This window comes from Archocentrus centrarchus, chromosome 12, assembly GCF_007364275.1.
Source record: "Archocentrus centrarchus isolate MPI-CPG fArcCen1 chromosome 12, fArcCen1, whole genome shotgun sequence".
In the NCBI taxonomy this organism is placed as follows: Eukaryota; Metazoa; Chordata; class Actinopteri; order Cichliformes; family Cichlidae; genus Archocentrus; species Archocentrus centrarchus.
The window spans coordinates 5,042,823-5,187,001 of NC_044357.1; the positions used below are offsets into that span (position 1 = coordinate 5,042,823).

The window sequence follows — 144,179 nt, forward strand, 5'->3', positions numbered from 1 at the left end:
GTTCCTGGAGGTTGCTGGCTGGGTGAAATCAGTTGCAAAGAAGGTATTGCACCAGAAACCCCCTAGTGATTGCTTTGATTGCTAACAGCTAGCAACCAAAGAAGGTTTTTGCCACCTGGGGATTTAGCAGTAATTTTCCCTGCGATTGCCATCAACCTCCAGCAACCACTTGCAACCAGTTGGGGAAAGCAAATTTTTCAGTGACGACCAGTGGTCGTCAAATGGTAGCAGACTGGTCTCTGGACCTGTATGACTGGGGTCTTATTCACTTGATCCTACATTGTCACATGTTCAAAATGGTGGACAAGTAAACATCGCATGGTTAGTGGTCAGCTGTCTGCAAAAAATCAATATAATCATAGATTATTTCAGCAAAAGGAAGTTAGAGCCCCCATATTTAATGCTGGCTAGCTAGCTTGGTTAGCAAGGTGCATCTATGATTAAAGAGGTATAAAAAAATAGGCTTAAAACAAAATGAGCATACCAGAGAACTGCTTACAGTATCAGTACAACCAAATGTTGTGCTTACAGTAATAAAAGTAAGAGAAGAACGAGTATTAGAAATAAGAGTGTTTTTGTTTTTGCTCAGGTTGATTTTATACTTGAATAAAGTTTAAGAACTTGAGTAGCAGAAAGGAGATGATGGTTTGCATGCTGACTATCTTGGATACATATCCCTCAGCCACCTCTGTCTGGTATATATTCAGGTGGCAGTCATTATCAATCAACAAATGTGTGGGGGGAACAAAATCCTGTAGGCAGCCAAAGTTTTATAAAATTACCCCTCTCTCCTGTTTCAGGCACTTTTGTTTTTCTTTTCCATGCTCACTCTCTCACTCTCTGCGGGACCTCTCTTCTCTGAGACATCTGACCCAATGTTTTGGGCCTTTCAAGGTGCACTTATGTCGAGCCTTTTCTTTGGGATTTGATTTCTTTTGAAAATAAACTCCAGTACAATATACCTATTCTTAAAGGGGAACTACCATTTTAGTTTTCTCATGGTCCTACAATCACAGCTCCCTTGTGTAACTTTGGTCAGCAGTTAGCTGCATTTCAGACAACTTGTATGTGTTATTACAGCAAATGATGCACTGTGTGTTTGACTGGGTTTATGTCTGAGTGTAGATTATAAAGACATAAATACAGGAGAGGATGTAGAAAGAAAAGGCATGCTAGCTTTCCTGACATAAAAGCCAAAGAAAGGAACTCAGCACTTTCTCATTACCTACGGATCACTCCTGCCATACAGTACTTTACTCACAGCTATCCCCATTTCACTTGACAAGTCAGACCCCTGACCCATCACCATCCAGGACCCCAGGCAAAAACAAATGAGCTCACCCTCTCTCCTCTTCCCCATTTATTTTGTCAGATTTAGGCCATATGTGTTTAAAGTACCTCAAATACCTGTCAAAAGATCTGAACTGCACTACACCTCAAATCTCTGACTCTTTGACCCATGAAGCATATAATTTCCACCCCTTTTGTACATTTATGCCCTGCAGCTCTTCTTTGGTTCCTCAAAGTCTTTCTTGTTCTTGATTGAAATGCGTGCAAGCTTTTGTTCTTCACATATCTGGGGATGATAAACTCTTCCAGGTTGATAGCAGTTCTTCAGATGTTGCATCATGACTTCACCATGTCGCCACATTGCCGATTTATGACCGCCCCTTCCAGTCTGAAACTTTATCTAAACCATTTCCTGAAAATATAAAATTGACCGCAGGACAAGAGGCTGTTCCACACACATTTTCACTGTATTAATGAACAGATTCATTCTGATTGGTTCTCCATGTTGGCTGTTGGATCACCTTTTATAAGGCGTTAGTCAGTGTCTGTGCCGGTCATTTCTGGGGAGTTAAAAACCACAATGAGGGAAATGTCTAAGTACACCATGACTCACTCCTGTAACACTTCACTTCAGTCATGCTGTATGGTATGTCTCCATTGGCTTTCTGTCTTGCGATGGCTGTGCAGCATTTCCAGCTGTGAGTGAACTGAAAGGAAAGTCTAAGAGATATCCTACTTGTAATAAAGTAAACAAACTGGCAGCACAGACTTTACAGATGTTGAAAGATGTCAAAAACACCCTCCAGATCTTTCCTTAACAGTCGTTCAGCTGTTGGAGGACTTGTGCGCTGAGTTGTGAGCATGTGTTCGTTCTTGTGCGTGTGTGTAAACGACAAAAAAGACATGTTGCAGAAAAGCCCGCAATTGTCGTAACCTAACGAGCTCTCATCTTGCTCTCCATCCTCAGTCTTTCCATGCTGACCACATCTATCTCTCCCACCCCCCTCCTGTGTCTTGTATTTTAGCTGCCAGACATAAATCAAGCGTCTGGAATGGAAACACTCACGTTACTGGTGTGCCACACGTGTTTATATTTAAAGCCTTTTCCTCTTTTTTTTTTTCAACTCTTTTGCAGAGACAGCACCTGAAAAACAGTAGAGAGGGAAACCGCTGGAAAGTGTGATTCAACTGACAAGGTCCCCCCCCCCGCAAATCCACTTCTGGAGCTCCCACTCCAGCAGTTTAACAGAGTCACATCAGTGCATTAACCAGAGGAAAGGAGGAGCGAGACAGAAAGAGGGAGCGAGAGAGAAAAAGAAGAGGAGGTATGGTTTTGCTTGACCCTTGAGGCCGACAGAGGTGGAAAGAATGTGCTGTCCAGCCGGTGAACACATTAACATAGAGGGGGGAAAAAAACTTCCTACAAGCAGCTTTCCCACCATCCCAACCCCCCCACCTCACCCAGAGTTTACATGGAGGCATAGAGGAAGGGAGAGAAAAGGAATAAAGTGGAATGGGAGGAAGGGAAAGGAAATGCAAATTGCAGACATGGAAAGGATACTCAGTGGCAATAGCTCCATAGTATATATAATAACAAAGAAAAAAATGTTGAAGATCCATTTTGTGCAGTTGAAGGTGTCTCTGCACACGTTCATGAGTCAGCTCTTTACGGAGCCAAACGTCTGCCTGTTGCAGTCTTCTTTTGGAGTGCAATCAATTCTGCTTCTGCTTGGCTGCTGGGGTCCCACAGCAGCAGTAACAGCAAATAATATAAAGTAAAATCCCACAAGTTGCAGTGCCTAGATTTGAAAACTCCTGAGAACCACTGGTTTATGAATTAATGCACCTTAAAAAAACTTTATACACTATCATATCTGCTTTAATTCATTATGTAGGCTACTGAGCTCATATATATCCTGCTTTAAGACTACTAAGACCTCAGTCACACAAGCCTAGTGACTTGTTGGTGACCCCCTGGCAACCTCTGGTTATTAGGGAAAAATGTGTATTGTCCAAACAGTTGGCGAGAGGTTGCTGTCTTTCACTGTGAAGTTGGTCGCAAAGATGGTACTGCATAAAAAAACTCTTGTAATTGTCTTGGTTGCTTCCAGATTGCCACCGTCACCCAGAGATTGCGTGGAAACACGGACTCGTAGCGAATCTTCAAAAAAGTGCTCTGCAAACCGGAAACAGAGAACGACTGCCTTCAAAGTAAAAGTTGTGCCTTCCCACTGTAACCAAAATTTGCAACTTTTACTTTGAAGGCAGATATTTCCAGTTTCCAGTTTGCATTTCACTAGTCACAGTTTCAATACTGTTTAGCAAGTAGCTGGAGAGTGTCTGCAGACAAGTCAGCATCTTCCATACAAACCAAATGTGATGGTAGCTAGTCACCAGAGCAATAGCAAGGAGGTTTCTGGTGCAGCACCTTACACTTTCTTGTGACCAGTTTCACCTAGCAATAGCCAGTAACCTCCCCTAACCACACGCCAACCAGTTAGGGAAGACACATTTTTCCTTAGCGACCATGGGGTCAGTGACCAGTCTCTAGGCCTGTGTGACTGGGGGTTTAGCAACTTATTTCACAGTGATGGCCAGTAATCTCCAGAAAAACAAATTTCTGTTTTTGAGTTATGTAAATTAATCTGGATCACTGTTAAAGAATCTTAAATAGCAATGCACTGCCCAGCTACTGTGTGCACCGAGTGCATGATGCCAACTTCCCACAGAGTCCCAAGAGATATGTACAGAGGGGGCTGAATTTGTAGTTTGCTCACTTAGAAAGAAATGAACGGTCTCTAGTTTTTATGGTAGTTTAATTTTAATGGAAAGATGCAGAATATCAACCAAAAATGCAGAAAAAACACATTACATAAAAATTATAAACTTATTTGCATGGCATTGAATGAAATAAATATTTGATCCCCAAGCAAAACATGACTTAGTACTTGGTGGAGAAACCCTTGATGGAAAGCACAGTGGTAAGAGATTTCTTGCAGTTGGTTACCAGGTTTGCACACATCTCAGGGGGATTTTGGCCCACTACTCTTTACAGAAACTCTCTGAGTCCTTTGGGTTTCTTGACTGCTGCATTGCAACTCAAAGCTTCAGCTCCCTCCACAGATTTTCTATAGGACAGAGGTCTAAACTGACTAGGCCACACCATGACCTTAATGTGCTTCCTCTTTAGCTGCTCCTGTTGCCTTGGGTCATTGTCATGCCGGAAGACCCATCTAGTGCCCATCTTGAGTGTTCTGGCTAAGGGACGAGGTTCTTGTCCAAGGTTATGTGGCACATGGTCCCGTCCATAGGCCCTTCAATGTGGTGATGTCATCATGTCGCCCTTAGCTAAAAAACAGCCCCAAAGCATAATATTTCCACCTCCGCGCTTGACTGTGGGGATTGTGCTCTTTGGGTCATACTCAGCATTTCTCTTCCTCCAAACATGGCAGGTCGAGTTGATACCAAAGAGCTTGATTTTGGTTTCATCTGACCACAGCACTTTCTCCCACGCTTTTTCCTGAATCATTTAGATGTTCATAAACTTAAGTACATGTAAATGGCCTTCTCTTCCACTTATCCAATTCACATAACGAGTTGAAATCAGGAGTATCTGTAATTGATTAATTGATTAACATCTGTCTGTCACATGGGCACACAGCCAATCTGTGGGAGCCAGAATTCTGGCTGACTTGTAGGGAATCAAATACTTATTTCACTTCCACTTATCCAATTCAGGATTGGAGGCCATCTCAGCCGTTACAGGGCAAGAGGCAGGGTAAACCCTAGACAAGGTCACCAATCTGTCACAGGGCTAACACAGAGAGATAGATAACCATTTACACCTATGCCCAATTTAAATTCACCAAACCCCATGCATGTCTTTGGGAGGAAGCTGGAATTCTGGAAGGAAGACACAAAGACCCAGGACCCTTACAATTACACCAATTATCTACGCAGTGCAATTAAGTAACATTTAGACATTTGAGCCCCTCCCCCCAGGGGAAAAATTACCGGACCAACTAGAAACTCCTTGATTTACAATACTGCCAAAGTAACAAACTCCAACACACTGGCTTTTTAAGAATTTATTCAAGAGTGAGTGATAGGCTGAGTTATTGCACATGGAACTGAAAAATGGATGAGAAAATCAAGGGGCCTCAAGGAGATTTAAAACTGTTTGCCTGCCAATACCTTACGTGACAAGAACGCTGTTTATGGAAAGACAAGTTTTTTTTTTCTTTTGCTGTTCTTAATGCTTTGTGCTGCACAAACTTTCAAAATTCTTTCAATCTCCATGGTATTTAGGTAAATCCAGAAAGCTTAGAGATGGGTATGTCAAAATACCAGAAGATCCAGTAAGCCTGACTGCTTTTCATAATTTGATTGAACACCTTTAAAAGTGAGGCTAATGCAAAAAGACCAGGCCGACAAGAAAGTACGTTCAACCAAAAAGCAAACAATCAGAATGCTGAGATGTTGACAGCTGTGATGTTTCCTGTCTCAGCAAATAGCAGGCCCACCCAGCCAGCATTACGTGTCTGTGTGACTTATGTGTCTTTGCCTGGAATTACACTCACGTGTGTAGGTGTCAGGTCTCCTCTGGGGGTCTCTGGCCCTGGTAAAGGGCAGTTTATGGGAAACAGACCCACACCTGTTTGCCTGTCTGCTGTGTCTAGAAGCAGCCAATGGTCAGCTTCCAACTCCCAGAGAAGAGACCCCATCAAGTTCCCTGTGGAGTCAGCTCTCTACTGGGGGGCCAGCTTCTTGTCATGACCTCCCAGGAGAAGTGGCAGCCAGTGTATCAGCTAAGAGTCCCTCTGGAGACATGGTATGAGTTGGAGGCAGCGAGGAGGATTCCAAAAGGACAACCAGGAGGGGTCAGAGGGGTGCAGTCTGCCCAGGATATGGCTCCCTAAGCTAGGGATGACTCAGCTGCAAAACATCTCCTTCCAAGCAAAACATCCACGTCAGCACTCTCCCACAAGCCCATTGAGTCTTTTACTTTCCATATTTGCAGGACTGCAGGACTCATTCTGAGCAATTTAGAGAAATTGTACATGTGTAACTTCAGGTGTTCATACATGTGAAACAGATACTTTTTCTGTTAACATTGCTTTTTCTTGCCTTTGAGTGTGCGTAAGTGCATTAATCTGAGTTGGCATGATTGAGAGTATGTGTAAAATTTCCTGGAAGTGTTGATAACTGAGGGGAGAGGGCTCTAATGCCTTAAGCAGACTTTGGCTTCTGTAAACAGGGCCTTTCAGCCCCCTGATCTACTCAGTCTTGCACCCCCACAAGCAGCTTCCTGTCCTCCTGCAGGACCTTCTATACCCCCCCAACCCTCTCTGTCTCTCTCTCTCTCTCTCTCTCTCTCTCTCTCTCTCTCTCTCTCTCTCTCTCACACACACACACACACACACACACACACACATACTTCTTAGTTTTGACCCCCATCGTCATTCCTTTCATACAAAGTCTGAACTTCAAATTATGAGAGCATGCTGTGGGGCTGCCAAAGGACTTCAATCTTTCCACCAAGCAATTTCACTGCTCTTTTTTTTAATCATCCACCAGACATGTGAAGAGGACATTTTTACAAACAATCTCAAGTGTGGAACCATTTATAGTGTAGCGTAATCGCTCACTCTCATCATTTCTTAATCGATCGATTGCGTTCGTGCTATGAAACTGCTAACGAATTAAAAATGTTGACAAATTACCTATTTTTTTGCCTGGCGGGCATGAAAATCAAACGCTTTCCCATCTTTAAAAAGAAGGTGGCGGCAGCTTTGGGGGATGTCGCTTTGGGTGCGGGTGAGATGTGAAATCCAACAAGTTGCCAAAGCTCCAGAAATATAACAAATAATGCAGACAAAGATTGCAAATTTTATTGCAAACTGAACATCTATGTTCATTTTGAGACAACTCTCAAAGAAGTATTGGCATTCAGATACACTATTTATGTTTCATGCATCTGAGTCCTTTTAAATGACTGAATTTAGCCCTACTGATATCACCAAAGCAGCTGTCATATTTTTTTCTATTTACAATTGTTTATTTTTCCAAACTAAAATAGGCAGAGGAAGAAAAACAATGCTTTTATTATTGTATATTATTTTATATAAATCTTGTTTGACAGGATCTCTCTAACTTATTATTGTGGACATGTAACATGCAAACTTCCTTTCTCCAGTTATATAATAAAGTGTTCCATGAGAAAGAACACTAATGATGTTATATTGTCTGGCTTTACAGCTAGCTGTAAAAAAAAAAAAAAAAAAAATACAGCTGAAGTTGAGGCTCATTAAGTGGTGCTAAATACCATGTCCTGGAGCTGGGGAGAACTTGGGAGAGTGAGAGCAAAACATGTCTCTAACAGCCCACATCACACAATACAACTATGTAACCACAAAATGCCTATCACTTTATGTCAGAGGTTGTAAGTGTGGTAAATTGGAAACAATGCTGCCGCACAGATTTTGCAAGTTTGAGACATTTTCAGGCAATTAAAAAAATATTTGTTTTTGGTCAACAAGTATATTTTTCAATTGGCTCAGTTATTTTATTAAAACATACATGGAACTACCACAGCTTGAATATATATATAAAAATCTGTGTATTTGCATGGCACCCTTAATTTTAATACAGCAAAGCTTTAAACACAAGTTTTAGTTCCTTGTATCCACACTGTAACATCATTTCTGTACCAAATGGAGACGGGCTGGTCCAGGGAGTGAAGGAATCTGGGGACAACAAGAAAAAAGCTAATATGAAAAGCTGACCCTTGTAGACAATTGCTGTGCTGTGCCCCAACTTGAGGCTTTACTGGGGCAGGATGAGCTGGATCAAGAACAGCCTCTGGAATCCAAACATCCGCCCCAGCTCAGACAAAAAAAGGAGTCAGCGATATCCATTCTCTCACGCCTTTTGCAGAGAAGAGAGAAGACATTTTCACATGATTTTCTAAGGTTGTGGTTTGTCCCACCTAAAAAAAGCTCTTCTTGGCAGCCCCGTGTTTCCATAAGTCAAATTTAATTTGATATCACCTGACACCTAAATTGAGTGTCACCTACCAAAGGCTGCGACGCAAATCAAAACAGGCAGCATCCTGGCCACATCCATCCACTGAGAACACAGCTTCAGAACAGTAATAGAGATCAGCATCCACAAGAGCATGATTTAGAGTCCCATTTCACTCCAGGAGCTAAAAGTAGTGGTAATGAAGCCTCAGCCTCACACAGTTGTGGTGTTTCCCTGTTATTTGCTAAATTCGAAAAGCACATAAAATACATGTTATTCTTCCAGATCTTTCCCACAGAAATTTGAATCAGAAATATTATGAAGTATTAAATATTTTAGGAATCAGAGCTGACTAATTTGCTTAAATGAGACTTAACTTCATCTAATTTGTCTGATGGTGTGTGCAATACAAGCAAACAACCCAGCCTGTTCTCATGCCCAGCTGTCATATACTGATGGTTGGTCAGGACCTCATGGTGTTTAAAATTTGTTGCACTTGTTCAACATGCAGGGTGGTCCATGCACACTGAACCATTTCAGTCGTACCAAAGGAATGAAAAAAAAAAAAAAAAAAAAAGGCTCTTGGAAGGTGAAAGGAGTTTGGTTAACAAATGAAAGTGGTGTTCTTAACCCATGCATAACCAGGTTTTGCTGGTTTGGAGCCTAAACCTAACTAAAAAGAAAGGGGAAAAAAAATGAAAAGTGAAATAAAGTGTAAAAATAACCATCTGGGATGGGATTCAACCTCCTACTGGTTCAAAGTCTGGAGTTATGTTATCACATAATCACAGGACTCTGTGCAGTCATGTGCAAAAAAAAAAAAAGTACATGCTGATTCAGTAACTTGTAGAAATACCTTTAGCAGCAATAACTAAGTAATTATTTTCTGTATGACTTTATCAGTCTCTCATTGTGAAGGAATTTTGGCCCACTCGTCGTTATAACATTGCCTCTGAGGTTTGTGGGCATTCACTTATGCACAGCTTTCTTGAGGTCCCACCACAGCATTTAGCACTTGGCCAAGCCAACGCCTTTTTCTGCTCTGTTTGGGATCATTGTCCCTTTGCATTTTGGCCAAGCTTCAATTGTCGGACATAAGGCCTCACATTTGACTCTAGAATACTTTGGTATACAAAAGAGTTAATGGTCAACTCAATAGCTGCAAGGTGCCCAGGTCCTGTGGCTGCAAAACTCAATCATCACCCCTCCACCTCCGTGCTTGACAGTTGAGCTGTTTGTCCTGATATGCTGTGTTTGGTTCTGGCCAAACGTGGTGGTTTACATTATGACCAAACATCTCTACTTTGTGTTCAGTCTTTTTCTACTACCGTCATGATCTTTAACATTTAACATGCTAACAGAGGCCCATAGAGTCTGAGATGTGGGTGGGGTCATTATAGCAAAGCAGCTCGAAAGTCCCGTGACAGTTCAGTCTTCATTTGTATGTGACGCAAACACAAGCGGTCACTCTGTCCAGCTCCCTCTCGATTCTGTTGTCAGCCACCAAGCACAGAAACGTCTGCCCTTCATCACTGGACCACGGTGTTGGTTAGTGTGTAGCCATTTCCCTCGTTACCAGGTTTCAAAAATGGCTGGTTTGATTCTTGTGGAGGTGTTGCTCTCATAGCTCATTTAGTGACATCACTCCCTGGCCAATCAGTGGCATGCATGTCACATTTTCGGCTGGACTCTGCTCGCTTGGAATCTCAGTTGAATAGGTACTAAAACAGTACCTGGTACCAGGTCCTACCACCTAATGAAAATCCCTAAGAAGTTGAGTTGAATCAATTTGAGTTGAGCCGGTTACAGTAAGTACTAGTGGAAAAGAGGCATTTGATTATCAGCAACTGGCTGCTTTTCACCTTCCTAAATCCTGTGGAAGCAGTGAGGGTGTACTTTGCTTCCCACAGTATTACATAGATTCTGTGTGTCCGTTATTGTTCTTTTTCCAGTTTATGGCAAAAATCTATTCAGGTATACACACATGAATGTTGGAAAATGATGCTAAACATGTGCCAGTTGCATTATATTTTGATGAGAAGCTAACTCTAATCACATTTTGGTTCTAAAGTTACTAAATTCTGATTGGTGCAACTGTATGGTCCAAGGAGGAGAAGAAACACATCCTCCCTAGGCATATAGCTAAATAGTTTATTTCCACTCGCTGCTTCTATAACAACCAGTGTGGAATGTTTACCCATCGTCTAAAACAAACTCTTCTCCTTTTTAAGGCTGCAATCCCTATAAGCTAACTTTCTCCTGAGGGGCTGCCGCACTCAAACAAAAGGTTTGAACGTCAGGTGGGTGGTGCAGAGCTGCGTGCCTGAGATGATCATATTAGGGATATCCCCTGTTTTTGACATCAAACAGAGCCAAGGGTAGAAGAAAACTGTCCTAAGCAAAGCATTTCCAGCAGTCTGAAGCCCGAGGTCTTGGTTCATAGGCATTATTTGTACATATGCAAGTTTTGGCCATGTTTAATATGAGCATTCACCTTTGTAAGAGAATAATACATGACAGAAAATGAGTGAAATTCACCTTTTCTGACCCTCATTCCCAGGTCATAAAAACCTCAGAACTTCCATCAACCAGGATATCATTGCAGCTACACTGTCATTCCTATCATTCATCTTTTATGCATTAGTGATGTGGGAATTTCTATTATTACCATTGCACTTAACTTCACTGAGTGGAAGTCTTGAGAAAATAACTACAAACTCTGGTAAAATGCTGCTGTTTACATTTTTCTCTTGAACGATTCAAGGGTATGTCTGTTTCTTATCCCAGAGACCGGAGTCATCCTCCCTTTTATAGTTAACACCCACCCAGTCAAAGTATACACTCATGAGATGAGCCTCTAAGAAAATGAGTCTCCATCAAGCTGTGTCAGACATACTTAACTCCGCTTGATGGAGACTCTCTTGGTCTGTCTGTCTGTAAGCATGTCTGTCTGTCTGTTCCCACTCTATTTTTCCATGGAGTCACAGTCACACCACGCTTCACTCTGATTGGACCGAATCATGCTGACAGAAGGATATCGGATCTTGGTCACAGTAAATGACAATTCTGTCGTCCAAGACAGAAATGGAAGCAAAACCAAACTTCAGGATGGGTTACACAGTGACAAGAAGGAAGGAAAATAGAGCAGAAACATTTCAAACGAGAGGTGAGAGAAGTGGGGAAGAGGGATCTAGAAGAGAGGGGTTGTAAAATAGGGGAAAGGAAAAAGAAATGAGCGAGGCAAGGAGGGAGGGACGATGCGGAGAAAAGGGGAAAAAGTGACGGAAAGTTAAAATGTGGGAGCTGTGAGAACGTGAAGCAGGCGGAGCAGTGAGTGATGCAAATGGGTGGGATGGAATTTGCTCAAAAGCAGGAGCCAAGGCAAATGTGCAGCTGTCAAGGACTTTTGTTCTCTTTAAAAACATCTTTTGCTCTTTGTGCAGCTTGTTTCAACACACAAAGGGTAAAAAAAAAAGCCAATGGTGAAAAAGTGTTAAAGAAAAAGGAAAAGGGAAAAAGGAAGTGGGGACAACAGAAACTGAGGAAGATTCCTTAACTCATTTTACCAAGTGAAGAACAAGCAAACAGAACAAGCCAGGCCAGGAAAAATGAGAAACAGAAAAGCAAAGTGGGGATCGATAAGTTTGGAAGAAACTGGAGTTGTGAAAGTTGGTAGAATTGTGCACAAAGTCAAAAGTGAAAAGATCAAAATAGCAGAGGGGAAACTAAAGGAAAACAGGAAGAAAAAAAAGGGAAGGAGGAGAAGAGTTAATAGCATTTTTTTCAGCGCACCATGTATCCCTCACCCTCCCTGTGGACCCAGGGCCTGCGCACATGTCAGCACAGCAGAGCGCATATGTTTCTACTATTACACGATAGGCTGTGGAGAAAATATAGAAAAACTGTATCTGTGTGTGCATTGGGAGGGGGCAGGAAAATAAAAGGGGTGGAGTAATATCGACAAAGCAGCCTTTCCAACAATGAGCTCCACCTTCACGTGCTTAAAGTTTTCCAGTCATGGCCCATTAGCCCCGCCCTGTCCCACCTCCTCTCTGCCTATTGCTTTTTCTCTTATTGAACAATGACAGTGTAACCTCAGAGTGAGCCAGACCGCCTTTTCTGTTGAAGATCATTGCAACTCACTTCTAGCTGTCTAAAAAAAAAAAAAAAAAAAGGTTAAAGGAACATTCCTCTGACAACATCTGTCCATCCATTCATCCATTTTCTTCCTCTTATCCAATTCAGGGTCATGCGGGGCTGGAGCCTATCCCAGCTGCCATAAGGTGAGAGGTGGGATACACCCTGGACAGGTCACCAGTCTGTGTCAAGGCTAACACAGAGCGACAGACACAACATGTAGCACTGAAGTGAAATTTTTAGTGGTAATGAAATTTTTCAGTTAGATGTCAAGTCACCATTCACAATTCATCTTCATCTTCAAAGTGATTTTGGTGATGGCGATAACTCTCTGGTGTGTTGTGGCTGCCTGCATGTTAGTGCCATGATGCTAATGTGGCTGCTAAGCCAGCAAGCATGTAATGATAATGGAAGGAAAAGATTTGAAGTAGGGCTTTTTGACCTATCATTTTCCTCACCTCTGCAAAGCACCGCACCTTCAAAAAAAAAGGAAGTTATCCAATGTTCTGGATTACTGCACAACACTTAGTAATGACAATTAGTCTATGGCAGAATTAGCCACTGAAAGCAATGGGGGCATACAGACAAGACTATTATACTCATGCTCGTGAACACCGGTGCACCCCGAAAGTGATGTCACCAAACCTTTTGTTTTGGCTGGTTGTGCACCTCCAATTTTGTGTCCACCAATTTTTTGTAATTTTTTGCTTCTGAAATGAATCGCCCCAGCATCCTAATACACACAAGTGCAGTATTCGCTTTCTTTTCAGCTCCTTTTTGGCCTCCACCAACTTACAGCTACTAACTGCTGAGAAGTTAGTACACATTGCTTTAAGCTTTTTGTCAAGCTTAAAAAAATACACTACAGAAGACTAAAACAGTAAGCTAATGAGTGCACAGATCCCTGGTAAGAAACTCTCTGGGGGACTGTGCTCACTGCATTCATATTATATAAAATATATTTAGAGCAACTAAAAGTGAAGTGAAGTGGCATTTTTATTTCATTATGTTGTCTTATCTTATAAAAATGTCTTACTTATATTGTTCATGTGTGTTAAATCATTAGCAGCAGCTGATCTTTAAACTGGGAAGGTACATATTTCAAACGCTTTGAATGTTTCAATACCCCAGAGGCACGGGAGAGGAAACACTTTGTTCCATCCACACATGGTTGATGAGCCTGTCAAACAAACTGTGTGTGGGACTGATTACATATAAAGACAGAATATGAGCCTGAACTCAGGAAAGAGTGATGAGTTTATTTTGTTGCACTGCAGGCATTTCTGTGTCTTTACTTTTGTGCTTTCAAAATTTGTACAAGCATAATGCGTGTGTGTTTATGTGTGAATATTTAAGAGGGGTAGAGTGACAGATTGACATTAGAGAAAGGAGAGAAGAGTTACATGTGCCCCATGTCAACAGCCTTTATATTTAGCTTTGTATATATATAGACAGAGCATCCTAAATAAATCTGAGACCCTTCCTTTTTGGTTCTCTTTCAGGGCTGGCCTGGTTGTGGGTGTTACTAGGCATATTTTGGCTGTAGGGTCCCTGCATGATGGATCTTCTATCTTTATCAGTTAAATATAGTCGTTGTTTAATTGTGTGCAGACCCACTATTAAATCACTAGGTTTGCAGCACTTTTTGCTTTGCTTGTGTATGGGTATATACCATTGTATAAAGCCAGATGGCATTTTAGGCTGTTACCATTTTCTTCAGGGTAGAGCAAAATCATAAGGTGCTTCAGGTATAAGAGGTGGCAGATAAGCATAATGTTTGCTTTGGGTGTCTGCTTTGCCAATAGTGAGATGGGTCTGTCATTCTCAACTTGTCTCATATGGACAAATGAAGATCTCATAGCACTGCATTTAAATGCACTGGATAAGAAACAGCACGGTAGCATGGTGGCACGGTGGTTAGCACTGCTGCCTCACAGTTAGAATACCATCTAGAAGGCATGGGTTTGATTCCACCTCACTGTGTGGAGTTTGCATGTTCTCCCCGTGTCTGCGTAGGTTTCCTCCGGGTACTCTGGTTTCCTCCTACAGTCCAAAGACATGCACTTATTGGGGTTAGGTTAATTGGCTTCTCTAAATTGCCCATAGGTGTGAGTGAGAGCATGAATGTGAGTGTGGATGGTTGTCTGTCTTTCTGTGTTGGCCCTCCAACAGGCAGGCGACCTGTACAGGGTGTACCCTGCCTCTTGCCCTATGTCAGCTGGGATAGGCTCCAGCCCGGCGCAACCCTGAGCAGGATAAGCGGAAGTGAATGGGTGGATGGATGGATAAGAAACAAAAGCAAAAAACATAAAAAAACACAATGCAAACCTGTCAATCCTCCAACTTCCTAATATAAACTTCAATGTTCTCTCAAAGAGAGAGCTGCTATCTCTCTGCATCTTATATTGCCTCAGCCAGTGCATCAAAGCACTGATGCCAAAAGGACACCTTGTGCATACCTCTGTGATGCCAACAATATCTGACCAAATAGCAATATTTGATGGTGTGGGATGAGAACGTGTTGTACAAAGAACAAAGTGTAAAACCAAAGCTCGCTTCACTGGCATCTTCCAGGTAGCTTCTTTTAAGTTTCTCTTAGTTATAAGATTCATCCTGCCCTCTGATTTTTCGTTGCAAAATCTGCAGTATTTCCAAGAATCTAATAGTATTTACACCAAAACTAAAAATTTTTTGTCTTTACTTGCCACTCAGGGCAATCGGTGACGTTCTGGAACATAAAGGTATCACTTTTCTTTTATGGTGAATTTTGCCGTTGACTTTTAATGAGCTTCATAAGGCAGATCATCACAAGCTGTTCCATTCTGACTTGGACTCCAATGCCACTCTTGAGGATTAAAAATGCAAACTATTTTCAAAGCCCTGGCCCTCTGGCTGCAGCAAAGCGCTAAGATTTTGATCCCAGAATGATATATTGAAACAAAAGTCAGATTTATGTTAAGAATCCCTTTAACTGAAAACGAGACAGACAAAAAGGGCTGAAAAGTGAGCAGCTAAGAGACTCTCATGCCAAACATATGGCTTTCTATATAAAAATGCTGGAGCAGAAGAAAGTGAATAAGCCAGTTGGCCATTACTTTGTAATTCCTTGCTGCTCTTAATGACACTCTGTTGATGCCTTTATTGATTTTCAGCTAGGCTCACTCTATCTCCTGCTGTTCCCATCTGCCTCAGCTCGAGATTTTGGCTTTGCAGCCCTATTGCTTTCGCAGATAGAAACACCACTGATTGCTATTACATAGTGTTTGTAAGTCTCTTCAAACCAACACTGTTGGAGTGGAAACTGACCCTGTAGTTTGTGTTCCCATGAAGGATATACAAAATGATGCCATATCCTGTGGAAGAATGGGTTATATTCTTTCACTAGGGTTCCAGATGGCTGCAAAAATCAATGCCAGTGTATGCTGCAGGTTTCTGGCAGTTACAGTAGCTCGCAGTCCTATTAGCACATATTTACTTTTGTGGTTCAGTGTCTTTTAATGGCTGTTTGCCCGTGTTTAGACAAAATGTTGTAAAAACCCAGAGTTTGATCTGAGTTCAGTCTAGCATCACCATTGTCCAGCTTTGCTCCACTGTAAGAAAAAGTCAACATTTCACTGTAATTTTGTTGTTTATTTGGGGCAAAGCTGACACAAAAAAAAATATTAATAAACCACATATGAATGTAGAGCCTTTTTAAATGGGGCAATCGTGACTCCTACATCCCACGCTTTGAGTGGCTCTAGTTCACTGCATGACAGGCTCCTTTATAAAGTCTTGCCTTTTTTCCAGCGGATGTGAAGAAATCAGGAAAAATGACGGAAACTTCCACAAATATGGGACAACTACTTATATCTGTGTCAAGTTAGTTCAGTGTGAGAAGTTTTTTTTTTCTGCCTCTCTTTGCTAGTTTTTTTTTTTTTTGCATGTAAGAAAATATGACATGAAGCTACACAATAGGTGTGACTCTCACAACTGACTCAAAATGATTGGAGTTGTCAGTTGTAGCTCAAAAAAAATGTGCCAGTCTATCGACGGCAACACTGATTTCATTCCCATACACTGAATGTTCCCATGAGCAAAACCAGGAGGAATTTTGTGAAGGAAATAAGGTAATCAATGAAAGCAGTTCTAGGTGGATCACCAAAATATGAGAGCATTATCCTCCTGGAAGCAGCCATCAGAAGACACTGTGATCATAAAGAGATGGACATGGTCAACATTGATACTCAGGTAGACTGGGATTTAAATGATGCTCAGTTGGTACTAAGGGGGAAAATGTCCCCCACACTGTTATACTACCACCAGCCTGAACTGTTGTTACAAGGAAAGATGGATCCAAGTGTTCATGTTGTTTTTCTCTCAATTCTGATGCTAACTTCTGAATTGAGAAAAAATTGAGACTCCTCAGAACAGGCCATGATTTTCAAGTCTTCTGCTGTCTAATTTTGGAGAGCCAGTGCAAATTATATCTTCTGTTTCCTGTTCTGAGCTGACAGGAGTGGTGTCTGGTGTGGTCTTCTGCTGCCTCAGCCCATCTGCTTCTTCTAGGTCAGATGTGTTATGTATTCAGAAATGCTCTTCTGCATACCTTGTTTGTAAGTGGTTATTTGTGTCACAGCTGCCTTTCTGGCCATTCTCCTCTGACCTGTGGCATCAAAAAGACATTTTCTGCCCGAGAACTGCTGCTCATATTTTCTCTTTTTGGACCATTCTCTGTAAACCCTAGATATGTTGTAGTACTGTATCACCCCAATAAAGCACTTCGCTCTCAGACTGCTGCCTTACTTGTGGTTCCTAGGATACTTAAAAGTTAAATGGGAGGCAGAGCCTTCAGCTTTCAGGTCCCTCTTCTGTGGAACTAGCACCCAGTTTGGATTCGGTAGACAGACACCCTCTCTATTTTTAAGATTAAGCTTAAAACTTTCCTTTTTGATAAAGCTTATAGTTAGGGCTGGATCAGGTGATCCTGAACCATCCCTTTGTTATGCTGCAATAGGCCTAGGCTTCTGGGGGGTTCCTATGATGCACTGAGTGTTTCTTTTCATTCAACTCCTTTTAGTCTGTTCATACCCCGCTCTGCATTTAATCACTAGTTATTATTAATCTCTGGCTCTCTTCCACAGCATGTCATTTGTCCTGGCTCTCTCCCCTCAGCCCCAACTGGTCACGGCAGATGACTGCCCCTCCCTGAGCCTGGATCTGCTGGAGGTTTCTTCCTGTTAAAAGGGAGTTTTTCCTTCCTGCTGTCTCCAAGTGCTTGCTCATAGGCAGTTGTTTTGACTGTTGGGTTTTCTCTGTAAATGCTGTAGGGTCTTTACCTTACAATATAAAACACCTTGAAGCGACTGTTTGTTGTGATTTGGTGCTATATAAATAAAATTGAATTGAATTGAGTTGAATATGATTGTATGGGAAAATCCCAGTAGATCAGCACTTTCTGAAATACTTAGAGCAGCCTGTCTGGCACCATCTACACAGGGATATTTGCTCTGTGTCCTGCCTTTTTGGCTAAAATGTTAGTACTCAAGGTGAAAGTTTGGTGGTACTTTCTAACACAGATGATTTAGACATGAAATAGCAGACCAGCTAACTTCCTCTTAACGATTCTTCAATATGTTCAGTGTACTGCAAAGCTAATTTTTCATGCTGCACTAATCTAGGCGTTTGACATGCTGATGAAAAGTTGGTGAGAAAAAATCCTTTTCTAGGTTTAACTTAGAACCGCTGGAGGTAATGGTAGGGAAAAGGATGTCAGCAAACTATGTGCCATATTAAACTCAGTGACCTCTCCCTTCATGCCATGCTGTCAGTGTAATGAAGCTCATTCGGTTACCAGATAATTCCACTAAGGTGTGCCAAGGAGTGCCTGAAGCATTGATTTGTGCCACAGAGGATGATTTGTCTGTCAGTCTCGCTGTCTTTTTGTCTAGCTATGTACATAACTGTCTGCAGTCCTGCTACATATTATTACTATTCCAGTGGAACTATTTTTGTTTGACTCTTACTCTTCTGAGGGCATGAAATACTGCTATTTTGTCAATGCTACTCATATCTCAAAAGTACTCATAGGGTCTACTTTGACACAGTTACTTGATATTGGGTGCAAAGTGTTAACTCTTCTTTTTAAAAGAGCAACAAGTCTGCATGAGGAGGCAGAAGTGGGACCACTTCTAGTCTCATTACTGTTGAAACGGTTGTTTTGAAGATGGGGACCAGATCTGCAACCACTCACAATCAGCTGCCATCTTCAAAGTGACTTTGGTGCATCAAGACAGCAATAAAATGGCAATAAAACTGAGCCAATCTGCTACTGTATGAGTTTGCAATCACGTGGCAATTACATACAATCTGTTTGTGATAACATCCCTATTAATGCTAATATTGCTAAATTGGCAGAAATTGGCACCTCTGTTGTCTATTGCCAGTCTGTTGCTGTCTCTTGCAAATCTGTTACTTAGACAGAAATTCATGTTAGACAGAAATTCACATTAATTACTTACATTCAGAGTCCAGCCAGAACCTCATAGATTTAAAACATAAAGTCTTCCATAAATAAAAAAAAAATAGTTTCTGCAGGATGGTGATTTAACTACAAAATGACACGGGCACTTAGCAATGACTATAACCAAGCAAGAATACCACCAGTTGGCAACCAGCTGAGTAGAGTCCACTACTGCAGGAGACATTGCAGACGAGTTGCACTCATTGGCAACTGAGAGTGTTTGCAGTCAGTCTGAGCTGGACCACAACTGTTTGGAGACAAGCTGCCTCTAGCCTGGTAACCTGTAAGGATACTGCCATCTTATTTGTACTATCAAGACTAAACTACTGGTTTGGGTTTTGAAGCTGCACATTTTAAATGGCACAACTCTGCAGGTTGCACTATTAGACAGCCAGTTAAAATATCATGTCTGACTAATTGTCTGAAGGTGAGGAGTTGGGAATGAGGCCTCCAGCTGTCTTTACAGATTTTATTTATCTGTTTGAGTCATCTGTGATAATTCTGCAGTCTGTATATTGTTTCCTGAGTTCTCCAGAACCCATCTCTTTATCGTGTTCTGACATCATCTCAAATCCCCCAGCCGTGAGGCAAACTAGCACAAAACTAACTGTAAAAAATGTTAAGTCATCTTGTTTAATTCACTCAGCTCATTATTTCACCCCCCCTTCTTTCTGAGCATATTAGAAACACACTTTGCCTGCCACAGTAGGCTTTTTTAACAACTTTCTCAGTGTACATTTTTAACTCAGTGGGCTGTATAGCTTAATAGTCTTTGAGAAGACAAAGTCCCCTCCTCTCCACTGGCCGCCCACCCTTCTTGTAATTTTCTGAAGATTCTGGAAAGTGCTACCTCATCCTTTCTATAAATCCCCCTAAAATAAACCCTGAGCAAAGCTTTATGTGCGACTTGCTGATGTGTTTCCACCTCTGCTGAAACTAGATTGTTAAAGACTCCTCTATGTTCATCTGCACACTGCAGTCCACTTTGAACACAAATTTTGAAAATTTCTTCTGTGCTTATAATAGAGTCATTACCACTGTCGCTTTATTTTTGGCCTTTTTCATGCCATTTCGAGCAGATATGCCTTTCTTGATTCTGCAGCTAAGGCCTCAAGAGTGATCAGACAGAAAATCAGCTACAGCATTCAAGTATGAAACCTGTCTTTACATCTGATAAAAAGTGCAATCTTTCTTTCTCACACACATACACATGTGCACGTGTGTACACATCTGCTTGGAATGTGGTGGGGGCCAGCACTGCAAAGAGGACAGAAAATGTCGTGAGGGCACACGGGAAGGAGAAGGGGGTGCATAAAAGGGAAAGAGATCAGTGGAAAAAACATGAATGGAAGGAGAAAAGTAGACAGCGAGCAGTATGATGGGCCCGGGGACTATAAACCCGGAGATGACAGTCTAAAATCAGAAGATCTGGAGTAAGCCTCATCAGAGCTCTGCACACATGCCCTAAGAGTTCAGCACGCATCACTAATGCACACTTCAAAGGGCAGAGCTCAGGCAGGCCAGGAACAGTCTAGACACGCTCTTCCCATCACACCATCCAGTACCCCTTCGTTCATTTTGGCCTCTTTCCACTTCAAGTTTTTTTGTTTTGTTTTTTTTTTCATCTAGGTGTCTCCCTTTGCATGTTGCTTTTTTGGCAACAGTGACTATTTTTCATTGTTTTTCATTTCAAATCGTGCATCAGATTTTAAGCAGGTACAGGTATAATGTGTTTTATGTTCGCTATGCATATGCAGAGCTGCTGCAGGAGGGGGAAGAATAGAAATGCAGATGTAGCAGAATGAGATTTTTTTTTTTTTTTTTTTCAGGCCAAGCAAGTGAGGGCAGACAGGACACAGGCACAAACACGGAAGCCAGAAACATTGTCTGGCTAATGTACTTGGTTCTTGTAATACATCATCTGGATACACAAACAAAAAAGAATCAAATCTCAGGACAATCTATAAAAATTTGTTGTCACATTTCACTGCCAGAAATCAAATGCTAAAGCCAACATTATTACTAGGAGGAGTCCTCCTCAAGGAGCAATGACAGTGTTTACTGTGAGTACTGTGTGAAGGACTCACTGACCACATAAACTCATGCAGGTGAAACAGTTTTAAGGGAGAACAAAATGTCAAAACCGTATAGATGGTCCTATAATGAGAATAGGACAAGCAAGGAATAGGGAGCAAAACCTAGAGAGAGTTAATGAGTAGCTCCCAGTGAGTAGTAGGAAAATCCCCTTCTTCCCCTCTGCCTTTCTCACCCGTGGTTCTAGTCTTTGTCTAATTGAGACTGAACTGGACTGAACCAAATTTAGACACTAAGCAGAATATTCCACTAATATCCACTGACATAATTCTGGATGATTTTGTCTCAAATGTTTCCATCAGTATTTCAGCATTTGCATTTTACGCCTTGTCTATGGAGTACATTACCTACGTCTCAGCCACTCTCTTGTAGTCTGGACTTATATGAGAGGAAAATCTTTTACAGACATTTTTTACTCATTCAGAGATTTGCGGTGTACTCATGTGAGTGCGTCACCAACCACATGAAGCACCCATCAGGCTACGATTTCTGACACGTTGCCCCCTGCTACCAGTCTTTCACAACCAGACTGTCATGTCCTGTGGCTGTCTACATATTTTGGGCATCACTTGTGCCCAAATGTCTTTAAACAAAGGCACAAAAACAGTTTTAAACCATATGGGTTTTCCCACTGAACATAGTCCATCTTCATCACGTGTATCCCCTTACAACCCCCCCACTCTCCACCTCCCATTCTGTCCTCTGTTCCCTCCCTCTTCTTTCCACTGAAAAAGACCATCCTCCCATTCTCTTTTTTCCCCCAACTGTGCTTTCACCAGAAGACATCTGGATTTCCAGTGCAGACTATTACATGGTAACAGCTCCAGCTTTTATGATCTTAGCAAGAGAAGTGGCAAGTAGCAGCCATAAAATGACAGACATCCAAGAAGTGGTATTACAGTATTTGGCATGTTATGAATGGGCAAATTGTGCCCTTATGTTCCTTTCATGTAAGCTTTGATAAAAAATTTTTAAAAAATGTTGATTTTTTAAAAATATACTCAAGCAGTAAATTCCCACCACTGTGCTGTGATCTCCTTTCCAGACATTGTGTTTATCAAGACCAATAACGCTTGGGCATGAGCTGAAAAGTTAAGGTTTTCCATAGGAGTGCTGCCAAACCTCAATGAAATGTTTGTGATGAATCATATGAGATGGAAAGTGTATCAAACAGGAGGAGCAGGAAGATTAGCAGGAAAAAGATGAGCAATGGAAAAGAGATGCACATGTATGGATTGTATATGTGTGTGCGCGCGCGCATGTTGATGTGTGTGCAACCTGCACGACTTGGGATGCTTGTACAAACGTGCCAGAAATTCATTACACTTTGTTTGTAAAGCCTTGAAGGATACCAAAGGGTGATTGGTGCTTTTAAATTAAGTCTGTGAGGTTCAGATCTTCCTCTTGCCTGCATGCAGTTCCACCTAGCTTTTAATGCTTCTCTTCATGCATAACATAAACATAGGATTTTCGTAAGCGGCATAAAGGACTGAGGTGAAAAGGATTCCTCCCTTAGGCATAAAACACCGCGGGGAAATAGTTTGAATATCTGAAACGGGTGCTCCTGGAATTCAGAAAGACCTATTTACTGCACCAGGACAAAACCGTATTACATTTGTGTGAGTGTGTGTGAGCACATCTGCTTGGCAGATATGGGATGGACGTGAGATGAAGAACAGTCTAGGGTCTATCAGGCAGTTATCAGCCCTTGCTTTTTGTAAACTTTATACATTATTGGATTAAAAAAAAAAGTTTAACATTATGGTAGTTGGAAAGTTTCCTCCATACTGGAGTCAGTCATATGGCTAAGAATTTCTCCACCAAGAAATATGAGAAAGACACAAAATGGCTCCAAGTGTCTTTTCTCTAAAAGGCTTATATGAGTTGAAATCCAAACCCTCAGACTGGACTTAGTCAGAGAAGCAACAGAGCCAATGGCATCATGACCAGTTAAGGGAAAAAAAAAAAATGACCACAGGCTGTTTGACTCAGCACATCTCACTGTTTCCAGCATTTCCTGAACATCTTGCAATGCTTCATACACAAAACGTCTTGTGAAGCTCAGTAAAACGATGAAACTTTAAGAAACATTTGAAACGACCAATAAGAACATTGTTAAGTCAAAAGGGAAATGTGGTAAAATATATGGGCATCAATCCAAAACTGTGGGATACATCCACTCATGGATGCCTGGTAATCTTTGAAAATGAGCTCTGAAAGACTACCGGGATGTTTTATGTATAAAGTCAAAAAACATCCACTTGCACTAGCCTAGATTAGTTAAGCTGTTTTCACATTTGGGAAATAGCCCTGAACTTACAAATATATATAATCAGTAAACAACCTTTTCTGTGCCTTCTTCCAAGTGCAAAGTCTTTAAAATCTGGCTAAACACACCTAACACTAGAGCAGGTAAATGTCCTGGAGAATTCTCAGCGAGCAAGTGGAAGACATGTGTCCCACCCAGTGACTAAACCAAACAGAGCACTAACAGAAGTAAAAATCTTTTGTAATGTACTCCAGTTATGTGCTGTAGTGACCGGATTCTTCTGAAAGCAGAGAAAAGATGTGTGAAAAGGTCTTTAGAATGAGGGCACTATGAAAACCAAAATGTATTTTTGGACACCAGGACAAGAAATGGTCTGTAGAAGAATGGCTAGTTAATATTTCAAATTGTAGCTTAAAATAGTAATGAGTTGCAGGCCACTTGGGCCTCAGTTTGCACTTTACATTATTTAAGTTCTATTTAGTATTCATAGACTTTTGGATGCTTTTATGTTTAGCTCCCTCTGTGTTTCCCTATTTCTCCCTTTGTCTCATCTTTCTGTGGTTGTGCCTTTGTCCTCCAGCTTTAATATGAGTCTTTTTGTCTCTGTTTAGTATTAGTCTTTTGGTTACTTCCTGATTTACTTTAATGATTAGTTATCAGTTGAATGCTGGGGTATTTTTACTTCTTTAATTGTTGTCACCTTTGTTCATTATGTTCAGCTGTGTCTTGGTCCCCACCTATTATGAGTTACCTATCAGCCCACAGTGCATAAATAGCCTGGTCCAAGTCTTTGTCTTTCTGTTGGAATACTATCCCTCCTGTGTTTTGCTCTGTGGGACCTCAACAATCTGCACAACACCAAAATAATGTATCTAAACTAAATGGGACACCTTACATCACATTACACTATGGCTTAGATAACTGAATCCGATTAAATGGTGTAAAACTTTCCCAAAGCCATCTTCAAACATAAAGTTTAATATAAATTAGTTTTAAAAAATTATACAAAATAACACTTATAAATCACTATATGTCTGGCTAATGTACTTGGTTCTTGTAATACATCATCTGGATACACAAAAAAAACAAACAATCAAATCTATATTTATATGGTTATATTGTACATAAAAAAAATGGATAACTGATTATTATGGCATATTATAAAAAGCAATACCTCTGAATAGGTACAGTTAAATCATTACAGATCAACTCATAAAGATAATATAACAAGGGACTGCATATTAGGCACAAATGTATTTTTCAGATTGTATAATCAGAACAGATATAAAAGATGAGCTAGTTAGGGGTAGGAATTAATAAGCAGTTGGTTCCTCCTTACTCCTTTTTGAACATGAAATGGTCAAAAGAAAATCTCATGTGAATTTGATTTTTATGTGTATCAACACATTACTTATATCTTCAAAATAAACATTTTTTGATTGATTGATTGATAACATCTGCAAAAAAATAGATGAAAAAAAACGGACTTAGGAAATCTTAAAAGAAGATCAAGGTATTGCTTACTTTCTTCATTATAGTCAGAATAATGGGCTTTTTCATGGTACTGTTGTGGTCTTGTTTTCTGTCCTCTTTTGGCACCACTGCATTATGAGTTATAAATCTGCTACTGCGTTCAAAAATGTGTGCGTGTGTAAAGTGTCAATTTCCTATGGTTGGTGCATGAAAGTTGGTTGCACTATTAAAAAGCCATGCTACATTTACAAACAGACTGATTTGTTTCCTGCACAAGCATCCCGTCTCATAGCTGAATTCTAATGCTAATGTGGGCGGCCTGCCAAAGTTAGCTAACACTGACTCGTCAATTGGTTTTGGGGACAGTATAAACCATTTAACTTAAAGTACGGCTGAATTCAGTGAGTCAGAATGGTCAATTCAGCATGATGATGCATTTGTTCCACTGACTCCATTGCTCAGGCATAATGGGCAATTTGAAGGTCAATGACCAAAGCCAGTTTTCCACAAAATTAGGATATTGACAGTAATTAATTCAATTTACTTTTATTTATATAGCGCAGATCACAACAAGCAGTCGCCTCAAGGCGCATGAATTAAGGGTTGGGTTCTTACAGTGTGACTGCAGCAATGACAAACATACACAAACAAACCAATAAGAATACCACAATAATGACTCAGAATACATTGGGGATGCCATATGTGCCATTGGCAGATTGGGGTCAAACAACACACACATGTGCACTCACAAAACAAATGCAGAAAAAGGGGAAAAAATCAGAATGCTGTAAATGCAAGGCACATCCTATTGACTTGCCTATTGAAGTGCAGCTATACTTCTTTTTAATGTTACATTCCTATCAACCGTAGAGTTTATCAAAGACGGATGTAGCTTCTGGGTCTGAAAAATTAAGCCAACATGAAAGTGCTTGAATTCTTTTTATAATGACTACCAGGGGGCAATACCTATGAATGCAAAAAGACCTCCATCACTATAAAAGTCTATGAGAAAGTAGCTCTCTGCCTTCACCTTAGTAAACACATTCTTGATGATGTTATGGGCTCAGTCACTCATTTTTGATTATAGTAAATAAAACATTAAGTCTATTGGGTTAAATATGATCATTCTATGTCAGAAAGGAGGATCCCCAGGAAGGAGGACAAACCAGTGGGTGACAGAGTGGCTACGTTCATCTGTTATACTGTTTATGAGCTCAACAGAGTTCATTTTAGTAATCTTGATGTGTCATGGGGGTATGTACCAAATGTAATGACAATACATCCAATAGTTTTGTAGCGCTTTTACTCAAGTGTCAGTCTCATGAAGGATCACCACAGTCAACAGTCTTCAGGACTCTGCACCAAATTTTGAAACACTTCCTCCAATAGCTGTCAGGACATTTCATTAGATGGAAAGTCAGAACGATTAATCCAAAGGGGACGATACACTGTAAAAATGATAACATACGTTCTTTGATATAAATCCAGACTACAGTATATGGGAATAGAAATGATGAGCAGATAAAGCAGAAATGTTAATTGTTGCAGCAAACAAATCCCTGGTAATGTACAGTTTGTACATACGATTCATTTAAATGTGTGTTGTTGAGTGTTGTTTTTGATGTTGCTAGAGGGCTAAAAGCCTTTGGCAATCACATGAAAAGGAGTTTTGCCACAAGCTTTTTCCTTCTAGCTTTGCACTTATAACAGGCTGCCTTTGCTTTATAAGTTGGCAAACAAAACAACCCCAAAATGAGATACGATTTACAAAAAAGATTAGATCCAGATTTTGGGACTACCCCTTCTCATCCCTTTCAGTGAAATCTCTAACGCCTCAACCACACCACTTCAGATATTCAATGCGTGCATTTTTTCTCAACCGAGGCACAACCACCCGGACTGCAGCTGGCCTGCGTTTTTATCTCTCAAACTCCCCTTCTAGCATAGAGTGTAACGTCTCTGATTAGCATATCCTGCTGGCCCTTAATTATTACAGCATGTATGTGATGTTTAATTTATGACATCACCTCTCTAATGTGAACAAAATAAATAAAAAATAAAAACAGAGTAGGACAGAGAACAGCAGGACCAATGTGAGCCAAGAACAGGGGCTGCATGCCACATGTAAGACTAAGGTAGTGTATCTGAGTGGTTGCTGGCCTGCAGAGTATACAGCCAGCCTGGGGCGAGGAGCGATCCAAAGTGTTTCTCAGCTGCTGACAGAGTCACTGGGGTTATTCAGTTATATACAAGTTATGGAGCAACTTCCCTCTACACCATCCTAAACTTATATCCATTAATGAGACCATTTCTTTCTTTTTTGTATGCATTGCTGTCCATTTTTGCAACTTGATTTCCCTTAAACACAGCTCAAGCCTCAAGTATCAGAAGAAGACTATTTCATTAAAACATGAGCAGTTTTTGCCAGCGTTGGACAGAGAGTGGAAAAAAAGACGTACACATCACATGCAACAAAGAGCCGGAGCTGAATCAAATCCAGGTTGCTGCAATAATGATTCAACCTACAGACATACTACCAGGTGGGCAACTGTGGCGCTCCAGTGCTCAGCATTCGCTGCCTTCACGCAATAAACTTAACTAGGAGTGCGTAAATTAGCACTGCCAGAAAATTCTTTCCATATAACCATCTTCCAGTTGCGTCAGATAATGCTTATCATGCTGTTGACTAAGGATGCCACTTAAAACTCCCTTCTGAGGTGATTTCTTCCTCTCCTCTCTGTGTTGCTGCTCGCTTACACAAGCGTGGGGCTGAGTTTCTCAAAACTCTGCAGAGATAAGAGTGCTCGATCCCTATAGTGCAACCAAATCCACCAGTGAGGGAGACAGTTACATTTTTAAACAAGCAGAACAGAAGTTTGTAGCTATGAGCCATCTTCGATTTGACCCCCCCCCCCCCCCTTCTTGATTCACTGCCCACCCCCCCAACCACATCTAATATTTTTTTTTTACATGGACATTTGGTGCTTGTTTTTACCGATAACACGATAATAGTTATTGGTATCAAATCCTCGTTATGTGTAACAACTGAGCCGAATTTGGTAAGTATGCTTGTTGAAAGATTTTGTTTTTCTAATAACATGGAACCAAAGACTGCTTAAAAAATATCAGTAGAAATGACAAGTACACATTGCTAGTTGGTTTCAAAAACAAAACAAAACATGCGTGTGCATGTACCTTGCGTACTGAAGTAGATGCATAAATAATAATTTAATAATTAAGCAACATTTTATCCTTCTGATTTCATTCTGCAACAATTCCATACCCTGAAAGATTTTCCTCGGGGGATTACCCTTCACACTCAGGGCTGAGGCATTTCTCTGGAGCACACACGTGCAGGCCGCCAATAAGGGATTTGCACTCAGCTGATAACATGCAGTTGGTGAGTTCATGACAACGTGTCAGTTGTGTACGTTTGGAGGGGAGATGTGTTTGTGTTAGTGTTTGTCAAGAGTGTGCGAGAGTGTGCGCGTGTGTATGCATTCATGCTTTTCTGATTTAAACTGATGTATTGCTCTCCTGCGGGCAGCTGCAAAATACATTCACAGGTGCACAAGTATTATGCACTCATGATAATATTTATGTGAGCTCAGTTCCAGCTAAAGGCTCGTGGAAACTCTCTGTGATTTGGGCACTCATGTCATCCCGATTAACACAAAAAGCAAAATACGGGGAAGCACCATGTGAGTTTTTTTTTTTTGTTGTTTTTGTCTGTGTAGGTGTTTCTAAGCAGCCAGCTAAAGTGCCTGCTTAGAAACACAAGCTAAACAGATTTAGTCAAATTCCTGCACCGACACTTCACATTTTCTTCTGGCTGTATTTGTGTGAAAAAGTAAATGTTTTTGAAACACAGTAACAGGTGCCTAATTATGTGGAAACACAAAGAAGGAGCCTTCAGTTTCAAGGCATAAACCCATTACTAATTGCGAAGGTTTAGTTTGTCTGTCAGCTGTGACTGACAGGAGGTGGGTCCTAACATAACCACAGAAAACACAGTGAGTGTTTGGAAACTTTATTTTGGGGAGTAAGCAGAAATCAGAGCTTTCCTGCATCATGGTGGAGTCCATGACAGTTTGTTTAGACTCCAATGTGGTTAGCTGGGATGAAGGGGCATTGTACAAATATGGACACATTTGAGGGTTTATGTCAGCGTTTATTTTAGAATATGTCTTATTCATTAAGGCATTTCCTGTTGCCCACCTTTTCTTTTAAAGTTGCTGATTCTAAACTGTGTGCTGCCTACGCAAGGTTTGTTGGCGTGTCTGAAAGTCAGCAAGTCCCACAAAAGCTGACCCTGAGCCTGGGTTGTTGTTTGTGAACAAATAACATCCTGAGGAAGATTTTATAGAGCAAATGAACTAATTACAGTATATATTGCAATGGCAAGTTTGGTGATGTGTCACAATTTTCTAATGAACAGAGGCATATGTTCATATATTCCATGAAAAACAAGTTTGTGAGGGCTGTATGCTGCTGATGCAATAGGAACATTTATATGTTTAAGACCAAAACAATGGCTGTGGTAAGTTAGGTGACATTTAGAGTGAGCTGCAGGATCTACATAGTGAGGAAGCTGGGGTGTATAACCAGCTCCAAAAGAAAATCATCAGTATATAGAATGCTGTTAATTTCCCATCATTTAGTGACTAGGCCATCTAGTACTGTGATCAGATCTCCTTCAGCTCTGGTGAAGGAGACTTAAAGTACTTTAAGATTCTCCAGAATCAGTTATGATGGGAGAATTAAAGTCCATTAAAGGATCAAGCAAATAGTTCCCTTGGTTAATGTCACTGCTTTTAAAATTGGTCTTGTTCTTAATATGTTATTGCATATGATCCAGATGTTTGTGTTCAATTATCTTTACTCAATGCCAGTTGTATTTTTTTCTTTATTTATATTTATTGCAGTTTCTGCTGCCTTCTTGGCCAGGTCTCTCTTATTCACAGAGCCCAAGGCTACTCAGTTTAGACTTGTGGAGCTGTTTCTGATGGAATTTAGGAATCTTTCTTTCAGGTGGAAATGCCAAAATATAGCCCAGCGCTTGATGGGTTAACACATTAGAGCTTGTCTAAAACTAATTAAAGCTTAACCACAGCAATGACACATCATAAAACAGATTTACTTTTCATGATTGATTAGTAATGGCAGTACTGAGCTCTGATGCAAGATTTCAGTGAGTCAGCAATCAGCTGCCAGGCCTCCACCTTTTGAGTTGAATAAAATGGAAAATGGTCTGAAGAAGTAAGTGAAATCTAAACTGGTCTGCATTTTTTAAGATTCTCCTGGGCTGTCTTTGGCCTTCCAAACAGAAATATGCTTATTTCCACTTTTAAAATGTGGGTACTCAGTTTCAGCTTGGAGGATCTTGCAGTTTGTCTAAAGTCAGGTTAAAGATGACTTACCTGAAAAAGTAATATATACATTTGCCCTATCACTGGACAAAAAGGGCCTGTATCCGGAAAGATCCGGAACGCTCCAGAATTCTTCGTGGCAGATCAACTTTAAGGGTCTGTTACTTATCCAGAATGTTTCCGGAGAGAATCTGTCACAGATGTTTAAATGGATATTATCCGGATATGTAACGGATGTTCATTCAAAGTTGGGATTTTTCAGGGTCCAATCTTGTCCGTTTAGGGAGAAATCTCCAAAAAGTATCCGTCAAAGATCCGGTGCGCATTCGTCGTATCTGTGATGGATACAGAGGTATCATACCTCGGATAGTACCGTATTTAAGGACTACTATTCCAGTGTTGTGTCAATTCAATTCAATTCCATTCAATTGCATTCAATTCATATAGTGCCAAATCACAGCAACAGTCACCTCAAGGAGCTTTATACTGCAAGGTAAAGACTCTACAGTAATAAAGAGAAAAGCCCAACAATCAGTCGACCCTCCCATGAGCAAGCACTTGGCAACAGTGGGAAGGAAAAACTCCCATTTAACAGGAAGAAACCTCCAGCAGAACCAGGCTCACGGAGGGGCGGTCATCTGCCGCGACCGGTTGGGTGTGGTGGGAGTGAGACAGGACAAAGGACATGCTCTGGAAGAGAACCGCAGTTTAATAACAACTAATGGCAGAACTATATCAACATTACATGCCAAATAATCACACATTCAAGGAAGGCTATCCTAAAGAAGCTCATTTTAAACCAACTGAGAATTTGAGCACCTCCTTGAGAAAACAGTCTGGCACATTACACAAGGATTACTTCTGAAAGCATAAATGTATTTACCATAATACTATTTAGTATTTAAGTCCTCCTCCTGTTCAAGTCTCAAGAAATTTCTCATTACATGGACAGACTAATAACTTGCCTGCACTATGCCTCTCCTCAGACCCTTGCAATTAGCCTTCAGCAGTGAGAGAAGAACATAACAAATGGGTCTTGTTAAAACACATGGTTATGAGCTGCCTTTCATAATTACAGCGACCACTACAGACAGCCGACAGGGCAGAGCTAAGCTCGCAGGGTGGGGAAGGAGACATGGTTAGTTAATTTCTTAGACGACAGGCGACAACTTTGGCACTTTAATTTTTGCTGCTCTGGTCAAAAGATTTTATTTAAGGCGGTGTTAGATCTCTTCATACAGAGTACTGGAATCTGAAGATGTTGTGGGATACAGTAGTTTACAAAATAAAAAGTTGCTTTGCCTTTAACATCTTCTTCTGTAATTTGGTTAATTTTGCCAATTACTGTATACCAGAAACTGCTCCTATTACATAGTCACAACAACTATAATTTAGTCAGCCGAGACATAATAAACTTCACAGCAGTAAGTTTATGATGACAAACAACTTCAGCTGATATCTACCTTAAGCAAGTACAAGTCTAATTTGTCCTTCACCACAAAGAACAAAAAAGGACTGATTATAATGAGCTATAATGTGCTATGTACCACCTTCTCTACCCTCACCTGTCAACCAGTCACAGTTGCTCCTCCCTGAGCCAGATTCTGCTGGAAGTCTCTTCCTGTTAAAGAGGAGTTTCTTAGCCACCTTTGTCAAGTGCTCGCTCACAGGGAATCATCAGATTTTTGGAGGTTTCTCTCTAATATATCAGTCTTTAATCATACAATCTAAAGCACCTTGAGGCAACTGCTGTTGTGAACTGGTGCTATATAAATAAAACTGAGTTGAATTGAATGGAAAAATAAGCTGACAATAGAATTTGTGAGCTAATACTTTCAAAGAATGCAAGCAGATGTTCTGCATTTCTTGAATAGCACAAATTGGATCAAATTAGTATTGTTAAAACAGGAAGTTGCGGCCCTATTGAGCCCAAGGATCATGTGGAACACTTGTGTTCCTCATGATCTTTGACATGAGAGTTTGCCAAACAGCTGATATCATATCTCCTCTGTGATCAGTGCTAATTACAATGTCCTTTCAGCCTACCTGTTTCGCACTCTTTGGCATGTAATTGCAAGTTCTAATATATGTATGCATCTGCTCCTTATTGTGTTTAATATAGGTAATGCACACTGACTGATTCATGGTTGACATCAATATGCTTGGCCTACTTCTTTTACAAGAGAAAACTCTGTGCTTCCAAATTTTTTCCAATACAGCATATTGAAGGAGACGAGCAGCAGCTGAAAGTATGAGCAGATAGGTAAGAGTGACTCATAAAACACCAGAGTTTTTCTTCTCTGATGACAGATGTCGTTTTGTCTCTGAGTGTGTATGTATGAGCCTTCTTTCTCTCTAGACTTCTGCAAAAATTTCCCCACAGTGCACATGGGGAGATTTGCCATGATAAAATCTGGCACAGAAGGAGTCACACATTGTGGAATGGAAAATATGGTGTGCTGCTGTAGTGCATCGTGCCAAACAGGTTTTAACAACAGCCTGCAATTGACAGAGAAGGCACTTGGTTCATTTTATAGAAAAAAGACACTGATAAATTAAAAAAAATCTTTTTTTGAAAAACCCTTTACTATTACCTTTTTCTGCAGAGTCCTGATTTTAAAAAATGTGATTTGACCCAGAGATATTATTTTTGTATGATCATTTCTTAAGACATTTGAATTTACAATAATGGATGATACAGCAGCGGGGAATAAATTTCATTACAGTAGATGTCTTTCTGTAAGTGCTGTAACAAAGTTTAAGGATGTAATTCCTCCAGTGTTATCTTCAATGCCATGTGCCACCCCTATGCAGAGCACAGAGGTCAATTAGCTCATCAGATGCACTGTTTCTTCTTCACTCACCTTTTTTCACTCTCTATGTGTTTCTACGTCACTTTGTACTTGCAGTAATCGTTAGTTATTACACTGCTCAAAAAAATAAAGGGAACACTCAAATAACACATCCTAGATCTGAATGAATGAAATGTTCTCATTGAATACTTTGTTCTGTACAAAGTTGAATGTGCTGACAACAAAATCACACAAAAATGATCAATGGAAATCAAATTTATTAACCAATGGAGGCCTGGATTTGGAGTCACACACAAAATTAAAGTGGAAAAACACACTACAGGCTGATCCAACTTTGATGTAATGTCCTTAAAACAAGTCAAAATGAGGCTCAGTATTGTGTGTGGCCTCCGCGTGCCTGTATGACCTCCCTACAACGCCTGGGCATGCTCCTGATGAGGTGGCGGATGGTCTCCTGAGGGCTCTCCTCCCAGACCTGGACTAAAGCATCCGCCAACTCCTGGACAGTCTGTGGTGCAACGTGACGTTGGTGGATGGAGCGAGACATGATGTCCCAGATGTGCTCAATCGGATTCAGGTCTGGGGAACGGGGGGGGCCAGTCCATAGCTTCAATGCCTTCATCTTGCAGGAACTGCTGACACACTCCAGCCACATGAGGTCTAGCATTGACCTGCATTAGGAGGAACCCAGGGCCAACCGCACAAGCATATGGTCTCACAAGGGGTCTGAGGATCTCATCTCGGTACCTAATGGCAGTCATGCTACCTCTGGCGAGCACATGGAGGGCTGTGCGGCCCTCCAAAGAAATGCCACCCCACACCATTACTGACCCACTGCCAAACCAGTCATGCTGAAGGATGTTGCAGGCAGCAGATCACGTCTGTCACACGTGCTCAGTGTGAACCTGCTTTCATCTGTGAAGAGCACAGGGCGCCAGTGGTGAATTTGCCAATCCTGGTGTTCTCTGGCAAATGCCAAGCGTCCTGCATGGTGTTGGGCTGTGAGCACAACCCCCGTCTGCGGACATCAGGCCCTCATACCATTCTCATGGAGTCGTTTTCTAACCGTTTGTGCAGACACATGCACATTTGTGGCCTGCTGGAGGTCATTTTGCAGGGCACTGGCAGTGCTCCTCCTGTTCCTCCTTGCACAAAGGCAGAGGTAGCGGTCCTGCTGCTGGGTTGTTGCCCTCCTACGGCCTCCTCCACATCTCCTGGTGTGCTGGCCTGTCTCCTGGTAGCGCCTCCAGCCTCTGGACACTACGCTGACAGACACAGCAAACCTTCTTGCCATAGCTTGCATTGATGTGCCATCCTGGATGAGCTGCACTACCCGAGCCACTTGTGTGGGTTGTAGAGTCCGTCTCATGCTACCACAAGTGTGAAAGCACCACCAACATTCAAAAGTGACCAAAACATCAGCCAGAAAGCATAGGTACTGAGAAGTGGTGTGTGGTCCCCACCTGCAGAACCACTCCTTTATTGAGTGTGTCTTGCTAATTGCCAATAATTTCCACCTGTTGTCTATTCCATTTGCACAACAGCATGTGAAATTGATTGTCAATCAGTGTTGCTTCCTAAGTGGACAGTTTGATTTCACAGAAGTTTGATTTACTTGGAGTTATATTGTGTTGTTTAAGTGCTCCCTTTATTTTTTTTGAGCAGTGTATTAATCTCTGGCTCTCTTCCACAGCATGTCTTCTGTCCTGTCTCTTTCCCCTCAGCCCTAACCGGTTGCTGCAGATGGCTGCCCCTCCCCGAGCCTGATTCTGCTGGAGGTTTCTTCCTGTTAAAAGAGAGTTTTTCCTTTTCACTGTTGCCAAGTTCTTGGGGCGTCTTCTGATTGTTGGGTTTTCTCTGTATTATTGTACGGTCTTTACAATATAAAGTGCCTTGAGGTTGCTTTGATTTGGCACTATATAAATAAAACAGAATTGAACTGAACGGATGATAAATGTACCTTCATTATGGCTTTTCCCCTCTTTCTTTATTCCCCCACTCCCCTCTTACTGCTTGTGCACCTGAGGGAAGTTGATGTACCAGTGAGTTCACATATCAGAGAGCAAAACATGCAAACACATAAGCACTTACATCGTACTTCTGATCTTTTTTTAATTCCCAGATCCTTGATATGGAGTGCTACACCCCACAATGTGTAAAATTCCTTTCTGTGTTTAGAGTTATGAAGAGTTCAGTGATAGGATCCTCAATTTTTCTGGTCCTTAGGCATGCTGTATTTGACTTTCCGGCTTCTACTTCATTAAGACACTATGATTAAAGTGAAACCACAAATTGAGCTCCATTCTGTAATTTGTCTGCATGTCACAATTTTGAAGGGCAATGTTTTGACATAGAGTTTGTGATAAATTATTAGCTTTGTTTGAAATGACTGTAAAGTGGCAGAATGCAGGTTTAATGTATGTGTAAGCCAGTTTGTACAAAGTTTACAAGTTCTTGATGAATAATATGCATTTGTTTATAGGGAACATGAGCAGGTAGCTGACAAACTTACCCTTAAAGTATCTTACAGCACATCTTCCATATTTAGAAATGCCTCTCCATATTTTCCTTCTCATGAGCGAAGCAGTAAGGGAAGGTGTAATGAAGCAGATAAGTGACATAAGCTTTCAAAAGTAGATCCAAGCATCAAAATTTGTGGTTTCCCTCTACATCCAATAATTTTAAAAATCCCAGTAGAATGGCCACCATTTTCCAAGTTATACATCATTTCACACAAACATTTATGTTTAAATGATCATTTTAAATGCTGGATCACAATGCTGTATGAACATATTTGTGCTTTAAGTATTTTGAGTGGTTAGAAACAACGGAAAAGCAAAATATAAATTTAATATCTCTTGCTAATGCTAATGCACAGGTAGATTTTACTGATTACTGTTAAATTAGCATGTTGCTTACATGCACCTCTTCCTATGTCATATATAACAATGATTGTCTTATTATTTCAGCTACTGACTATATGAAAGCAGGAACTAATATGAAAACATGAAACAAACTGGTTGGAAGGCTTACATACAAATTTTCCACCATCCATCCATCCATCCATCCATCCATCCATCCATCCATCCATCCATCCAATTCAGGGTTGTGTGCTTACAAATTTTATACAAGATAATTAGGTTCAAGGATTAGGTGCCCTGTTTTTGGGTTATATTGCTTTATTATGGCTTATAGAAGAATTTCTTTAAAACTGCTTTCTGACAGGATTAATCAAAGAATAAAGTTGCTCCTAAGAATGTTTTCTTAATGATGCTTGCCAGGAAAAGACAAAAATAAATGAATAAAACTGAGAAAGTCACAAAAGGTTCTAAGGGCTCTTCCAGAATTGATGTCGCTGTTTTCTTTTTTCCAAAGGCTTGATTGGTCATTCGGTGGAGTTTTGTATGTGCTGATCTATTTTCTGAAACATAACCAGCTCTATAATGGGTTAGTTCTTACCATGTTTTTGATTTCTAGGGAGAACTTGAAGCAGAAAGGTTCCAGCCCAGGACCTTCTTCCTGTGAGAAAAACAGCACGGACCACTGAGGCATCATACTATATGTATTTCAGATGTACAGATCATTATCACCGATTTGCTGAAATGCTGTGAAGGAAATTTATGGGTGCATTCTAAAATCTAAGACAATTTTCCATTTCAAACTGACAGACAGGTAAACACTGCATTCCAACACAGCTTAGATGGAGATTATCATTCAGGGTTAAGGTAGTGGTCAGTTTGGGCACCACAAAACGTGACTGGTTAGGGTCAGTGATTTGGTTAGGGTTAGGTTCAGATTCAGGTTCAGGTAAGGAGAAACACATCAGTCTGGAAACAGACTTTACTTTCCTCAAAATCTACTTTTGTGACTAATGTAATCTAAGTTTTACCCTTCTTGGAGTCACCGTTCAATCAATGCCAGCCGTCTGAGCAAAAGTACAAATTAGATGCAATTTGCTGCAATCAGGTGTTACCAGTTTTAAAGCTCATGTCGGTGTGTGTGGGTTAAATTGCAACAACCAGCTTGCTGGCGTACAGTTTTAAATACTTAGCACTGATCTAAGTAAACCTACTTTTTAACATCCAAATTTAAATCCTGTTTAATGGCACTTATTGTAATTAAGGGTCAGACTAAGGTGTGTCATTCCATGTATATTTATGGGTCAACCTGGCACATACTGTAACTAATCTCAACATGTGGCTGCAGTTTGTGCAGTGCTGCATGCTTTGATTTTAGTGCTACATAAATCTTTACTTCACTAATATTATATCTTGGCTAAGCTTGAGCCGACGAACAGCTGGTGCACTCTGCTCCTACTATATGTTTACTGAGGAAACTGTCAAGCAAGGATGTGGAATTTCTCAGCTACTTTTTCAGCACCAGGCTCAGCATCTTTAGGTGTTACTGCAACAGCGGAGGACAATTAAAAAAAAGAAAACAGATGGATTGTAACAGTCTCAGGTCCGCATCATCGTGTCAACATGTTTTTGATTAGAAGGCAAATCAAGTAAGCAAGTGATGGCCTTGTAGAGGAGTAGTTTGGGATCTTTGACATTAGCACAGTGTGGGCACATGTAGTGTAGGCATAAACTCACCCTAAATATAGGGCTTGGGCCATAATTTGACCCATCTTACCACGCAACTGTTACAGTATATGGCTGAGCGGTCAGTTTAGAAATACTACTTCATTCCTGATGTAAATTTTCCCCCTGCTTTTGAGAACAAGCTATTCATTTCAAACAACTGAGGGAAAAACTGAGTGCCTTTAAAACCAAGGAGTTTTCCCATGTGGTAAAAGAGGTTACCTGAAGCGAGAGATCAGCAAATATTACAATGTGTCCACTGATGACATCTGAGAGAAGGTTCCAGGAGTGTATTTTTGGTACCAGCAGGTAATGGAGCGACTTCAAATCTTTCAAAGGTATTTAACAAATGTAACAAGCTTAACAGCCTTATATTAAAGCTGTTCCTGTAGAGCATTCTGCAGTTTTTAATCTAAAAGACCTCCAAGTCTGAATTGAAAGGTCTGATGTTAGCGTGGCCATGTTCATACTTATCCTTTATACACATAACAATGTGACATCATGGCACGGTGTCTGATATTGCTGTTTGTTTACTCTGCTTAAAACCAACTTTTCCTGAGCAATTAATAGAAGTCTGCCCCCCACTGGAGCAGGCATGTGACAGCTTGTAAAAGACAGCTGCCATTTTTGGCAGTTCTTGAAACAGCAAAGAGCTTGAATCTGATGCCACATGCAGCTCTAAAAAAAAAAAAAAAAAAAAGGTGTTATTATTATGGTAAATATATGGCAGTAATTATTGTTTTCTTGTGTGGCGTCTTGTTTGTTGTCTCTCTATCCTCATCTTTTCCGTCTCATTTTTTTCTCCCCTCAGCCCTCAAACCATGGCCACCCTCCCTGAGCGTCTGGTCCTGCTGGAGTTGCTTCTTGTTAAAAGGGAGATTTTTTCTTTTCCCTCTGCTATCACCAACAGCTTTCACTACCCTGAGATAACTATTATTTTAAACTGGGAATGCATCAATAAAACTGAACTGAAAATGGATTACATTAAAAGACAGTAGTTATATGTTTTGGAGACAGTTTTCCTTTCACCCGCATACAAATGCCTAATGTTGATTATACCACCCACCTCTGCTCCTCTAGATTAAGACTGTATGTTAAAGGTGGGAATTCTATTACACATTTGCTTGTACTCCCTTCAAAAGAAACTAAGTAAAAACTAAAGAATAAACTTTTAATGTTTATTGTGGTACTAATAAAAAAATAAAATGCAGTTTGTAAATAAATAGGTATGCACATTATTTCATTATAAATTCAACAGGTTTAAAGCATATAGAGCTAATTAACATATAAAAAATTCAACTTTGTATGGGTTATTCATTAAAGTAAGTATTTGATTACTTTGAGAGTGATCAGATACTTACTTGGTTATAAATAGATGTACATTTTCACAATATATTATCAAAAAGATGAAAGTTAAACGGGATCATGGCTCAATAAACTACTACATCCTATGGCTGAATTAGTACCACCTGCATAACACAATTTCTCGCAGTCCCACGACAGTCAGAGCCACCTTTGAGACCTCTTGCAGATGAAACAGCACGCCTTTGTTCATCATGTCCCAAAAGAAGTTTGCTTTTCCCGCTCTGAACCACGTCTCTGGAAATAGCGGACTCCATGTAAAAGAATTCAGAGCGCAAGGCTTGTAGGCGTGAAACTTTCACCTCAACTTTTCCTCCCACCCTCGGCCAATAACAGGGCTGGCCCTAATATGCGGGCTCCTCTGATTTGCCTGAGTCTCCTGTCCGCAATGTGAGTGACAGCCTGGGGGGAAGACTTTTTTTCTTTTTTTTTTTCCTCGCGTGTGTGTGTGTGTGTGTGTGTGTGTGTGTGTGTGTGTGTGTTGCCCCGTTGACTTGAAGGGGCTCTACGTGACGACTGAAAGAGAGGGGCCAACACTTCAGATCGGAGGCGCAGCGGTGCAGGACAGTTCAGCAGAGCAGAGAGGAGAGGAGTGCGGGAGAGACGGTGGCCGTCCGTCAACCAGCTGGGGGAACACACACTAACAAACCCTTATGGCTGCTTGAGAAATAACGATACACCCCCCCTCCCCCTTTTTTCTCTGGAACTTTTTTTTTGGCTTTTAGTTTTTGTCCTGAACAGAAGTTGTTGCAAGTCTAATTAGTTGCTCCAAGTTGAAAAAGTGAATCCACTTTTGCCGTGGACGTCTCTGGCGGTCATGGATACCCATATAAGATGGAAAGTTAAACGGAGGATAAGGGACGCCTCAATCACTTTATTGATTCTCCTTTTTGTCACGTCGCAAGCAAGTTCAGGTGAGATGCAGCTGTGTGGTTTTGCGGATACACTTTGGAGGAGCGCTGCGCTGCAAAGTTTTTCCCCTTTTGCTCGTAGTGGATCACAGATGTCTGCCCCCACCTCTTTCGGTGCCTTAATGTATTCAGCTTGCTGTGTCCCGAAACTATGGGAACTTGTCAAAAGAATTAAAAGACTGCTTTTGGAGGTTTTTGACATTAAGCGTTTCTTCTAAGAAGAGCCTTTAAAGAAATGTTCACTTATTCTGCATAAAACCGGTCTGCAAAGTCGTGCATAGGATTTTGCCGATGCAGCATCTAATAGCAGAAGAATTTAGGTGCATTGTTGTAGGAAATATATGCATTAGTTACTAACCATTAGAAGTAACTTTTTTGCATGCTTATTGTGTAGGAGTAATTGCTGTGGTGCAGCTTAGAGTCAAAATACTCATTTTCTATTGCTCTCTCCCCCCCAGTAGATGAGAAGGATGAGTATAATTTTCATAAGAAGGAGGGGCTGAGGCGCCTCTGAAGTGGTAGGGTGGAGCCGCATTAAGGACTCCACATCAGGGGACAGCGTTGCTAAAGCACTGAGCCCCTACACCGAGGCTTAAGCAAACACATCTTTCACTAAAATGCATTCTACAAATTCTCCCAATGCTTCTCAGTAACAGTGATATAACTCAAGCCTGAAACCATGAATATAGAAGTTTGGTATGTCAGTTAGAGGCCGGCCTATTTTAATTGGAGAAGTGACCACTCTTTGTCTCAGTGTTGAGAGGGCATTGGTAGGGTTCATGTTTGGCCTATATGTATTATTAGCACCTGAAGACTGCCTGGCATGGGTGGTGGGCTGGCTGTGTGATGTGAGGGTCTGACACAGGACATTGGGATGAACAGATGGCTTCTTCTGTCTGCTTAGGGCAGTTAAAAAAGCTTCCATGATTTGTGCTGATGGTGTAAATTTGTTGTGAGGCCTGATCAGAGCCCATTGCGGTGTTGAAAGTTCAGTCCACTTCAGAAAGTATGCCATGAGAAAAAAAAAAAATGAAGTTGAAGTGGTTTTACAGTCTCATACCATTAAAAGTATTATAAACAAATCACTGCAGAGTGTTTATTTTCATGTTTCCTATAAACACTGGTTGTTAACTGAACAAGACTTGGGTCCCTGTATGCTGGCTGGATTCAGATCTGGGTCATTTTTGATGACTGAGGAGGAGTTGAATTTTTGGTGGGACATTAAAGAGCATAGGCTTGAGGTCATTTTGATGTTGGAGGCTGGATTTAATCTTCTCTCAAAACTGACAGAGAGGAACCAGATTTTTGTAAGTAATCCCTGAGGGTGCTGGTACATTCTATGAAACTTGATGCTTGACACACATGCGAGACAGGAAATGCTTCATGACTGATTACTAGAAACATGCCAACCATGCAAGTTTTTTTTTTTTTTTTTGTGAATTAATTATTTTGTCCATCAGATTTTTAAGATTTTTACATTACTTGTTTTCAGTTAAACACTGTGCAATGCAAGCATTAAATCCAGGTTTTGCCATTATTATTATTTTTTGATTAAAAATAATACTTTAAAAGAAAAAAACCAAAGTTTTTTTCTTTTTTTTTAACCAACAATCTTTTCTTTTGCTTTTCACCATCATGTTAGACAAATGGTCTACAAATAATTACTGTCACTTAGCAAATTCTCTCATTGACCGAAGCCTCCTAGCCTTAGGGAGGACCAGAATATAGAACTAAAGACTAGTAGAGACCTGCCCAGACATGCAGTACTGATTGTTTTAGTTCTTGTCAACCATGGTTAAAATAAATAAGAACATTTTTTAAAAAGTTGATGTTGTTGCATTCATGTTTCATCACCAGGTATTCATGTTTGTGCGTTTTTTTGGACTAACAGCTAATTCCACAATGGCCCTTATTCTATAATTCCCAGCTAAGCTCACAGCCTAACAAATTTCTTATCAAATCACATATGTTGTATTCATGAATGTATTCTAAAATTATTTTCTATAGCTAAAAAGCATATAATGCTGCACAAAAAAATTTTAACACACAAAAGAAGTCAAAAACACAATAGGGCCTAATGTGCTAGCAATTAGCATCATGTTTGCACAGTGGCTTACTTATCCAGGAAATAGCAGCATTCCTATACAGCCAGCAGTCTGTCAACTCATGGGATGCAAGTTCAGTATTCATTTTTTCTTTAGCCCTGTTTTGGACTCCTCCGACTTGCTAAATGTTCTGCTAACTAGCTAGTTGCTAACTACATGTGATTATTGGAGCTTTTTCCCACAGTAAACAGCTGGCATGTAGTGCATTGAAACACAGAATATGAGAGAGTGAACTAATACTAAAAAGTCACTTGCTGTAAGCCAAAGCAGTTAGGAGAAAGATGCTAATAATATACAATGTACAATGTAATATTTTACACACAACCGAGTTGTTACAAGTTTGCAGGAAACTGATGTTGTGCAGGATGAGCACACTAGAGGTGAATTGATCTTTTTAGTAGCCCTGAGCTCATAGTTGTTTAAAAAGAGGGAAAACCTCAGTTTAAAGCTATGTGACAAGCGGTAATAACAGAAAGCCCTGGTCAAGAATGAGAAGAGAGGTCAGAGTTCAGAGGTGAAGGTCAGGACTGCTGTCAGGTTTACAGTTTCACTGCCTGAAGAAAGGCATTCTTTATAGTGTAGCTCCTCTCATCTTTGTGTCACTTAATTCTTCACAGACTCTTGGAGGTAGCAGGGAAGGATGTGTGCTTTTCATGCAACAGTCTGAAGTCTGAAAGTCCGTATTTAATCTGAAATGCAGGATTTAAATCAGGATTCATTGATATAAAGTCATTTGTCTGTCTGCCTTATAGCTTATTGATGTCTGTGAGACAGGCATAGCTGCTCTAGACCAAATCTAGCTTATCCTGTAACTGGTTTCCTTTGTGTTTCTGCTGACTTGCGTTTTCTTTTATTCGGTTTCCTCAATCAATGGGGTCTTTTCACGAGTATTCGAAAATCTGTTTTGACTTTTTTCCCTTTGGTTTGTTGTCATTAATTAAGAAAACATTTTTTTTTGGATTGCCCTTGTTAATAACAGACATTTACACCGGATCAGATCCTACTTGTAGAGAGTATTTTCATCATCAGAAACACTGAAATAACATTCTTTGAATACCTTGTGCGAAGGAAAACATGAATGGGTTTTGGCCAAAGCTACCAAGGGTAATGAAAGTATTGGAAGGACAAGGTGATATGCTGAGAAATCACAAAATATAGCAATGACTTAACAATTTCAATACATATTCAGAACAGGTATTTCTTTAATTACTATATAAGCTTTAAAGAAATATAGAGAAGAAAGCCTTGCTGTCTCACTGAGTTCCTTCCCATCTGGATTTGATAAGTTCCATTGTGCTGTCTGCTAAGCCCTTCAAAAAGCCAGAAAAAATGGCTTCCAGATGTTTTCTTCCCATTCTATGTGGAACAGGGGGCCATGAAAAAAATACTGTTGCTTTTTTTTTTCCAAGTATAAAATACACCATTCTGCACTGGTTTTAGAGAAGATTTCTAATCAAATCACATCTACAGTCTTAGAGCAGATCTTATGAAAATAATACTGGTATACCTTACATTTCAGCAAGGTTTGCACATACACATGGAGGGTTATTAAAAGGTTCTTTCTGTTTAAGCAAGCCAGGTTTATGTGGGGTTAAAGGTCGACTACAGCTGGTTCACAGATGTTTTTTTTTATTTATAGTCTTACATCTGGGCAACTCGTTTTCAAAAGGAATTTATATGGATCAGTTTTTGCCTTTTTTTTCCCACATAATGCCCTTCATGAGCCCAATTAGAAAAGTTCATAGAAGTGATTGAGTCCATACAGAACTGAACAAATGACAACTTCCTGTTGGCTTGTTTTGTGACTATTACAGGGTGGTGACAGCTGTCCACAACTGCATATCAATTTCCATGAATTAAAAGCAAATTGAAGGACAGTTTTTCATTTACAGCTTGTTAAATATGGATATTTAGATTTAGATTACCATCACATATACTTTTTGCTTGGGATTTCTGGAGTGTGTTTCTTGCTTACCTTGAAGTGGCAATCCTGAGGTCACGTCAAACTCAATCAGATAAATGGCGATGAGAAAAAGTGGCTTCCTGTGTGTGCCTATTGCCATGGCGCTGAGGAAGGAATCTGAGTTAGCTGTACTGCGGGGAGAGGCAGTGACCCCGCAACTGGCATGTGCCACTTCAGCCCTGTAAATACAGGCTTTGTGGAAATGACTCTGTAAATCAGCCGTAATGCCTGATAATAGCATGGAAGATAAAACAAAATATGCAGGACAAGTTTTTGACCCAGTGTCAGAGTTAAGGAGATCCTTTGTGCAACACAAATAGTGCATTATTTGCCATATCTTGGACAGTATATCAGTCTAGTCCTTTCCAGAATAATTAAGGTTCAAATAATTGTTTTGAACTGCTCAATGGTCCTCTGTACTCATGACACAGTGTGCTTGATTTGAAGCCAGTAGCAGATTTTTCTCTAAATTAGCTTATTGCTAAAAGCACACAGACATAGATCATTCCAGCTCCAAAATGCAAGTGAAAGGGGACAATGTGTTCCTTACTCTCTGAGAGACAAATGGAACCAAATGGAGACGGTGGTGTTTGAAATGTCAACATGACCCCAATGAGTGATGTAAAAGTTGGATGTGCTACCTCATGATGCAACCTCAAAGCCTGTTTTTGATTTTAACCGTATGCTTTGTTGCAGCCTGTAGTGCATGGTAGAGTGAAAAGTTAATTCTGGTCCAGGCTCACAAGCCGAGTATTCACTTTAGCTGGGAAACAGTGCTTCTCTCTGTAATGGGGTATTATAATCATTGAGCATGGAAAGCAATGTATGACTCATCCTTTCCAACCTCATTCCCCCTGCCCCAGCCTGAGCTAAGCCACAGCCTGGGCAGCAGAAATACTAAGTGTAAGCATTTTTTTTCCTACTAGGGGGAAATACAGTGGCTTTCTTGGTCATTCTAGAAACTTTACTGGACTCATATGTATTCTTTAATTTATTAGTTGACAAATTTAGTAAGAGCTGGAATAAAAAGACAGTAAAAAAAAAAGTAAGGTTTTGCTTATTTAGCAGCATTTTGTGACGAAACCAGACTCTTAACTAACTTGGTTACAACAATGGGACCAACCTTGAGTTTCACCAATGTGCTGAAGCAAGGTAAATGAAGGCTAAAGGTTTAGTAACAGGAGATTCATTTTGTCAAACATGCGATGTTCCAGGAGAGGACACCTTGTTCCTTATTGTGTCTTCCCGGTTGCAAAATGGTGACAATATAAAAGAAAAATGTTCACTGTCAAAATATCATCGTTTTCTCTATAATGTCCAGTGTCGCAACAGAAAATCGTACCATTTAAAGAATGATAAAACTTTATTGTGGTTATTTTTATGCATGCACAGTTTAAGGAATGACTGTTGTCCCAGTTACATATTGAAAAGCTACATTTTAAAAGGCTAAAGACTGAAACAAAGTATTTTGGTTGCACTGATATGCTAACCAAAACCACGATCGTTCCCTAACCTAGGCCAAAACTCTTTTATTATGCAAACTTAACCACAAATTGGATTCGGGATACAAACTATGGCCTGCGGCACTGATGTCATGTACTTTGTTTGCATGAAAAACCCATAAAATGTTTCCAATGGAAGTAAAAAAAAAACAATATTTATTGAAGTAATGAGAGTTTTGAGTTACAAATGGTTTTGTGAATCGACTCACAATAAGAAGAAATTTCATGCAATGATTTTCCAAATGATGGTAGAAGGTAGTACAGGACACCCCCCCCCCCCCCTCCTCCCCCTCTCAAGAGTCTAGATACTGGTGGTGATAATGTGGAGTTAGTAAATGGCTGAAGGGATCTTCTCTTTTGACTCCCTGGGCATCCACAAGGATGAGGTGGTGATGGGAAAGAGGAGGATGGTTGCAGATTACCTGAAAGGCAGAATGCTTAAAAAGTAAAGGCATCTTAAAGAACAGGGACTCGGGAGTGATTGGCTTTCGGAGCACAGACAGAAAGGATCAAGAACAGTGATGTTGAAATTGTTGAAGAAGTGAGTTTGACAGAGTGGGAAAGCAGAAATGATGAAAAATAGAGCAACAGGAACAGAGCGGGAATAGAGACACACTTTCACCCACAGAAGAACAAAGGCAGAATGCCAGGAACAGATATTCCTCACTGAAAATAAGATTAAGCATCATTTCTTCAAGACGGGTTTGGTGAGACTGTCCATCTTATCATAGTTAGCAGCTGATTTGGATCATTTATAGTTGATGACTCAGGTTGAGTAGCTGTCTGCCATTCCTGAAGTTTTCTCATGCCATAATGTCTGTTCACCCACAGGCTTGATGTTGCTCAACAATGATGCTGGTTAAAGTGTCAGGAGGAGATGAATTGATGGTTGACTTGGCTGTCACTGCAACCTTGTTGCATGTTATTTGGCACTGTGATGAGATGGCAAGCTTTTCATTATCCGCGAGCTTCAAATATAGACTGTACTCTGAGAAGTTTGACTAATAGTCTGCATATTCCTGTTGTTTTTGTGCCTTTTCACACCTCACTGATTTACTTTTTAAAAAAAAATAAAAAAATCTTTGCTCATTTTTTTCTCTCTTATTTCCCTTCTCTTTAGACAAAATTGCCAAACTTGAAATTCACATCTTGAAATGATGCTTTCATTTACTCCTTTGCCTGATGCCATGCCTTCTAATGTAAACATTCCCAATTTAGAAATATCACAGGATTTTTATTGCGTGCACTTGTGGTTGATTATGTGGGCTGAATGGGAATATTTATTTATGGGTCACTGAGTTCACTAAAGATGATGAAACTCCTTCTTGGTGAGAAAACATTGCATATTTGGATTGATTCCCATCGTTAGCTACGGGGCACAGCAGCTCAGTCAAACTGCCTAGGTTTGATCGGCAGTGCTGGATAGTTCTTAACAGAGACAAAAGCTTCATTATTGCGCAGGATTTCATATTTATTATTCTGTTTCATTGTGCTGTGCCAGTGTGTTTGTGCAGAAATGATTATTTGTGAGGCTTGGCGAGAGGAAATGGGTCTGTAATGTCAGTGCTGCAAGGCTCTCCTTTATCATACATTTCTCAGCAGCCAGCTATTAAAACCGTATATGCTCAGGGATAGACAGAATGAGGGGAATGCTTCATTGCGGGAAAAAAAAAGATAAACTAGGCAGCGTGTGAAAGAAAGTTACACACTGAGATTAAAAAATGAAACAAAAGCTGTAGAAAAAGACAAAACCCATAGTGGGATGAATGAGAAAAGACTGAATAAGTCAGAGATAACAGGGATCACATATGTGCTTCAAAAGTACCAGTTCTGTACTTTTTGGGGTAAAATGAGAGGTTCACAGTGGAATCTTGACTCAGTTTTTCCATCTCAGTCTGTGGTGGACGGCAGACAAAGATTTATCTTCACCGCTGTGAGCTGCAGCGTGGAGACAGTGAAGTAAACCATATGGCATTCCCACTGTTAAAGCAATAAGAGTGCAGCTAAAGCACTGAGTGCCAGACTACACTGAAAAAGCTCAGGTCAGGAAAACTCTGTTATCTGGATCATCTTTCAGGTGTGTGTATGCGTTCTTGTGTGTGTGCGCTTACTGGGCGTAGATGGGAAAATGGAAGACTGCATTTGCAGATCATACACTTGTCTAATTCTCTGACTGCTTGTGTTTTTGCAACTAGAGGCTGGGGCTAATGTTTCATGCTTATGATGAACATCAGATTTTTTTGATCAAAACCACAGGAATCAATGCAGTGGATGTATAAACAAAAGAATCTTGCCCTTGTTTCTTCATCCTCTCCCCTTTCTTCCCTGCTGCTTTCTCCTTGTGCAGCTTTTTCAGCTGGTCACTGGGTCAGTGTCCTGAAATGTCTGGATTGAAGCTGGCGGAGAAAAAGAAACTGATACTGGCATGCAAAGTCGTTCACAGACTAAACACTGGCCTCTGTTGACTTTGGGAGTTGTCACCTATGAAAACATTTTCTTAATGATCAAATTATATACTTTCACATGCTGTATATTCCTACCTGGGATGCACCCATTGTGAAATTCAGTACCAGTAACATTGTGGCTGATACCTAAAACCAGTGTTTTTTTTTTTTCTTTTGTTTTTGTGCTTTTATTCCATCTTTCTTCCAGAGTAACAAAGAAATCTTCTTTCTAAACAAATCACTGACATGTTTTTATACTTTTCAAATTTTCAAATTTAGCCTGTGTAAAAATAATCTAACACAACAGATAAACTGTTGATGACATTAATAAATGCCATCCTTTTTTTGGTCAGGGCGAATTTGTGTGTATATATCTATATCTATATCTATATCTATATCTATATCTATATCTATATCTATAGGACATGATGGTTGCTATTGCTAATGCTAATAGTGGCAAAGACTATGTAACTTGAGCTGCATAATCAAATTAGCTTATCAGTTAAGTCAATAAGTGGAATCTATTATTCTAATCTAGTTTTCTAAGATTAGCTGCTTGTTAAACCAAACCAATACTTTAGGCCTCAGTCTCACTAGGGACCAGTCAGCAACCCCTTGGCAACATCCAGTTGCTAGGGAAAAATGTGCATTTCCTAACGAGTATTGCTGGAGGTGAAATTCGTGCCAAAGAGGGTGCACCAAAAGCCTCCTTGGAGGGTCGGTATCTTCCATCTCTATAGGAGATGCTAAGTTGTCTGACCTGTAGTGGTGTATGGTCTAATTTGAAGGCGAATGGTCTCTGGTTTGCGTTGCACGTCTCACAGTTTCACTACTGCTTGGTGAGTAGCTTGCAGACAAGTCAGTGTCTTCCATGCAAAAATACTGGCAACTGTGGCAACCAAAAGGATTACAAGGAGGTTTTCAGTGAAGCACCATATACCCCCCCCAGCAACTCCCAGCAACCACTCACCAAACGGTCACAGAATACACGCTTGTCTCTAGGGATTGGCAGTTGCCGGGGGGCCACTGATAGCTGTCTAGATCTGCATGACTGGGCCTTTATTAGTAGTTCTAAGCTTTTGTCATTAGGTTACCTTTCAATTATTATTAGTTGATTTTTGGTCATGCCATGCAGATCTTGAATCAATTTTATAGCTGTTTACTGAAATGCACACCTCTCAATCTTTGAATTCAGGTGTTTTCAGTCCCACACGTTCATGAAATCAAGCACCTAGCAATGCAGTGTGTCTTTACAAATATTTGTGAAAGAATGGGTCATTTTAAAGAGCTCACTGAATGCGAGTGTGGTGCTGTAATAGGATGCCACCGTTACAACAATTCAGTTTGTGAGATTTCTTCCCTCCTAGATATTCCATGATCAGCTGTAAGTGGTATTGTTGCAAACTGGAAGTGTTTAGGACCCATAGCAGTTCAACCACAAAATGGCAGACCATGTAAAGTTGCAGAACATAAAACTCACCAGTGCTCTGCTGACTCAGAGTTTGAGTTCCAGACCTGCTCTGGGCATTAACATCAGCACAAAAACTGCGTGCTGGGAGCTTCCTGGCATGGATTTCCAATGCTGAACAGTTCCTGTTGGTGTAATGTGTAGGTGGCCCAGTACTTTTGTCTATATAGTATATGTTATGCTAAATAGAATGCTATATTGTACATATTGGTACAACTTAAACCTTTATTTGAACGTCACTGCAACATGTGTAGACAAGTGTGACTGGAAAGAAATCAGTCTAATTGTGGTTTACAAGTTAGTTAAAGTTGTGGAGGTATGTGTGATTGCCATCTTGGTATGTGCTTGCATTAATTTACACATGTGTCTGCAGTAATATGTGCCCATGCAGTGTGTGTAATGTGCTCAATCTAGCATGAGCATAATGCCTACAGTATGATTCTCATGTCTGGTCACATGAAACCCAGAAGCAACAACTTAAGGTCAGTACTGATGGAGGTGTGTTCATTTTTCCTTCATGTTCTGGACACATTAGCAGCAGTTGTATTTCAAGCCATTGTTGCTTGCTGAGTGTTTACTATCCCTTAATGAAAAAAATGTAGTAATAATAGGAATATTACTCATAATAAATGTTTAAATGAGGTGTTATAGAAGGGTAAGTTACATGGTAAACTCCCAGCATGAGTCATACAGGCCAAATGTAACGTGTAAAAACCTTGAGGCTTCTCAGTTGTGCATTTTATTGGTTATGAATTCTGCTTTTAATTTGTAAGAGTAGGAATGCTTTACTTCCTTTTTTTTAAAGTCACGTAGTCTTGCTTTAAGTAATTAAAGTCAGGGCCTTAATTGTACCCTTCTGTACTCACAGTGAGACTCCAGTTTCACAACACTTGGCGTTAAGTTTTATAACAGAATCAGGTGAAATTAAAAAAAAAAAAAAGAGACTCCCAGACCCTCCCTGTCTGTGATGCGCGCTAGGAGGGGGAAGTCTCTCTTTGGGCATGCTTGTTTTTGGCTGTGCTGATTTCCAAGAGAGCCAGGGTCCTCTTTATGGCTGCTAATTACTCCTTGTCCTCAGCGCCAGGTCAAGCATGTGCCTGGAGAGTTAGGCCTCACTTCAGGAAGGGCTGGAGGAGGAGGCAGTGAAAGAGGGAAGAATGTTAATCCACCCCACCACCATGAAAAAAAGTCCTAATTCACTGGTCCGGCACCCCTCCTCCTGTCAAATGAAATGTTGCTGTCTGGAGTCGCTAAGTGTTGTCAAGAAGCCTTTGTGTGTACACGTATGTGTGCATTTGTGGAAATAGCCGGTAGATGGATATTTAGGGGAATGGGATCCACCACAGTCTTGGCATGAGGCCGAAAGTGGGATTAAGAATCTGGCACTCGAGCTACTGTTCACATAAAGAGAGAAAAGTCTGAAAAAAGAGTAGTTAGGTAGGGAGGGGAAGATATTTATAAAAGCACTTCCTGCCACCTTCTTTCTGCAGTACATTGTTGAAAAGCGTTGCTTCACCACACCTTTTTAAATTAACGCACACTCAAACCAGACTTTATGAATTCATTATTCTTTATTATACTGTGACCTCATCCAACCTGTGTCTGACAAACAAAGCCATAAACTGTTGTTTTTAGCATGTCATATCAAAGATACAGCAATTTGGTGACAAATTTATACATCCAGTTTACAGGTTTTTGCTTTGTATGTGGATTGGGAAGCATTAACTGTTGGAGTAGCAGTGAAGCTAAGACACGCTGCATGAATCCTATTAGCTGTTAACTGGATTTACACTTAAGAACTCCTTTAACATGTGACACCTTTAGTTGCCTTATAACTGCTTTTTAGTTGTGTTTCACTCATTGCTCGCTGCACATCTTGAGTGGCGCTTCAGCGTTTGATGGAAGCGTGCGCGGATAACATGAGAAACAAAGGGATAGAAATGTTTTTATTACCACTGTAGAGGTTCACTGTGGAATGCCAAAGCTTAAGGAATGCCATTTACCATATTTGTGTCACATCCATTTGCGTGAAAGCAGTTAAAACAACAAACGAGCCAAAGTAGACCCACTGGGCGAGCAAATGTACACAAGACCGTGTCATGTAAACAGTTTTCTGTGTATGTGTGGAGAACCTGCCTCTTGGATGTGAGGGGCTGTGGTCAGGGAGAAAAGTATTTTTAGCATCCAGCGCCAGAGGTGTTGCTCTCTTGAGGGATCTGCCATGCTAAGTGGGTAAACATCTCAGCTTAACAAGGTGAGATTGAGAGCCATACCTGTGGTTTAGGATGTGGTCAGCACAGCTTTCGCTGGAGGGTCGACTGCCAGTGACAGAAATCTATGAATGAAGGTGTGTGTCAGAATGTGCCAACTGAGGAGGGAAATATAGGTGATAATGTTTGTGTTTGTGCTCTCAAGTGTCTGAATATGTTTTGCTGCTGAGGAAAGAGACATGTTTTTCCCAAATAGGGCCTTTTATTTCATATATATATATATATATATATATATATATATATATATATATTATGCTTTCCTTTAGCCTTCCTCCCTTTTTTCTTATCCTGCTGGCAGGCTTCACCTGGCTCACCTCCAGGTGACCGATCCCTGAGGTTGCTTTTAGAACGGGGAGGATCCATAAGCTCACCTGAAAACCAAAAGGATTTCACATGAGGATCAAATAATAATAATGACAAGAGATTGACTGATGGATGTATAAAGTGTATATGAAAGAATGTTTCCTCCTCCCTAAAAGCTGCTGGTCTTTCCTGGGAATTTGATCATGTCAGTGTGGATTAGCAAAAGCAAAAGCAACACTCCTTGGAAGGGGTCAACTGGGTGCTCCCTGCAAATTTTCCCAATTTTTTTCTCCATGTGGTATTGACCTGGATGTTGTTACTAAGTTGGGCTATTGTGGCCCAAAAATGTTTTGTCTAACTTATCAGTATTTGTCTGACCTTAATAATATCCCATAAGTGAAGGTAATGTATCTGCTTGTGTTCACACGTCATACAAAATTCTACTGAAATAAAAAAAGGAAAAAATCTAGAACTTTAATCAGTGAGTTAAAGTTGAGCTCAGTGTTTTTACCTTTCACCACCAGCAGTGGGGCACAGTAAGATTGTGTCCAAATAAGGAAATAGGGACAGTTTGTGGTACAAAGAGACTGCATGAAGATGTATGAGGGGGAGATGGAAAAGGGAGGTTGTGGCTGGCTGGTTGAAACAGTCTGAGAATCAAAGACACCACAGTACACCACCACCTGAACATTATTGTTGGACTGCAGTACTGTATCCTGCCTTTAATCTGACCACAGCCAAGCCGCATCATTCAGACAGTGGTCACTGCATCAACTGTAAGACAGTTATTTCCATGCCTTGTATGGGCCGCCTCTGTGCAATGATCAATCGATCTGTCTCCCAAGGGTTAGATGTACTGTTAGATGTTGGCAGGTTACAGGGAATGGCTGTTAGGGAAAAGGAGTCTACTGGGGAACTTTTTGGGGTTGTTTTAGGAAAGAGATTTGGGTTTGATCAGCTGTGGTACCTGTTAAAAAATGTAGCAAATAAAAATATGTTTCTCTGCTTAATGTGTCAGTTTTATGTGTCTTCCTGTGTGGTTGAAATTGATAATGAATTAGAGAGGCTTTGGATGGATATTTTTTGATTAATTGATTGTACTTGCTGAAACCATTTAAGAAGTCTGACAATATGGCATTGGTGAGAAATTCAATTTTTTTCCAAACATTTCTCACATATTTTGAGGACTCACACAGATATTGAAAGCAAATGCAGTTTTGCTACTGTAAAATATATATGTACCATTTTAAAGATTATTCCATACCTCAGACAGCAACAGCCACCGTGACTGAGGCCTAAACTGTTTCAGCTGTCCTACAGACCTCCTCTAGAGGGCGACCAATTCATCGGCAATATCGGGTGATATTGTCTATTTGCTGATCTATCAGTAAATGGGTGAATAAATAAATACACACAACAAGTTTTGGGGAAATCCGTTTGTTTCGTGTGTCTGAAATAAAAAAGGACATTGACTGATATATTGGAATATCTGATTTTTAGATCACCAAATATCGGTATTGGATTTAAAAAGTTCACATCGGTCGATACAATAAACGCATAAAGATGCTTTTGTTATTTGTTACATCTTCTTTGATAGGTGTACAAAATTTTCCACAGGCTTTTTTAATTTCGGTGGTTGGTTTGTTAAATAATGCCCTAATTCTTTTAGCGCCACAAAAGTGTTGCAGTGCTGTTGTTCTTTATGGCTCCTTCAGGAGAAATAGGCATTCGTGCGCTTATGACCTTTCGTTCATAAAGCATTAATGATGAGATAATGATGTAGAAAACCAATTTTGATTAATAATCTACCAGTGGGGGAATCTGTACAAGGAGTTTCCATTAGTGTGATGTATCATTATTCTGCTGCCGAGCTCTGAAAGTGAGTCTCATTAAGTGAACCTCTGTCATCGTGGTGAATGATAGACATTTTCTGGCTGCTGGGTGAGCTGCCGGTTCATTGTGAGCTGATGACAGATGGAGCTCTTTGTGTTTAGACCCTTCACCTGCGCAGAGGCTCTGTCATCCTGTGGTTTGGACTGACAGGAATATGACTGTAGTTATATTTTTGACGTGCTTACAGGCTCGACTGGGTGGGTGGGTTGGACGGGGGGTGGGGGTTAAACAGATGTAGATGAGCTGCTCTCACAAATCCCTAATATGCCTAATTGCCTAATATGACCCCAACACAATAATACATTGTGATATAGACAATTTTCTCCTCAAACTGATTTGTGCTTTACCAAATAATATCCAAACTGGAAACAGATGTTTCAGTCGTTTTACTTTGTGTTTGTTGCCAAGCTGATGTTTTGTTTTGTAAAACAAACAAACAAAAACAATATGATTTTTATTTCACTAATTGTAGCCTTAAACATTAGCAGCTTTCTTTAGTTGAGTCTTTTCTTAAGATAATGTCGGAAACATACAATCAGGCTTAAGAGGCTGAGGAGGAAGTTTTTCTTCCACAGCGTCTGCACAGCTGCAGAGCAACACATGCCTCCAAAGTGTTCTTAAATGGAAACCTCTGTTTAAGAATGTTCCTTTTTAATTGATCTGTGCTGCACGTGAGTCATGCGTAATGACATCCAGCTGGAGGTTGTTGCGGGGCAATGGAGAATGCACTAAAACACTATTTAGATCAGCCTGTTCACCTTTTCACCAGCAGCGCTTTCACTCTCGGATGGATGGGATCACTGAAGGCCTTTTTTAAACAGTGTGTGTGGTCTTTGCAGACTGGAACAAGCACAGCTTTACCTGTGTGTAAGTGAGTGTATGGGAGTGTGTTTTTCTAGTAGGCTGGCCTACTAGACAAACCTCTCTGTTGTCCTTTTTTTTAGTTTGTCCTCTAGAAGATGCTGAAAACTCTGAATCTCAGCCACTGTGTGGCCGTCCCAATGGACGTGACATTCTGTGCTTTTCTGTCCAGATCTTTTCTTGGACAATGCTTGATGCTAATGTGTGTCATTGGGTAGCTGGTTGTCTGCGCATCTGGCTGCAGGAACAGCTGTTTGTCCTGGGTGGTTTTGGCATGTGAGGGTGCGGTCGAGGGTCAAACCCCGTGTCACATTGTTCTGACCTAGTGTACTTCTGTGGTGGCCTGGTTACAGCTTGGACGACTGGCTTGAGAGTGTGCTAATTGCATGGTTGTGGTCTAAGGGAGGCAGCGGTAGATTTAACATAGCAGGGAAATAGATGGAAGGATGGGTTTTGGTGCAGCTTAAACCAGTGATCATGGTGATCTATAAATGGGGACGTCTCTGTTTAGCGCCTAAATGGATAACAGAAATCTTCACTGAACCACAACAGTGGAGCCTCCTGCTGAATAACTAGTGCTTCTAAGTCAGCAAAGGACAGAAAATAGAATGAATGTGCCATAATTAAGGCTTGCTTAATATGCAGAAGTTTGGAGTTGCTCAAACTCTGAAATAGCAATGTTTGAGCAATGAACTGCCCTGTATAGATACTAACCAAATGTTCAGAGTTAGGTTTCTTTACATGCATCTAACGTCCTTTTTTTGTGTCTCTTTTTTCCTCTCTGCAGCGGAACCAGCAGACCTCTTGAAGATTTTAGATTTTCACAGTTTACCTGAGGGTGTTACGAGAACAACGGGTTTGTGCTCACATAGAAGGTCTTCACAAGGACCCGATGTGGCTTACAGAGTATCCAAAGATGCCCAGCTCAGTGCCCCCACCAAACAGCTGTATACAGGTGAGTATATGACTCAAAGCCCCTGGATCTACACAGTCACTACATCTAAGAAATCATCTAAGTACTTGCGTTGAAGACTTTCTCCTCCTTCAAACATGAAACATTCTTTCTGCTTAAAGAAATTTTCCCAGGTTTTAAACTTCCAGTCTTGCCATCTGTTTGGCTTTGTGACCTTTCACCCTACCTCGCAGTAAACTCCAGTTCTAATGTTTTAACATGGCTGGAAAGCATTTTGCATTTGCTCCCACCTAGCTTGTTCCTTTCATCCCCTCTAGGTAGCAGCTTTATTAGCTCCTATAACATGATTATTTATGTCGACTCTACCTTTATCTTATGGATTTTAGGATGTGTGTGCCTGCTGTTTAATATTTAACCCCCCTGTAAGCACGTTGACATCTTGCATGTACAGTGCATCTATATCCTTTACCGAAACAAATTGCTTGCCACATGTGGACACTTGAAGCAAAATGTTGGTAAAAGAAAGATAATGAAAATGCACATCAGATGCACTGCCGTCCAGCCCTGGAATATTTAATGCTGTAGGAGGAGGAGCTGGATGATGAAAAAGCAGTGAAAAATATGGGTGGTGGGTGGGAGGGAAACCTGGGGTTCCACTTTTCCGTGTTCTATTATGCTGACGTGGCTTTGACTTACTGCTATATGCTGCGCTGCAGTACTTCTGTCCTCTCTCTCCTCCCTCTCCTCGCTCTTCTCCCTCCTTCTCCCATTTTTTCCTTCAAGCGTCATCATTTCTACCTCTGTCATTTCTCCTTAGACTGTTCCTGCCTTGCAATGTTTTCTTCTTTTGTCTTGGTTGACTCTCTTTGCTGTATACTTAGAGTATCTTATTTTTTTTATAGAGCAAAGATTAAAAAAACCATAATTTCGTGACCCAGACAACCAGTTTCTGAATCGTGATTGTTGCCTTTCCAGCAGCTTAAGGATATAAAAAGCTGTTGTGGTCTAGATATAGCAACAAGAGAAAAATAATATCCCTTCCTGTGAACTAAGCTTCCACAGAGTTTAGATTGGATGGCAACCCCATTCGTGGTCTTCTCAGATGTTACAGTGGCCTCAGTGGACCTTTGATCCTTGGCATAACTCTTCCTAGGGGCTTAATGTAGATCTGCTGGGCTTCTGTGGGCTGCATGCCCTTACATGCCCTCCAATCAAGCAAATACTGTTCACTTTGATGCTTTATGACAGCATGTCCCCATATGAGTCTCTGTTTAGACACACATGCTGTAATTACACACATGCTACGCTGGATCATCCAAAATAACAGTCTACATAAAACAAACCAACTGGAGGAGTTCAGAGCAGTCACCACACAGTCTTAAGGTGCAAACAGGCTAACTAGCTGTCTTTGGCTTGAAGGCTTTAAAAATCACTCGCAGTGTTTGTGATGTGGTCCCATTCTCAACTTGATGTTACAAGAACATACAGCTAATATATTCCAGAAGGCAGCCAAACTTGTGAGGTCATTTTATCCAGTCCCCCCCACCCCACCCCCATTTAACTAATTTTACTGCTGCCTTATGACTTTGGCCTGAAGTCTGAAGGTACTCTTTGCTTTAATTATGCAAAAGGTACAAAAATTAAGTCACACGTAGAAAACAAAGGCCTGCAAACACATTTGTTTTGCTTTACAATAATGGTATTGGCAAGAAAAACCACAGTAGCACCGACTGAGGGCGCACTGGCTTGTGACCCCATAGCCACAGACAGCCTGTGATGATGTGTTGGAAAAGAGCAAGTGCAGACATGCAATCATTAGGCAAACATGTGGAAGAGATGATTCATTTGAAACTACTGAGGCACTCAGAACAGAAGAGACCTTTCTTACCTTTATTAAGTGAATGAGTGGGGAAGAAACAGGGCAATAAAACTGCCCGCTGTCTATAAACCATGTAGGTCAAATAAGCATCTGAGAAATGATTGCAGTGGAAACTGCATTGAACCCCAATTTGGCCATTTTAATTTGGACAATTTGGAACTTTTTTTTCTCCGCCTTTACCTTCTGTGTATGTTGCGAGCCATAAGAAGCAATAGCAAATCAAACACCAAAGGAAGCAAGACTCAGCAAGTTCTTCCTTCTCCCTGAATGGCCTGCGCACTTGTAGTCTGAACTGCTGTGGCTAAATGGCACCGACCACAGCAGATGGGCCTCTGCTGCAGCTTAGATCACAAGCTGTAAAAGCAATAATGGTTCTGTTGTCTGCCAACATCCCTCAAGTGACATGTTGCACTTAGTGCACCGTGCTACACATGTAGTGGCATTTGATTTGCACCTAAGCTAGCTTGCAATTGTGTTTACTGCTTTTTAATTGAAAGAGAATTCAGGAGTGGGCAATTAATTCTCCCAAAGGTCCACATGAGAAACTGGGACTGTTTCTCAACAACTCAATTCTGTTCAATATTAATTTTAAGTCTTTGATCATTTGGTAATTATTATAGTCGTTACAGCTGCTATAGATAAAAACACCGGTAATGTTGTCTCTAATTTCTAATATTTTTTATATTCTGGGACGTTGCTTCTCTTATTGGTGTTTTCTTAAATTGTACAGTGGGAGCTGCTTCCAATAGAGCCACTTACACTCATATTAAGTCACTTCCCCATTTCTCCCTGTTGCTATATGTACTCCTGTGCAAACAGACAGCTTTGAAAGCAAAGCATTTGTTGTCTCTGCAGCAATATGCAGTATCACAGGAATGCAGCTTGTCTCATACAGAAGGAGGGAGTTGGACACAGTGATGACTGAATGACCAATTACAGGACACAAAGCTTTCTACCCCATTACCTGCTTGTATGCACTCTAACAGACGGCAGACATCATCAGACAAAGTGCTGGCATAACTCCTGTCCCATCCCGATTTTTTGTGTAGTTGTTGAGGTTCGGTAAGTTTTGCTGAGTAAGAATAATAACACAGGTCTACACGCCTAATGCCAGTAGCATAGTATCAGTCACAGGGCTTCCTTCTCTAACTTGGCAAATAAAAGATGGCTCCATTAAAGTGGAGAATTTTTCACCAAAATATGAAGTGAAATATTGGATTTTTTTCTGACAGGGTAGGGATGTCTTTGAGGTTCCCTTTCCCAGAACTTTTTTGGGCTGACACCGGTGGTGGAGATGCCAGCATAAACTCTCAGGACTTCTGGCACCACAGCCTTTCCATTCCCACCATGTTGGCGTGCACACACACGCACACACACTGACAACACGAACACACACGAGGTAGGAGTTATCTCTCATCTGGTGGCCTGAAGTAGCAGGCTGAGAAACACATTCCAGAAGGGGGGGGAGCTTTTCCGAACACCCCTCCCTCTTCTCTTCCCTTCCCAGTAGTGAGTAGCTCATTAGTTATGTACTTTGTTAAGCATTCTCATCATTTTAATTGAGATTTTCTCAGGCTGCGGTTGGGTCCTTACAGTCACAGCAGGGCCAATACAGTATTGCTTTGTGTAATTGCTACTTAAAATTCAGAGAACACCCACTCCTTTCCCCTTGTGCCCTGGTTTCCCTTTCACCCCTTAGCTGACCCTTCACTTCTGAACAAACAGCCTGAACCAAACCAGTGCTGACTCACTGTGTGTCAGACTGTGTAAACAGACGCAGCAGTAAATTTCCTTAATTGTGTTTCTTTGTTCTGGTATTTCCCACTGTCATTGTTTATATCATAGCGCTTTAATTTCACGATCAACCAGCCAAAGATTTGTGTATCCGCCTTCCTTACAAAACTCCAACATCTTGGGAGGTTTTTGAAGGGCTGCCTTCCTGTTACTTGCGCTCTGTCTCTCCTTTTCTCAGCTTTACACTGTCCTGTTGAAGCATCTGTCAATTAAACCAATGTTTCTCATATGATGCCAAGCAGAATTCCTGAGGGGAGCTCACTGCCAAGGCATGTGCTCTCCGCATGATGTGATTTGATGCTTGGCATTAATGAAGGAATGATAGAAAAAGGCAGGAAGACAAGACAGGAAGGCAAACAGACATCCAGATGCTGACAGAGTGAAAGCTGATGAAAAGAAAGAAGAAAGTGAACAGGTGATGGTAGCAAAATTCAACACATCCTCATATATGTTCCAGAAATGACATAAATATGAGTATTTCCTGAAACAAATACTCTGAGCTGAGGTGGTCGTGTGGATCAGACACAAAGGTTTCAACCAAGAGACACAAGCTTGTGTGACACAGTTTTTTTTAAAAAAAAAATATTAATTTCATTTTCTGTCACTGTTTGGCCACCATTTGGGATGCAAACATCTTCCGTCTTAAAAAAGCTTCGTTCATTTTCTTGGTTACTGTGCATTCACATGACCACTAGAGGTCGCCTATATAGACATTTTAAAACCCATCAAAAAACTCAGGTTGGGATGAATAAATGTCTCTCCTCTCCTCTCCTCTCCTCTCCTCTCCTCTCCTCTCCTCTCCTCTCCACAGTGTCTTATTGGCTATTTCTACCAAAGTTTCCCCAGTTGAGTTTAGCAGTCTCTTCTCTTGAAAACTGTAGCCTGTCTTTCCGGTTGTCTGGAAACCTCTGCTCTGCACATGCTAAAAGACCAGAGATTACTACTGGAATTCAATGGGGTTTCTTTGCTTATGTTCAATATAATCCACATAACAGTGCTGGCTTTAATATAGTTTGGTTGCCTCCTTTTATTTCTTTTTTTTTTTTTCCCAACTGAAAGATCAGCTGTAGGCAGACCTCGACATTAGCACTTCCTGGAAAGCAACAGTCTCCTGAGTTGGTTGGCAGGCCTTCTCTTTTTTTGGGTCCTAAGAACACCCCGCTACAGGAATTTGTCTGGCAGATGTTTTCCATACTTAAGCAAAATGGAGGAACTTCTGAGGCTTATCCAAGGAGCCAAGCAGATGGCGGCTAACACATCCTCTTTATATCTTCTCTGTCTTTAAATACCACTATATTGTTGGTATTTCCATTTCCACGCAATGTGTCTTTCATTATTTCTCCTGTAAAAATGTTTTCCTCCTCTCCAACCCTTCGCTGGTGTCTCAGCGTCTGCTTGAACCATCAGCTGTGGGAGAGGAGCGAAGTGGAGGGAGGAGTTTGAAGGGTAGTTTGACGAAGTCTCTCAGGATCATATGCTTTAGTCATTAATGCTTCTCATCCTGTGCTGCGCTGGAATCGATCCACTTTTTTTTTTTTTTTTTTCCCCCGCTAACTTTTGTTTACTAGCCAACCCTTTCAGATGAAGCCTGTCCTGTTATATTTTGGGCACTCCAAAAAAAAAAAGAAAAATCTCTGGTGTTTCCGTTTGATGCACAAAGCCCATCTTCAATTCCATCAATCTAAATGATGTTTGTCTCTTTTTGTTCCATTTCCATTAAAAATAACAGTAAAAATATCAGACTCCCTTTGGACAGCAAAGATCACAGTCAGTCTCTTAAAATAACAAAACGATTACAACCTTGTGAGCACAGACCTCATATTTCATTCCACTTATGATGATGAATAAGTACGGCTACTTATAACTCTCCAAAAAATTCTCTTTCTGTCCAACCCGCCATTTGTCCTGCCAGGTGATGTCTTCCCTGAGGACTTTTCCATCTTGGCCACAGTGAAGCCTAAGAAGGGCAGCCAGTCCTTCCTGTTGTCTATGTACAATGAACAGGGCATCCAGCAGCTTGGTCTAGAAGTGGGCCGCTCTCCAGTCTTCCTGTATGAGGACCACACAGGCAAACCAAGCCCCGAGGACTACCCCCTCTTCAGAGGAGTCAACCTAGCTGACGGAAAGTAAGTGCAGTTGTTAAGTGCTTAATTTTAGTGGTTTGGAAACACCTTTGTCACTCTCCTTTGGGATATTGGAGTTTTAACCCAGTGTTATTGATTGTGTAACTTCTCTTCGCTCATTGTAAAACTGTATTTATATCAATAAAAACCAGGATTAAAATTATTTCCCTTTGGAAGACAGATGTGGATCTATTTGAACCCAAAAGTGGCCTTCAGCCTGCTGGCACTTTGTAACTGGGCAGCGTGTAATCCAGAAAGTGTGTAAATTAACTTTACCTCCCATTCCAGGTGGCATCGAGTGGCCATCAGCGTGCACAAGCAGACCATCACCCTCATTCTGGACTGTAAAAAGAAGACCACACAGAAGTTACTCCGAAGCCCCCATCCAATCATTGATACCAAAGGAATTATAGTGTTTGGAACTAGAATACTTGATGAAGAAGTCTTTGAGGTAGGCGTTACACTCTAAACTTTTTAGATTGCATAATTTAGCAATTTGGGACTGTTTGTTTGATGGCCTGCTGGATGCCATTTTTTCCAGATTTAAACTGGCTTTGCACTCTGCTGTTCATTTTGAAGTGAAAATGGGGGGAAAAAAATGTTTGACAGCTGGTGCATTTGTTCATGCTTTTAAACAGAAGATTTAGGCCCATTTCTATATAATCAGACTCTTCATTTTAATGACAGTACAAGCACAGACACATGTGGCTGTGGTACGAATGACGGTCATCCTCAGTCCCCAATTCTTTTACCATAGCGCTCGAAATTGGGGCCTGTGGGAGCGGCCGCATCCTCTATAGATGGATTTGGCTTGCGGAGCCCCCCCCCCCCTGCCCTCCAGCATCTGATCCCTCTGCCACCCACTCATTCACATGCACACGATCATAAATCAGACTTAATTTAAGGTGCCAAATATTCCACGTCTTCCACAAAAGAACTTCATGTCCTGCATTTCTCTTCGGCTTCCAGCTGTGTTGCTTTTTTTTTTGCCCAACTCTGCATCTGTTGCTGTTTTAAATTTTTGCCTCATTGTCACAAGATCTATAATCAAGCTGTTATATTTCTCTTTGTGGTTTCACGTCTGGATTCTTTGTCTTAAAGGGCTACAACATTTTGGCTTACAGAGGTTTTTTACAAGCTGTTACATTGCAGTTTTTGGAATGAGGGCTTTATTTCTTCCTCCTGCTTTTATGCTTAATAAAGCTCTGCAGAAGGAGTTAAAAGATGTATGGCAATCTGACTAGTGAGAGGAAGCTCATAATACCCCAAGTACCTGATATGGCTCAAATACTATTTGTGTAGTATTCATTTGGATAGCTCCTATAAGAGAGCTTTTGTGCAGTTCGTATAACAAGTTTTTGTGTGGATATTTGTGCCTCCTAAACCTGACCCCTGTGTTTGTGAGGAACATGGACACACACACACAGACACACACACCAAAATACACTGAGAGACACAAGGAATAGTGTTGTCTTTGTCCCTTTGGAGTTGTGCTTGTTTAATGGGGGATTAGTCTGTGAGGCCTCAATAATAATTAGCAAGAGAGGCTGAGTGATGTGACTGATCCTGAGCCAGCTGACCTTTAACCTTACTGTTACTTAGCCATAACAGATGAAAAAGAAAGAAATATGACATCACACCCACTGCCACGGCCACTGCAGTTTCTCTGAAAGCCACTGGCAACAATTATAGTCTTTTAGTATATCTTATAGTATAATCAAGGTTAGAGAGGTGCTGCTAAATGAACTGTGCACATGGAGTTTTTTTTTTTTCCCATGAAGAAGAAGTATAACAATTGTACTGGAGCACAAATAAAGATATCATGTTGTGTGTTTGTATGTGTGCATTGTCTGTTTCCCCTGTTCAGCCTATTAGCTTGCGGTCACCAAAAAAAGATGATTTCATTATTGCCTGTAGCATACAATTCAGGAGATCGAGGTGATACTGGAACAATTAAATCTCAGCCAGCTATTAGAGCCTCTGTAACAGTTCAGTAGTTACCGTGGGAATGAACAGATATTTTGCGAGCGATGTTTAAAGCCCCCCTGCTGTGCGTCTGCCAGTTAGGAGACAGGACAGGCTCCAGTGCTGCAGAAAATGGAAAATAAGCCACATAGTTTCCAAATTATGCTCAGGCTGCACTCCCTTTCCTCCCATTGCTCCCTTTGTAGTTTAGTCTGATCCAGCATTGACTTTTGCCAGAGTTGGTTACCCCCGAGAGGTTGTAGGTGTGAAAACAGAAAGCAGCATGTGTGATTTCACTGTCAGGCCAGTTACATTTCAATTTTGGGGATTTCCAGTTAATTTTGTTAGAAAAAGTCACATTTTTTTCCCCGCCTAGTTTATCTTTTCTTATAATCAATAGGAAAATATGTAAGAACTGGGAAGTGCTGATGAGCAATTTGAATAAAACATTTAAAAAAATCTTTGTACAAAGAAAACAGTTCTGACATTAAACAGCTCACAGCCAGGTTAAGTCATAATGAGATATTGCTGGTGAGTTAAAAAAAAATGTATTTCTTCAAATGTATTCAAAAGAAAGCACACAACTTTATAATAGACATTTCCAAAACTGAGCAATTCACACACACAAACACACACAAGGAGAGACAAACATGATGTGAAATGATTAGTGTTTATCACGCTGTTAAATCACAGGGATTGGTGTGTTATCATGCTACATTTTCTTTAGAAGAGCCTTTCCTTTGCATACAGCAGTCAGAAGAAAGGTAGTACTTATAGGCTGAGGTGGTTTGTGGTTTGGTTTCTGACAAGGTTTTTGTGGTCACGGAGAGACTGTCTGTCCTCTAGTACCACAAGTACCACAGTGTGTTTTTTAGCACCTTGCTTAAGAGTTTTGTGTTTGAGCATGTGCCAATAAAAAAGTATGAAGGGAATTAAAATGGTTTTTAGGTGTGAAAGCTATTTTTTTTTTAACTAACTAATCGGTGCTAATCTGCTGCAGATTATTTGTAAAAATCCAAGTACACTGTAGTAATCTTTAGCATAAGGTTGTTGATATCCAACACCTTTGTTGCACTCATTTGCTACTATTGACCGTCCATAATGTATACTGTGTGGCTGAAACACACACACAAAAAAATCACAGTATCGCTCTCTTGGCAGCGTTGCTGTTGATGAAAGAGAGAAACACACCAGGGAGGGTACTTCTTACTCCCAGCATGATGAGAGACAATGCAGAATAGGCTACACCAGCAGCCTTTAACCCTTTAATTTTATCATTTCCCTGTTTCCTTCTTATTTTTCTTCTTTAGGTTCTTTATAGTTCTGCCATCTCATTCAATTCATCTTTTATGTTTTATGTTACTAAAACATGCCACAGCGGTTCGCACTTCACAGCAAGAAGGTCGTGGGTTTGAATCCACCAGCCAGCTGGGACTCTACTTTAAAAGAGTGCTGAATGCTGCTGCTCTTTTGCAAAAAAAATGACACAAAAGTGGTAGACTGGTCATTTGAAGGGAACAGCCATGCCATCATCCAACATTTAATTAAACTGTTTCGCTTCTCAGACAAACTTTTTGTGTTCGGGTGTTGATACCATGTGCGTATTTCCAGCATCTCTTTATCTTGGTAAAGGAAAGTCTGTGCGAAAGACTCCAGATTCAAAATGTGTCCCTGATTTCCTTGTTCATTGTTGTTTCCAACTGAGTTTGCCAAGAAAAATCAGAGATAATTTAATACCCATCCCTTAGTTCTAAGTAGCATTCAGTGAAATGATGGCCTTTGGTTGGTCTGAGGTAACCTAAGTAGGGGAAATGAACCACTTGGCCCCAGTCAGAGGTAATGCGCAGGGGAGAGTGGTTGAATTGAAGTAACCGAGGTGGAGACGTGCAAACACAGCAGTTCTTGTCCGACCAAAAGCATGAATGTGGACAATGATCGGGTAGGTTTTAATCACAGTAAGATAAATCTGGCTTATTCGACAGTTGGAGGGGGAGGACATCAGAAGGAAGTTTTGGTGTAAAGAAAACGAAAGAATGCTCTGAAAAGAGAGGAGTGGAGCAGAGGGGAGGTCAGAGCAGGAGGTGCGGGTACAGGAGCCAAAAATGTTGGGTCATTCGCTGGAAAGAATGAGGAGTTCTCTCCCCAGCTGATGTCAGTCTTGGAACGGCAGCCACACCACATGACATCATCCAGAGGTTTCCTTGGTATCCGCTGATAGGCTGTCCCAGGCTGATGGAGTGAATGGGAGGGCGGGTGATAAATTGGGTAGAAGAGGTAACAAAACATAATGGGGGTGAGAAGAGGATTACACTTCAGGTATACAGAAATAAAGGATTAATGATGAAATGAATGTGTGTCTGTGTGTGGTTCGGGGGGGGGGGGGGACTTAAAGGTGATACGATCAGACTAATGGAGCAGGGAAATGAGTTTGGAAGCCTTCAGCAGGACTGGAAAGAAGCAAGTTGTGGGGCTCCCATAGTACAACCAGGGCCAGGAAAAACTAATAAAAAACGTGCAACACATGAGCTTGATGCTCGTAATGAGCTTTAATATTGTTATGACCAGATGGGTTTTACACATCCTGTTTCCCCATCTTCACCTCAGGACTTTCCTCCATTTTTTTTTCTCCTGCCAACATCTTTATTGTTCACATTTTTCAGTCATCTTAGGTAAAAAAAATTGACTTTCCAATCTCCCAATACAATCTGAACCCTCTTTCACTCAGTTTTCATGGTTGGCTTGAGTGACTTTGCCAGGCGTTGGCTTCGCTGCTGTAATATTTTTTGTTCAGTCAATAGTTTCAGTAGCTTTAAATGTACCTCACCTTTGATTTGTGTTGTGAAAAAGGCCACTGGGTGTCAGACAGCAGTAACAGTTTGTTTGCTGTTTAATGATAATGGCTTCTATCCTTTTGCCCCATTAGAGGAGACCAAGAAATTTGATGCTCTGCTTGGGCCTTCATGACTTGCTCTTGTGCAAAAAAAAAAAAAAAAAAAATCTAAGTGGAAATTTAGGCTCGTCCACAAAAGAAAAAGAGGAAGGGAAAAAAAAGGAGATCTGGCCTCAAAAGTGGACAATAAAAGTTGTACACGTGGTGATTAAACAAATAAAAGAAGCAATATAGACTCTGTCTCTTATTTACACTCTCATATGTTATACAGGACTTCCTAATTTACCAAACTCACAAAGACTTTTTTTCTTTGGCCCCAGTTCTTTATTGTGTGTTCGTGTGTGTGTGTGTGTGTGTGTGTGCGCGTGCACACTTTTTCCCCACTAAACTTTGTTCTCTAGCATAGCGTGCTCTGGGTCGTATTATCTGTTAGTTTGATTTGTAGACGTGGCTCATAGCAACAGTAACACAGTCAGAATTTAATGCAGCATTTTGCCCCAGGCTGCTTTTGCTCTGCAGTGCTCCAAATGAGCATGACGTGTTTCACCATGTGATGTAGGGACCAGTGTTTTGGACCGATGGCCACAGATTTCTATTTTTCTCACTACTATGAAATTCTGTCTCAGATAACACCCTGAACTGCAGTGTAGACAGCCCTCAAATCCCCCGTTCAGAGGTGTATTCAGCCCGTAAACATGGCTGATCAACATATAGCTCATGTTATGCTCTATTCTCTGGAATGCTGCCTGACACAGTAAAAATCCCTAATCCAAGAAGGTTATGATGTTCAGTTTATGTACATCACAAGCACTTTTTTAAATCTAACATTCACACAGTCACGCTCTGATGGATGCACTGTGGGCAATGCAGGGTTCAGTATCTTGCCCAAAGGTCTGTGGATTGAACCATAGACCTTCCAATTTGTAGACGACCCTCCCTACCTCCTGAGCCACCGCCACCCTTGCACAACTGTGTATTTGACTGTATTATAATTGTTTAGTAGTATATTTATTGGCAAGGGGTTGAAATTAGTGAAACACCTTTAAATCCCAAGAATATGAAGCTGGGATCTTGTAGTCACTTACGTACTTGTGTCTTCATGTAATTGTTTGCATTATCTTGTCCAGGGTGTAAGTCCTGCTTCACTGACAATGCACACTGCTTCTGCACGTTTCAGACCAGACATCTATCCTCAGGGTAGATGGAATTTCCACCATGGATAATTAAGATTTTCCTTAACTCATGTCAAATGTTTGTATTTCACGCCCCTTTTCCCTCTCTGTTATTCCTTTACTGTGTCAGCAAGCCATGAAGTGTGCCCTCAGCACTTTTTAATGTAGATTTCAGCAAATGGCTGAGCCAAACACTCTGCAGTGGCTAGGTGAGTGAAGCCGCTCTGGTTTCAACTATCCCAAAAGAACAGGAAATAGGAATATGGCTGCCTGCAGTCCTTGGAGACGTGGGATTAAATGGGTAGTATATGTAGTGAGCGTTGCAGGGCCTGGGAAACTAAGGCTTAGAGTCTTGCAGAAGACCTACTGGGAATCCAAAAACAGGACAGTGACAATGAGGTGAGGGAATGGTTACTGTAGGAGGCTGTGTTGTGGATATGTGGGGGTGGCAGACAGACATGTTGCTGTTGGCTGCAGCTCTGAGGATTGAGATTGCACTAGAGTCTGGACGGGAAAGTGGGTGAAAATTTAGTTGATGTCTGGTGAAGGTTTACATTTGTACATTTATTGGAGTTGAATTTCTCTGAACACGCGTGCCTGCATACACACTTCTACAGCTATCTGTGCGTGGTTATACGACTTTCTGTGTATGTGTCCGTTCTGATTTATTTCCCCAGCGCAGCAGGCCGATCCCTGCAGCGTGTTATTTGGTTTTTGTGGTTAGGCTGGACAATGCCCAGGCGCTGGGACTGTGTGAGTGTGCCGGCGCGGGCTGGCAGCGGTACCAACGCCTGGCTTGGAGCTCGGGGGTGACTGTGTAAATATGTTGTGAAAGTAGCACTCCTTGAACTGCAGCAAGACCTCCAAGAGTCTCCAATATTCTGCTCTTTGGGGGCCACCTACTCATTTTCCTATGTTGACATCTGATCATAAAAATGATGAGAACTAGGCTTGAGTTTTTCTCCTTTTGACTGCTGCCTTTGTCTCCTGTGAGGTTTAAAAGGTAAACAGAACCATTATCAGATGTCTCTGTGGATATGTGAAAGTAATGAGCATCGGTTTGTGCTGTTTGTCTCATGGTACGCTGCTCTTAGCACAAGAAGGTGCAAATTTCACGAGACTTGGAGCCTGCCCCTCCACCATCATGCTGATCAGCAGGGGGTTGCCTAAGGATCTTACTCTAATCAAAATGTACCTTTGTTAGTCTATGGTCACCTCATGCTTTAAGTATGTGTGTGTGCAAGAAACAGAAAAGAAAAAAAAAAAAAGGCAGAATATGTGTGCATGGGCAGTTTTCCAGTTTTAGCGCCCACATATACCCAGTTTATTCCCCCTCATTACACGACGTGATGATTTTAAAATGTCGCCAATACTGCTTTTTGTCCCTTGCATCACATTTTATAATTCAAAAGAGGGAACACAATGAACTTCACCACCCTGCATGATTGTGGGTCAGATACAAATGGAGACAGATGTTTGGCATTGTGCTTCCCAGAGCGCTCTCCTGCCCCCATCTGGACAAAACTAGAAGATCTATCAGTTTTGTGTTTGGAAAAAAAAAAAAAAAGAAAGAAAAAGGGTGAGACTGTGGAATGAAAGCTTAAAAGACTATGTGATATTTTATTTAGTAAAATGCTGGAACAATGAATTTTTCAGTGGAATTGATCCATACGGATTTGCTCTGATTCCACAATCTTGTTGCAAGCTGCAGCCTTGCAGTCTCGTGGACTTAACACATTGTGCGTGCGCATGCAGGTGCCTTCAATGTGAATTATGTCAAGTGAGGCTGGCTGTTGCTCACAGCCACAGGCAATGGCTTTAACACCAGAGCTCAACATTAGGCGAGGAGCAGGGCCGTATTTCAGCGGAGTCTAGGGAGATGCTGACAACTGCAGCCCTGTTATTGTCTGAAAACTCTGCCTTAAGCACTACTCTGATATGCCACATGATGCTCCAGAGTGAAAAATGTCACTGTCCTTTCTCTAACAGGAGCACTGATTGCATGTGTTTTATGGTTTCACCCAGAGATTTGGGTGTGATGCTATAATACCAGGGTTTTTTGTTTTTTTTTAACCCTTTGTGTATTGGATGTGGGATTGTGTTAGTCACATTTCAGCTCCCACTGATGTGACTTGTGGCGTGAAGAATAATCTATAATTTCCCGTTAACCAATCAGCCTTATTACGCTCTGAATGTCTGACTCTGTGGATGCAGTGCCATTTCCTCTCGTCGAATTATGACGATATAGCCCCCCCCCCCCCCATTCTTCCTAATGGAGTAATTTTCTCATGCTTTAATGGGTTGCTGGACTAAGTCGGACATTCAGAGCCAGAGTTCAAAATGAGAAATTTAGCATCAGCATACATCTTTGGTACAGTATAGGGAACATTTAACTGCTTCCCTATACTGTAAAATAGCAGCTTATATAACATTTGGCTTCAGAATCTGTCGAGTGACTTGTGGTGAAAAGTGCAGCCCCGACTCAAAGAGAGGAAATCAGAAGCAGCTTTGGTGGTTGTTTTGCTGCCTCAAGGCTTCGACTGTGAAGGTGTGCAGCTTTCATGATTAACATCCACTTTACATCGGTGCCTTTACATGATCAGCAGCGAAGGATCCAAACAAAAAATAAAAAATCAATGCCAAATGAATTATCTACAATTGCTATTATCATATGTCTTGCAATCGTGGCTAAAAGTTAAAGGAGCTCTCCACAGATTTTACACAGAGAGGCGTATGCAGCTCATAAAACTGCTGAAGTCATAGTGAAATCATCAGGATTTTCTCTAAACTACATTTTACAGAGTCTCATTGTTATAAACTGTAGTGGAGGTTGATAGATGTCAGCCTTTGCCAGTCAGGGTGGATCTAAATTTTTTTTTCTAGCCTCAGCAAGGCCTGTACAACGGTGTACTTTTCTATCTAGGCAAGCACACACGTCTTCCTTTCTTCTTTCTGTGTACACGTCACAGATCATTAAACACATTCTGCCATGATGCTCTACATTCTTTGAGGATGTGCTCATTAAAGCTTTGGTCTATGATTAATTATCTCATCTTGGCAAACTTAGGATTATACCACTTGTGGTCATAATGTACCCCGACATTCCTCTGGCTGCTCTGGGAGATGGAGGCAGGGGGGGAAAGTGGGGAAAAAAAGGAAAACAGAAGTGCAAGAATGGCATGTGAATAGGAAAGTAATGCAATTCTCCAAATGGAGGGGCTGTTTTGCTGTAGAGTGGGTTTATTTCTTATTGAGTGTGACCTCATTTCAAACACTGAATTCCCATCATCCCCTTTCAGCGCAGCTGTGACACACGGCTCTGCTGAAATAAGAGGGGGCAGTTCGCCACACTTATACCAAGTCTAGCCTCCTACAGATTGCGACTTCAGAGGTGGCCATTTGAAAGCTTCAGTGGAGTTTGAAGTTCATAGCTGGGGAGTGCTATGTAATGTAATGGCTCCTCCAGTCCTTCTGTTTTGCAGGAAGAGATTGGTTTTCCCACATCCACTATAAACTCCAGTGATAACACGAGCCAAGGACGGAGCAGGAAACAACATCTAGTGGAGTGTTTTGCGAGGGTTATTAAAGGATCCGAGACAGGGAGTACTGAGTGATATGTTCGAGTAAAGCAGTGGGATTGGTGCTCTTCATTGAGCTGTCACTGGTTAGACCACAAATGCAGTCCACTTCTGCATGTCGGTAAAGGCAGCTAATTTCAGCTGGAAAGACATGTTGAGGTTTTTTTTTTTTTTTTTTTTTTTTTTTTACTTTTGGCACTTGAACATAATTAAAAACACTTCATCCTCCGTGGCAGTCTGTTCCCATAGCCGCGTCGCTTCATGGTTCTTCTGCCTCCTGGAAATATATTTGTTTCAGCTAAGCTGACACTGTAATTGATTGATGTGGAATGACATCATTGAATTTGGAATTGTGATCGGGACATGTTTGGATAAATGCAATACAAGGTTTTGGTGCCATATGAATTCTTTTCAGAAACATGTGGGAAACACACCCAACTCCCTATGTAGCCTGGGGATCCTTCTGAGCCTTTGCCTTTTTCTCTCTGAATACTTTTCTAGCAGCCTTCTCTCTTCTCTCTCTCTCCTTTTGTATCTTCTCTCTGTCTTAAATCTCTCTCTTCTTCTTCTGTTCCACAGCCACATGTCCACTCAGTATATACATACACCTCCTCTGACCCAGTCCTAGCTGTAGGTCTGTTTATGCGCAGGCACATGCAAAGCTGAAACACTTGCCTTGCACAATCAGTTTGAAGGTGACATCACTTACATTGCATGCAGACTGGGGTCAGGCTTACATGTCGTGTTTTTGTAAAGTCAGTTGTGCTCTCTTGTAACCCTGCTCTGCGATCTTTTCGTCTCTTATGCTTAACTCTGATGCAAAATGACACAAAGTTCTTCATCATTAAGTCACCCAGAGATTCCCCTGGCTCGACCCAGTTTCAAGACTGCCTGTTCTGCAGCCACAAGTGCAGATGTAGATGCTCTTTTTCCCCCCACAGGGTCACACAGTGTCACACAGTGTACACTATACTTTCAGCTGTTTTGAATGAATCTCATGACTTCCTGTTTATTTGGGTTTCCAGGGAGACATCCAGCAGCTAATGATTGTAGCAGACCATCGCGCTGCCTATGACTACTGTGAGCACTACAGCCCTGATTGTGAAGTGCCATCTCCTGACCAGCCACAGAACCAGGACCCCAGCACAGACAAATCTGTGAGTAACATCACTTTTCTCCTCTTCAGCTCATTTATGGCTCCTCATTTTGTTCCAGAACGCCACTAGATTAGCTTTTCATGATTCAGATTTAAAACAAACAAAAAAAAGTGCCCAAGCTAGTGCTTATAAGCCTTGCCTCTGCTGCGCTGGCTGCATATATGTATATTTATATACTGTATATATAATTAGGTCAATAAGTATATGGACAGTGACACAGTTTTTGCAATTGTGCCTCTGTACACCACCACAGTGGAATTTTAAAGCCAATAATCAAGATGTGACTGAAGTGCAGACTTGCAATAACTGTTTAGGAATTACAGCCATGTTTAGATATAGATCCACATTTTCAAAGGCTCAAAGGTAACTGGACAAACTGACATGATTTTAAATATAAGGATTTCTTTCTTAATACTTGGATGAACATTTTTTGTAGTGAGTGACTGCCTTCAGTTGTTGCTTGTTTGTGGTTCTCTCTGCCTTCACTTTTGTCTTCAGTGAATGAAAAGCTGCTCTGTTGGGTTGAGATCAGGTGACAGACTTGGAGGACAGTGAATTGATGTGTTGGTGTACAGAGGCAAAAGTGCAAAAAATTGTTACTGTCCAAATACTTATGGCTCTAACTGTACACAAATGGCAACAACAACAACAACAACAACAACAACAACAAAATAAAACATAATAAGTTTATTTTAAGGTTTTGTTTTTTGTTAATCAGCTGTGTAAGTGCAGCTTTGTACAAACTACCTCTTACCGGAAGCAGTTCTGCTGGGTTTTTACATACCAAATGAAACCACATGTTGTAGAAGCCAGAAAATGGACCACTTATTATTCTTGTGGCTGGCCTCACTCAAGGAAATGATTTCCCTTAATCCATAATTGTCTCTAATACTCAAATCAGATCTTCATTGGCTCCTGTGCTGAAAAGAGCCTCTTGGCATTATGCAACAGAGCTGCAATCTGCCAGAGGAAAAGTGCTGACTGTGAAGAACCGGGTTATCAGTCTATGCATTTAGTTAATCATGTTTAGGAATGATGTGGTGCCTGCCTAAGCCTGCATTCATGCCCTGTGACATCTTTCCTACTGAATACCAAATACACCCAGTGCATGCTAATTAACGGGATGTCACAGAAGTGTTAGAGGATGAACGGGAAGATTTTCTTTTTGACCTTTTGATTTGCCCAGGGCCTGCTTGTCATACCCTTTTTTTTTTTTTTTTTTCTAAAGCTAGGTGGTGGAATCATTAAGAAAGCTGTGGAAAAGCAATTTGTCATTGAGTCATAGCGAGTTACAACAAAGGTGCAGTGTGAATTTTCTACAAGGAGGAGGAACTCCTCTGTGCTTCTGATGAATGGGCGGCCAGTCGCACATACATCAGCCAGCCAGAGGCAACAGCGCAGTGCAACATGTTTAAAAATCATGTTGATAATAATTGATTGTCATTCTTTTGCTCTCAGTCACATGCTCTCTCCATGCTGGTGGAATGTTTTTCTCCTTTAGAACAAAGAGGGGGACAGCTACTACTACGAATACCCTTACTACGATGATTTGGACCGGCCTTATGACATAACTTTTGATTCTGAGACTACCACAACAGAAGCTGAGGTGCCAGCACATGTTTGTTCCAAATGGACTCATCCCATACATAATTATCATTGCTTAATATGCACTAAAGTAACCAATACCAACGTTCTTTTCTAAATATCATTACAGGTGACAGATGTGGACAGTACGGTCACAGTGGGTGAGACTGTGAAAGGCAGTGCTCCTGGCGCCGACCGAATCTCCACTTCTTTCTCCACCAGCTCATCCTCTCACTCATCCAGCAGCTCTTCAAGTACTGCCACTGGAGGAGGAGATGGTGATTACACATCAGAGACCGGTTACGAAGGCTACGATGACTACGGTAACTACGACAGCTACTACGAGGAGTCCACAGCTGCACCTACAGTGACAATCTCCCACAACAAAACATCGGTAAGTCGACCGTAGTCATGGCAGTTAATTGTTACTTTTAAGTGTTACCGTACACTTAAAAGATACATTCAAAAGCTGAAAAGCTTTGCTTCAACATACACTGTGGGATATATAAAGATGGGATTCTTTTGTCCTTTTATTGCATTTCATGGGGGAAGCAGAGCCATCTAAGAAGGGATAAAACAGAAATAGATACTATTACACAGACAGAGCATCATACTCTAAAAACAGTCAGCCCCACCCACAGCAAGCAACTGAGGGCTGAAATGCCACCAAAATGCCTTTAGCACCTCCAAAAATAATGTTACTGTTCTCTACTATTATACAAGTAGAAATCCATAAAAATGCTTGAGCTTAACCTTTGAATATTAGACTTATCAGTGTCAGGATCCCACAGTTCTTATAATGTTTTTGAGGATTCCTCACATCTTATTGCATTAAAGGCTTCAGTTTGATGGCACCAGTTAACCTCTAATACTCTATCCTGTTAACTATAGGCAGGAACCACCTATGATGAATTTGGCGGTGGAGGTGGAGGCAGCAGCAGCAGCAGCAGCAGCAGTACACTAACTATTGGAGGTGGAGGCAGCAGGAGTACACTAACCATTGGAGGTGGAGGTGGAGGCAGCAGCAGCAGCAGCAGTACACTAACTATTGGAGGTGGAGGCAGCAGCAGTACACTAACCATTGGAGGTGGAGGTGGAGGCAGCAGCAGCAGCAGCAGCAGCAGCAGCAGCAGCAGCAGCAGCAGTACACTAACTATTGGAGGTGGAGGCAGCAGCAGTAGTAGCACTACTCTGCACGTCAGTGGTGGAGGTAGCAGCAGCAGTAGTTCTTCCGTCGCCATTGGGGGTGGAGGAGGTTCTGCATCTGTGGGAGTATCTTCCACGTCTGGAGGTGGTTCGGCAAGCGCCGGCACCGGAAACCGCGGGTCCATCGCCACCGGGACTGGCCTGGGTCTGGAGGGCGAGGGCGATTACACAGATCTGGACGGGTTCAAGGAGGAGCAACTCAGCAGCTACGATGACATAGATGACATAGATGACATAGATTACAACGTGGATTACGGCGACATTAACAAACTGCTGCCTGCTGAGACGGATGAGTATTATGGACAGGTGAAAATAAGTGGCATATACTGCAAAACAAAAATAAATGATAAGGGCGATGAAGGCAACGGGAGGGCTGACTTTGTGTGTGTCTGTATGGTGGTGTGTAGGTTGACGGAGCTCGTGGTGAGAAAGGACAGAAGGGAGAGCCTGCTGTTATTGAGCCTGTGAGTATCACTGTTTGAACAACGTACATGAGCGGCAGACGAAGGCTCCATTTGGGCTCATGGGGAGTACATATGTGTAATCCACAACTAAACACAAACTATCCCTCACTTTTAAGGCTCCTTAAGCCAGTTTTCCTCAACACAGTTTTCTCATAGCATCCCTGGGCAAAGGCCTCGCTCCTGGCTGTTCATCGGGGCTAAAGTGTTTGGAGAAAAGCCATTCGGGAATTGTTAATAATCTTAAAACACAGTGTGAGTAGTGTGTAAACACAGGAAGAGATGGAGAAAGGGAAGAAACACAAGTAAGAACAAAAGGTAGTAAAGAAAGAAAAACTAACTAGGGAAAAAAAAAGTCTCCTTTTGTATGTATAAATGGCTACAAAGGTTTGTATATATCTAATACAGCTCCAGCTGTTTCACTTCAAACAAAAGTCACTCAACTCCACCAAGCATACATGTCTGTGTGACTGAGTGCCTTCAGTGTTTACAGAAGGAGTTTATGTTTTTTGAGTCCACTTCCTCAGTGACCTTTTGTGTATGCACCCGTCTAAGCATGCTGGAGCACACATACGTAACCTCCCAGTGTGTGTGTTTTTTTTTTTGTCTCTTTGCAACCTGCAAAAAGTTGAAAAACTAAAATAAAATAAAATAATCACATACACCGTAGAGATCTAGCCCCTCAAACAGCACTCACAGTGCAGGCAAAACGTAAGCATAACTGAAAAAAAAAAGTCTCATGAAGGAAGTGTTTAGAATAAAAATGCTCTGAAGGCAACTTGAAGTTTGGACAGTGGTTAGGTTTTTAACCTCATGAAACAGAAAGCCAAATTGTTACCACAAGAGCAAACAAGGCAGTATTTATGTTGCTGCAGAGCTGCACTGATGCATCTGTAGGTCAGATGCTTGAGTCTTCGTTTTAGTGTGATCACAGAGCTTATTTGCACGTGTGATTAGCCCTTCCCTTAGCTTGTCCAGATAGGAGAGCACCTCAGGATGCCTTTGCCTTTGTTTGCAGTCAGTGGACTGATTGCAAGCATACCATGTATGTACACTGAGTCTGCAAAGATGGAAACATAATAGGCAGGGACAGGTTTTCATGTATTTTACTCTTTTTATCCAACCCTGTATATTAGCGGATGCTTGCACTCAGTGTGAGTTTGCAGCCACGTGCTCATGAATGAGGACCTGAGGTGGTTGTGTTGATTCCTGCGGTATCTAATGATTTGTGCTTTTGTGTTTCAGGGAATGTTAGTGGAGGGTCCGTCTGGGCCTGAAGGGCCAACAGTAAGTAAATCTGTCTCAAAGTCTGTCCCTTTGTGTCTCTTAACTTCCTCTGTCTTTCTGTTTTTTCATGTCTTCTGTTCCCTCTGTGCATCATAATCGCTGCCGTTTTTCTTGGCAGCCTCTTGCTAAAGAAAAGCTGATAAAGCTTTGTTTCATGCTCTCACTGTTTGTCTGCACTACCGGAAAATTCAAGTTTTAACGCTTTGCTGGCTCTTGATTGCTGATGCAAAAAGAGAACAGTTCCCCTGAAGCGGTTTGGACTTGATTAGATGCTGAAGAACGTCATTATTTATTTAGGAAGATTTCTTTCGGACAGATTTGCTTTGACACTGTGCAGATGGAGTCCAGCCATTCGAGCGTTGAGCTACGATATAAACAAATAAAGAGTACCCCACAAAAGATTTACAGCTTCGCCAGCTGTCTTATAAAATATTGCCGCATGCATTCCTTTCTCCTATGTGCGACCATTTTGCAAGATGAAGGCAAGACCTTTGTGTTGTATTATGTATGTATAGAAGTCAAACAAGGTCTTCTGTTTAAAATAGGGTCTCCCTGGACCCCCAGGTGCTTCTGGCCCACCAGGCAGTCCTGGAGATTCTGGAGAGAGGGTGAGTTTTTTTTATGTCCCAAACAAGCTTTAGAAATACAAATAATAAAACCCATTTGTGTGTGTGTTTGTGTGTGTGTACTCACTTATGTTTGTTTGATTTTCTATCTAAGGGTCCTCCAGGTCGCCCTGGACTTCCTGGTGCTGATGGCCTGCCAGGACCCCCTGGAACTGTCCTGATGCTGCCTGTAAGTAAAGCACAGTTTATTTATTTATTTAAGCATCAGCATAGGTGAAGCTAAATTTTGTCATGTGCTATAACACGTTTCATAGCTTTATATTCTTGTTTAGCCTCCTTTAATACCAAATATGATTAATAACTCTGATGTAATGAACTGGAATGAAGGGGATTTCCTGTCAAACCATTTATGATGGGCCTAACCTTTACAAGCGTTTTGTTGTGTAAAGCCCTTACAGCATGTTAAGTGAGCTTCTTTAACACCTGTAATGTCAGCTGTTTTGAGTCCACAAAGACAAAGTCTCTAAAGAGTCCTCGCCCTCCGTATTTGTGACCTCGTCCACATTCTTTAGCCAAATTTAAGCTGCTCCTTTTAGGCAGTTGTCAGATTCGAGTGCAGCAGTTGCTCAGACATCCTAACGGCTTCCCACGACGTCTGCCTCCTCTGCTTTCTTTATCTGGTGTTGAGAAAACGCTGCTGCTGCTGCCGTTGTAACTGATTAGCTGTGCAGATGCGAAGTTGTGGTTTCACGATTCCTCAAAACTGTCTGGCGGAGCCATGTGGCAAGCTCAGTCTGAACAAGGTGTTCTGGTGTATCCACTGGCAGAAAGCCAGTGATCCTTGAGCTCCAAGTCTAATGAGAAACATGCATTCTTGCTTCACCAGAAAAAATTCTGGCTTGAAATGATGGCATCAACATGACAGGGTTAGGTAGCAAATTTTTTTCACTAGTGATGCATCTTTGTTGTCTGTGGACAGTCTGAGTTGGCATTGTTTTTCTGCCATTTGTTGAGTTCTTCCACAGTTGATGGGGTTGATGAAGTGAACGTTAGGTTGACTGGCAGGCAGGAACAAAGGTGACGACTGAAGGGATAAGAAATCAAACGCAGCAAAAAAATTAAACAGAAGAAGAAAATAATCAGAAAATGCAAAGAAATACCGTTTATAGTGAGTCCGCTGCACTATATCTGACTCATCTCTGATGTTCTAGATCAACGGTTTGTATTTTGCTTCACGGCAACAGCCTCTCTGTGACTCTGAAATCCTGCGCAGTATTTCACTGCTGCGTTGCTTTGCATCTGCAGCTCAGCTGACAGTCGGCCTCCTGAGAACTGTGCCGTGTAATCCAAACCAAGATGTCTGGCCCAAACAAAGTCAAGAGTTGCACCATAGGCATGAATATTCATGCAGGCTGTAATGCTGGCTTATCACCACCAGATGGCAGTCAGATTTGAACATTATGGCCTGCGAGCAGCCACTGATGGTGCTGATTTGACAGCTGGAGGCTGTTGCATTGTTTTAAAATAGACAAACTGTATTAAAGAAATATTGTAGGTATTGTTGGGAATAGATGCGGCTCAGATGCGGCTCATGAACATATTTATTTTCCACAAGCCAACACTTTAGCCCTTCCACATGCTTCTCTTGGCTTTCATTTTTGTGTTTCTTGTGTATTCCTTTTTATTGGACTGAAGTCTCACCAAACTGTCATTCCTTCCATAGTTCAGATTCAGCGCTGGAGGTGACTCTGGGCAGAAGGGACCTGCTGTATCAGCACAGGAGGCCCAGATGCAAGCCATCATGCAGCAGGCTAGGGTAACAGTTTCTGCCTGCACATCAGACTGCAGTAGTCTGAGCTATTTTACTGTTCTTTTTACTAAAATCTTCAAACTGCAAGCTTCTCCTGTTGAAATATATCTATTTTTAAATGATTGTATTCATGTTTTGATGATTTTGTTCCCCATTTTCACTTCTCCTAAAATGTACTGATATATTTCCGTATAATTTTTCTTTACATTTTTACCATTTTTCACATGAATTTTGTGGTGTTTATAACACATTTCCTACATTGTTCCTACTCATTTATCATTATAGATGCTACATTTTGTCCATTAACATTAACATGCAGAGCACATGAGCAGACACAACACACACACAAATATAAATAGCTAAATCTATGGCAGTTTTAGTGACACATCACCTACATTAAATTGTGCCCTTTGCTTCTTTCCTGTATCTTTAATTTGATTTCATTTTAATCTTATTTCTCCTTTCTTTGTTCAGCTGGCTATGCGCGGCCCTACAGGGCCAATGGGTTTGACTGGCAGACCTGGTCCTCTGGTATGTATTTCAGATCACGTCACAGCAAACACACATATCAAAAATTTAGATCTGCAGATACTGTAGTAAATAAGATGAATATGCAGGCAGTTTGGAGCCGTGTTGAATGCTCGACCTTGCTCAATGCATATGAATTCTTAGTCTGTATTTTTCTTTCCAAGGGTCCTCCTGGTGTACCAGGACTGAAGGGGGAGTCTGGAGAGTCCGGACCTCAGGTACCAGAAATCACAATGCTGCATTTTGTTATCAGGATCTATTTCTGATTGCATGAATCTAAGCAAGAAAATTCTGGAAATGTGTTAGCTAATGCTGAACCTTTGCAGTATTCCATTAATAACGAATCAGCTGAAAATAAGCAACTTTCCTCATTTTAGGTGGATAGATTGGAAATGAAAAAAGTGATTTATAACGCCTTTGTTTTAGGGACCACGTGGACCGATGGGAAGCCCTGGACCCTCTGGAAAGCCTGGTAGAAGAGTAAGTTGTCAGCAAATAGTAACACTAAGCATAGTAGTATTTGTTTGTGATTAAAAAGCCAGGCACACGTAGTAAATACGCTGCGATTGTCTTGACTTGGAGGTCGACGTGCTGCATAAATCTGCTGTCGCTTTTACAGGGTCGTTCTGGAGCCGATGGTGCCAGGGGCATGCCAGGACAGACTGGACCAAAGGTATGCTGTCTTTTCTATTCATGACACAGTTAAATGCACCACATTTAATGAAAAAAGGTTTTTAATCCTCTACACGAGACACCCTTTTATTTATTAAATTTCCTTTTTTTGCTCTTAAGGGAGACAGAGGATTTGATGGTCTGGCTGGACTTCCTGGTGAAAAAGGACACAGAGTAAGTGTTTTTAACCTTGGAAAGACGTGTGCTTGTTGTAATCTGGGAAACAGTTAAGCATATTCCTATTTGTTTTTTATAGGGTGAACCTGGCCCCCAAGGACCACCCGGTTCTCCTGGAGAGGATGGAGAGAGGGTAAAACAAACACAAAAAAGAATTTCACACCGGCCGCTTCGTTTTGTTATCAGCCCGAGTGCACATGAAGTAGCCTTATCTGTGTTTGCTCTGCTCCTGCTGAAATGACTTCTTAGCAGAGCTCTTCCCAAACGTGCTGTTTTGCCATCATTTGAATTGAACTTCCTCTGCCTTTTTCCTCTTTCTCATTAACTTCCCTCCTTAATTCATGTTTATTTATATTTTTTTTTCACAACCCTGCCTTTTTCTAATTTCCCTCTTTTTCTGGATAAAGCACAACTGATGCAACTTGATTCCTGCTTCCTCTGCTTTTTTGTTGTGTCTTCACATTATCCCTCAATCTCCATAACACACACACACACACACTCACACATCCTCACTTTCTCCTCCATTATCATTCACTGTCTGTTCCACAGTCTGACCTGCTCTGTCTCTTTCCCAGGGAGATGATGGAGAGATCGGACCCAGGGGACTTCCCGGTGAACCAGTGAGTGATCACATATATTACCATTCAGTCGTACGCTGAGAGAATGTATGAGCTGAAAGCTCCAGGCCTGCCGTCATTGTGTTATTGTGTTAGCGAACAATCATATTGTCTGATGGTATCATATATCATCTGCAGACTGCACTCACTGTTCTTATTCATATAGACTGAGAATTTTTGTTTTTTTTTAGCTCTATAGTGGTGCAAAAATGATCAGGCCTCATCTTCATAGGGAAATCTTTGGGGGTGAGAAAAGCAAGCAGAACACATCAAGCTTTTAATAGCCTTCCTCGCTCTCATCCAGGATATTCCCTGTGGAGGGTGGAAAAGACAGGAAAAGGAGAAACCATCAGAAAGCCCTTGATATCTCATGTTATGAACTTTTTTATCCACCAGGGTGCGCTATATTGGTTTGAATTCACACAGCCAGGACAATCCATCTAGTTAGGTAACTGTAGCTGTGAGGCATGGCTCAAAAAAAAATCAGAGCATTGTTTGATGGGTATGGCTGTGGGAAATGCAAGAGTAGTAAGAAAAAAAAGAAGAGCAGGCTTCAGCGTTCCCTCACATCTGACTCTGTAGAAAATCCTCAAGGACATTTGGAAAGTGAGGTTATTTCCAGAAGTATAATTTTGAAACTTGATTTAGCAGAGCGTGTTTAATAATGCATCAGTCCTTTTCACAGGTGTGATATTTTTCTCAGTCTCATTTCCCTTCATTTTACCTAGGGGCCTCGGGGTTTGCTGGGACCAAAAGGACCTCAGGGACCTCCTGGACCACCTGTGAGCCCCCATTCAGCACCTGCCTCTCAACTTTTCATATCCAGGAATAGATTTACAGTTTAGAGAGCAGAATATATATATATATATATATATATATATATATATATATATATATATATATATATATATATATATATATATATATATATATATATATATATATATATATATATACATACACACTGTAGCATCTCATAAGTGACAAGAGAAAAAAGAAACAGCAAACAACAGCCACAGAGAAATGCCAAACTCAATATAGCTCAGACACAATATACAAAAGAGCAGCACATGTTATTGAGTTTAACGTGTGCATTTCTGATAAATGCCTACAGTGGAGCGAGGCTTCAATCTAATTTGTTTCAGCAGATTTAATTTAACATGGACACTGCACCGTTTGGAAACTGATATGCCTCTGCAGGATTTAGTGATTCAAATAAATCATATGCTAAAATTCACACAGTGTATCTGAATTCAATTCATTTTAGTCTGCTATGAATTTGCTGCCCTTCGCCTTTTTTTGTTCTTAATATTCTTTTCATGTAATCTGCTGTAGGGTGTGACTGGAATGGATGGCCATCCCGGACCAAAGGGAAACATAGTAAGTAAAGCTGGAATTAAATAAATTGCCGATATGCCAACTGTCAGATAAACCAAAACGCACAGTTTCAATTCTTTTCGGTTAATTTCACCCTCAAACCCATGATGTGGCCTCATGAGCCCTCACACACACACACACACACACACACACACACACACACACACACACACACACACACACACACACACACACACACACACACACACACACCAGTACAATCAGACTATAAGACATAATGAAAAATAGGCCGCCTGTGTTTAGCTCTATTTGAGCAGTCCACCATGGCCGGTTGTGCCATTCTAGCTCAATTTCAGGCAGCGCCCGGCTGTAATGAGAGAATCCCTAACTGAAGCAGCTCCTTTGTTCTGTTGGGAATGTTCCAACGAGGTAGAGATGAAAGACCAACAGCGTTCCCCGACTCTTGGCCTGAGGAAATATAATTGATTGCCAGTTATCTCATTGGGAAGGTGTTGTTGTGTTTGTGCCTCAGCAGTTTCTTTCATTAGGAAAGTAGCAGTGGTAATGTGTACTGTGTGCGTGTGTGTGTGTGTGTGTGTGCGCGCGTGCACGTGTGTGTGTGTGTGTCTTTTACCTTGAGCCATGGAAAGATGATATTCCATCGGTCCAAAATTGATGGCTTATTGTGTTATAAGAATGTAATAATGCAGCAATGTGTGATTGCTTCTGATTTATATTTGTTCAAAAGGAAATTGATCACCTAATCAGTTTCACATTCACATAGCCTGGTTTAATCAAATAAATAAATGATTCAGCCTTTCTGTACATGGTGAGATTTTAAGTATTTTTTTTTTTTTGTCAGGGACCTCAAGGAGAGCCAGGACCTCCCGGACAGCAAGGCAACCCAGGAGCCCAGGTGAGTGATGAACATGCAGTGCGACTTTAGATCTTTCTCTGAACCATGAAGTTAGGCATTCTGAGCATTTTACATCCTCCCCACAGGGACTGCCAGGACCTCAAGGAGCCATTGGACCTCCAGGAGAGAAGGTAACATGCCACATGATTCCTGAATGTGAATATCTAAGATAGCTGACATGTGCAAAGATGGGAAATCCTGCAAGTCCAAAAAAAAACCCCTAAAATGCCTTAAAAAAAACCCCCCCAAAAAAACAAACAAAGAATCTGAATCTATAAAATTGCCAGAAATGGTTGCATGCATTTTCATGAGCGGAAAACCAAGTTGCTATCTTATTTAGTTCCAAATGCTTATCACACAATTATGCAAATTCCCCCTCATCCCCAGTGCAGGGCTAAATATTGCCTACGTACACAGTACAGACAGATTTGAATCCTGATACATTTTAATCCCATTTCAGCTAAATTAACTTGGTTGTTTAACTTATATGGAGGACACTCACTTTATTACTGAACCTTTGGGATTTGATGATGTAGGTATGATTTTAAAAGGAGTTAAAGACACTGTGATATCTGATAAGCGTAATAAAATGAAACATTAGACTAAATCGTAGATTTTTTTTAATTTGAAAAATATTGAATGTCTTAAGGACTAGAATTTAATACAGCACAGCATATTCAATAAAGCTTCACCACCACAAAACAACATGTGAATAACACGACGTAACATGATTTTGTTTGTCATTTTCTAACTCTTTTTATTGTAAAACAGTAGAAAATGTCCATTATTCCCGTCAGACTTTGTTTTTATGGCTTTTAGAATGAATTTTTTTGTCCCTGAATCCATCAAATAAATCAATTTAGTGTTATTTTTTCTTTAAATTGAACATTTTTACCATTTTTTAGGTTAGGTTTTGAAGTGAAAACAGCTTGAAAAATGTAGTAACTAGTATTATATGGTAAAATTATACATATAATATGTTATATGTTTTATATAAATATATAAAGCAAAGTTTTGGGATCGAAAATATATATTTTTAGTTTGTTTACATGCACAGAAGTAGGAAAACATAGTTAAAACCCAAAGACAAGACAAAAGTGAAAATTTGTTACTAATTGTAATTTGTGGGACTGGCGCTAACGAGCACAACAAAGAGCAAATAAATCTACGTGCTATTAACATATTGATTCATTTATGTGTTGTAACCTTTGCTTGTCTCGGGATCCTGCTGTTTATCTTTTGGCTGCTTTGAGGTGATAGTGAAATGACATTAAATGAACCTTTACTGACTTTTCTGAGGTCAACATTTGTGGCTTTATTGGGTTGTGTTTTGTAAATATTTGAATGTAACTATAGTCAATATATGAGCAAGCATCATGTTGCTGTTATACCTACAGATATCTATGTTCTTCGATGGCTCTGTGTTCTCTTACTTAGTGGTATCATGTTTACTCTAACCTTCTATCATCTTTCCAGGGCCCGACCGGAAAGCCAGGCTTGCCAGGAATGCCAGGAGCTGATGGTCCACCGGTGAGTTTATACGCCACACTACCAAAGAGCCGTGTACCCTCGCTTTCATCCTTTCTGTCTGTTTATTAAGAAACAATATTTTTGAAGCCACATATCAAATTTTTCTCATGTAAAAAAAAAAAAGAATCCTGATTTATTTGCTTTACAGCTGTAGTAAGGAGGTAAAACACATCATCACTGCTGCGTAACCGAAGAACAACACACCCACACTTTATATAGACAAACACTCTCTTTGCCATCCCTGCACAGACAGCACACCTGCAGTAATGGCAGATGTTTCTTGGAAGGCACCAGGTGGCACCTAAGAGAGAGGGGACCAAGATTTGAATAACCACAGGGCAAGAAAAAGATGTAGGGAGATGATTAAAAAAAAAAAGGCAGATGAAGTAGAGCCCGCACCATACAATATCTCTCAGCTTTTTAATAATTTCTATTGCGGTTGGTTCTCCCTCGGTTACACAGTCGGGTTTTTCTGTTAATGTGTTTTGTTGCATATAAAGCAAGTGCAGTATTCCCAGCCTTAGTGCTCACTCTCTGCCCCTCATTTTTCTCTTCCCTTGTATCTATTTCCTTTTCCATCCTCATATCACTAATAGCCCATCAGAGGGTTTGCACAGCTGCTTTGTTTAATGAGAATGCAATCACTTTCCTCCTCATCCTTTCAAACGGACATCCATGTGTGTGGACATGTGTTTCGATGAGTTTTGTAGTGTGTGTCGTGCGTGCACGGTATTGTTCCCGTGCTATGTTGCTTGTGTGAATGACAGTGTGTGCTTTTAGAGCTCAGTGATAGCTGGCAGTGCCTCTTTAATACGGAGCATCAAGGGTAAAAATCTCAAATGCAGTTGAACTATAAAGGCTTTTTTTTTTTTTTTCAGTTTTTCAGTTTTGATACATCCCCCAATAATTTTAACAACCTAATTTCCCAGTTAGAGCAGTATTGTGGTATTTATGGTGGTAATTATCCTCAAATGAAATGCCATAATATTACTCTTAATAATTCACAGGGTCACCCTGGAAAAGAGGGGCCTTCTGGAGAGAAAGGCCACATGGTGAGTTTTATTACCTTCTTATTTTATCTTCTTCATACTCTAGCTTTCAGTTCTTCTTCCTTTATTTGCGCTTTTCTCACATTCTTTTCCCTCCTGTTGTCCTCGTTCAGATGTATTTGCATAAAATGTGTTTGCATTTGTGTAGATAAGATTAGCACCGTGTGTGCATGTGTGGATTGTTAAAAACTGCGTGCTGCAAACTCTTATTAAATATTTGTCTCTCCAGGGCCCTCCTGGCCCTCAAGGACCTATCGGTTATCCTGGGCCTCGAGGCGTGAAGGTGAGTCGATTATCAACCACTAAGAAATTCATTTTACATTTTCTTTTTTTTTTTTGTACTTTGCAATTAGAAGCTTTTATGGGCTAAAAAATATTCCTTTAAAAGATTATATATAAGCTGGTGTCTGTGCTTGTCTGAAAGACTGGAAGACAGTCTAAGTGATGCTTAGACTGAGACAGCAAAGTTATCTTTCTTGATCTTTTGCCACTTTATTCACGTTCGATGGTGTAAGGTTAGTTACGGGGGCTGATGGCGGTTCAAGGCGCACAGCCCTCTCCTTCCTCTGTGCCATTAGTATCTGATGAAACCGAGACAAAAGAATTCCCATCAAATAATTCTTGGGAAGAAAGTGTGACTGATCCCATCATTAAAGCTTCCGCCGAGAGAGGGGATCACACAAGTGGCTTGACTCGCAGCTAATAGTCCTCCTTTTACATGGCTGAAGTCTGGTCTCTGGGAAGATGAAAAGATTGGTCAAGAAAGAAAAAATTGCAAGGATTTCTTCTGCTAATTTATCCACTAAACCAGTCTGAATGTATCCATCATGAAAGTGTACCCTCCTTAGCACATTTGGGGGAAAAATAAATCTTTGCTTCAAAGCCCTGTTTTAGAAAAAGTGTAGCCATCACATTGGTGGTGAATAGCTTCCTCAACCGCACTCCTTTGTCCAATATGCTCCCTATTGGCTTGTAACTTCTGCCTGTTCTTGCATCACAGGGAGCTGACGGCGTACGCGGCCTTAAAGGAAACAAGGGTGAAAAGGTAAAAGAATTCAAACAGATGGTTAAGAAAAGTCTAAGAAAGTGGAGACGTAGTCGGTTTTTTTTTTTTTTCTTGTCTTTGTAGGAATACCAATCAAATCCTTTCAACATCTTTTTCTTTATTCTTTTGCCAGGGTGAAGACGGCTTCCCCGGCTTCAAGGGAGATATGGGTGTCAAAGGCGACAGGGTAAGCCGTGTTTGTTTAAACTGCTGCGTAAATGATTCAAATAATCCTATTAATGAGACAACTCTTTAAGTGCTGCGCTCAGAATTGGCTTTGTTTTGTTGGGAGGGTGACCTTTACCCACGTTAAGTTAAAGGAGCAACCGCTTCTGTCACTTCATTCGCTTGCTACCTAAGCCTCTGTGACTGCCGTGGAATTGCGGGTAATGAGCAAACATGAGGCGTGTGCGTTTTAACGTGAGCAGTTTCCAATTTCTTTTCCACCCCCTTTGCCACTTTCCAGTCAGTCCTAACCTCAACAGCTTTAGGAGAAAAGTGCAGGTTTGACAGGTGTTCCCAGCAACAGCCTCTTTCTCCAAAGTACTTTAGGGATTTACACTGTCAAGTCTCAGGAAAAATGCCTTCTACAGTGAGAAACATAACTTGCGCAAGCCAATACTTCAAACATCAAACCCCCAATCCCTGACCAGGCTGTCTCTAGCTGAGCATAGAAAGGAAGGAGAAATCAATGGCACTCTAAACCCTTTTAAACCCGGGAGAGAGACATGGGGCTCCGGCTTGTTTTCCTCTGGAGATGCAGCAGATCCAGATGAAAGCAAAGATTTGAGGAGGCCCTCTGCTCTGGAGACGCACATGGACTAGAATCTAAATGACTCATTTTTGAGCATGCCTATGGAAAGTGTGTGAGTGTGCTCAATTTAAAGTGTTCTGTTTGATGAGCTTGCAAGTGTGAGTCAAGTACAGTTTGTCTGATGCCGTTTTATGTGTACTCGAGCGCTGGTGTGTGAGCGCGCTCGCTCTGCACAAGCATTTAGCTAGATACCTTTTACACACCACCAAGCCTCTGCAACACTGACTGGTTGTCAGAGTGAGTTTGTACTCTGTCACTTATTGTGTGTCCTGCTAGAAGGAAAACAGGAAAGTTTTGGGGTAAGGCGTGACCATATTTGTGGCATCAAATTAGATGAAATTAAGCCTAATACGCCGTTAGTGACTATAGGCACTCTCTTGGCACTCGCCTGTCAGTCAGCCACTATCCTAATAATGCAAACTTTAAGCCTTAACAGAATCGTATTGGGTGAGTTAAGAAACAAAGTATCTGTATAGTTATCATGAAGGGGGGACATTAATGAGTGGCCATTCAAGGACCTGCAGCTTTTTAGTGTTGCAGGGATATCCATGAGCATGTTGAAAACATAATAGATCTTGACGTGTAGATGGGCATGATGAAAGGCCCTCATTATTCTGCTTTTAGAGGGTGGCAGTTATGCACAGAGAAATGCAAGAATGCCAAAAAAGAATATCCATTCAGCATGCTGGTATTTTCTGTGAGAAACAGCATATGTAAGTGTATTAACGTTTTTATGAAAAATCCACATTGTACCTTTTGGGACTAGTGATAAGTCTGTGTAGCATGTGTTCAGATCAAATTAGTGAGCGACATGAGTGGGAGAAGATTCCCACTGACTCCACCATCTTGTGAACACACAGTCAATAGAATAATCTTTGCAGAATCAGTGGGGAAAAATCAAGTGCCTTGTTTTTGACTATTCAGGCTAATGGTATTTGTGTTTTGTACATCCTGTTCTTTCCAGGGAGAACTTGGACCAGCAGGACCGAGAGGAGAAGATGGCCCAGAGGGGCCAAAGGGTCGCTCAGGGCTACCCGGAGATCCTGGTCCTCTTGGCCCAGGTGGTGAGAAGGTGAGCTCCATTTGCAAGTTTTGCTCTGATAAATAAGATATTATAACAATCCATGCACAAGAAAAAAAAAAAACAACAAAAAAACAAGCTATTATTTTGTGTTAGGTCTGTTTGATTTTTGATGGGGTATGATAAGGGAAATTATTTTGTTTCAACTGTTTTCTGTGAACAACAAGCTTTTATGATGAGCTGTTTCTTAAAAGTTTCACCAGTGACAAATCAACAACACCATCTCAGTATTGTGATATATTGTTATGTATCTTTAACAGATGTAGAGCATCATGAGATTGTTTGCATACCCATGCACAGCCTGACCTGACTTAAAAGGTTTCTCCTTTTAGTGAAGCTTATGCTCGGAATCAGAACAGTATATATAGTTGCATTATGGTGGTTATGGTGTCATTTAAAAAGTAGACATCCTTCTGAATCTTGATCACACGCTCCTGCCTTATTATAGCCTTCACGCCAGCTCTTCTGCATACAAACACAGATCTGGTTCTAAAAATATGCTGTAGTGCTTCTGCACATTTTAATGTAGATGTTACTGCTAGAATGTTATTATTTTCATTTCTTACACTCACAGATGTGAAAATGCAGCATATTATGGGACAGTTAGGAATGCACTTGGAATTAGAAGATCAGCAGATAACTTTTCAACCCTATTTAGATTATGCGGGCATCTTCAAATGCAATGCTACTTTGGTTTATGTAGCTTAAGACGATATCTCAGTTTTTGTCCTACTGTACGCTGCATTATAAATGTACACAGATCATTGTAAGTAGACCAAACGGTGTAATTGTACATCACAAGAATAAAAAATAGGATGCTGTTTTTGCTGCAGGGATAGCTGAAATACTAGATAGATGAGCTGCTGCATTAGCAGCAGATAACAGAGTTATAACCAGTGTGCTTCATGTGTGTAGAGGTGTGGGCGGTTACTTTGTAGCAGCCTGGTTAATCAAGATAAACAGTGGGCAGCCTCTGTGTAATGGTTGTCTTGCTGTCCTTCAGATGACTGTAGCGGTTCCTTTAGGTATATAAAGATGCAGTTACATAGTTAGACGTTTCATTGCGTTTCTGCTGGAGGGGTCTTTGTAAAGTTTAAAAATAAGCCTGATGATGCCATCAATAACTTTTTGGGTCACATGTTGGAGAGTTTGTGTTTTGAAAGAAGCCTTTCACCCCTCTCAGATAAATCTAAAGAAATGTTTCTCTTTTGAAGGGTAAACTTGGAGTTCCTGGATTGCCAGGATACCCAGGAAGACAAGGACCAAAGGTAATTGCATCCATGTTGCTAAACAATATTGCTATAAGTTTACAGTTTTTACCATATTCATGTTAGATTATACAGTCCTGCACATGTTCAGGTCAGTCAACCACAAGTTTTTAGCAGTTCCAAGTTGCACTTAGAGCCTGTCAGTGTTGTACTTGCAGCTCCTCCCCACCTCCCCATCCAGATCATCTACATCTCCAATAGTATTCATGGCAGGGCTGAAAATGCACCTCCATCCACTGGCCTTTTCAGCTTAGGTCTAATTATGAGTATAGCTGTTTTATGCGCAGTGTTAATAATCCCAATATATTATCAAATAATTGCCTTTAATTTGTTATTTTCCTAATTGTTTTTAACAGTTTTAAATTGTAAATTTTAATTGCACTTTAATGCGATTTGAACTTTCTTTTAATTCAATATAATAATTTTACTTATGTCTTATTTGCTTGCTGTGCAGCACTTGGGCCAAGAGTTCTTGTTTTTAAATGACTTGAAAGTGACTTGGTTTAAACTCACTTTAAAACTCTCAGGACACAGTTTAACTGGTCAGAACGTGTGTTTCTGTGCGCATTTGAAAGAGAATGAAAAAGGCAGCATTTGCTGAACTTTTGATGGCTCATCGTTTAGCCTCTCTGAGGCAAAGCCGCAGTCTGACAACTGGACATGCTTGAAGCTTCCTGATCAAAGAGCTGCTGGGGATTTGAATATGCTATTTTAGTGTCAGCCTTTAGCTGCTGATACAACAGCAATAAAATACTGTTGTTACTTGTGTGCATGCAATCTTCTGTTAAATTTATTAAGCTAGGGGAGTCAACAAGGAATAGAATGGTTGTGTTTGTGTCTCAAATGATTAATTACTCTCTTGCTCACACACAGGGATCTCAGGGTTTCCAAGGTTTCCCTGGTGCCAATGGAGAGAAAGGAACTCGGGTACGTATGTAGATAGACTTCTTGATATTCTTGTCATTCCTTCAAGGGTTGGATACAGGCGTACCGCCAGAGACAGGCTCCCATCCCAGCTCCAGATTTATCAGCCTAGTGGAAGTCGCATGGCTCGAAAAAACAAAGTGACAGAAACACAATTGCTCACCATTACAATTGCTTTTCATTACCACTTGCACAATTCATTTGGAAACTCCCAAAAGCTTTGTTTATCACTTTGTGGCTCTTGAGCAATGTTTCATTTTCTTTGTCAAAGAGATGGGTCATTAGCTGGGCGGCAAGAGTAATGGTTTGTCAACACGAGTGGAGCAAGTCGCATGAAGCTTTTCATCATCAGAAAACATTTGTAAAGTTTATGAGAACAAGCTCCAAATACAGAAAGGGATAATAGTGCTATTAAGATAGTTTCACAACACTTATTTGAAGCTTTAAAGCTACATAAAAGATTTAATTGTTTTTCTCATTAAAGTTGTATGTAGCCAGTGTCATTGTTTTATTGTTGTAAAACTTCTATATTATACATAATTGATTATTAAAATGTGATTTTCCGAGGTGGCGATGACTCGGCTGTAAGTGATGATAAATGTTAATGGTAATTTAAAAAATGTAGCTCCTAATTGATTATAAAAGGCTGTTGCAGAGCTCCTAAATGGCCCAATTCTGCTTGCAGATATTCCTGTCTGCTGGCATTAGATTCGTTCTAAGAGGATGCAGCCTCTTAATGATGTGAGTGGCATTCCTTTGATCGTTGTGTGTGTTCTTCATGTCCGCAGGGAACAGCAGGAAAGCCAGGCCCACGCGGACAGCGAGGACCAACGGTTAGTCTTACTCAGCAGACTCGTGCTTCCATACAGATGGCGAGCTTGGCACCTGAGTAAAAGCGCCGGTTCAACCTGAGTGTGCTTGAAAGGAATCCAAACTGAGACAATGATTACGCTTTTCAGGTCATATGCATCTTTTAGGAACGTTTCTTTGATTTCTGTTAAGATTTTTTTTTTTTCTTTCTCAAGGGGCCTCGGGGAGAGAGAGGGCCGAGAGGACCAACGGGAAAAGCTGGTCCAAAGGTGGGTACAGTAATTCACTGCCACTTTCTCAAATATGTTGTGATACAAGTTCACATTTAACTCCATATTTTGTCTGTCCAGGGTAACTCAGGGAATGACGGCCCACCAGGACCTCCCGGTGAGAGGGTATGTACTATAACATTTTCATCAGGAGTCATTTTAGTCTCATGACATGTAAATCAAACAAGTGATTATCAACTCAGTTGTGTGGTGCTTTTTTTTTTCCCCTTTTAGGGTTTGCCTGGGCCTCAGGGACCAACAGGTTTCCCAGGACCAAAGGGCCCCCCTGTAAGTGCAGACACCGTATGGAACCTGACCGAGCCTTTTTCCTTTGTCGTTCCATTTTGTGTGTCATTTACTGTAGATTCTTTGATTTGTGTGAAATTCTCAGGGACCTGCAGGGAAAGACGGACTGCCAGGACATCCTGGACAGAGAGGAGAGACTGTGAGTAAACTGGTTTGGTTATTCAACTTTTTATCTGCATTCCACTGTATTCTATTGTATAACCTTTATCTCCTTTGTAATATTCAGGGATTCCAAGGCAAAACAGGCCCTCCTGGTCCTCCAGGTGTGGTTGGACCTCAGGTGAGTGACAGCCACAGACCGTTTTGCTCAGTTGCTCCGTTGATGCATTGCATTTTGTTCCCCGTCTTCCTTTGTGCACAAACAAATGGTCATTAATTTCTGAAAAAATAAATAAATAAACGTGCATTTGTATTGTTGCTTGAAAAATTAGGCTCTTATAGAGTCGCCATCCAAACCTTTCATGCACAAAAACACAATAGAAATAGTAAGTTATCATTAAGAATGCTTTCTTAGCGTTTTGCTTGGCAAACGAAAATCGATTTATCGCTTCTTACCTATATCTCAAGAGCCATGACTTAAGTGTTGTTTATCCTCTTTCATATTTGCAACGGGCTCTTCATCCATTATGTATAAATGTTTAACAGACTTTTCCTCCCAGCCGTTCTGCTAATGCCAGCTGAGGACATTCATAATAATGAAGCTGTATGTGGCTTTAATGACTAGTAGGCCTCCCACACAGCAAATGTTCAGCTTTTCCTCACCATGTTTCTAATAAATGGAGAAATTGTTATATTGTTTTTGTATTATTGCTGATCTCTGCTTTCCTCTTACTGCTGTCCCTGTTTTTACACCTCCTCTGCAACTTGGTTTTATACTTGAGTGGCTGTGAGTTTTATCTATTTATTTATATATTTATTTATATTGTAGGGCCCGACAGGTGAAACTGGACCAATGGGTGATCGGGGCCACCCTGGACCCCCAGGCCCACCTGGTGAGCAAGGTCTACCTGGAGCTGCAGGGAAAGAAGGAGCCAAGGTGAAACTTGAAGCTCTGTTTAACGTCTTATCTGTCTTAGCACTCAATCAACTAATTAGAATACATGTATGTGATAAAGCTCACCATTGTTTCCCATTTCCCATTTATAGGGTGACCCTGGCCCTGCTGGCCCATCTGGTAAAGATGGCCCTCCTGGGCCAAGAGGTTTCCCGGGAGAGAGAGGTCTGCCTGGTCCTGTGGTTAGTATTGCCTTCTGCTTTGTTTAATAGCTCCTGACAAATTCAATATCACTCACAGCTTGGTTATTGCATAATAGTTCTGGGCTATTAAATTTCTGTAAGAATGTGGTAAACCTCAAGAATCGGAGATGATATCAGAGCCACCCTTCAGCAAAGGAACAGTCTGCTCTTGGCTGATTTTTCTTTCTCTTTTTTTTTTTTTTTATAATTCTAACTTGACAAAGTCATGTCCTAGTAGTTATGTAATTTATAATATTTTTTTTTCATGCCAGGTTATTACAGATAAATGAGCAGTAGAAGCAGCTTTTTTTTCTTAATTTTAGGATTCAGAAATCATGTGATACACCAGCTCCTCTGTAATGTAAAAGATGTTTGCAGCAGTTTCGGCAATTTGTTTTCCCCATCGCCTCTCAACCTTCACTTTGGAGACTATAGGAGGTTTTCCATCTCATGCTGAGCCTGTTTGAAGCTAGGGAGTGCAATGCAAGGTAGAATGTGTGCTTCCCCAACAGATGTGTTTGTTTTCTGAAGCCTTCATTTTACTGTGTTCTGCAGGGGGCTCATGGCCTGAAAGGGAACGAGGGTCCTCCTGGCCCACCTGGCCCTGCTGTGAGTACAATTTACCACATCCATATCCCCACTTTGTCACTCTCACACTCACCTTCCATATTCTGTCTGCATCTCTGAACTACCTTCATAGTAAAGTTCCCACCCTCAGTTGTTCCAGGCCCTTACATAATATAATGATATGCACTGTTTGCTACTTACATAAGAGAGGTCTGACCTATTTGATGTGCCTGATATTATGCTTTAACTTCCAGTGTTTGATGTCTTTGATATTTCGGATTTTTTATTTTATTTTGATAACTAGCTTCCAGCTAGCTCATAACATAATGTGTGGTACTGCTGCAGGGTTCTCCTGGTGAACGTGGTCCGGCAGGGCCAGCGGGACCTACAGGTCTCCCTGGACGTTCTGGCCCCCAGGGACCTCCAGGCCCTGCTGGAGAGAAAGGTGGACCGGTAAGAACACCACATTGTAGAAATAACTATGACTACGCTGCGTGTTTTTTCTCACTGACAACACAATGTTGTACTATGGCAACAAACAATATTTTAGGGAGAGAAAGGACCTCAAGGCCCAGCTGGAAGAGATGGTATTCAGGGACCTGTTGGTCTGCCAGGGCCTGGAGGACCTCCTGGCCCGCCTGGAGAGGACGGAGACAAGGTGGGTTAGTTTTTATGGTTCGTTTCCATTAAAGTGAAGAAAAATATAATGAAATTCAGTAAATCTGCACTTTTGTCTTTATCTGTCTCCTGCACACACAGACCAAAACTAGACTAAACTTTGCAATTGGGATCTCAGCCAGATCCTCTTGTCTCTTTCTCTGTGACCTTAAAACGCTGTAAGGGGAATTTGTCTGACAGAGTTTGCATCGATTAACAGATCCTTAAAAGGAGAACTGGCCTTGTTGCTGCTTTGTACCCTTCTTTACAAACAGACAGAAGAGAAGCAGTGACAGGATGGGTGAAAGTGACCCTTTAGTATTCAGATCCAAGCAACTCCTCATCCCTTCTAAAACATTTGCAGGAAGATCAGCTGCAGAAATACTCAGAGGATAATCTCTCATGCTCGGTTCTTAACTGGCCTCACAGCATTCCCTGTGCTGTAAATGGACAAAGGGAATACAGTGGATATTTGCCAGGCAGATAAAAAGAGATCTTGTCAGATAATGTTTACATAAATTCAGACACTTTCTCATTATAATCCCTGCCCACAGGGAACGGACAAGTCCAAGGCCTTTATTTAAAGCCACCACAGAAAGAGCATTCACACCCAAAAGTAAATCCCTTTGGTTTTTGGAGTTATTAGCATTATTTTTCCCAACACCCACACAGGCTTTGAAAAAAAGTACAAGGTTCTTCAGTTGGCATATTCTGGTTTAAACAGGTTCTGATGGGAGTAATAATATATTCTGTTTTTGGCTGCTTGTTCTGCCACTGACTCAGCCATTATGATAAGCCCCTTTCAGATGTGAAGTAGCTTTGTCAGAGAAGGAGAGAAGTAATTGAGATATCTATAGGTAGATTTTAAAATATTTCTTTTTGAAAGCAGGGCAGACATTTTAGTGTGTTTCAACAAGTCATCTTCTGTTGGTTTAATATTATTCATTGTCAAGTTTTTTTTTTTTTTTTATGTGTATGCCACTACCTGTTTTTTGTTTCACACTTTGATGATTTCTTCACAGGGAGAGCTTGGAGAGCCAGGCCAGAAAGGAAGTAAGGGTGACAAAGGAGAACATGTAAGTTTGTCTGTGTCCAGCATTATAGAAAACACATTATTTATTCATTGTTTTACTTCCTAGAATTCTGAGGACGATACATGAATTTTAAATTGTGATAGTATTACAGATTTCTCATGCATTTTCATGTCCTCCTGTGCAGGGTCCACCTGGTCCTACTGGCCCTCAAGGACCCGTTGGAGCACCGGGTCCTGCTGTAAGTGTCCATTTTGGGTTATGTGTTCACACCATTCAATGTCTCATCCATCTGTTAGCAGGCTGATTCTTAAATCACTTCATTATCTGTTCTGCTGTGCAGGGTGTAGATGGTGAGCCTGGTCCCAGAGGTCAGCAGGGTATGTTTGGCCAGAAGGGAGATGAAGGATCCAGAGGATTCCCTGGACCTCCAGGCCCAGTTGGTCTGCAGGTGCGAAATACAGTATTAAGGAAACTTTGACAGTGTTCTAGTGTTTTCATTTAGAAAGACATAATTAAATGCTCTGTAAACTTTTCAGGGCTTACCTGGTCCACCTGGTGAGAAAGGTGAAACTGGAGATGTTGGTCAAATGGTAAGAGCTTACTTTGTACACATTCTGTGTTATTATTACATTACAAGGAGCATGAAGATGAATTTCATTCCTTAACTGAGGTGACTCTGCTCATCACCTACAGGGTCCACCAGGCCCCCCTGGTCCCAGAGGTCCCTCAGGACCCCCAGGAGCCGATGGTCCTCAGGGACCTCCTGGTGGTATTGGAAACCCCGGTGCTGTTGGAGAAAAGGTAAGACTCTCTTCTGTTTGGTAATTTTGTCACTTTAGATGAGTCTGCTTGCACACATGTGTTAAGTATTGTGTGTACATGACTGCAAGAATTATTTCAACTGAAAACACAGCCATTCATGTGAATAATGTATTTTGATTAGTTCCACCAATAGTGGGACTTTTGAGGCTGATAACCTTATTGATATTTGATGAGTAAAAAGTCTGATATCAGTCTATTAATCAGTGATGAGCAATGAGACCAATTACAAATTACCCCGTTAGTGATATACCTGTCATAGACTACTATTGGCTGATTAGACTCTAAATGATATCATTCTGACTCTAATTTTTATGCCTTTATAGATATAATTGTGGTGCTGTGTGTCTCTGTTTGTGGACCCACTTGTCAGCGAGAGAGTTTTTACTTGGAGAATCCAACTTAAAGTATCAGATTCATCGTACTAAGCAGTTTGTTTGGATTTTGGTTTGTGTAAAGACTGCCACTGATACCTCTTTAAAGGCTTTTGCAGCCATTAATATTTCACATGCCTATTTATATGATACCATTTGGGATGTTTTTTTTCCTACTACAGAGTGACAGATGCATCCCAAATCTAATGGACAGGCTGTCATTCCCAACAGTAGCCTACTGCTGGGGTGGAGAGATTATAAATAAATCGTCAAAGGGATCATACTGCAATTCTAAGATGATAAATGCATTATTAAAAGCGGCTCTCATAGAAACAGCTACAGTTCTTATTTGTTGCCTCTGCTTCATTATAGAGGCCTGCTTTGGCTGCTTTTGCAGCTGCTGGAATGCAGCGTTGTGCAGTTTTTTTCATCGCCTTCTGTCCATAGTGATGGTGTAATTTGCTTTATCTGAATCAGTCAATAGAATCACCTTTTGCTCCTTTATAATCTCCCTGTGGATAGCCTGTCCTGCTTCTGTGCAAACAAACACAGCGGCCTTTGGGCTAATCGCGCTTCAGCTGATCTGGCATTTTAATAGCCAGCCCAGGGAGCTGGCAAGCAACAGAGCCTAGGCTTTTTTCTGTAAACACAACCCTCATGTATCTGTGATGAGCAGCTGTCTTTCGTGGTTTTCCTGTTCTCAGCAGTCCTTAGGTGGACATGTGAAGGTCATCATAAGAATAGAGTCAAGGCCTGTGCGAGACTCCACAGATGCAGCACTGCATAAAACAGCAGTGTACACTGCTAATACAGGGGGATCAGTGAGGCTTGTAAACAGGCATACCAACTGCTTAGAGAAAATTTCTTGACAGCAACGAGGCAGGTTTTGGAAAACAACCAGACACTAATTTAGAGTATCGGTTGATGTTCACAACACAGAGCCATTGTTCCTGCTAGAGGGAATCTGGATATGCTTATCATAACACATCAATGCACAGCTTGTCATTGGCTCTGCAGAGCTGTGCCATCAACTGGCTCCTTGTTTCCCAAACATGACAAGGGCTAATATTTTTCCACTAAACACGTGTGGTACACTGCATGTGCCCTAAACCCCAGTAGGGAGGATAGTAGGCTTATATGACAGTGAATAACGATGGTGCCTGGCATATAGGTGAGTCAACAGGGCAACTATCCAATAAGGCAAGAGGACGAGGACACGATATATGGGCAGGGTCCAGGGAGAACAGTGAGGTCAGCGCCTTCCTTGCTCCTGCCTCCCAATCTGCCTGCACTTGATGGATTGAAATCTCTTGTGTCATCTCTTTCTATTCCCATTTTGGTGACAAGGGCACTGGGACAGTGAGGGCTGCAGTAAATGATGGGATTTTCAGAACCATGTTGGATCAACAAATCACTTTACTGAAAAATGTATGTGTGTCTCTGTCACCTGCTAATGCCCCTCTTTGCCCTCCTCTATCAGGGAGATACCGGTGAAACGGGAGAGCCAGGGCCCCAGGGAGAAGTTGGCCCACCAGTGAGTTATTCCATTCTATTTCCTTAATTTTTATATAAGAAACAACAAAGACTGGACAACTAAAGAATATAAAATTCTTATTGGTTGATAGCTTAACTAAAACAGAGTTTATCTACAATGTCCATCAAGAAAAAAGATTATTTTTTAACTTCCCTTTGTGATTTTCCTAGTTTTATACTAGGATCTCTGAATTTTACATTATACAAGCAATTGCATTGGTATCATATTGCATATTATTGTAGGGTCCAAGAGGAGAGCGAGGAGAAAAAGGAGAGGCTGGTCCGGCTGGTGCTGCCGGACCTCCTGGCCCGAAAGGACCCCCTGGAGACGATGGTCCAAAAGGCAGCCCAGTAAGTTGTATTCCAGGTTCTGTGTAAGCAAATGCACTTCATGACATAAGTCATTGTACACTGCAGTTGCTTAAAACTAAGTGTCCAAAAAAATAATAATGCAACTTTATTAATTTTCAGGGTCCAAGTGGTTTCCCTGGTGACCCTGGTCCCCCTGGAGAGCCTGGTCCAGCTGTACGTATGGCAGCGATCTGTGAATAAATTGTCCAATCTCAAGTCTTTACACATTTTTTAGTGCAAAACATCATGACTGAGATCTGCTTCAATTCCAATGCAGGGCTTAGATGGTCCACCTGGTGATAAGGGAGATGATGGAGAGGCCGGGCAGCCTGTGAGTGTTGTGTTTTTCCCACAGTGTTGTGTGTTATTACTGAGAAATGTAGGTTGTTGTTTAAATGTTAAAATATGCACCTTTCATTTTAAACCAGGGTTCACCTGGACCCACTGGAGAATCTGGTCCTGCTGGACCACCAGGAAAGAGAGTGAGTACTCCTCCCTGCTCACTTTTTCTTGTCCTTACAAAAGGTTATAATTTGTGAAAATGATAAAAGGTTGTTTTGTGAGTTCTGTTCATTTATTTATTTATTTATTTTAAATAGGGGCCTCCTGGACCTGCAGGACCCGAGGGAAGACAAGGAGAGAAAGGAGCCAAGGTAACTCATCCCAAAACCAAACTAAACTTTCTTTTTTTTTCCTTCACCTTATGTGTAAACAAAACAACCAACACATGAGCTAAAATCAAATGTTTTGTGTGAATCCTTTTTCTGTGTGAAAGGGAGAGTCTGGATTAGAAGGTCCCCCAGGAAAAACAGGTCCAGTTGGTCCTCAAGGATCACCTGGCAAGCCAGGTTCTGAAGGTCTCAGGGGGATCCCTGGTGCAGTTGTAAGTATCTTAAGTCTCACCCTAATATAATATAGTGTTGTTTAAACAGCATAGATGCAAACAAATTTCAAGGAAAACAGTTTTGTTTTGAGGTGGGGTTAAAACTGTGTACAAATGCTTTTGCAGGGAGAACAAGGTCTACCTGGTGCCCCAGGCCCAGATGGACCTCCTGGACCTATGGTGAGTAGAAGTACATCCTGGCTTTGAACTGTTATACCTTATATAATATGTGACTGGATCTAAATGACTCTTACATTCTCTCACAGGGACCACCAGGCTTACCTGGTTTGAAAGGAGACTCTGGTGTCAAAGGAGAAAAGGTGAGATACTTTAGGAACCAGTTTAGTGATTGAAGTGGTTTCCACTGGCCATCAAATCTTTATTCTCCTGATTGAAATCTGTCTCATTAAATGTTGCTTTGATCACATGTGCTTATGTTGTTCTCTGTGCTCAGGGCCATCCAGGTCTTATTGGTCTAATTGGACCACCAGGTGACCAGGGAGAGAAAGGTGACAGAGGCCTTCCTGGTCCTCCAGGATCGTCTGGTCCCAAAGGAGACACTGTGAGTAAACAAAACTATGCTGGAACTGCAGACCTACACTTGCTGACACATGCTTTTATTTTGAACAGCAGCTCCATTAGTTAGTTAGTTGGTTATTGACAGTCTTTTGTTTGATCTTTTTCATTGGTGTTAAGAGTGTTAACAGTTGCAATTTCCCTTTTCTTTCAGGGTATTGCTGGTCCTGCTGGTCCACTGGGTCCCCTTGGCCCTCCTGGGTTACCTGTAAGTTTAACATATATTTCATACTACAGCAACTCGGGATGTAATGTCTTCGCCAGAACTGATTACTTGATCGTCTTTGTGTTTTTAGGGTCCACCAGGTCCTAAAGGAGCTAAAGGCTCATCGGTAAGCCATTAACCAAAAACTGCATTCCATTAGAAACACTTGCAGGCATTTATCGTGACACTTGTTTGTCAAGAATTAACACTGTTTTTATTTGTCCTGCTCAGGGTCAAACTGGACCAAAAGGAGAAACTGGTACACCTGGACCTCCCGGCCCTCCTGTAAGTAAATACCCTACTTTTTGAATAGTCAAATTAAAAATAACAATATCAGTAAATTTGGTTTATGATAACCGGCATTTGTCTCCTCTCATTTCATCTCTCCGTAAAAGGGCCCTCCTGGTGATGTCATCCACCCACTCCCCATCCAGGCTCCCATTAAGGGCAGATCACGCAGGAACATTGATGCCAGCCAGATGGTGGATGATGCAGCTGTGGATGCCAACTATAAGGACTATGATGACGGCATGGAGGAAATCTTTGGCTCGCTTAACTCCCTTAAGCTGGAGATCGAGCAGATGAAGCACCCACTGGGCACACAGGGCAACCCTGCGCGTACCTGCAAGGACCTGCAGCTCTGCCACCCTGATTTCCCTGATGGTTCGTGTCACATTTAGCCTGAACTGGTGCATTGCTCATTCCTTTTTTCTTTACAGCTTTGAAACTGCAACAAAATCGAACACAGCTAGCTAGAAATGCTCATAGAAAGTCAGTCCCAGGGGCCACAACAACCCTCTCTGTTTGTGATCACAGAAAAGCCAAAGATATTGATGAGGTTTTTAGGCATGAATGCAAAATTAGAATTAGAATTATTAGCTTGTCTGCTATTCTAATAAGGGTATAAGTTATAATCTAAGTTTTGTGGGGGGGGGGAGGGGTGTCTATAAAATAACTAATGTTAGAGGTGGGAAAAAAGAGAAGAATAGCCCGACTCACTGCATGCTGTTTCAGCCCCTTCATCACCCCAACATCCAGCTCCAGGGGTGAGTCTACTTATCACCCCCCTTATTTCCATATGTGACATATACGTACAGGGAGTCATGAGCCCAGCATAACTTGGACCCAGCCTCTAGTATATGACATATCAGGAAAATGCTCATAACCAAACAAAAAAAAAAATGTTTTTTTTATAATATGATAATGCATAAAATAAATGCCTTTTTATAAGATACATGAGGGACAAAACAAGTCATCACATTCCCGTGTTTTATTAATATTTATTTATCATGAAAATAATCATTAGTCACAGACCCAACGTATTATATCTGCAGTTTATCTGTCATAAGAGCATAACACTTGCAATTGCTCACATATGGACTAGTTAATTAGTAATTAATTAGTAAACAAAGTATTTTTCCTCTACTCTATGCCTCATCCATCTCTAGGTGATGATGTTATCAAACAGTAAGAATTACATTTCAAAAATGAATGTTTGATAAACCATCTGGGATGCCTGTCGTGCTAATGAGCAAGGCGCATACTGCATAACCACAACAAGGTTCAATTCCCTCTAATTGCTCTAGTTTCCTGGTCCTTCTCTCCACTGGCAGCTGTTTAAATGAAGCTGACAATATTCTTAAAAGAACTAATGATCAAATAATGAAATAAAATCACATCCTCTCTGTTTTGGGTTTATTAGGAATGCTGGATTTATAAGAAAAACACCCACAATTTATAATGTGTTTAATGCGAACTGAAGATGTAAACACAGAGGAATGATGCATACAGTGTCTGGCATTGCTTTGACCTTATACAGATATCAAATTATAGAATGAGCTTTCTCTCTCGCTCTTTCTCTTTCTCTCTCTCTCTGTGTGTGTGTGTGTGTGTGTGTGTGTGTGTGTGTGTGTGTGTGTGTGTGTGTGTCTTCCCCCTTTCTTCATCTCACCAGGTGAGTACTGGATTGATCCAAACCAGGGCTGCTCTCGGGACTCCTTCAAGGTTTACTGCAACTTCACAGCAGGTGGAGAGAGCTGCATCTTCCCAGATAAGAAGTCTGGAGGGGTAAGTCTGGCCGTGTGTATACGAGCAACTGCACTCACACAACATGTGATGACAACACAGTAAACAGAAAGGTTGGGACTAAAACAACAACAACAAAAATCTTTGCTATTTTTAATTTTCTCCTTTTGTGATAAGATTGACAGTAAAGTAATGTGAGCAACACACTCCCGATAAGTAAACGATTTATTTATTTTTTCTTCACATTTGGGACTAACCTCAACATCTCAAGACAACTCTGTATGCAACAGTAAATCTATTTTACCTGCCCCTGAATCCATATAATTAGCCTCCATGAGATTAGCTGGTGTGTTGCTACTAAGAAGATGTAGGAGATGATTCACCAGGACCCATTTCCCACGAGGTTCTGGAGTTGTATACAAAATCCCATTCTAGTTCTGTGGGGAGACAAGCACACACATTAGCTCGTAACTCATCCATACTCTATTGTTTCAGCACCATTTTTAGGTACAATGACATTAAGGGCTTTATCACCCATAAAAGCTTTTGGCAGGTGAGAAGATTTTTGCTTCATTATGCATGAGTGTGTAGAGGAGTGAAGCGCAGGAGAGTGGTGAAACATTGCGAACACTGTCTTTGACAAGTCGAGGGTTGTGTAATAGCTCCGTGCTACAGCCATTTTAATGATCCCACTCACCAGGCCTCAGAGGAGCAGGAGTTTGCCTAAGCTCAGAATAATGAAGCAGACTTTTTATAGCACGCTGGTGATGGGCTGCTCTCAGTCGTGTCAGGGGTGAAAAGAAAAGCCTGTGTTGCCGGTCTTTGCATTCAGACTAGAAACACTCCCACATGTGTTTTGAGAGTGGCACAGTTATTACATACTCACACTGTCCACATCCTCAGAGACACCCTGCTGCCTTCTAGAAAAACAAAGAAAGTCACAGCAAGGTTGAATTTTCTCCTCCACTCTGTGCACTGTGGTGAAAACAAGCGAAGGTCACCTTGGATGCAGCATGGGTCTAATGTATGCCATCTCCCAGCGATAAGTGATCTCCGGCCCATCATTCATTAACGCATTAAGCTATTGATGACAGCCCCGTATCAAACCCTGCTCCCTAATTATAGAGAAATTCATCATTGTCATGGCCGAGACCATTAGAGCTGTGCCCCCGTTGGCCAATTCACAGCTTTTAATGGTATAACAAAGTTAGTGCACCATGGCTGCACGGCGCTAACACTGAACAGCAGGGATGGAGGCCCCGCTATAAGAGCTCCTTGCCTGCGATCATTTCTTAATTAATCACTGTGTACTCATGAATTTTTCAGCAGCAATTAGCTGCCAGCTCCAGTGTGTACAGTACAAAATAGCATAATGGCTTACAAAAATCTTCTTCCCTGGTCCAGTTGGTCGATCTCAGTGGAAACTGTTTCAGGTTGTGGAAGACTCCTCAGAGGACAAACAAAAGGAGCGAGAACAAAGCTGAGAGGGGATGTGGGATTTCTGTCAGATCTTGTTTCCTTTCTTTAACACTGCTGTTTTTCCTCCTCCTCCATCCTCTGCCTCTTTGTCGATCCATGCCCCCAGGCTAGGCTCACATCCTGGGTAAAGGAGAATCCCGGTTCCTGGTTCAGTGAATTCAAACGTGGTAAACTGGTAAGCCAGACTCCCGACTTTCCTAAGTCCTCTTCCCCTCCCTGAATGCCTCTTATATTTTACAGAGCAAAATGGCAAAATGGCCCAAAGACTCGCCAGGCACATGGTATAGTCACTACAAGAGAGGTTCCCTGGTAAGTGTTGCTGCCTGTGGTGCCGAAGTCGTGGCTCAAGCCTGGACTCTGTGTGCCTGAGGCTCTGCATGGTTCTGGTTCTGTGAAGTATGTATCGATTGGCTCCTCGCTTGCGGTTACATTATTGAGATGCATGATTGAGCATGAGCTGCACTCACCTTCAGTCCAAACAACATAGGCGGATGCTCTTACAAGGAAATGGAGGAGAGGTTTGTGGACCATACAAGCAAGAACTGCAATGTGGTGAAGAAACATATTTGGCACTTAAATTCCTGCCATACCTCTGCTACATTAAGAGAGCATCTCTAAAGAGTGGCTGTGTGCCTTGACAGTCCAGTGACTCATTCACAGATAGCTGATTTGTTGGGGTGGACAAAACATCTCAGACTGAATTCATCACTTAAAAATGTGTTTCATTTAAAATGTTTTTTTTGTCTGTGATCTCAACAAGCTCTTGCCTCAGCAGGGCATCTGTCCCCCCCCCCACACACACACACAAATGGGTGAAGCACAAGTGTCGTTCTTCCTCTGCTGTTACCGTTCAACTGCACTCACATTCCCCATCTCTCCCCTGAACACTAGAGAGTAGCTCTGAGTCAAATGGGTCAGGCACTCAGTCGCTACCCAGGGGCTTCTGGGTACTCAGTCACTGTTGACTTGCGACTGTGATGATAAAGAGGTAATGTGTCTCTGGTGATGCCAGGCTGGATCCACACGCTGTGCGGGTCAGGGAGGGAGGGGATGAAGAGTGGTGGAGTAAATGAGAAAAGCACGGGCCTGCTCAGCCACTCTGGGAGTGAAACAGTTGGAGCCACAGTGCTGACGCTCACAGACATGAATTAAAGAAGAAGAACTCTTCATTTTTATTATATATTTGTGATTAATGATCCAATTAAATCAATTATTGCCACTAACTAATTGCATTATTAGCTGGAGATTATGATTGGGTGCTCATGTCGAGTTAAAAGTGTCAGCACTCTGCGCTCTTTATATGCATGCTTGTGTGTGTGTGTGTGTGTGTGTGTGTGTGTGCGTGAATGTTTGCTTACGTGCAAGAACGAGACATAAAAAGAACAGCTCACTGCTCTGGCTGCACGGCATGGGTTCTGCATGTGCACCACTTTCAGTAAGTCCTGTTTGTCTGAAAGACAAAGTGACCATGTGGATCTAATGGATTCCTGATGGTTGGTATGCATATAGTCATTTATGGATATTAAAATGAACTGTGACTGCTTCCAAAATCTGCTGTCTTGTCAGTCAGGATTACTATAATCAGCTTAATGTGACATAGTTCAGTTTTTTATTTATTTTTTTTTTGCAAAAGGAGCTTGAAAAGCAGGGGTGCTGGGTTAATTATAGGCTAATTAGCAAGCAATTAACATATCATTACCGCATCATATTTCCTGTTACGAGAATACATTTTCATGATTTTACCATAATTTGCTCGTATTGCATATATATTTTACATAATCACACAATTACGATTTAAATGAGGTCTTTAGTTATGCTTATTTTTTCTACTTTGAAGGTAGATTTGTTCCACATTAAGCCTTGAACATCAGTGCAGCTTCCAGGCATAAGGCCTTGGAAATATTCTGCACTCGTCCTCATCTTCTAATAAATATACACATATTTGTACATTACATAAGGATAAGGCTGGTAATTAAATTTTTTATTCATTGTCAGCAGATTTCGTTAAAGACCAAAACCAACAATGAATTAAAGCACTAATAAGCACAGTGTGTTTATCCCCTGATAGCGATGGGGGTTATAAACACTCAGAATTGTACTAAATCTGTATTAAACTCCAGCTGAAAATGTGCGTTTTGATCTTTTCGTATAAAACTACGCTACACAACTGCTCTAGGAAATTACTAGATCTTTTTCTAAAAGTGGCAGCTCCATATGTGGGACTGTTTTTTCTTTCAAAGATTTAAACATATGGTATTTGGTACTGTAGTAGGGATGTTCTTGGTAGCTCCACGGCACTTCACCTGTCTACAGATGGGATTTCACCTGAGCAGGTCACTAAAAACTAAATTACCCCCTGTCTTAGTTTGATATTTCATCATCTCCAAAACAGGAAAGGGCATTGCTATTTTGAGGAAAAGCTCTGTATACGTTCCTACTTCTGTTATGATTGATGTTGCTCTGTCACACCTGGAGTACTGCCCAGTCATCTCGTCAAGTGCTGCTGAAAAGCATTTAAAAAACAACCCTTCAAATGGTACAGAGCAGGCCAGACAGATTAGTTCTCCATTGTTCTTTTAGCACTCGTGTGTGTGTGTGTGTGTGTGTGTGTGTGTGTGTGTGTGTGTGTGTGTGTGTGTGTGTGTGTGTGTGTGTGTGTGTGCGCGCACGCAAGATGCATACATGGCGGGGCTAAATTAACATCTAAATTAAGGTCAAGTCTTCTGTTATTCATGGAAGTTTATGCCGCAGGTCTTTCATAACTAGTTTCATAATGTTTTGTCACTGATAGTCAGAGGACTCTGTCAGTAAACTAATTGCATGACCTCTGTCTCAAATAAGTTACAATGTTTCTAATACTAAGTTAAAAACAGAGGTTCCTTCAAGAAGTTGCTAAAACAAAAACTCAGCTGCGGCCGTCCCGCTGCTGCTTCTGTACGTTTGTTTGCTTTTAACATTTTAGGTGCTGCGTATAATGTAGCTTTATTTACTTGACATATTTTTACTGTTTAGGTATTTTTTAATGCAGATCCAGCTGAACTTGCTGAACTTTAGTTCACAGCTAATGGACATCCTAATAAATAAATTAGTAAATGGACTAAACTGTTTGGTTTAGGTCTTTATTACTGATTTTGATGAACGCCAGCCTTATCCCTCAAATTTAAATTTAGATATACTCTTATCATCAGTATTTTTCAATAGCCAGCACATAAAAAGACGTATTCATTGCTAGTTATCATTTAAATCAGAATGACTTCCAGGTGACAAAAGATACTGCACGGCATAAACATGCAAGTGTCGTCCTTTTCCAGCTTTCCTATGCGGATGCAGAGGGCAATCCTATCGGCGTGGTTCAGATGACTTTCTTGCGATTGCTGAGCGCAGCAGCCAGGCAGAACATGACGTACAACTGCTACCATTCAGTGGCATGGCACAACCAGGAGCAGGACAACTATGACAAGGCCATCCGCTTCCTGGGCTCCAACGATGAGGAGATGTCTTATGACAACAACCCCTACATCCGCGCCTTGGTTGATGGCTGTGCGGTGAGTCAGTGGAGTGTGCGTGCATGTGTGGGTGTGTGTTTTTGGGAGGTAAGCAGGGTTCCTTTGATGAAAGCTGTTGGAAAATTTTCGTTTCAGTTGTCTTTGTAGTTGTTGAGTGAGCAGGGGCCCGGCAAAAGTGTGTGATTTATTTATTAATTGTATTTTTTTTTTGGCTTTTAAAGAATGTTTTCCACACGCTGATTCTTCAATCCCTGTGTCTTTTCTCTGTTCCTCTTTGACAGTTGAAAAAGGGCTATGAAAAGACAGTACTTGAGATCAACACACCAAAGGTGGAACAGGTGCCATTTGTGGACATCATGTTCAACGACTTTGGCGGTTCCACGCAGAAGTTCGGATTCGAAGTGGGGCCCGTCTGTTTCATCGGCTAAGACTTTTTACAGAACAAATGGAGAAAAAAAAAAGCATATTTTTGTTTTCTCAGAAACAATTGAAAAAAAATAGGACAATTCTATTTGTTAAAAAGTTACTGTTTTTTTCCCATAAAGCAACAAGTATAAGCAAAAACGAAATCAAGTTGAGAATGCAGAGAAATTCTATAGGAAACAGAGGAAATAACCTTGAAACCTCAGTGTGCCTTCTCCATCACATGCAAGTTTTGAAACTGGATGTCAGATCCTCCTTCCTATACAGTACACTCACACACAAAAACCTAGCCCCCATGTCACCACGCTTTTGTTCCAAACAACGAAGGCGACCTTGAGAGCTGCAGCCGTTCCAGACGGTCGCGCTATTTGCCTTGGACTCCATTTGATTTGGCTCTTTTCTTTGCTTTTAGTTTTGATCTCATGTTTTCCTTCATCTCACTGGCTTCATCTGTTCTCAGTTCGTCTGCTCATTTCACTACGGGAGCTTTGTTTGTGCATAATTGTCTCCCCATTCTCTTGGAATGGGCCATATATATATATAAATATATATAAATGATTTTTATGTTTGTAAGTACATTCTGTATATTTTTTTTTTCTGGGTACCTTTTAATTGCTTCTGGCTTCAAAACATGCATGTGACTTTATTATTTGTGAGGTAGGAGACCGTGGATCACATCAGAAATTGTAGAAAAAGTGAGAGAATTCGACTTGTAAATCAAAAGGCAAAAAAAAACATGGTAAGTCCTTGTCTTGTTGCAACTGTGGAGCGACCGTCTTGTTGTAATTTAAGAGCAAAATGGAAATAAAAGACGAAAACAAGCTCTGTGATATTATGTGACAGTTGATTTGCAGACAGAAAAGAAGAAGAATACATTCCTCCGTTTGTGTCCTCTGAACAGAACACCTGCATTTGGTGGCAATATCCTTAACTTAATAAACAGCTTCTGTATGTTTCCTGAAATCTGACTATGCAGTGGGAGATGATGATGTCACATTGTAATGAAAACACAAAGAAATCAAAACCTAGGTGCTATTTTCTCTCTCTTCTGTGGTGCTATGTATTTTTCTAGTTTGTGTTTGAATTATGGAAAAATTTGTGCTGAGAATACTCCATCACCGGCAGCCCCTTTGACTCGCTTTGCTGCGTCCACTTCCTGTTTTTACTGCAGTGGTGGTTTATGCATGCCGCTGTTTTTTTTTTTTTTATTGTTTTTATTTTATTCCCATAGACCCACCCACCTGTAGCCACTCTCAGATCAGTGCAGCATGGTGCCATATGTTATCTCCTGCTTCAGCGGACCACGCAGATAAGAAATGTGTCTGTATTAAATGTTGGAAATGATGAGAGGAATCTAAGATGGTGCTGTTGGCTTTACGTATCAATGCTCTGTGACGCTGCATTTTTTTTTTTTTGGTAAGATCATCTGTGCCACGTCAGACTGATAGAGTTGCAAAGTGGACATCCTGTGATTGGGCCAAATGGATATGGCACAAATTAAGGTCCTTCCACCAAAGTTTTTCAAACATAGATTTAGTTTTAAGTGGTTTGAATTTTTTTTATTTTATTTTTTTGGAGAGACTTCTTCTTGATTAGCCAGATGGAAAAGTTTGTCCATGCAGCGTCAAAACTTGCTTATTGGTCTTATTATCTTTGCCCTTATTGCAGTAATGCTCTCTGTTCAAACTATGCACTCTTTATGCTTATGACCACTAGTATCTACCACAGAATTTTTACAGCTCTTCATACATACGCTTTTTTTTTTTGGCTTCCTTTTTTTTTTTTTTTTTTTTTAATCTTTAAATATGTGACTTGAATCTTTTCTTTTAAGTCAATATGCTTGTAGATCGTTGGCTTTATCTTTCATTGTGATGCAGTACATCCAAAATTTAACACTCTGCTCTCAATAAACAAAAAAAAAAGACAAACAATTATTTTGTAAATTTCCAGAACCAGCAGTGATGCTGCCATTTTGTTTGTCTTTGTTTCATTTTGTAGATTTCTGTTTGTTTGTGTTCACAGTCTTGTCAAACCTGTGTAAGGATAAGAGGATAGAAGATATATTGGTTTTTATGTCAATAAATCCAAGTTTACTGTGGCCATCCACTCTTGTATGTCTTTTGAAGCATTAAAACCTATCTGTATGCATGAAATTGTAAAGTTTTTTCTCTTGTTATGATTTTGTAGCATGACATGATCTCCGGTCCATGTTTTATTCATCGGGATGCGTTAGTTTGTTTTGTTTTTTATTTGTTTTTTTTTTTTTTGTTTGGTTTGGTTTTTTCATTGCTACAGATGAAAAAAAAAAATTAATTAAAGATAAATAAATAAATAAATAAAGGTCATGTCCACAATTGTGAAGTGGAGAGAAACTGATGAACTTGTAACTCTACCAAAGCCAATGTTCGTTTGTAGTATATTTATTGTATTATTTAAAATAAAAAAAATAAATGTTAAATGATACCATAGTGTAAGTGTAAGAGGCGCCCTCTTTACGTGCAAGGTTATTATTACTTCCACATGCTATTTTACACAATATAAGTGCACCTTTTAATGAAGCCAGGCACAGAGCGTTTGGCCGCATCATTTGAGCGGCCGTGCTTTCTTGTTTCCAAGCTGTGGGCTGTGTGTGCAAGAGACTGTGTCCTCAGGGGTGTCTGTTTAAGCTACACAGCAGGTAATGTACATTATGTTTTATTAGTGTAAACAACTCTGGCTCCACAGATTCTTCACAAAAAGGACGATCTGAGGCTGCGTCTGGTGATCAGAGCTGCGGTCATCCATGGATTATTCCCTGCTGATGTCTCCCAACAAACACTGGTTTCCTTCCAAGGTGGTTTCTTTTTGTTGTTTTGTTTTTTTTCTTGACAGCAAATGTGTACTTCTACCACCTCAAGCTGATTTTTCTACTTCGCCTGCAGCTTTTCAGGACGAGCGGAGAAATATATGCATTATCCGCTGTGTGTATTTCATGTAAGCCTTCCTCGGTGATCATTATAATAAAGCCCGTCATGCACCGCTAATTTCAATAATCTCTAAAGCTTTGATCAAATCTGGTGGTGAGGATGACTTGCAGCACTTCAAGTGTCTCATTAGGAGAAAACCTCACACGGCGTGCATTAAGCCTAGAACAGCAAAAAGAAAAAAAAAATCAATAAATAAAAAGTTGTTCTGCATGATACCCATGATCAATATTTAATGCAGTGTTTACAGGATGGATTCAGGATGATCAGAATGCAAGGATTCTACTGAGGCAGCATCCTGGGTGAGTAAAGCAGAAACCAAAGCGAAAAGTTCATTCCTCATCTAAGCACTGAACTTCTTACAGTAGCTGTGGTGACAAGTGGGGCATGAAAGTGGGTTGGGTAAAAGGGGGTTGGGGATTTAGAGCCCTCCAATGATGGCGATAGGTGATATGTCAAAACACTGCACCTGAGGGCAACAGGCTCATGAAACAATTGGATGTGATGAGATTTAGGATGGATGAAAAGGTCAGTCTGGGTCATGCAAATGTTCTTGGAGCAATGCCCTAGTCCAGGAAATTTATAGTGGGAGAAACCAAATGCTGAGGAGTGCTGAGTAAGATGTGAGTAGCTCAGGTTAAACAGCTCAGAGAAGGATTAAGAAGTACTCTGATCCTCGGGTAAAATACTACAGCAATATGTACTTAAAAGTAAAAAGGTGAAGGTAGTTTTAACTCATTTGTTGGTCAGTGTTTCCCAACTAACTTGTGTCAAATGAAACTCAGAGGGAAGCTTCTTTTTTATTTGTTCAAAGGATCTCAGCTTGTTGCCTGACACATGCTTGTCAAGCTCATGTGTTAGACTGTGATGTCAGGGTCCCAAGGTTTAGTGTGGCCTTTGAGTTCTGGATTCCTGTTTTGATTTCACTATTATTCTAGTTATGTTTAGCTTCATTTATTATGATACTTTTGAATTCTGGTTCTTGTTTTGATCTGTCGCCGTGAGTTTTATTTTTTTGGAATTATTGAGTTGTTTCTGTTTTGCTTCTATTTGTTGTTCGAGCATTCCCATTGTGTCACATCTATGTTACCTCTTTTTCGTTCATGTGCTTCACTGTCTGTTATCGAGCTCAGGTTAGTCTCCAGCATCTTTTTGAAGGCTAGTTTTCTTTCTTCTCTTGCATTAGTTTTGCTTTCTTCCTTTGTGATTGTCCTGATTGTTTTCACCTGCTATTAATAACTTTCACCTGTGTTTTGTTCCACTCCTGACTCTCATCCCTAATCGATCCCCACAGGATGCACCGGTTCACCTGCTCATTAACCAATAATGGCAGCAACTCAGTGCATTTAAGCATGTAGACATGGTTAGGACGACCTGCTGAAGTTCAAACCGAGCGTCAGAATGGGGACGAAAGGTGATTTAAATGACTAAACGGCAAGTAGTTGTTGATGCCAGACGGGCTGTTCTAAATATTTCAGAAACAGCTGAGTTACTGGGATGAACCAACGTTGTATCTAAATGTAGCAGAAAACTTAGCGGAGTCAATTTTAAGTTGTTTTTAGGCACTTTGTTTGGACTCTGGTTTTTGGCTCACACTTGAGCTGCCAGTCTATCCCTATAATGCTGACTTCCATTTTCATCCCTTTGCTCAGCTGGCTCCATGATATCCCCAGCAGTGATGCAGATGTCAAAAAAGAGAAAATATTCAGTAAGCAGCAATTCTCTGGTTAAAATGACATCTTGTTGTCAGAGGTCAGATGAGAATGGCCAGACTGCTTCAAGCTGATAGGAAAGCAAGAGTAGCTCAAGTAACCACAGCTGAGGTATGCAGAATAGCACCTCTGAATGCACAACATGTCAAACCTTGAAGCAGATGGGCTGCAGCAGCTGAACACCACCGCAACGTGCCATTCCCAACAGCTAATAACTAATAATTTGCACCGCTCACCAAAATCGGACAATCGAAGATTGGAAAAACAGCACCTGGTCTGATGATTTTTGATGTCTGCTGCCACAATCGGTCCAGAATTTGAAGAAGAAGAAGAAGAAACAGCCTTTATTGGTGCAAACAACATGAAGGCATGGATCCATTGTGCCCTGTATCAAAGGATCAGGGTGGTGATGATGGTGTAACGGTAGTAGCAAGGTATGCAATGAAGTGGCCATCTGCATAACTATAGATGTGCATATGTGTAATATAGTCTGAGCTTCATCCACTGTTTTTATTTTCAATGTGTGTACCTGTCCTCCATCTGAATTGCATGACATTTGATTTGCAGGCTTAAATACTGGCTGCCTTTGTTCAAAGGGGTCTCTTTAGGAGAAATTTGGACAACTGCCTCTAAAAAAAAAAAGTAAAATAAAGTACATCGTTTTGGCTCTGAGACATTTCCAGGATCTTTTTTGAATGGGATGATCTCCAAGTAAAAACTCTTGATCCATCTTAATTAATAGTATAAAGGTTTTAGCATCAAAATATGCCTGATGTCCCTGAGTGCTAAAGCAACGTAACACGTTCACAGACTTGTATAAATCTGCTAAACAACTGAAAACTTTAAAATAAATGGCACAGAGTACAAATTATTTCAGTTTTATTACTCCTTCTATAATCATATTTCATGGGGAACAAACCTCTGCTTTGGATATACTAAAGCGGCAGCTAAAACGGAGTCGGGCTGGAACAGCTGGGTTAATATTGTTTGTGTGTGCTCAGGATTTATTGGCATTCTGCATGTTCACTCGGTTCACTCTGTGACAAAGAGCATCTGTGTCTGGGACTGCTGCAGGTCACTTCTGAGGCAGCCCAGAGGAATAGAACACCATTCCACATCTGAACACTGTAAATGTGTTTCACTGTTTTGCCAGCAAACTGTTCCCAGTTGCAGTTATTTGTCAACCAGTTTCATTTCCTCTGTTCTGATCGCTTACTTAGTAAGAAATGTGTGTGTTCTGTGTGTGCAGCACTGATAATTTTAAGTGCTGGTTGAGGGTGGGCTTTCCTCTAGAATCTTATGTGATCCAAATATGTACATAAAAAAAAATCAGACGCCCTTTGAATAGAGTACACTAAAGGCTAATTATCAGTTGTTAAAAGGTACTGGTTGGGCTGGGCTATTTAGGGAAGAGTTAAAGGGTCAAGACCCACATGTTAAACATGAAATTTGGGTTCATGTGTAATTGCTTTGAGCCTGTGGATCTTCAACAAACAGAGCCCATTCATCGCCCGACCCTGCCACCACTGACCTACTTACATATGAATCAGATAGAGCTCAAATGAGATAGTGTTACAACACTGGCACTGACATATTGGAATATTAATAACAGGCTTTTCTGCTCTAATAGACTTTGAGATTGAGGAATGGCCATACTGTATAGTTCAGGTTGTTTGTGCTGTAATGTAATTAGCGTCGGCCACCCAAGCATTACACGAGGCTGCAGTTCTTGAATATCATTGTCATGTTTGCGCCCTGCTGCAGTTTAAGGGTAATAAAGAAAACCTTAAAGATAAAAAAAAAAAAAAGGATGTAAAAAAAACCCTAGGTGAACTTCTGTGTCTGTTTCCTGAAGAAAATTTTAAAAAGGCAGATTACACTTGCAAAACAAATCTTTACATTTTTCTTCTGTTCTTTTCCCCTTTTTTGTGTGTGCATTTTCCCGGTTTGTTCTTTTCCTATTATTACCTCTTTTGGCTTGTTATGCTTTTTACTTCCTGTCTTCCTGTGAGTTCACTCATGTTTTATTATCCTTCATTTAGTCTTTGGCAGTTCATCAAGGTAACTGCCTCCTGTCTCTTTGTGTGCCCCATGTGTTTTTGCTTTTTCTTAATGTTAATCTTTTTCCATTCATTGTACTTTTCCTTTGGCTTAGTTCGGTTCAACTTAGTTTGGTTCAACTTAGGAATGGCTTTTGTTGTCACATTTTTCCACAAGTTCCATTAAAGTTACCTTTTGTTAAAACCTGCCAGCCTGCTTTGTTTTGCAGCAGCATTCTTGGGTCTGCTTTTGACTCCTTAAGTCATAAGTAAAGCTGACATTATGACTAGTGCTGTGCAAAAGTTTGAGCCTCTCAGGTCCCAGGGCTGTCTGAAGGTCTTTCAAGGTTTTTCCTTTTTTATGCAGTCCTTGTACCTGACTGTTTTCAGGGGAATGATTTTGTCACAAAATGTCACAAAAACACTTTTTTTTCCCCTCATTTCTTTAGTTGAATCCATAAAAAAATGTCAAAGATAACACAGTTTGGCGTGCATGAAATAGCATTTTTGCACAAACCAGGTGATTTCCAAAGAGCTGCTTTCTGAAACTTGGCATCTCAGCATGCTGTGCAGTGAGTCCTTGAGAAAATTAAAGAATTTGGACAAGCTGAGGGCAAAAGAAGAAGCAGAAGGCCTAAAAATCCATCTACAGCAGATGAACAGAATCCAAAATTTATGTCCTTAAGAAATAGGAAAAAATCCAGAAAAGACCTGACAGGACCTGAGAGATGCATCTCTCTTCAATTGATACATCTACTGCTCATTGAAGCCTCATCAGAAATGGTCTCAGTGGAAGGGTGGCTGTCAAGAAGTCATTGTTAAGGAAGTAAAATAGGGAGAAAATGCTGAGGTATGCCAAATTATGCAAGAACTGGACTGAATATCAGTGACAACATTTCTCACGGAGTGATGAATCCAAATTTGAAACTTTTGACTCAAGTGGTCATCAGAAAAAAGGCACAACAGTGAGTGTTTATAGCCATTTTGATCCACCATGCAGTACCATCTGGAAAGTGTCTAATTGGCAGAACTTCATTGGCAGCACTTCAACAGTGATCCCAAACACACTGTCAATGCAGTAAAAGCATACCTAGATAGAAAAAGTGCACGATGACGAAACCCCGGAGCCCGGATTTCATTATAATTAAAGCAGTGTGGGATCATCTTGACAGTGAATTGCACAAAAGGCAGAAAACATCCAAAGAAGAGCTTTGAATGTCCTTCAGGAAGCCTGGAGAACTGTTCCTGAAGACTACTTAAAGACAAGAGCTGCCCAGGAGAGTTCAGGTTGAAGAATAAAGGTGGACACACTAAATTTTGACTTTCACGCTTGCTGGAACTGTACAAACTTTTTTTTTTTACAAAAGTTTTTTTGTATTATACTGTATTATACTGTATTTGCATGTATGTTTGTAGTTTATTTCAAGAAATCAGAGCAAAATATAAAGAAATGAGAGGTGACACAAAACCTTTGCACACTACTGTACTCCATGATTAACACACCAGTTGAACTTGTGACAAGTAAATTTATCTGTAAAATTTTGGTACTAGCAAGCTGTACCAACTGCTGTGGCTTATGTTATTGTTGTCAATGGCAGGAGCTGCCAGTCTTTTACTATGTAGTTTCTCTTACTTAAGACCTTTGCTACTTCCTATTAGCCTTCCTTCTACCACCGCCTTGCCAATAAGTGTAGCTGTGCTAGAACTCCAACAGCAGTTCAGCTGAGTTGCAGATAAACACCGCAAACAAAACAGTCAGTGCTCCATGCTGGCATCAGACTGGGGCCATGAGAATTTTAACTGATTGAAGAGGATTTCAATATTATGCACACATATGATGACACAAATCTGCCAGGATTTAAAAACACATTTTATTCTCAAACAAAACAGGATCTTGAAAAAAATGTCAGGGGAGTCAGGAACATGTCAGTCAGTCATTGTCTGCCCACTCCCACACAGCGCTCCAACACCTGTGAGAGTGTGCAGAGGCTGAACAGGAGCTACCACAGTCTGAAAATGCATATACAGCTGTGGCGGGCAGGGTGATGACCCCAAAGCAGGACTCGAGAAACCAGGCTTGAACACAAAAACTCGCAGCTTTGTTGCTGGAAAACGAACTAAACTGAGCTGGATGGGGCCGGCAGAACAGGTTATAAAACGCACTTGATTTGAACATGGACAACACAGGAAGCAAAACTAAAGACAATGCACAGAACAGGGAACCAGGTAAATCAAACAGGAAGAGAGAAAACGGGTAAACAGGCAGATGTGACACTGGGAGTAAATACAGACCCCACGAGACAAGGACAAAGACACAGAGGGACAAAACATACCATAGGATAAGATTTATATCAGTTTCATACTCTTTGACCCAACCAGTGACTCCTTGATGGAGGCATTGCCATCCTGGAATAGCAACTGGACTTCTTTAAGTTTATCCTTCAGTTCTAAACCAAATGGTGGTGAGTCCCAGGTATTTAAACCCCAGTGGAGGTAACAAAATGTGAACCTGGTCACACTCTAAGACAAAAACCCACTCATCCAAGGACAAAACTCCCAAACGCAAGCTAAGCAGCATATATGCTGTGCAGTGCAGTGAGGAGTGCTTGGACCTCTACACTGGAGAAACCAAACAGCCACTTTAGAAACTAAAAGAAGTCCAGTAGCTTTATTCAAGCTCCAGGGACTACCCCAACCTGGATGAGTGAGAACATACATAGGCTCAAAATAGGAGCATTTTATAGAATGAAGACAATAACTCAGAACAACTTTGTATCAATTTGCAGCAGAGGATAACGGAGCCACCAGATCTTCTCGCTGGTCAAGCATTCATGTCTGTACTTCTGTCTTGACCGTCTTGTCACTGGCTAGGAGAATGACTTTTAAACAGTGATTCAGTTCCCAACAACGAACCCTCTTTCAAAGTCTCTGAGCTCTACTCATCTTCCCAAGATAGAACCAACTGAGCCTGCTCAGCATTTTAATACATACCACAGAGCATAGTACTATTTATGCAGGTGTCTCCTTTACTTTTGCTTTCAACTAATTTCATGTATTACAGCGGATGTTACAAATGTAATTATTTACCATGGTCTAATTTTAAGATGATTACCATTAGGAGATTAAGACAATAATCACAAGGCTGTCCTTTGTGTTGTGTGTGAGCGAGAGGTGAAGCATTCAAGAAAATAAAAGGAAACGAGAAACACGGTGTAAAAGGATTAGACAGGAGGCAAAGCCGATGATAAGAGCAGATGGATCGCAGAAAAACTAGAAGACAAAAAAGGAAAGCAGCGATGGGGAAGCAAGGGAGATGTTTGATGTGTAAATACACTGCATGCAGCCGGTGATGTTTTCCCTACAGAAAAGCAGGTAAATAACACATGAGTTTGGTTCAGATTTAGAATGATATTCAAATAATTGTCAGCAGTTGTGATTAGCATGCCGAGGATGAATTAGCATTGTTGTCCTGTGGATCCCCTTTGTTCCCGTGAGCTGATATCATCGGGGATAACAACATCAGGAATGTCGTTAAATTCGGTTTCCCAGGAGAAATGAGACGGCTCCAGAATTGAGAAAAATGTTCAAAGTTTGAAATTCAAAATATTAAAACCTCCAATGTAAACATAAACCGCACATTGTGTGTCAGTGTAGATTACCTTAAGGAAGAATTCTTGGCATCCAAGTGATTTGGTAAATTCTGTGCCAAACGGGAACAGCTAACAATATGACTTTGAACCTTCTCTCAGCAGGAGAAGCTTTGTCCCACTCATGTAAAACTTAGCACTTGATTTAATTAGATCATCTCGTTTCACAGCCAGAAGGAAGAGCATATGGTCCTGCACTTTTCCCCCCCTCTTCACTCACATACAGTAGCTCTGTTCTATTTTCAGGCTCTCAGAGTATCAGCTTTGAAGCTGCAGGCATCTCCTCCACACTACGGTGGTCCCCTGTAGAGAGACGGGGTCATTGAAACCTGTGTGGTACAGGACCTAAACTTGCAGCCAAGGACAGGCTCAAATTAACAACATTAATTATTTCTCCTCGGCACAATACAAGCATATTTTTCCCTTGATGTCATTCAAGAAAGACAAACAAGGACGGAGGGAATTATTCACTTAATTGATGCACTTAACTCAGTTCGGGTTGTGTGCTGCGTGTATACTTCTGCCTTAAAACTGTGCTGCAGTTCTTGGAATGAATCTTACACCTTAAAATGCCTTGAGCGCTGGCAAGCAACATGAACAGTCCCATCAAATTTCACTTTCAAATGCTGCTCCTATGGGTGCACAAAATTGCAAGCATCTGTCATGTAAAATAACCCAAAAAAAAGGATTATAGTTTATATGAGAAAGCAGATCAGGCACAAACACATTTTTATTCATCTGAGCAGAAGCCAGGACAATGCATTCAGTGGAGATAAATGCACTTGAGGGTCCTTTTTGTTCATGCTATTTTTTTTCCTGAGACCAACCGTCCGGTGTACAGAGAGAAAGGTTTGCAGTTAAGAGTCAGGGGAGGAGATGGAGATGCCTTATGGTTTGACATTTTGAGACACAAAGGAAAAAACAAAAAATATATCATATAGTGAATATACGGAAAGGGGTGGGATTGGGGGGGGGGTCGATAAACACAGAAACCAATATTGTTTGCGCTCAGATTCACTTGGGAGATTTTTATTTGTGGCTCTGTTATCTGTCAACAAACAGTTTCTGCTAATATTTCTTTGTGTTCTTTTTTCCCCCTCCTCCTCTTCTTTCCTTTACTCCCCTCACAAAAGGTCCACATCTTTGCCAATGTATGTCGGTTAAGCACGGGTGGGAGTGTGGATAAATCTGGGAGCAGTGAAAGCAGACCAGGACAGTGTCATCATTGTGCAGTTGTTTAACATGCAAGCGCACAGCAGGGTCGCATTAGGAATGTGCATCGCTAAGAGGCCATTATTACAAGAGCCTAACAATATGTATTCCTAGTTTGCTCAGAGGTGAGGCATGCTTTACGGAGCCCGCACCCCATTTATTAGCCATTTTAAACAATGTGAGGAACGATATTACGGAGAACATGTTTGATTCAGTCATCAGTTTCTCTCTGTTTCCTCGGATGGAAGACCACATCTTTCAGGTCTCCTGCAGCATATGTCTAACGGATTCAAATGAATCAGGTGATAAAATCATTTCAGCGTCTGTGCGCTCAACTGAATATTTCATGACGCTGGCAAAAGCTTTCGGCAACGCCATCTCACATTTCTCAGCCCTGCTTTTACTTGCTATTAAATCATTTGCCAAATGACAAACTAGAATCGGGTCTGGGTGATTTGCAGATGCAAATTCAGCCACTAAAAAACACGGTATGCAAGCGTTAGAGAGACGTGCATGTAGACTGTAATAATGGCATGCCAATATATCACCCTGCCATATTTTGAGATAGTCTTTGTAAGAATTACAAACAGCACACCCGACTCTGCAGCTCTCTGCAGACACACACACACACAGTCACCGTAATAGATTTAAAATAACTGGATGGCTCCTTGGACTAGCCTTGACAACACTGAGTGCCTGTGATTTTTTAGCCTGTGTCATACCAATGGCCATTTACATGATTTGTAATCCTCTTTCAACATACAAGGTTTGTCCTTGCATGGCAGACAGAGCCTCTTTTAGTGTCTAAAATCACCTCAGTGTAACTTTTTTTTTGTTGCTCCAATTCTTTAATTTTACTTCTTCAAATTGGATTTGACAGCTTCCACATTTATTGTAGCTTCTAACCCCCCCCCCCCCCCCCCCCCCCCCCAAAAAAAAAGCTAGCTTACCCAAATTTAATTTTCCATCGATTACAGTCATCCAGAATCATCCAGCTTCACTGCATCCCGCCAAAACAAAGTTTAGATAAAAAATAAGAGAAGATTAAATTAGGATGGGCGCAAATGTACCACCTGAGGTCACAGCGCATGAAGGTAATTCATCACTGTCATTTCAACATCAACACCTTTCCAGCAGGTCAAAAAAAAAGTTTTTTCTTTGATTAAACATCAGCGGGAGACAGCGGTGCCGAGCAGAATCAAACCAGAAAAGCATCTTTGGCCTGCAGGAGAGTCTTTGCAGTCAGCTAAGCAAGACAGATCTCTGACTAGTCCTAAGAGAAACATTTAATCCTAATGAGGTTAAACTGTTTGTAGCATTTTAACATCAGGTTCCTGAGTGCTTTAAAAAAATAGTAAGGCTGGAATCACATGAATGATTCATTTGTATTGTTTTTATCTTTGCTCAGTGATAACTTTACAATATGAAGCAATTCAATAAAGTAATGATAAAAATTCTGCAAAGATGATTCCAGTTGCAGCTGTATGCATAGCTGACAAATTTTATTGCATTACTTGTGTTGACTATAGCCTGACTGATATAAAATTGTTCAGACCAATACCGACACAGATATTTGTTGACTTAAAAATCAGATACGCTGATACATTTGCTGATATTTTAATTCTTTCAGACACAAGTAGCATAAGCAGATTTCCCCAACATTTGTTAAGCGTAGATATTTATTCACTCATTTACGCTCAGCCTGACGGAGGATTTATAAAACAGCACGCAAAAGCAAGAATGCTGATAATGGTGTCAGACAGGTTACATCGTAGGCTGATCAGCTGGTTGTTGTTGTTGTTGTTGTTTGTGCTGTTTCAAATACATGTGTTGCCAGCAGGGATGTCTCTCTGTTGAACAAACTATGCAACATCAACACTCTAACAACTAAGCTAGCCATCTGATAGCAGCAGTCCCATATTTTCCATGTAGATGCACAGAAAGAGACAGTGAAGTGACCAACTCCAAGGAAGCACCATTTTCTGTCTGTTGTCTTCACTCCCCCTTTGTTTTTTTTTAGGATTGTACATCATTTCTTTCAATAAAGACTTTAAATGGGGAACAAGAAAAGCTCCGAGGTTTCTTGTGCTCCCTGCAGTGGAGTGACATCAGGGAGAAACAAAAGATTGGTGAGGACCAGCTGGACTGCAGCTTGTCAAGCTTGTGCTTCTTGGTGTCTACAGCCAGACTGACTGATGGGGAGAATAATTCATCTAATGGTATTAAGTTGACATAACTCACTGCTGTCATCAGTCGTCTCCCTTGGTACCAGCAGCAGCATCCTACTGCTGCCTCTCTATGTGCTTACACACACGCAGACACACACACACACACACACACACACACACACACACACACACACACACACACACACACACACACACACACACACACACTGCAAGATCTGCCTCAACTACTGCACATCTAGACCAGCTCTTGTTCTTTCATGCCACTCGCCTCCACTGTGATCACCACCTCCTGACCTATTTTGCAGCGTGCACACAAATAAGCAGTCAATGTCCCTCAAAAATAAAAAGAGAGCCTCTCATTGGTCTCCAACTGGAGCCTGGAAATATCTCTGCTCGTGTGTGCAGCGGAGCTCTGATCAGTCAAAGTGATTCTTTTTAAGGGCCGACTTTTGTCTGCTCGAGGTGTCATTAAAACTGAAATGACAGCTGGATTAGGAAATGCCAAGCACACCACGTTAGAAGTACAACAAAGATGTTTCATCATCAAAACCCAGCTGGATCAAATAAATGTGGTTGATACATCTTTAATGGCACCAAGGCAGGTATCAGGAAGCATTAACGTTTTAAGGAATAATCCACCCTCAAGTATTCTTACACCGTTAGTTATCATCAATCTGTGACACTCCCTCTAATGAGTATTTGTAGGGGGCTTCTTCTGTGGTGCACCCACCACCTCAACCACTTTCATCTTCTCCTACAGTTTGCGATTCTTCTCTGCAACTGAAAGGCTTTCAGCAAACCCAAGGGATGTAGAAGCTTTCATTCAAAGGAGGGAATAGGAACATATTAATATAGCAAGCTTGTAATTAGCAAACACACAAACCAGCATGTTTTTTATTCAGTGTCATGTTCGGGTACCTATTGCATTCATGTCTACATGAATGCAATAGGTACCCGAACATGACACTGAATAAAAAACATGCTGGTTTGGGTACCTATTGCATTCATGTCTACATGTCTGCTGGAATCATGTCTACTGTCCATCCATCACCCATCTTCTACTGCTTATGCAGGTACAGGTGACAGGGAGCAGAGTAAGCAGGGTAGCAAGATATTCTCCTCCACACTCTGTTCTTCACATCCTATTAGATGCCTCAGCCAGCTTAACTGAACTTGCAATGACGGAGCAACAGTTACACTCAAAGTTCTCACTTCAAATCTTTGTCTGTTTCTAGAAATCCTGCAAAAAAACAAAACAAAGCAAAGCAAAACAAAACAAAAACAGTAATATTAAAAAAAAACAAAAACAAAACAGTTCTGCCACATATGCCATTTGTCACGGTACCAGAGGCTTTGAATCTTCCCATTTTATCGCAACCTTAGAGGAACCCAAAACCCATCAAAGCACTTTGTACTTTTAAGATCTTCATCACTTTAGTTTTTTGTTTATGGGGATTATTTTGCATATTTCTTCTATTTTTTTCAATCCATGGACAACCAAGCAGACAGATCAGGCCTTCCTGCCCAGAAAGTGTCATTATGTGATGTCACGATGTCATTGTATATTCATCAAGGTAACAACGTGTCATGGCACCGTGCTTAATGTAATTTGAAAACCAACATGAGTCTATGCCTTGCCGTATACACAGCAGGCCCACAATAGACAGTAGTGGTTCAGTATTTATGCACCAGTAAAACCTCAGAGGAAAACAAAAGGCCCCCCCATGGATGATCACACCAGCAGACGCCTGTCACCATGTTGATTTTTCTGACCAATGAGTACTCTGTGCTCATTACTACACCAAACTAATAATCACACCCATGCTCATACCTGGTTTATAAATTCATCTCAACTACACGACTGTAAATTTCTCGACATGCACACTTGTGATGCTGTTGTGTTCACAAAACCTGTTGACAGACAATGCAAACACCTGGCAAAGCACTCAAAGCTGCATTTGTGGTAATTCCTGCACGTAGGTGTCTCCAGGGCCTCATTTTACCAGCGAGGACACACTCACACAAACAGGTTTACAAGGTGAAAACAGTCCCAGCTTACACTATCACAGCTGGTAATATGTTAAAAGGGAGTCGGCACAGACACATTCAGTGTTAATGCAGTTTGTCGCACTACACGGATTTCTTGCATTTTCAATCCTCTTTTAGTTCATTTTGCTGCACTTACAGTAAATTTACCTGAATCTACAAGCCCCCTAATCCTGTTCTATTAATTAAAGAAAGTCTTTTTGCCTCCTCGGTTTCTACATCTCTCTGACTCTCTCACTCACACAAATACAAAGTCTCGGTGAATATATTTAACAAATCGAGAACACAGATTCCTCCCCCTTTTCCTCTTCCTTAACCAATATAGACAGAGGGGGAAAAAAAATCTTCACTCTACTTCTCTCCTCTGCTCTTCATGAGTGTATTTTTAGGAAACAAAAGGGGCCGAATCGCATGACCATATGCTTTTTCCTAACTAATTAAAGTGCTAAACAATAAATTAGGAATCCAGTCAGCCATTCGTTTGTCATGAAGTGGCAGGCTGTCACCGAAATCCAGATGCTTCTTCATGCCTCTCTACCCTCCTTACCATTTGTTGTTGTCGCTAACTGTTCGATTCAAGCGCTTTTCAGAGAAGGGTGCAATCGTGCCTGTCTGAGCGCCAGCACAGGTGTGCCGTTGGCAGCTAGAGTCTCATCCAGAAATGTGTCTGACAGCTTAAAACTCGGCGTGACATCTCAACAACTTCTTCAAAACACAATCCTGAATCTTCAGCAGTTTAATAACAACGCAGTGTTCCGAGAGCGTGTGCACAGCCGCTGAAGTGAGTTTATTGATAATATGTAGTGAAAAGGAAGTTTCTAGAGCAAGAGTAATCTGGTGCGAAGCCTCAGACCAAAAAAAAAAAGAAAAAAAAGCACTTTTGAATGCTAATTATATTCTGGCTCAGTTTGGAAGTAAAATTGGGGATCAAATGTTAACCTACATGTCTGGAAAACAGTGGCAACCCTCCACTTTGCTGAGCCTAACTTACAGGTTTCCATCTGCCCGAGAACTGTCATGGATAGTAGCCTGAATATTAAGCTTGGCATCATGTTCACGCACAGCTGTCAGACCTACTCTGTACCTTGCTCCCATCTTCAGGGGGGAGATTTTGTATTAGCTTTGATGAGAGCAAAACCCTGCAGCAGTCCGGGGTGGGGGTTTGTGGGTAGGGGGGGATCATTATGGGAGCTGCGTCTCCTGCAGTAGCCGGTAGCTACAGCCTTCTCCACAGCACAGCTGCTGACAGGGTGGAATTAAACCTAGTTTGAGCCGTGAGAGTGAAGGCCGTGACCATGAGAAATTTTTACGGCTCGCTTTCAGACATCACAGGAGTCTATCATGAGGTCTGTCCTCAGCAAAGTGTCCTGCACAGCATTAACTATCAAAGGAGTGCGAGAGTTGTAATAATCGGAGAGAAACTTGCAGAACATCTGGTGTAAAAAATGTGTTCGGTTACTGAGAACATGCATTGCATTTTGTATGTCTGCAGGCAGGCGGTGGTACATTTGAAGACTCATATTGCAACATGTCTTGAGAGGATAGTGTAGGTTTCAAGGACTATTTTCACTGGTTGGCACCTCTACTGTATAACATGGAATTCTTAATAAAAATTTCAGATAAAAAGAAAATTTTATTTTTGGGTACAGCACATCTACAGGAAATCTCTAGAAAAAGGCCAGTGAAATACAACAAAAGTCAGTGTGTATGTGAGCAAAAGATAATCAATGCATAGCCTGAAAAAAAGAGTGCATCCTCTTGTGCACTTGGTGTGTAGCGTCACCTACAGTGTACAGTATACATCTGTGAACCGAGTCTGACAGACAACCGCCTTTCTGTTTTACATTGTTTGCATGTGCGCGCCTGTATGTTAAACAGCTTGTGCACAATCTGTCTCGGAAAACAAACTTGAATAAAAGGAGGAGGTCCACAGGTGATTCACTCACTTCTGCACTTAAGAGTATACTGCAACAGTATTAGCAGAACAAGGCTGTTCTGCAATTCATGCATGACTGTGGAAATGGGATGTCTGGATGTCTCTCAGCCATCTGCGTTGGCTGTTGACTCATTTCATTTACATCCGCTTCTCATTCCTCCTGTTTCTCCTAATTCGCTGCTTCTCCTCGATGATGGCCGTAGCGCTTGATGCTGTGTGCTGGCATGCACGTATTAATACCAAAGTTAATAGGAAGGCAAAGAAATTGAAAAGATTTGCAGAGGACTGGAGGAATTAGCCGCAGTCAGATACCCCGGGGTTACACAGGAAGGAAATTGGATCTTGAGGGAACGAAAGCAGGGCGTATGATGTCATTTATTATAGTAAATTGGTAGAAGGAGGCGGGTTATCACTCATTACTGAGAACAGTGAACACTGCTAAGCTGCTGTGCGACATGACAACTGGCTGCAGGAGCCATAAACCCGAACAGGGTCTTATTCTGTATGTAGGTGGCAGTAACTAACTGAGCAGCATGATGTGTGGGCCAGTATCTACGAGTCTGCACCAACGCAAAACTTGCAAAAGGCAACACCCTCTTCATATTGCTGCTGGTAAATTGCTGAATTACCAAAGCATTTGCCTGCGTGAAAACTGCAGTTTGCATTGTCCATCCATCCCTGTGAGAACGGCAGCATCAGGCAAACTAAACGCTGGAGGCTGGTAATGCCTGTGTGGTCGCCATGTTTGCTCTAAATAAATGTCAAAACAGTGTATTTTTTTTTCCCCCTGACACGAAAATACCTTTTGTACTGTGGCCCACATATGTCTCTCAGTTAATGCATTATTAATTATGTTGTGCTCCAATAACACTGCAAGGGTCCAGTACAGCATGGGCTAAAAGGAACACAAAAGGAAAAATAGCAGGCACCGAGATGCTCATGCAGCCAAGCTTCATGATCACAGCTTAATACTGATATTATTGTGTTAATTATTTAATAGCTGAACAGATGTTTGAGTCTCCACTGAGCACCATCTTGCATTCATTTCTCATACAATTTGTTTCTCATTTATGGGTGTGGGTAGAAAAAGTATACACCTTACTTAAAGGAAAGCAAATAGAGAACAGAAAATGGTTAAGCGGTGATAGCCCATTATCATTCTGACACACTTCTTAGCTCCAGTATGCAAATTGGACCTGTACAGCTCAGTGCCAGTATCCTTGTCATTACAATTGGGCTCATTTAGGCATAAACTGGCCTCAGAGAGCAAACGAGGCTGGGGAACAAGGAATTAGCTGGAAGCCAAGTCACAAAGCATTCGGCACCTGATTCTCAGCTAGGACAGATGGCAGGATTGCAGCACGATGGCACAAACATGCACAAAGACGGAGAGGAAGAGGGAGAGGCAGAACACCACACACACACACACACACACACACACACACACACACACACACACACACACACACACACACACGCACGCACACACACACACACACACAGAGTCATATCTCAGTGTTCCCTTAGGCGTGAGGCCAAGGAATTCAATGTTTCGTGAGGATTAAAGTCTCTCTATGAAACCTGTGACTGAACATGAGACATTGGATCATGAAACCCTGCCAAAACAGCTGTTGGGGGCTAGTCATAGTACCGGCAGTGACTCACAGCTCCTCTTCGCAGGCCATTTATTTTATCATGACATGAAGATGGGGAAGAGATTTTCAATTCAGTGACCATCACACTTTGCTCACACATGTTCCAAAACCTCCCCCACCCAAATGCCATAGACCTTTGAGGTGTCGGGCTTCCTGTGCCGATGGTGTTTACGCAGATGAGGTTCCAGGGCTTGTTACTGTATTTCAAAGATCATAATGGCTTTCATATCATGATCAGATTTGTGCAGTGGTATTAGCTGTACCCTGCTTAAGCCCCTGGGTTTCTCAGGGGCAGCATGTTAATCTATCAGTACTTATCTGTCTGTCTCCCCAGTGTTCCGTGATCCAAAGTGATGAGCTGAGCTAATAAAAGCATGGGCAGACAGAAGCTGGTGATAGCACATTATCCTCACCATCTAATCCCTCTTCTAATTAGAGATGCCATCTTGGACCGAGCAAAAACAAGAAACAAGAGAAAATGGGGGGGAAAAAAAGACATTTCCAGACACCCACGGGGTTTGTGTGATTGTTCAGCTTTAATGGGCCACCCTGATGGTTTTGTATGTTTAAGACTAATAATTACACCCACCCCCCCCAATCTACTTTATCCCATGGGGGACATAGGGCATCTACAGTGGCTCTCCTTCTGACATTGCTCTTCAGTATGGCCTTCATTGCTCCCCAGGACAACAGATTACAATTACACACCATACATTTGCATTTAACATCAAGTGTTTTTCCAAAGCATACCAGACATCTTTAAATGGACTTTTTTTTTCTTTCCTGCAGCCACTTGCTTTCAGCTACGTCTTAATGAAGCTTCATTGAATTACAGCAAAAATTAAAAACAGCTTGTAATGGATAATCCATCATAGTGAACATATTTGTACTTGTTTAAAAGGTACTTTTGTTCATTTTGAATTGCTTTGAAAAGGCTCATTCTTCTTGCGTACTTGCCCACTTCAACACCCAAGGTCCAACCTTCTACATTTTAGATGTATTTGGAAATGCCTGGATCATCCATCCAATCATCCATCCATCCAAGTCTAAGCAGAGGAGCACAGACCCCCTCTCTCATCAGTTCTTATGGGGGGGATCATACTGGTGTCTAAGAAATGCAATCTCTCCAGTGTGTTTTGGGTCTCCACTGGAGTCTCATCCTAATAGGACATGCACAAAAGACCTCACCCAGATGCCTGAAGTATCTCTACTAGCACCTTTTGATGTGATGGACTAGCACCTCTTCTAGGAGACCATCCTGAATGACTGAGCCCCTGTCCCTAAGGTCTAGACACCCTATAGCAGAAGCTCATTTGTCCTCTTCTGGTCAAGACCCAGAACTCACGGCTATAGCTGAGGGTAGGAACATAGATGAACTGGTAAATCCACAGCTTTGTTTTCACACTCGTCACTCTTGACTCTTCACTGCTGCATGAATCTGTCTTTTAATCTCCTGCCCCCCCCCCCCCCCCCCCAAAAAAATAACATACAAACATAGTTTTCCACTTTTTGCCAATTCTGAGCTCTTAAATTTCAGTCATTACAAAATGGTGCACATGATATGATTCAGCAGACCCAGAAAGTAAAGTGAAGTCGCCATCATGCATTACCTTTCAGTGAGCCTACGATATCTTACATTTAAAAAAAAAAAAAAAAAGGGTGGGTGAAAAAAAAAACCCATCGGTTTAGTTAATATAATTCTGTTCAAAGAGAACCAAACAGTCATTTGATCCTGGGCCATATTACCAGATGGCCCAGGATCAAATGATGAACAAAGTGTTAGTGACTATCAACACACAGGAAAAAAATAAAAGTGATGGCCACAAAATAGAACTCAAACTGGACGATGCTTTATGAATAAATATTGGCTAACCTGTTCACCCTAAATATGAAGTAATTATGTATGAATTCATAAATATTTAACTTACTTGCATCCATTGTCAAAGTTACAGTGATGCAGGTAGTGTGTAGCAAGTGTACAGCGAGGTAGAGGCAATCAGGGCACGGAGTTCAGGTGAGGGATGGGATCAAATTTCAGGGGAATCGAGGCACTTTTGTCTATTCTGTTATGATTCTATGAATCTGCTAATAAGGAGAGGATTGTTTTTTTTCCACTCTCACCAGTTCCCTCCTGATTTCATCAGTGCTTGCGGAATGACTTTTGCATAAAGGTGGCATTTTGTTTTATTTGTGTGTGTGTGTGTGTGTGTGTGTGTGTGTGTGTGTGTGTGTGTGTGTGTGTGTGTGTGTGTGTTATCACATTTTGAAAAAAAGGGAGAAAGATGCTCATAGTGACTCCTGTACTACTGTCACTCATCTCTTCTTCCCATTATCTTTGTGCAGTCACTGCAGCACCCTCCACCTCCCGCTCTCTGGGGCTCTTCTATTTTGTCTTCCAGTGAACATTTATTGCTCCACTGAATTTAAATCCTCCTCCCCTCTCTCTCTCTCTCCCATTGCACTAGATAGTCTCTGCTTCCCTCTAACTTTTTGTTTATTTTGCCTGTCATGTTTCACGAGTGAGGACTCAAATGCTGGACACTGAAAAATAGTCTTTACAGAGTTTGTTCAAAAGGTAAGTCAAAAACCAAAAGGCTGCGGAGAGTCAGTGGTGTCTTGAGGCTGCAGGGTGTCCGTGGGCGTCTCACACACATTCATAAACACCAACTCCAGAGGGGATTTCCAAGTGCATAAAATCTGTATAGAAAGAAGAATTAATCTGGGAGAAAAAGCCAAAACAGGAGCCAACCTGAGTACCTGGCTGATGCAACGATCTGGCGAAGACTGAAAGCTTCCACCAGCTTATAACTCCACTCTATCAGTGCACATGAGAAACAGGTGAGTCATGAATAACCTGCCACAGGTGGAGCCACCAGGACACGCCAACCTCCTCACACAGGCAAGACACCGCACGACACACCCACAAACAAACGCACACAAACAGAAAACAAAACAATAGAGAAAGCACAAACAAAGGGTAGGCCAGCCAGAGCTCCCAGGGGATCATAATACTTCCCTACACCAACTACCAGTTTTCTTGCATTCATCGTTTATATTCTATCACCCATTATGATTTTCCACTGCCTCTCGGCTTTCCTCTGTGCGTGCAGCTGGACATTATCGCTGGGTTTTTCTCTGTCCTTAGAACAGACAAGTAAGCTGAAGCTGCTCTTTCAAATCAAGAAGAAGAGGAAGAGGGGATAACAAAAAAAAAAAAAAACCCAAAACATCTTAAATCAGGTTTAAGATGTTTTTAACTAATTGGAACACAGTATACCACATGGACCAAGTGGACAGATTGTACACATTTTAAATAAACAGCGAAACAGCTGAGTAAGAATAAATACAGCTTTGAGACCTGGAAAGGGGTGGCAGCTACATCTCAAAAAGAAGCTACTCTGTGAGTTTCTGAAGTTAACTTGCCCAAGCTGCTGATGTTGTGAAGATACTTTGCTGAGCCTAGAGAATAAACTCAGGATGGTAAAAGGCCTGGTGAAGGCTTTTTGAGGTGTTACTTAGCAACTCTCTCTCTCACTCTTTCCACGGGACAAATTGAAACGCAGCTACCTCTGGACAAAACCCTCTCACACCCTGGCCGACAACCCAGTGTCAAGAGTTATAAAAGTTTTAGAGAGCCGTGAAGCGAGCGGGCTTCGAAAAGGCCCAGCACATCTTGCAGCAAAGCACTCTGTGTAACTTTTAGAGCTTATGGAAGAGGTGCAAGACTAATACATCCCAGAATGTGATTACCTTTTTTTTTTTTTGTTGTTGTTGTTGTTGATGGATTTGATAAGAGAGCCTGACAGGCCAAGATGAAGATGGTGATGATGTCAGTCTACTACTGATGATGCAGTATTCTACTGCACCCCAGCTCTACTAACTGCAGGTACAACAATTCAACAGCATACACCCCTTAAACTGAAAAGAGCGAGCTTCCATTACTTTATTTTAAAGTCTCTATAAGTTATATCTTTCTCTGGCAGTGGGAACAGTTCATCTATTAGCAAGCTAAGAGCAGCATTAGCAGTCAATAAAGCCTAATGAAGGCAGTGTATCCTCACATAGCTTCCCAGACAACTTGGCTAAAAGCTGCATCATCTACATCTAGGGAAATCTCAAGTTACCCTGAGGCAGAAAAGAGCCTGTCCACTCTCACTCCAGGCAAATCATAATCTTCTCTCTCCACTCCCTCTCTCACTAGATGCCCATTTGTCTGGCTTAAGGACTGTGTGTGTGTTTTTTTTGTTGTTGTTTTTTTTAGCTAGGTGGAGGTGGGGTGGGGGTGTGAATGTAGTACTTGTTCAGTATTTGGCAAGAACCAATACAGCCAAGAAAAGCCCTGATATTTCTGTTTAGATGATGTGTAATAATAGTGGAACATTTGTGTGCATGTCTAATTACATACACTCACCGCACACTTCGTTAGGCACAAATGTTAAGCTGCTTGTAAATGCAAATCTCTAAGCAGCAAAACACATGGCAGCAGCTCAGTGCATTTAGACATGCAGGAATGGTCAAGACAGCCTGCTGAAGTTCAAACTGAGCATCAGAATGGAGAAGGAAGATGATTTTAGTGACTTTGAATGTGGTACAGATGCTACTCTGAGTACTGGAATTTTCCTGCACTGCCATCTCTAGGGTTTACAGAGAATGGTCCAAAAAAGAGGAACTATCCAGTGAGCGACATTTCTTTCAGCAAAAATGTCTTGTTCATACCAGAGGTCAGACTGCTTTGAGCTGATAGGAAAGCAACAGTAACTCAAATAACCAATATTTACAGCCAAGGTATGCAGAAGGGCATCTCTGAAAGCACAACATATTGAGCCTTGAAGCAGGTGAGCTACAGCAGCAGAAGACCACACCAGGTGCCAATCCTGTTAGCTAAGAACAGGAAACTGAGGGTACAGTTTGCACAGACTCAGAAGTCTCTGGAAAAATACTGCACGGTCTGATGAGTAGGGTCATAAACAACATGAAAGCATTGTGTTTTGTCAGGACAGTATGGGCTGCTGGTGGTGGTGGGATCATGAATGTGGAGCTGACAAAGCTGCAGCAACTGTGTGATGCTATCATGTCAATATGGACCAAAACCTCTGTGGAATGTTTCCAGCATCTTGTTGAATCAATGCCACAAAGAATTAAAGCAGTTCTGAAGGCAAAAGAGAGTCCAACACATTACTAGACACATAACTAATGAAGTGGCCAGGGAGTGTATATTGGACCATATCCTAAACTCAGATCACAAGATCTTTTTTTCTTCACACTTGCCTTTCAGGGCTTCCCTGAAAAAAAAAAACAACTTTTAAAATATAATGCCAAGTAAAGGTCAGAGAAGTCATTAATGCTGGTACATTTACCTGCTCAAGTGTGAGCTATAATTTCATGTTGGAATCAAAAAATAACTCTGCCAACAAAGGGCAAAACTTTACCAGAATAAAATTTGGCCTCCGCTTCCTCCCACCATCTGAGAGGTAGAGTACAATATGGGCAGGTTGCCAGTGTATCACAGTGCTAACACAGAGAGACAGGCAAACATATGCTCTCACATCCTTATCTATAGAGTTAATGGTGATTTGGAATCATCAATTAACCTAACATGCATAACTTTAGACTGTGTGAGAAAACCCACTCAGGCACAGAGAGAACATTCACAGAGAAGGCCAGGACAATAACCAGGACGTTAAAACCAGGAAGCTTGGTGTTGTATATGTAGCTCTAACATGCATATGTTAGACCCTAAGAGGCACTTGTTTTAAAATGAGTCAGCTGGACACTGAATTATCATTTGACTCACGAAGTGAACGCTCCATGAGTCGACTGAAAATGTTAATGAGCTACTTAACTGGCTAGAGCTGAAATCTGTTTAAGCTGTGTTATGAACAATGAGTTTGGACTCAAAGGCAGACAGATTCAAAAGCAGGGTTTTTTTCAGCATCGAGGAATTATTGGCACTCCCCAAAGAGGTTTTTGCCAGAACCGATGGAAACTCACCAACATTGTAATGTTTTTCTTTTTTTTTCTTTTTTTTTTTTTTTACTGGCATTAAATTCAATCAAGCACAATGAAAAATTGTTGGGCAGAAATAAGAGGAAAATGCACAGATTTCTGTCAAATTAAGATAACCATATCCATCGCCTGTACTGCCATGGTATTAGGGCTGTAACTGTAATACACACCATGTTAGAATGGAAAGCTTACCAGGAGCAGCAACACTGGCAAACAATAATGGGTCTTAGCAAAGAGTCAGTTACATGCAGTGACTCTTACTGTAAACTAATGAATTATTCACAGATTGATAAGGGATCTGAAAAGAAAAGAAACATCATCCCAGTTGTTATAGACATTGTTACATCTTCTGCAGCCTGCAGAGTTTGAGAGAGAAGACTTTTTTTGTCTCATCAGAAAAAGCAGCAACACTCTCGCAGTCTAAAGATCCGTAAAGGCTGCTAATGATGACCAGTGTGATGCAAATTACTCATTCATAGCCGCTGCCTGGCTTCGCCTGGAATAGATCGGGGGGCTGGGGGGGGGTGGGGTGGGGGGACTCAGACATAATGATGTTTGGATGGATTCTCTGTTCTCGCAATAGAGCTCAAATTCATTTGCAAATACAATATCTTTTTCTTACGCCATTGCAACAAAATCAAACAGAGAAAGGGATCTGATCAAAGCCCGTGGATGTTTGTTCAAATTACATTAGAAATTCTATTTCAAAATGAACAGTCCACAGGGCCCGGCCTGCTCATCCTCACACTGACAATTTACCACCCCTGCCAATTGGAAGGAGCTAAAGATGCTGAGCGTATGGTGTCATATTCATTCAGAAGTACTGGTGCGGTTTAATATTACATGCTTTGGGTATCAAGTTAGGGTTGTGAGTGCACATCAAAATGAGACCAATAAAAAAACAATTCTGCACTGCCTTGTTCTCAGACACATCAAATATGCAATTATAAAGAATATAATGGCTGTTTTTGGCAAGATAAAAAAGAAATACTGTAATTTACTCAGTGTCCAGCTGGAACAACACGTATTTAAATCAAAAACTGCTCCCTGCAAGCTGCATATCCGTGCATGCTTGCATGATGAGGATCTGTCAGCACAAATCTAACTCAGGCAAGCACTCTTCACGGGACCACGCTGATATATGAAGACGTCAATAAGAGACCCACAACTTCCTCCAGTAAAATGAGAAAAATATGCCTTGTCAGGAGGCAGCTCTGCAGGGTTATGTTGATATACTCTTCTCACTGTGCAGCCCCCCTGAAATAATAAAGAGATGGTAGCTTTATAGAGTAATACTAACTGTTTGATGCCTGAAGCCAGATGAGAGGATATCTGCTGGCATGCTATATTAATGCTGACTTAAGATCCCTGTTTAAAAGTTTAAAAATCCATGCTAGTCTCTGGGCTGACAAACTGATTTAACACCAGCAAAATCAACTAATGCAGGCTAAAGATTTGATAAGAATCATTTTAAGTGAAAAGTGCACAAATATGTCAGAGCAAGTGAAAGAAACTGAAGTAAATTAGTTAAGTACAGGTTAGCTTAAATATACAGCTAAATTTTTCACACTGGTCACTCTTTTTTTTTTTTTTATTTAAAAACTACCATTGCACATTTGGTAACATAAGATTCCATAAAAGGGAAAAAATACTCACAGTTTCACAAATAAAATGTTAACAATTAGAAGAAAAAAAAAGATTTCTAGCTGTCCCACAGTTGTCCCATTAAGTACAGCAACTCTAATGACTGCTGATATTTACTTAGACTTTTTCCCCTTGATCGATCTTTTTGAGTTAACTTCAATAATTTCTTCCTCTAAACAATCATTGTGTCTTTTAAACCCCATTCCTACAAGACTGCTCAAATATAGGCATTCAGCATTAATTAATGTTTCAGTTTTAAATTTGACTAATCTATCTTTATTAACAGGCTATGTATCAGATGACAGTAATTAAGCCATTGCTTACTTAATTTTTTCTTTTTGCATACATTTCTGTTGCTATGCAGATGATACCCAGCTTTATCTATCCATGAAGCCAGATGATACAAATAAACTCTTACAACAACAGGCACTTCTTAAAAACATAAAGGCCTGGATGACCTTTAATTTCCTGCTCCTAAATTAAGATAAAACAGAGGTTATTGTACTCGGCCCCACACATATTAGAAACATTGTGTCTAACCATATAGTTACTCTGGATAACGTTACCTTGGACTCAAGTAACACTGTGAGGAATATTGGAGTAATTTTTTTTTTATCATGATATGTCCCTCTGTGTGCACATTAAACAAATATGTAGGACTGCCTTTATTCATTTGTGTTCATCATTTATTCATGTTCATCACTAAAATTAGAAGCATCCTGTCTCAGTGTGATGTTGAACATGCTGGACTATTGTCATTCATTATTATCAGGTTGCTCTAAAAGTTCCCTGAAATGCCTTCAGCAGATCCAAAATGCTGCTGCTAGAGCACTGACATGGACTAGAAAGAGAGAAAATATTTCACCTATATTGGCTTCTCAGTATGTCTTTTGTCTTGTATTCCTTCCCTTAACCCCCAAACAGTAGAGGCAGACGACTGCCCCTCCCTGTGCCTGGTTCTGCTGGAGGTTTCTTCCTGTTAACAGGGAATTTTTTTCTTCCCACTGTTGCCAAGTGCTTGCTCATTGGGGGGTCATGTGATTGTTGGGGTTTCTTTACAATATAAGTTTCTTGAAGTGACTGTGACATTGTGAATTGGTGCTATATAAATAAATATGAATTGAATTGAGGAGTGGGGAAGGGGCAAACAAGACTGATGGTGTCTCAGCTTTGCTGGAAGACCTGGATCTCTCTTTGCCACATGGTTTGTGTGGTTGTTATTGGCAGTTAATGCTCCTATGTCAACAAGTAAGATGGATATGTAGTGCTGCACGGGTGTAATTGGAGCATGTACCTGCCTCTTGGGTGGTCATTGATCTGTCTTCTCTTGCTCTGCCCAATATTTAAGGAGGAAGATCTAAGAGACTGAGCTACTATTGATTTTACTCTCAAACTGATCATGAATCTTTGGACACATGCAATCAACACTAAACCATGATACTGAAAGATGGAGTGTCCAGCAGGGACTCAGCAATTTCTTCCAAAGGGGTTTTTCTCTTAAGAGCAGATCCAACCCTAAGAAATGTTTGGAAGTGCCATTAAGCTGCTCCCCCTTTTATTTCAAATAGAGTAAGTTAAAAGTTGGCATTTCTGAGGGGTGAAAAGTATGGGATAATAATACAAAATAAGCATTTTTGCATGGATTTGACTGTTTATAGATATGATATGCCTCACTGTATCCACTTTATGAATGCAAAAACAGTGTTTATTTACATCAAATCATAATTCATAATGGTGCCTGTGAAGCTCTCTCTCCTGAAAAAATATGTCCCCATACAAAGAAACAACATTGCTAATGTTTAAAGGGGTTCTTTTGGATTGTGTTTCTTGCAGCATATCACATACAGTACATGGAGAAGAAACTTTCAATTTGGTTAAGGGTTTGAACTGAAACCCAAACTATTGTGCTTTCTTAAGCCTAGCATTTTTATTGCCTACACATAACACAGTGAAAAGAAGACAAAGCAGGTAGTAAAAGCAAAATGTAATAAAATAATACAATCCTCAATGATAAAACAAAACAAAGCAAAAAAAAAAAATCCTTTGTTCCCAAAGGGAGTTGAACCCCAATCTCCCAGATGAAAGCCTTGTCAGTGTTTTGGATGACATTTTCTGACCTTTAATGGCTGTTATCCATAAAACCAAATGGCTACAATGTCTGGGGAAGCACTGACAAAGTAAATGGCATCATTACTATCCAGAGGCAAGCAGTCTCATTACATTGTTAATGTGTGGAGTGTCTTTCTGTTTGTCTGTGGTAAGACGGCAAAAAAGTAAATCAAAGGAAACAACGTTTAGACAGTCAAGCTACTGGCTTTGTAGCTTTGTGTGAGATCATATCCCAGATGTGCTATCTAATGCTTTCTAAGAGTGAATAAAGGTACATGCTGAATTTACACTGAATTTATGTACAGTGCAGTTCAGTAATACTGAACTCATTTACACTGATCAAGGTTTGCGTGCACTTTTCTGGGCTTGCAAAATAGCATAAAAAATCCATACAGTTGATTTGATTTGTGTGCACTGACATTCACCTCTGGGCAAAACAGTATTCCTGAACTGCCATCTCTGTCATATCTGGGAATTCCACCATATAGCCTTCTTCATGATTTCATGCTTTTCAATGATGTTCTTTGCCCGGCTGCAGAAGTGGCCTCAGGCACCCAAAGCAGTAATATTACAACCATAATGAATACTGAAAAAAATGCAGTGTTGGGGTTTTAACAAGTGCTTATACACGGTGTATTAGGATGATGAATTCCCTGCTTGGGCACCCTCCAGATACAACATAAAAGATGAAAACTGTATCACACACACACACATGCGCGTGCGCGCACATGCTCACACAGAGGGAAAGAGGTATACATAGATATAAAATTAGGGAAATGGCACAGTTTCTGCATAACGTCTAAATGTGATTAAAGACTGTCAGGCTAGGTGGACAAAATATTGGGTGCCCCCTTTTTAATCCCCTGCAGTCCATTATAAGACAAAAAGTGCTTCAACAAATTATAACAGAGCTGTCAACAAAACTCAACAACAAAAAAAAGTATATATCAGGGGCTTCTCAGGGGTGCATGAACATTGTAAAGGTGTTCATAAGATAGTAACTACCCCCTGCAGGTGCAACTGGCATTTGTCAAAAAACAGCCAACAAACAAGAACAAGGGCATGCAGATAAAAGCCTGAGGTCTTTGGATGTTAGAGAGATTATCCTCAGACAACATACTCACTGAGGATGTTCAGTGCTGTCTGATTTATGGGATGGCTTTATTTTTACACAGAAGGATTTTTTTTTTTCCTTTGGTTTCTATGGCACCCCAGCGTTCAAGCCAATGGAACTTGCAGTCACCACTTTGAAGTTGTAACACTCACACTGTGATGTCTCAGAGTAGCGAATATATCACTATAATCCAAATTCTCCCTTTGATGGGCTTTGAAATAATGTTTAACTGAACTCTATAGTGCTAGCGTGTAACGTTCACATACAAACCTGAGCTGAATTCAGATCGCTATTAAACTGAGAGGGCACTTTTTGCTCTCAAGAACAAATCACACATATTCAAACTCATAAATCACTGCAAGCTGCTTGACAATGTTTCCCTGTAGCAACCTTGAATACCAAGTCACTTTTCTTCTCTGTTCATTTTTGATGTTCATTTTCGTGTCTGCATTCTGCTGTTCAGCCAATTTCACTGTTGATATATAACCAAACTAATCTGTGAAAAAGTTACACAGTGTCAGGCTGTGGATATCATTTCCAAATAATAGTTATATATATATATTTTTTTGAGAGGGTCTGCTAAACACATCCACTGAGCATAGACTGAATGCAAAAGATGGGTGCAGCTTTTGGGTCTAAAACATGAAGATATTGCAAAAGTGCCTCAAACCTGAAAGAATTCTAATGGGCCGCAGGGGTGACCTTTTTTTTTTTGGTTGCAAAACTCCCTTTTAACAGGAACCTCCAGCAGATCCAGGCTCAAGGAGGGGCAGTCATCTGCCGCGACCGGTTGGGGCTGAGGGGAGAGACAGGACAAAAGACATGCTGTGGAAGAGAGCCAGAGATTAATAATAACTAATGATTAAATACAATACAGTGAAGTATAAACAGAGTAAATAAGGTGAATGAGAAGAAACTGTGCATTATGGCAACCCCCCAGCAGCCTAGGCCTATTGCAGCATAACTAAGGGATGGTTCAGGGTCACCTGATCCTGCCCTAACTATAAACTTTATCATAAAGGAAAGTTTTTAGCCTAATCTTAAAAATAGAGAGGGTGTCTGTCTCCTGAATCCCAACTGGGAGCTGGTTCCACAGAAGAGGGGCCTGAAAGCTGAAGGCTCTGCCTCCCATTCTACTCTTAAGTATCCTAGGAACCACAAGTAAGCCAGCAGTCTGAGAGTGAAGTGCTCTATTGGGGTGATATGGTACTATTAAGGTCTTTAAGATAACATAGGTCAGAAGAAGACAGGACAGCGGGGGCGTAGAGCATCTGTTTATAAAAACATCCCGGAGAGAATGAGATAAGCGGCAGTCCAAGGCCACCAGGGAGCCAAATTTCTGATTTTACGACTTGTTTTGGGTACAGACTGTACTGATTAATTTGTTGACAGCCTTTAGTCTTTCTGGAACCTCTCTGTGGCGAAAAAAAATCCAATTCATCCGAATCTTCTTGGTTCGTTCCTTCGCTGTGCAGAACAGATACGTCTCCAAGATCTAAACCCTCCAAATCAGCTCCAGATATACTGAGTCTGAGTTTGAGTCTGTACCTTTCTGCATTCCTGTCATAAGCAGCCTTACCATGGCCAGACAGCTGCCCAGACTTCCTGAATTGTAACGACAAGCAAGGTATCTCCAGGTCCAATTCGGAAAAATCCTAGTGTCAATAAGCCAAATGTGTATGTCCTCCATCAACAATATGGCCAGGCACGTCATCTTCCACACCACACTCCATAACATAGCCAGATGGAATGTCCTGAGCAAACAGTTTATTGTTGAGGTTCTAGTTTCAGTTCATATTGACATGTTGTTCATTTTGTAAACTATGGTCAATATTAGATTCAAACAGGAGACTAAAGCTTTAGCATGAGCCTGCCATGTGACTGACAATTTGTTACATTATGAGGCTGCAGTGTCTCTCAGTATCTCAGTTAGAGCCACCCAACATGCATCCTCTGAAGCTAAAAATTAAGTCAGCACAGAAGCAAAACTCCAGTTCCACCAATCCTCACTTGAGACTGGCTTCAAAAGCAAATCAATCCAACAGACGGTGAATTTCACTGATGACGTTAACACGATCATGATCAAGCTGGACACAGGTTGTGGACTCTTTTTTTCCTCATAACACACCTGTTAATTTTGCTAAGGCAGTTTACAGGTGTGCTGTCACAGTAAACTATATCCAGTAGCTGCCTGCTAGGCCTTCCCTGGATCTATTTTATGCTGCAGTTTTGGTGAGTGAAATTCTAGCATTTTATTAACCTGTTACTTAGCAGGCATCTGTGCCTGTGCATTGCATCTGAACAGTTTATGAAAAGCAACTGGATAATCAAGCCTATTAGCATTAGCTGATAACTTAGCACTTCACTCTGGTATCCAAATATGTTCACTTCTGGCTAGCATTGAGGCTTCAAAATATAAAGACCAGAAACCAATGACTGACGCCACTGTGGACATACCCATCTTTTATTTAGCGTGTATGGATCCATTCCTCTTTTGTGACATCTGGTTTGAAAACACCAAGCTGCTGATGGCCAAAAAGTTCAGCTCAAAGCTTCACAATTTTCTAACTTTTCTGACCACTATAGCCTAAAGCCTCACCATCATGTAGTATTCAGTAAACTAGCCAAATCTTTCTAAAAGTAGACTCAAGCCAACAATTGAGAGCACTGTGAAATCATTTACTGAAGCCATAGATCTAGCAAACACAGACTTGTGTAAAAATTGTTTTTGTTTTTTTTACAACCAAAAAAAAAAAAAAAAAAAATGCAGGTTTAAGGCACATCTGCATTTACTTTGCTCTCAGACTGGTCAATGATATTGAATATCATCTTTTGTATACAATGTTATGCAGTCTCTGGATTTGCTACTTTAAGCACAAATGATTTGCAAATAGGTAATCTTCACATCTATTCATAATCTACTAAATATTGATTAGAGCAGCTTTAATCACCAGACAAGAAGTAAAGAGGGTGTTAAAGGAAACTGTGTAATTCATGTAATCAGTGCTTGGTGTGATATGTATTCAACATAGCACAAACTATTCTGTGAACAGGAAGGAGGAAGCACAAATACTTCTTCTTGGCTGTGACTAAATTGGTATAATAGCTGCATCTTAGAATTAAAAGCTATGTGAATGAATATTCCCAATCTGTAATATACCATTCCTCCAGTTTAAATCATTCTGAATCCAGGCCCTTCACTTGTCAGACCCATATCTTTGATTGCATTCTTGTTTTGCTTCCTACACAGTAAGTTATTTGGTAAATGTTTTTGAAGAAGACAAAGAAAAAAACACAAACTATGGTTGAAATAAATAAAAAAAAAAAGAATGTCAGAAAGAATGTGATTCCCTGTAAATATTTCATGGCGGTATTCTGCACAACTATATTTGCCAGCATTTAAATTACTGTTTTAAGACACTGAGTTGAATTGAAGAAATCTACATCCTAGTGACATTGTTTCTTTGAGGACATGTAGAAGGTGAGGCATTGCTGCAAGCTTGTAGAGCGTAATTAAGACATTCAGAAATCTGGCAACTCAGTAGGGTGGAAAGCACATTGCTGAGATGCAGCTCTGTCCTCTAACTACTGATCTGGCAACTGGCAGCATCGTTCTGTAATTAGCTCTGACATGAATACAAGAAGCACACCGAGATGCAGCGTGTGATGAGCAAACAAAGGATGGTACTGTATGACAAAAATACTAACATCAAGAAGAGCTCTCTCTGTCCTTTCCTTCTCCTTTATTCTCCTGTCTCATTCTACTCATCCATCAGTCCAGCTCTTGCAGCATTTATATGACTTCATTTTATTTTATTATTTATTATTATTTTTGCATATTTTCTGTTCTGTTTGTGATGGCTTCCAGTCTGTTCAGCCTAACCCTGTCTGCTATTGTCTGTCAACCCCCCCCCCCCCCCCCCCCCCCACCCCGTGCATGTCTGCTGCATCATTCTGGCCTGACCCACATAACCTGTGGTCATCAATTTTGTATATAGCTGAAGCATTATGATGCATGGATTCTTGTGGCAGCAAGGCCCCCCCTAGGGATGTGAACAGTACTATGTCAGGCACACACTTGGACACAAACACACAAAAGCACAAATCTGAGCTGTAGCAGTCATTCACTGACATAAGCTCCCCTTTAGCAAAAACACACATGAACAGCACTGCAGTCTATTCAGAGGCAGAGAAACGTGGTGAAAGACTGCACAGGCTGAGTGGGGAGGATAATATCTCAATGCAGACACAGGGTGCACTGAATAAAGAAATAAATGGAATGGATAATTAACGCATAAAGAGAGAAATACACAAACTTTTTTTTATTCAATAAAGGGTTGAAAGTGAATAGGAACACAAATTAGCTAATACAGACACACCGAAACCTTCTGCAATCACGCAGTTGCAGAGATGTTTGACAGATGTGGTTGTGAAGAGTGCACAGCAGCTCATCAGACTGGAAGTACTAAAGGAAAAAAAACCTTTACAGAAAGGATGTCGCACAGTCAGTGTGTCTGGAGTTTTTGGAAAGAGGCATGTTTAGGGTAGACGGTGGGTGAAATGCATAAAATCAGTCAGTCAAAATCAGCTGTTGCCGTAAATGCCACATTAGTGAAATCACAGTGTTTAGTCAGTGAATCAATGGAAAGGCCCGAGGGTTGGCCTGTAGGATTTTTCACCCCAGGGCAGAGAGTTGCCTTTGTTTACCATAGCAAACTGTGCTGTATTAGCAACACTCACAACAGCCTACACACGCAGCATGTACTAAATGTCTCCATTATCTCCCAGCATACTCGTGCAAAAGTGGCAGGCGGTGGCAAGTTTGACAGCTTGTTATGCAAGCCCCCCCCCCCCCCCCCCCCCCCCCCCCCAAACCCCTTTAATTACTAACTCCTCTAGCTAGACATGTACATGTATAGTACACAGTGTACATACTGGGTAAAAGTGGCAGATTTACCACTTGAAATGCATAATTTCTGAAACAATGGAATTTGACACAATTTTTGCAATGAACAAATAAACAAATCTGTGATGAACTGGTTAATTTTGAAATGAGAATTAAGTGAAAAAGGTCTGAAATAGTGTATGCCCTTAAAGACCGTGTACATGTCTCAGGGAAAAGTTAATATCCCTACAAGATGATCACACGCAGCACTGCTTTTCTACTGCAAGGCTGAGTTAGCTAATGGAGTAATGCATGCAGTACGGTTTAATTTCAGTGATGATAAATGCTTTCAGTTGGTTTGTTTTGACATTTCCCTGACTGGATATCGAGCTCATTGAACAACAAAACACAGGACAAAAAACATATTCAAGTAACACAGATGCACTGATAATTACAGGATTTGTTGTTCATATTTCCAAATATATAATAAAGGGTTTTAAAGTGGATTATATAATATTGATGTTGTATTGCATCATTGCATTTAAGCGAACTAGAAATGCTTTTTATCTGTATGTCTATTGTGTTGTTCATACAATGTATTTGAGTCATTTTCCACTGTGAAGTGTCTGATCAGTTTTGCAGCATTTAGCTGAATATGAGCAGGTAGTACAGCCCTGTACACATACAGACTCTGTTATTTCTATCAGCAGTTTAGAAGCTATTTTCCGCTGCTCTCTTGTCACAAGGGAGCACCACACTGAGTTGCCCCACGTTTGATTTGGCACGGCTCTTACGCCGGATGCCCTTACTGATGCAACCCCAAAGGGGATTTGTGTCTCCAGCGACCTTTCCCTTGCCAAGCAAATGTGTAAACCATTACACTATGAAGCCAGTATTTTCTGTCAGCAGTTTCATCATCAGTAAACACAAGTGACCTGGTTACACTGGCAGGCACATGGGCCCATACCATAATATTCCCTCCACCATGTT

The 144,179-nt window shown here is 41.0% G+C and overlaps 1 protein-coding gene across 2 annotated transcripts; it reads left to right on the forward strand.

Annotated features, from left to right (window-relative positions):
• The first annotated feature begins 39,432 nt into the window (after positions 1–39,432).
• Positions 39,433–109,954, forward strand: col5a1 (procollagen, type V, alpha 1). Of its 2 annotated transcripts, none has more exons than XM_030742159.1 (66): positions 39,433–39,829; positions 55,423–55,590; positions 61,134–61,347; positions 61,633–61,795; positions 71,975–72,106; positions 73,608–73,712; positions 73,821–74,084; positions 74,582–75,202; positions 75,304–75,360; positions 76,603–76,644; positions 77,190–77,252; positions 77,365–77,439; positions 78,934–79,026; positions 79,495–79,551; positions 79,713–79,766; positions 79,975–80,028; positions 80,168–80,221; positions 80,341–80,394; positions 80,477–80,530; positions 80,973–81,017; positions 81,743–81,796; positions 82,350–82,394; positions 83,215–83,268; positions 83,355–83,399; positions 84,745–84,798; positions 85,806–85,850; positions 86,077–86,130; positions 86,848–86,892; positions 87,026–87,079; positions 88,671–88,778; positions 90,002–90,055; positions 90,929–90,982; positions 91,768–91,812; positions 92,005–92,058; positions 92,140–92,184; positions 92,293–92,346; positions 92,450–92,503; positions 92,591–92,644; positions 93,293–93,400; positions 93,511–93,600; positions 94,156–94,209; positions 94,513–94,620; positions 94,718–94,825; positions 95,847–95,900; positions 96,043–96,096; positions 96,199–96,306; positions 96,395–96,448; positions 96,552–96,659; positions 98,532–98,585; positions 98,828–98,935; positions 99,056–99,109; positions 99,213–99,266; positions 99,364–99,417; positions 99,535–99,588; positions 99,711–99,818; positions 99,945–99,998; positions 100,085–100,138; positions 100,273–100,380; positions 100,549–100,602; positions 100,691–100,726; positions 100,831–100,884; positions 100,995–101,262; positions 102,554–102,666; positions 104,210–104,278; positions 107,415–107,648; positions 107,891–109,954. In XM_030742159.1, exons 1-66 carry the CDS (start codon positions 39,733–39,735, stop codon positions 108,035–108,037), a joined length of 5,961 nt encoding a protein of 1,986 aa, XP_030598019.1. In that variant the 5' UTR covers positions 39,433–39,732; the 3' UTR covers positions 108,038–109,954. The 2 variants fall into 2 exon arrangements, with proteins under 2 accessions (XP_030598019.1, XP_030598020.1); XM_030742160.1 differs by lacking the exon at positions 104,210–104,278 and adding an exon at positions 104,344–104,412.
• The last annotated feature ends 34,225 nt before the right edge of the window (positions 109,955–144,179 follow it).

Bases quoted from the DNA above. Each gene is read 5' to 3' on its own strand.
- col5a1 (XM_030742159.1), top strand. From the start codon at position 39,733: ATGGATACCCATATAAGATGGAAAGTTAAACGGAGGATAAGGGACGCC. The intron at 74,085-74,581 runs GTAAGTCGACCG...TGTTAACTATAG, and splicing joins TCTCCCACAACAAAACATCG to GCAGGAACCACCTATGATGA. The intron at 92,347-92,449 runs GTAAGTGCAGAC...TGAAATTCTCAG, and splicing joins CAGGACCAAAGGGCCCCCCT to GGACCTGCAGGGAAAGACGG.